The sequence below is a fragment of the Canis lupus genome, chromosome 22 (genome assembly GCF_011100685.1).
Source record: "Canis lupus familiaris isolate Mischka breed German Shepherd chromosome 22, alternate assembly UU_Cfam_GSD_1.0, whole genome shotgun sequence".
In the NCBI taxonomy this organism is placed as follows: domain Eukaryota; kingdom Metazoa; phylum Chordata; class Mammalia; order Carnivora; family Canidae; genus Canis; species Canis lupus.
The window spans coordinates 3,393,147-3,537,325 of record NC_049243.1 but is presented as its reverse complement, the minus strand read 5'-3'; the positions used below and the strand labels follow the sequence as shown (position 1 = coordinate 3,537,325).

The 144,179-nt window shown below is 40.3% G+C and overlaps 1 protein-coding gene, 1 long non-coding RNA gene and 1 pseudogene across 2 annotated transcripts in view; 1 reads left to right on the top strand and 2 right to left on the bottom strand.

Annotated features, from left to right (window-relative positions):
* LOC111091744 overlaps positions 1-4,585 on the bottom strand; it is a 4,969-nt gene extending 384 nt beyond the window's left edge. The window contains exons 1-4 of the long non-coding RNA XR_005375974.1: positions 3,033-4,585; positions 1,857-2,193; positions 371-511; positions 1-129 (exon numbers count right to left, since the gene is read on the bottom strand). The exon at positions 1-129 is cut by the window's left edge and continues 384 nt beyond it. This is a non-coding gene — a long non-coding RNA (uncharacterized LOC111091744). The remainder of the gene's footprint in view (positions 130-370; positions 512-1,856; positions 2,194-3,032) is intronic.
* Positions 40,572-41,100, top strand: LOC100684565 (NADH dehydrogenase [ubiquinone] 1 beta subcomplex subunit 6 pseudogene; annotated as a pseudogene).
* SUCLA2 (succinate-CoA ligase ADP-forming subunit beta) lies at positions 88,100-131,458 on the bottom strand. The gene is made up of 11 exons (XM_038569524.1): positions 131,369-131,458; positions 125,522-125,702; positions 113,924-114,023; positions 113,370-113,532; positions 104,382-104,510; positions 101,363-101,501; positions 96,735-96,896; positions 96,498-96,640; positions 91,288-91,408; positions 90,743-90,831; positions 88,100-88,880 (listed from the first exon to the last, which is right to left on the bottom strand). The coding sequence occupies exons 1-11, from the start codon at positions 131,456-131,458 to the stop codon at positions 88,806-88,808; spliced, it is 1,392 nt and encodes a 463-aa protein (XP_038425452.1). The 3' UTR covers positions 88,100-88,805.
* Positions 131,459-144,179: the final 12,721 nt, after the last annotated feature.

Below are 144,179 nucleotides of genomic sequence, written 5' to 3'. Positions count from 1 at the left end.
ATGAGTCACAGCTTCCTTCCCAGTGGTGGCTCTGGCATCTACAAGCTGGGGGACTATTACTGCTGTTCCACTTAACGGATGGCATCACACATGAAGGTCCGTTGGAGGTACCAAGGGCTGCGTAAGGGACTGGGGAGGAGAACAAACAAGAACACGTCCTCAGCGGGCAAACAAAAAGAGAGGGAGCTTCAGTCCAGAGGGGCCCCGAGATTCAGACTGAAGAAGGGAGCACCTCCAAGCCACACATACGGGGCCAAATGCGAGTGCATGAGTAGGGGAGGGGACCCCGGGTACACTTGGGTCTGGTGGGGAGGGGCCCCAAAATGGACAGGAACCTTGGTCGCAAACAACAAGAACCAAGGTAGCTTACAGAAAAGAGGGAGGGGGGCTACAGTATTGCAGACGGAAGCCAGGTAAGAGCCAAACTGGAAACTAGGAGTCCAGCAGGCACCCCGGTTGGAGAATTCCCAGACCTGCCGAAATTTCAGCCGGTGGGTCCTCTTCAATCCACCTACAAGGCAAAAGCAAGCAGTATCTCTATTTGGTCATCTTCCCCAGGCTTCCAAACATCAAGAGACTGTTCCAATATCTAAAGCAAGTTGGCAGTGTCCTTGGCTCCCCGAATTATTTTGCAATCTGCTGCTCACACCTCTTAGCCTCCTTGACAGGAGGAAAGGGAGAGACAGCATTTCCGTTTCTCTGTGTGATGCCAACTTCTTTCCTCTTCTCATTTCTATCTTCCCTCTTTCTTCTTCTATGACATTTCTTTGGCTACCCAGAAAGTCATTTACAGTCTTCCTTATGGCATCTCTGGCCCCCTCCCACAGCCGCGAACCTTCCCTATGGTACATTTTTGTAATAGTTTAATTGATTGCTCAGAATGGAATCATTCCACAGTCTGCATTCAGGCTTGCCAGCACCCACAGCCGCAGCTCCCTGGGTCCCTGGGGCGATGTAGCCGCACTGTGGAGGCCAGTGACCAGAAACCTGAGTGCAAATCTCATCTCAGCAGTCCTAGTTTTCACCTTGGGATCCGTCATAGTTAGGTTTCTTCTAGCAGCAGAGCCTGAGACAAGGGCTTGGTGTGGGTAGTTTATTTGGGAGGTGAGCCCAGGAAGCAGACATGAGGGGCAGGGTGTGGATTATGACAGAGGAGGCAAAAAGCTCAAGTTAGGGGTATGTTACCCAGACTGCTTCTGTAGGCAAGGGGGCCTCTGTTTTGCTGGGGACCTCTGGCACATGTTCAGATTCCTCCCAGAATTACCATCCTGAAGAGTGAGAGGCTGAGGTTGGAGCCACAGAGCCTGAGCCCCTTCTCCTGGGGGTCTAGAGCTATCCCCCACTTTCTAGCTGCTCCTGTGTACGGACCAAGAGGGCTCCCCCAATTTTGAAAGTCTTTGAGGCAGAAAGAAAAAGAAAAAAAAAAAAGCTAAGCTTGGGGCAAGACGCCTTTAGCAGAAGCAAAGTAAGAACTTGCAGGAAACTGCAGCTTTACAACCAAATTTAGGAGTGGGCTGATGGGAACGTGACACATCATAAGGCAGGGAATACCTGAACAGTAAAAAGCAGGAATTTCATACTCGCTCTCCCCGAACAAAGGCTCACTCCCCAGAGTCAACCACTTACAACCCTTACTGGCTTTTCTGACACTTAGTCCCCCGACCTCTATTTCTTAGTCTTCTGCAAAAGTAGCACATTGTAATCATCCGTCATCTCCAGGCCAAGGATTTCTCATGACATTTGGGGGGGTTGGGACGGGTTTCCTAATCTACCTTTTTGCCCAAGGATAAGGATGAGAAAGCATGAGAGGGATCTGACCCAGCTTAGCTTTTGGCACGCAGGTATTTACGCCTCACCAGGGTTAGGAGGTACTTGGATTCACGGTTTCCTTTCCACGCCTGAGAGGACCGCAGAAAACAGGCCTAGCCGTAGTAGCAAAGGCAGCATCCTGGAGCAGGAAATGCATGGAATTACGTATCTGGACATGGGTGCCACGGACATGGCAAATCGCTTCGGGTGAGCGCTGATTCAAATAAGAATTGCATTTCTGAAAACACTCCAGCCCACACCAGGAGCCAGCGACCACATGGCAGGTTCTCTGCGAAGACTCCCATCTCCTCCTTCTCCAGGACGGAGAGCATCATTTTATTGTGTGGTGAAGGTGACGAGTCTGCGGCAGATGTATCGCCGGACCTGCTGGGACAAACACAATCCCAGACACTCTCTCCAGGTGGCTCCTCGGGGCCCTTGTTACACCACGTATATGGCGGCCTAAGACGTTGCCAACAAAAAGAAAGGTGAACCTCGCCCTAGAACCAGAGCAAAGCCCAGTGGCCGTATACTTGACTGTCTTGCCACCTCTCAGCATTGCCACGCTTAGCACACATTTATGATTCTGAGCAGTTCCCTCACCCTCAGCAAGTGTGCCTGGGATTACTCAGCAGTAAATGAAGGGTAATAGTAGTACCTACTTCAAAGGATCTACTTCAAAGGATCATTGTAAGGGTTAAATGAGATAGCACAGTGCTTCGCGCTATCCATCTGGGGTGAAAGAACATATTTCTAAAATCTTCAACCTGGTGTGGGCTGATATTCTTAAAAATGCAATATAAGGGCAGCCCGGGTGGCTCAGCAGTTTGGCGTCTCCCTTCCACCCAGGGCCTGATCCTGGAGACCCGGGATCGAGTCCCGCATCGAGCTCCCTGCATGGAGCCTGCTTCTCCCTCTGCCTGTGTCTCTGCTTTTCTCTCTCTCTCTCTCTCTCTCTCTGTCACTCATGAATAAATAATTTTTTTTAAAAAAATGCAATAAAAATACCAACCAGATAGCAATGACGAATACCAATTGCTAAACACAGACACCCAGTTCCTATACTTCTCTCACGTTAAACTGGTAGCAAACTTATCGATCGTCACCAGTCTGAGGGCCACACTTAGGGTAACATTACAATCAATACCACATATAAAAGGGCTTGGCATGGTGTCTGGTACACAGTGTTTGATAAATGTTAGCTGATTTCTAACTATTATTACCTGAGATATGTCCAATTTTATGGTAAGGGCTTTCGCTGATGGGAACCAGGTTGCCAGAAACCATCGGCGCCAAGTAGGAGGGAACCGAACTGCCTGAGTAGCAAATTAAAAACAATGAGCCAAAATGAAACAAGAGGGGAAGGCTTTAATCTTACTCACTGTGATAGTAAAAGCAAGAGGCTCGTCTGGAGAAAGCAGCCAACTGTCCCGTCCCCCAGAGAACAGTGTCCTGGTTGAAGAGACAGGAGAGTCAGCACCAATGTGGGGGTGAGGGTTCTCTCCCAGCCTGGGGAGCCCAGAACAAAAGGCTGCTGCAATTTAAAGGACCTGGAGGTCAGGGGAGAGGGGAGGACTGGAATTTGAAAAGAACAGGGTACTGCATCTGAGTGGGGGAAACTATATTAGAAGACCTCCAAATGCAAGTGCTGGCCTAGGAATGCAGGAATGCATAAGAGCATGGCTGGCCAGGGGGCCCTGAGGGATTCCTTTCAGGGACTGCAAAGCACTGGCTGTACACCAAGTCTGTGTGCAGGGGGATATATGTTAGGGTTCTCCAGAGAAACAGAACAGAATGGATATGTTCACTACACATGAATGTATGGCCAAAAAAAAAAAAGTATGTGTGTGTGGAGGGGTTAATTTATATAAAGAGATTTATTATAAGGTGTTGACTCATACAATTATGGAGGCTGGAAAGCCCCATGGTCTGCCATCTGCAAGCTGGAGTCCCAAGCAGGCCAGCGGTGGAGGTTGAAGGCCTAAGAGGCGGAGAACCCATGGAATAGATCCCCATCCAAGTCTGAAGTCCAGACAACCAGGAGCATCCAAGGCAGGTAAAGATTGATGTCGGAACCTAACCAATCAAGCAGAGAGAGAACTCAGCCTTTCCCTACCTCAATGTTTCATTCAGGCCCGCAAGGGATTGGATGTTGCCCGCCCACACGTGGGAGGCCATCTGCTTTACTAACTCCTCCATTATTCAAATGCTCATCTCTTCTAGAAATATCTTTGCAGACATACCCAGAAATTATGTTTAAACTGATATCTGGGCATCCCATGGTCCAGTCATATTAACACATAAAATTAACCATCACAAAGGGTAATTTTCCTTCACAAAGCCTGCTAGATAAAGCCTTTGTAATTGCCTATTGGTCTGGCCTGGAAAAGAATCACACGTAGATTTTTCTTTTTTTTTTTTTTGGCCTGGAACTGAACTCCTCATACGTGATCAAGGTGAGAAAGGGCAAAATTTGAATGACAAACACTTGCTCTTTGATGTAGCCTTTTCAGAAGAAATACTCTGACTCAACAAATGACCCTGCTTGAGGAAAAGTCTTTTGTAACACAGGTGTTTGAAAATCAACAGATAACACCATTTACGAATTTCAATTCAAAAAGAAATGCAAATTCTAAGGATAATTTGAACAAAATGAAGTGTTTTTTAATTATGATGGGAAGTAACATAACAAAACTCAGCTCTTCCTTTCTGAAGAGTATTTCTTAAAAATCATTCTGTGAACAACAGACTTGGTTATGATAACTTTCCACGTAATATTTCCAATTATAGGAGTAGGAAAATACCCACATAGCCACAGAATTCTCATTAGTGCTGCCCAGAAATTTATCAGCAGTGATTCTATCATTGCCTACTTCTTTCAGTCTTTTCTTATAATTAAGACATTCTTTAAAAAAAAAAAAAAAAGAAAAGAAGAAGAAGATGTATTTGAGAGAGTGTAAGAGAGACTGAGTGAGCATGGGGCAGGGGCAGAGGGAGAGTAGGAGAGAGAATTCTCAAGCAGACTCCCCATTGAGTGCAGAGCCCAAAGCAGGGCTCAATCGCAGGACCCTGAGATCATGACCTGAGCCAAAATCAAGAGTCCGACACCTAACTGACTGACTGAACTACCCAGGAGTCCAAGACATTATTTTTAAGAAGGACCTCACCAGGTTGGGTAGAGCCGAAATGTATGTGATAAAAGTAATAAAATGCAAAAATTAGGAATCTTTAGCAGGGAAAAGAAACTCAGAAGGGCAAGGAAATGATGGCATGATAGCTATCTTTAATATTTCCTATATTAGGGATGCCTTGCGGGGCTCAGTGGTTGAGTGTCTGCCTTTGACTCAGGTCATGATCCTGGGGTCCGGGATTGAGTCCCGCATCAGGCTCCTTGCAGGGAGCCTGTTTCTCCCTCTGCCTATGTCTGTCTGTCTCTCTCTCTCTCTCTCTCTCTCTCTCTGTGTCTCATGAATAAATAAATAAAATCTTTTTTAAAAAAATATTTCCTGTATTAACTGGAACCAATGAATAAACGTAAAAGAGAAGCATATTTGAGCTACACATACACATACAAACACACAAACATTTTCACATAGGAACATTCAAAAGTTTTTAACAATGAGAAAACCACATATCTGCAGTTCCAAGAATTTGATTAATGATAAATTAATTGGTGATGGCTCGATTAAAGTATGAATACAATAGCAACAGACACCAAAAGTTTAAATCAAATTTATTCATTCAAAGTGCACGATAGTATTGATCAAGTTGATGAAATTAGTAGAACTAACAGAAACAAACTGGTCTCAAAACAGTTTAGATCTTATTCAATACACATATGTCTAAATTTGGACTCAGGATTTATCTCGTAGATAGCAGCTCTTACCTTGTATCTCAACTTGTACTGAACACTTTTGTGAAAAAAGAATATATTTTCATAAAGTTAGGTGGAAGCAAGTGTTAACCAAACTTTAGCTGTATAAATTTCATAACAGTTCTGGAGTAAATTACTGACTTTTAGCATTACAGAGATTCTGTATCACCTTGGAAGTCTTAATTATCCCCCCGCATAATCAAGTCCCCTCCAAACTAAGCCAAAGAATTCATCGCATCCTGAGGCTTGCATTTGAAAGACTATTGCAGAAACTTAATGTAAAATTCATATCCTTCCAACGTCTGTGAATTCCTTCTGAAATTGAGTCTTCATTTCCATAAAGTAACTCTGGAATTCTACAAAGCATGTGAGTCTACTGAGCTCAGGACAGTTCAGCAAGAGGAAATGAGCATAGTCTCCAATTACCATCTCCAAAAACCACTCACGAGCCACTTAGGATGTTTTCAGTAGCGAGAAAGAGAAAACTCAACTCAAACTGGCTCACACATTGAATAAGATTTACTGGCTCACATAATTAAAGTTCAAAGCTGGCACAGATCTTAGGCATGATTTGTTCAGGACTCCAGCTCAATATCTCTGTACTTTTCTTTATTGTTATCTCATGTGTGAACTTCTTCGGGATGGCTTCCCGATACCACACAGTCATGGCAGCAAGTTCAGGCTTTATATCTATATTCTTCATCATCCATAAAGAAGAGACCCAGAGAGAGAGATTTCCTATGTCCTGGAGCTCCTCGCAAGTATCATATTGATGAGACAACCTCTGAAACATCACCTGGGACTAATGGAATGTCGTGCACTGAATGGCTTAGAACTGGGTTGTCTGAAGCAACAATTGTGGGAGCAGAGGAGGCAGGGCAAGACCTGGATCTGTAGCATTTGCCAATGTCGGTGGTATAAATGATTCCACCACCGCCACCAATATGGCGAGAGGAAGAGAGAGAATTAAAAGAAACTATGAAGAATGCCAGTGATATTGTCAAAGACAGAGAAGGAAGAAGGAACGGTTTGAAGGCTCTGGGGGAAAAATAATGCCTTTTCCTGATTGTATGCTACGGAGGTAAGTCCAGTTGGCAAAATGATAAGACTGCCATAAAAGATACCTAAAATATTAACAGTTGTTATTTCTTGGTGGTGGAATTATAAGTGACCTTCTTATTTGTTTTCTTAAGTATATATATCCACATTATTTACTGGAATCCAATGCCTAATTTATATATATAGATATATAGGAATGTACAACATATGATTTTTATAATAGAAAACTGTGGTAAAGTCTTCATATTATTTGCTAAAAACAAAACCAAAGCACATCAAGGAACAGACACCAGAATTCAGCACTCCCACATAGTATTCTCTATTTAATTACGTAGAATCAATCAGCGAGCATATCTCTCATGCAAAGGAATAGAATTAAATTGTTTAGTAAAGGAAATGGCTGCTTTTCCATATTACAAATTTGCGTTTTCTGCAATAGTCATGCAAATATTTATTGATCATCCTTTATCTGCCATAAAAGTTATCATGAATTGTTCCAAAACAATTTTGTTGACATTCATCTTTTTAACAACATTCTAAAATTTTCATTGTAATAAAAAATCATCAAAATGAGGGTATGTTGTACAGATTAATCATCTCACTTACTCAGCTATCACTGTGGTGCTTACTTAGAGCTGCAAATCACAAAAGATCAGTAAAAAATGATGAAGTTGATGGACCAGCAAAACTACCTATTAATTATGTGAAGAACTTAAATTATCAAAAACTAAGTGATTCTCCTTGCTTAAAAAAATTATAATGTCTGAGTGGCAGATGAAATAAGACAGAAATTCATCTTTCTTCCTCTGCCCCTCATTCATAAACCTTTTTGTTAATTTTGAAATGGAAAGTATGAAAAATTAATGAGATTTTCTCCTAAAGCATATCCCTCTAAGCTTACATCTATTTAAATTAAAAATTCACCAAAATGGTGTGCACTTTTTTAGTGACTCTTGGAAAACAATTCAGTAACCTCCAAATAACAATTTCAAAAGATAAAGAAATCATACAAATATATTTAAGAAATAAGTATCTGAGTCTCTTTTCCTCTTGAGTCTTTTTTTTTTAATCAAAAGCTTCAGATGAAGTGGAGTTTTTTCAAGTCCATTCAAGTGTATGTGCTTATTTCTGTACCCAGCATAAGATCATATTATTTGGTCACATCAGAAAAGCAGCAATTATAGGACCTTGACACTGAAATTCATATGCCATAACACATATGTCTGAAGGATTTACAGTGGCATGACCCTGAGAATAGAAGATAATTTTTCTCCCCAGATATGTGTCTTCCATACTAGATTAGTTATTTCTTGAAGCAAAGGATCCTTAAGGCAAAGGATCTTCTTTGTGTCATCAGCGCCTTTATGTCCTGATGGACGTATAATAGGTTGTCAGTCCATATATGTTGAATAAATAAGTCAGCAAATAAATGAAGCTCTGCTTTGCCCCATGTCTCAGCCTCACTGATCCAGAAACCACTTTAAATTTAAACAAGCAGAGATATACAGCTTAATGAGGGACGTAGTCACATGCTAGCTTCTCAAGTCCATACATTCTCAAAACCTCAAAGAGACCACTAAGTCAAGGAAACCATGGCATTTCCACATTATTTACTGGAATCCATTGCCTAATTCATGCATCCAGCGGCTCTCCCAACAAGCTATAAAGACAAACACCAGGTGTCCTTTTGGAGTCCTGAATTATGGGTGCCCTGCTGTCAATAAATTCTCCTCTATCCAGTATTACACTCATCCCTTCCCAGGACTAACATTCTCAAGATCTGCCCCCGCAGGTGTCCCCCCAGTTCCTCTAGATTCTCTTTACCAGATTCTGCAATCCCTTTGTGAGGACCATTTCTTCCTGAAGTCAAACCCATACTTCCCTATTCAGGCTTGAGCAGAGACCTGAATCTGATTATTGGCCTAAAGGCAATGAGGCAGTGAGGGAGGATGGGAGTTGCACTCAAAGAGAAGTTATCTACTTCACCTGAGTCTTTGCATGGTATGGGGGGGGGGGTTGCAGGGAGGGAGTTCCTTTGAAAAGGGAGAAGGAGCTGCTCCTGCCAGATAAGGATCCAGAGCAATTGGGAGTTTGATTACCTATCACTTGCCTCAAAATCCCCATTTTTTCCTATTAGGGTCCTAGCATTGACATAGGAGACCTATTGAGGTGGTGCATATAAACATCTTACACTTCTTAAAATTAAATCCTGAGGATGATGTTCAGCACTGTCTTTACAGCAGCTGTAACAAATGACACCTTTAAAGAAGCTTTAGTAACACAATGGCTTGCAGAATGTGTCTTCAGTGTGTCTATGATTCTGTTTATGAACCAATGCCATCAAAAGAAGATAGCCCATGCCACAATCCTCATAAATTTTCTTTCTCCCATAACAACCAAGTGCATTGGCAATACATCTTCTAACCACACTTATCAGTAAACCACAAGCAGAAATGTTAGTAATTGAGATGAACGTTAGGCAGAATAATGCCCCCCCACAAAGATGTCTATATCCCAATCCCAGGAACTATGAATGTTACTTTATATGTTAACAAAAGAGATCTTGCTGTTGTGAACAAAGTTAAGTATGTTGTGATGGGGAGATTATCCTCGATTACCAGATGGACCCAATCTGATCACATGATTCCTTAGAAACAGAACCTTTCCTATTTGGGTTAGACAGAGAGATGTGACAACGGAAGAAGGGTCAGAGAGATGCTGCATGGCTGGCCTTTGAATACAGAGGAAGGGTCCACAAGCCAAGGAATGCAGATAGCTTCTAGAAGCTGGAAAAGGCAAGGAAGCAGATTCTCCCCTATACCCTCCAAGGAACATAGTCCTATTGATGCCTTGATTTTAGCCCTGTTGGACCTACCAGACTTCAAGAAAAGAAATCAATATATTTGTGTTGTGTTAAGTCACTAGAATTATGGTAATTTGTCACAACAGCAATAAAAATCTAATTCAGGATGCTGCTGCATGCTGGGGTTATTAACAGTTTACTTACCACCAGCAATGGAGCTCCCATGGCTTTGAGACAGACAGGAAGGCAATTCTACTTCAAAATCAGTCCTGAGGCTCTGCTTTCTAGGTCCACTTCTGCTTCAATTACCTCCCCTAGAATACAGAGCCTATGGCAAAATTTATTTGCCAAGGCTTTATGGGAAAGGGCAACCCCAGGACAGCAAGATTAAAGGGGAATATTGGGTAGGGGATCCCTGATTGAGCCACAGCTTCACAAGAAAACAAGGTCAGTTGCTTGGTCATGTGGCATGACTTCCAGACAGGCCTTGTGAAACCACCTCGCCATAGGAGAGTCCATCAGAGGAGGAAAGGGAGATGATTTTATATTTTTATTTATTAGACCAGCCATAAGAAAACCCAGGTCCCACATGCCATGGTGGGTGCCTCACATGTGTCAGGAGTGGGGAGGAGGCCGGGCCTCCCAGGGTCTGGTGGCCAAATGCCAGATTGATGCAGCTCCTGCCAAGGCAAGCACAGTGAAGACCATGGCAGAAGCCAGCCCCCACCAAGGGGATGGAGAAAGGACCGAGACAGCCAGAGGGGGAAGGAGATGACACACAAACCAGGTCTGATACAACAGTTTGCCGGAGACCTCAAAAATTTTTTTTCCTGAAGTTACATTTAGCTTTTCCTTTTTTTTTTTTTGTATTTTTTTATTGGTGTTCAATTTGCCAACATATAGAATAACACCCAGAGACCTCAAAAATTTGAAACCTAAGACAAATAGGCAAAAAAAGCAAAATTCCTGTAAGTTTCCTAAACACAAAATTTCATCAGTACACACATACACACCCATAATTCATAATTACTGTGTGTTAGTAAACAAACTGTACTCTTGATTAGCCATACTCAATGGATTTTTGGAGTGCCTTAGGGAAGTTCCATCTTTCTGAGTTCTTCTTACTAAAAACAGGAATGGAGGGACACCTGGGGGCTCAGTGGTTGAGCATCTGCCTTCGGCTCAGATGTGATCCCAGGATCCGGAATCAAGTTACACATCGGGCTCCCCGCAGGGAGCCTTCTTCTCCCTCTGCCTGTGTCTCTGTCTCTCCCTCTGTGTCTCTCGTGAATAAACTAATCTTTAAAAAAATAAAAATAAAAAATAAAAACAGGAATGGTATCTGTATTAGATTAGCACAGCTTGGGATCCCTGGGTGGTGCAGCGGTTTAGCGCCTGCCTTTGGCCCAGGGCGCCATCCTGGAGACCTGGGATCGAATCCCACATCGGGCTCCTGGTGCATGGAGCCTGCTTTTTCCTCTCTCTCTCTCTCTCTCTCTCTCTCTGTGTGACTATCATAAATAAATAAAAATTAAAAAAAAAAGATTAGCACAGCTTTTGTTGGACAATCCTGATGTTGGACAAGACTAGATATCTTACCTAGGTGTTATTAAAAGGTCTGGGCCAGCAATCCATCATGCTTTTTGATTCCAGAATATCTTAGCAGGCAGTGGTGACACCAGTGATCTTAGGTCTGGCTCTGGGTAGCTCCCTCCGTGGAGCAACGTTCTCCAACAAACACACCCGTGAACATTCCTCCATGATTTCTGCCTGCATGCTTTCTCATGCACACATTCCTTTCCTTATTGACCTTTTAACTCTAAAATAGTTTCATGTCACAGATATACTTGTTATGACAATTAATATAGTATGTATAGCTATTAAAATCAAAATGAGTTCCGATTAAGTTCGCAGCACACCACTGCGTTTCTTTTCCTGCTAGGTTCTCACTGGGTTTGAATTGTAGGAAAAGAAATCCAGGGTAGACCAAAGGAATCAGTTCCATTCCTCATTTTGAGGCTTACAAACACTGGTACAGGCTGCTGAGGAAGGTTATGGGTCACCCCTTCTGTAAACATCCAACTGCCTAGAAGAATCAATCCACTGACGCCCTGCATAGGAAGTGTGAGAGTCACTGTAAGTCTCCAAACTGAAAACAAAAAACAACAGTGGATTAGTCCTCATAAATTGGTGACCATATGTCCTCATAAATTTAAAAGTCTGGGGACTTAATTCAAGGCCTCTTTGCACCCTTAGTTCAAATCTATGAAGCTGCCCAACAGTTTTCTCCATGAGCAGCTCTACCTCAGCGTGGTGGGCCATGTCCAGGGAATGGATCCCTGAAGCCACAGAGAGCTGGTCCTGTCCAGCTAACTTCATGGCTCCAGGAAAATTCATAAAAATAATAGATGACAACAAAACATGTTTTTATAAGAGCTATTGTTGTAAATGTTGTTAAATGTACTCAAGTATCAAAAGCAGCTTCAGTACCTTCATTTAAGTAAAATATAGTCATGGATTGAAATGGTAATAACCTGTCAGGATTCTTGAAATAAATGGAGGCTGGTAAATTGCTTTATGTAGAAATTACTTTAGAGTCTACTCTGATACACATTGTTTTTGAACATGTAGAGCAAGATTCAATAAAGTCAACTCTAATAGGCATCTGATATCCTATGTTTTCTTGGTGGTTCTTAAAGTTTAGTAGACTTAAGTATTGCCTGGGCTGATTGTTAAATAGGCCCATCCTGATTTCCATGCCAAGAGATTTTGAATTAATAGATCTGAGGTGGAAACCTGTCTTTTTATTTTTTTTATTTTTGGGGGGGAGGGAACCTGTCTTTTTAACAGGCATCCCCTCCCTTTAGATTATTCTGACACAAGTGGTTGACAAAGCGCTCTTTAAAGTAACCAGTGTGAGTATTGTTTGATGCCTACTCTGTGAGGAGATCTCAATGAGTTCAATGGCCCAGCAAAGAATACAAGGAGTAATGCGGTAGATTGTAAGTATTGTGTATCAGGCACTTCTTACTGATCCTCTTGGGTCACTTGTCACCAGTACCTTTGACCTAGCCCCTAGTGGCCCATTCTTCATGGACTTTGGCCAACTTGATGGGGTTAGAATCCATCAGGACTTCATCTTATGTCTGTGTTTCCCATCCTCACCTCCTGCCCCAGGGCTTCACCGCTAATAGAGGGTATATGATACATTGAGAGACTCACGGGCATCCACACATATACCCTATAAGTACTGTTATATGTGTTATACTTGTTGGGTATATGTGTGGAATTAATGTCCTATGAAGCAAAGCTTTGATCTAGGGAAATGGAGAGAGATTTCTATCCTCCCCTAATGGACAATCCCAAGAAGCATCCATTTATGTGGCATCTTGGAAGATGGTTCCATTGAGATCAAACAATTATCACACTTGATACATCAGATGGCTCTCTCTCTCCCTTTCTCTCCTTGTCCCTCACATGTACTTGAAGGTATTGCACTCATTGATAACAAGAGCACATAAGTCTTTGCCTCTAGCTCTACTTTCTGGGAAACTTGGGCAAAGATGTATTAAGTTATTTCAGTATATATATTATATATATATAATTAAGTTATTAATATATTATGTATAATATACATATAATTAGGTTATTTAACTGTAGTGTAGCAAAGAATTATGAATCCATGAGCTCCTGTGACCTGACATATTCTTCCTTCATTGAAGACTGCTTAGATCTCTGAACTTTAGACAAAATCTCTCCCAAAGGGACAAAAAGGGTACTGAAAAGCCATATCCACTTATACCAGCATGTATCCTTGATCTTGTGTGCATCCTTCATATTACTTGCTAGCTAGAACACTCGCCAAGCCTAATCTAAGTTGTCATTTCACCAGTCCCAAAGTCTGATCTGACCAATTTTTCGTAATCTAGCATGACTCAATTGGGCTACACAAAATTCAAATAGACTTAAAGATTTATCTATTCAATGGAGAATGCAATTTGGGTTAAGCGTTCGGAACCTTTATCCCGACAAAGCTAAGTTCCATTTCTCTGTTGCATCCTTTTTGTGACCCATGCTAGGACATCACATCCACCACATCTTATTCAGGAGAAGTGATCCCCCTGTGCAGCTCACATTCATAATCACATGGGATGAAATTAGCCTTCCCCTTTTGGATGGAAGAATATGAAAGAATCTGCAAACATACAGAAAACTACCACCTGGTTTTGCCCTGGAAACGTTCACTAGCACATTCAGAGTCCCGAGTCAAGCTGCTACTTCTCAAGGACAGAACCATAACCATCACTTCCTAGTGCAAAGCTATACGTGCTGTAGACCACAAATATATGCTAAATAAATAAGTTCAAAAGAAAAGGTCTTATCTTCATGGTTCCCTGCACTTTAGTTATTTCAATCATTACTAAAACTAGTATTTACTCACATTAAAGCGCTCAACTGACATACCAGGTGGAAAATTGAAACAATTAGATGAATAACTCGAGCAAAAAGCCCTTTTACTTCAATTACTTCAAAAGATGATGTAGGAATTTTTGCCTATAGTGAGATGCCTTTCTCCTAAAGTTTTTCTTCACTGTCAACTTCTAATTTCTCCCCAGTGGCTCTGAACAACTCATAGGAGCAATTTGTCACCAATCCTTTTTACTGAAGGTAGAAGGCACTGCTCTAGTCTAAACTAGTCCCAGGTGACCAGTATGTTAACAAGCACTAACTGCTTCATTAACTTCAAACAGGCTATCATTCCTGGAACTTCCATGGAGTTAGAACTACCTTGCCTCAACAATAGAATCAGGAACCCATTGAAAATTTACAACAAAGAAATCATCAAGCATAGGAAGCCAAATGTATATGCTTTAGGTATATAGTACCTGAGATCAAAAACAAAACTGAGAAAAGAAAGTCTCTCCATGGGTATTATGCTGAGTGAAATAAGTCAATCGGAGAAGGACAAACATTATATGGTCTCATTCATTTGGGGAATATAAAAAATAGTGAAAGGGGAATGAGGGGGGAAGGGAAAAATAATGAGTGGGAAATATCAGAAAGGGAGACAGAACATGAGAGACTCCTAACTCTGGGAAACGAACTAGGGGTGGTTGAAGGGGAGGTGGGCGGGGAGTGGGGGTGACTGGGTGACCGGCACTGAGGGGGGCACTTGACAGGATGAGCACTGGGTGTTATTCTATATGTTGGCAAATTGACACCAATAAAAAATAAATTTATTAAATTAAAAAAAAAGTCTCTCCATGCTTCCAGAGGAAGTGATGCATATTCCTAATTACATTTTAAAAAAAAAAGAAAGAAACTTCTGCCAAAATGCTTCCATTCACTCTGCTAAGATCAACCAAAAAAAAAAAAAGTCAATATGCTCTCCAAAAGAAAACCTGAGGCATAATTTATCTAATTTGCACTATGTAGTTATAGCCAACATTCAAACTGACTTTCAAAAAATAGTAAACCTTTTATTATATATGGCAACAGTTCAAGAGTATAAATTCAGTCTCTTTGAAGAGACTTTTATTCTCCTTACCACAAACTCATCCTTTTCTGACTTAAGAATTATGCCATTTTAATTACAGAGGAAGCAACTGTGAAAAGTCAGGTTTTGCCTATTTTTGTAAACTGAAACCTCCTAGGACACAAATTGCCAGTGCGGCCCACATGTGCTATGCTAACAATAGACCTGGCCTAGCAGCAAGAGGGGAACATCATTGAGACACAGACATAGAGCAAAGATGATAGTGGTTACTAAGAAAGAAAGAAAATGCATCTGGCCCTTTCTTTTTTCCTTACAACTCCCACCACTGTGATACTTACAAGAGATGCTCTCATTTCTTTTATTAGCACCTAACATGAGTAGGTAACACATTACTGAATTTACCTGCTAGAATACAGGAGCCATTGTTTTAAAAGATGCTAAGACTATGCTCTAATGGCAAATGGGTAACTCTGGCTTTTTTAAGCCACACCTTATATGCTAGCCATCACAGCACTAATAAAATATACAGGTGCTTGTGCCCAGAGACTGAGATTAGATACGGATAGAATTGCAGGGGCCTAGGACATAAAGCAAAAGAGGAACAGGAGGCGGTGTAAGATGAGACTCCAGCTTAATGGCAAAAGTTGCCAAGTGCAGGAAGGGCTAATAGTCTGGGTTAGGCCAGACCCACAGAATTAACAAGGTCGAAGGAAAGGACAGTGGTGCCAGGCAATGCATCTTTGAGACAGATAAGTTTGCACCATACCATTCGGGTATAGATAGACTTCTTTTCAGCCTGAGCCCTGAAAAACTTGGAGAAATATTCTATGCCAGGGCATCTCAGAACACCAATCTTTACGTTTCTAAATTGTTACACATGCTTCATCACTCTACCACCGTAGAGGTTTCTATCCAGGGCTGTATAAAATTGCTATCAAAGACCCAGAGGTCTTTGAGAACAAGAAAAAAAACCCATCAGTCAAAAGGAAGTGGAAGTGACAAGATAAATTCACAGACCCCTCCAGGTTCCTGATAGGCCTCAAATGGAATAATCCCCTAAAACCACCACATGGGCTTTGCAATCTGGAAAGCCTTCTCAATTCAAAAAAAAAAGCAAGCTGCAGATCCATTTCACCCAAGTGAAAAGTAAAGTAACCAAAGGACATCAGAAAGAAGGAAAGCACAGAGAATTAGAACTAGAAGCTTCCAAACTTAAATTAGGAGTGTTTAGGGATTCTTAGAAGATCAGTTTGAGATCTGTCAAGGATTCAATCATTTCTTGGCTACCACATCAAGAATAGACCTAGGGAGAAGAAAAGGTGAAATTCATTTATGATCTCCAGGAGCAGAAATAGAGACTTTACAACACAGTGGGTTACTTGTTATAACACTAAGCAGATGATGGAGGTACAAGGAAGGATAAATGCCTAGTGAAGTGCCAGTGGACTTCACGGTGGAGGCGGCCACCGAACTCAGTCTTAACTATCGAAGAGAAAATCCAACTAGGGGAAAATGGGTAATCCAGGAAGAAGAGCTGGCAGGTGATAAGTCTATCATAGTAAAAATTCTCCAACAAAGAAAGTCCTCTCTAAAAAAAGATTGCAGGTGGCAGCCAAGCAAGGTCAAGCTACCTTCCTGAAAGTGAACTAATTCAAAATAAGAATGAACCTCGGGGCTTTCAAACACTAACAGTTTCTGGCACACCAAAAGGATAAAAGAGATGGCCTCTCTTCTCCTTTAACATCTCCAGGCAGTAACGGTTGGGGAAATTTGCCTTTCAACTCATTAAATGCTGAAATTAGTATTTACACTTTTGTCAGTAAAAGGCTAATACTTGGTGTTTCTGTGATTGTAAGACATGGATAATTGTTAAACATGGATGATTGTGTTAATTGAGTTAATTTAGAATCTTAAAATAAATATGATTAATAATTAACATCAATAATATTGCTTCACAAAAATCACTTCTCAGTGAGGGTTCCCCGCCGTGGTGGGTCTCAGAGGAGCCGGCCTCCTTGCCTGTCTCTGGCAAATGTGAGCAATGACAAGCAGACACCATCTTCTCATCTCCCTGGAAGCCTTTTCCACCACCAAGACGGGGGGTGCTCAATCCTGACAGAATTTTTATTGAGTCTTCCAATAAAAAGCAACGGGAAACAGCATCCTTGCATGAGGGCATAAGACTCTTCTTTGTTAGCATTTGCTGCTATAAGCCAAAATAGGCAGTTCGAGACTCCCCACACTACTTTCCTTCCCTCTCTTTCTCCAGGTGTCAGACTTGCCTGTGATCTGAAGTCCAGCTCTGCTCCACCTGCCCCTGCTCCCTCTCCCAACAAATCTCTGAACGTCTAATCCTGTCCAGGCATCTCTTCTCAATAGACCAGAATGAATGCAGCAGTAAAACCAAAATGTGAACTCTAGCCTATGTGACCTCAAGCCTATGTGACTCAAATCTATGTTCTTTCCACTATTCTCCCAGGAATAGCTGTAGGTAGGAAAAAAGCAGTAATCCTAAGAAGGACAGACAAGACCCCACTCTTTTAGGTGGCAAAATAGAGGATAGATTTGTTCATAACAGTAAAAAAAAAAAAACACCTAGCAATGAAATTCATTTAAAAAAATAATAAAGAACAGTTAAGGGATAATTTTTATATTTTCCAAATTACAGGGACTGTTCTAAGTGCCAAGTTCCACTGGGCTGTTTGAAATCCATGGTGACTTAACCCTACTCTCCTGGCTGCTTGCCCAGTGGAAATTCTGTTCCTGTACCTGGGAACAGAGAAGGGACAGAGTCTTGATCTCTCTCCCCCGAACTAGCCTCCCAAACTGGAAAGTTACAAGAATCAAGCCCCGCTGAGGACAGAGAAGCAAAATAGCAGGTATAGGGCAGCCTCTGCCCTGCCGCCACTGTCAAGGTAGAGGCGAAAACTGTCTTCAGACAAACAGAACCAAAGTCCAACCAAACCCCAGTGAGAATATACCTGAGACATCGGTCAGAAAAACCCAATATAATTATAATTTAGCTCAGCAGTGTGAAAGCCCCCAGGGGAGAAAACTATCTTTTATTGGTCAACTGGGAACTACAATAAAATGAGACCATTTTAATTGGTCATGGCTTACCACAATATCTGTAAAAGATATTTTTATATAACTGCGCTGTGTTTGAGGAAAAATGAAGGTCCTCATAACCACAAAATAATCTAGAAGTCTTAGGGAAAAAAACTTGATTGAAATCAAGAACATTCTGGGGCACCTGGGGGGCTCAGTGGTTGAGCGTCTGCCTTCAGCTCAGGGCGTGATCCCAGGGTCCTGGGATGGAGTCCCACATCAGGCTCCCCACAAGAAGCCTGCTTCTCCCTCTGCCTGTGTTTGTGTCTCTGCCTCTCTCTCTGTGTCTCTCAGGAATAAATAAAATCTTAAAAAAAAAATCAATAACCTTCTATCCATCCATGTAGTAAATATTTATTGAATACTTCCTAAGTACATAGCTGCATGAAGACTCCTTTCTTTAAAAAAAAAAAAGTTATAATTCAAATAAAGACGTTGGGAATGGTAAGTGGAACATTTGTTACATAGATACATGTGCCAGATATATAATGAAATACTTCACAGCAGTATAGAAAGAGAGGTCCCTTACTCCGAGACATTGACAATTAAGCACAAAACAAGGTACATGGATAGATGGGTCTTGAAGGATTGTACTGGGCTCAGCAGCAGCTGCAGCAGCAGTGCCTAGGAACTTGTCAGCAATGCAAGATCACCAGCACCACCCTGGGTCTCCCTGATACCCTCCAAAGCAAGACTCAGAAGCCTAAGTTTCATAAGCTCTCTGGGTGATTTTGGTGCACACTGAAGTTTGAGAACCACCAGTAAATAATAATAATAATGATGATGATGATGATGATGATGATGATGATGATGATTTTTTAAAATGACTCTGAGGTGGGGCTGGGCAAGATGGTGGAGGAGTAGAGGTCCTCAACTCACCTGCCCCACCAACAGCTGGAATGCTACTGAGAGAAGGGTTTTCACTTCTAACAAGATTCTTCTTTTTTGACTTTCATACTTCTACAATTACAGGTCCTAGATATATTTTCCACATCTAGATTCCCTTCAACATACTCAACTTAATTTGGGGAGATATACAAGATATGTTTTTTGTGTTTTGTGCTTTCTCTGCCTCTTTTTGTTCTACAATGATGGAAGTTAATACCTTCTAAAACATGACCAGCAGGCACCCAGAACCAAGTGGTATACTGTGCTGGTTCATTCTGTGAGATTCCTCATTCCCATTCTGCCCCTCTCTTTTATCTCATTTATGTTTTGGTGGTCAATGTTGGGGCCCTCTACAAGTATTGCTGGTTTATATAAATTTGGGACTGAGCATCTTCTAACATACAAAACTTAATATACTCAGAACCAAGAGGAGCACCCTCTAGAATCCCTCAGATAGACTACATTCTCCCTCCACTACAACTTCGTCACCACCACCATCTCCCAGTGCCCCCTCCCCTTTTTTCTTCTCCTTTTTTTTCTTATTTTTTTCTCTTCTTCTTTGGGATTCTTGGCCTTTTATTTTTTACTATTTTGTTTTAAAATTTGTTTTTCACTTTAATAATCCTTTTGTTTTATTTCATTCTGATCTTTGTTTTCAATTTCTGGGCTCTGACCTCATCAGAATCATCTAGGGTGAAATTAACTTAGGTCGTGGTTGATATTCTTGACTCAGCCCGCTCATACAGCCACTCTGCCCTGAGAAAAATGACTAGAAAGAAGAACTCACCACAAAAAAAAAAAAAAAAAGAATCAGAAATAGTACTCTCTACCACAGAGTTACAGAATTTGGATTACAATTTGATGTCAGAAGGCCAATTCAGAAGCACAGTTATAAAGCTACTGGTGGCTCTGGAAAAAAGCATAAAGGAATCAAGAGACTTTATGACTGCAGAATTTAGATCTAATCAGGCCAAAATTAAATATCAATTAAATGAGATGCAATCCAAACTGGAGGTCCTAACAATGAGGGTTAATGAGGTAGAAGAAAGAGTGAGCGACATAGAAGACAAGTTGTTGACAAGGAAGGAAGCTGAGGAAAAGAGAGAAAAACAATTAAAAGACCATGAGGAAAGGTTAAGGGAAATAAATGACAGCCTCAGAAGGAAAAATCTATGTATAATTGGGTTCCAAGGAGCACCGAGAGGGACAGAGGGACAGAAAGTATATTTGAACAAATCATAGCTGAGAACTTCCCTAATTTGGGGAGAGAAACAGATATTCAGATCCAGGAGATAGAGAGGTTCACACACACACACACAAAATCAATAAAAACCGTTCAACACCTCAATATTTAATAGTGAAACTTGCAAATTCCAAAGATAAGAGAAAATCCTTAAAGCAGCAAGAGACAAGAGATCCCTAACTTATATAGGGAGAAGTATTAAGTTAACAGCAGATCTCTCCACGGAGACCTGGCAGGCCAGAAAGGGCTGGCAGGATATATTCAGGTTCCTAAATGAGAAGAACATGTAGCCAAGAAAACTCTATCCAGCAAGGCTCTCATTCAGATTAGAAGGAAAGATAAAGAGCTTCCAAGATAGGCAGAAACTGAAAGAATATGTGACCATCAAACCAGCTCTGCAGGAAACATTAAGGGGGACTCTGTAAAAGAAAGAGGACGCCCAGAGAAATAATCCACAAAAACCGGGACTGAATAGGTCCTATTCATATCTTTCAATACTAACTTTGAACGTGAATGGGCTAAGTGATCCCATCAAAATATGCAGGGTTTCAGACTGGATAAAAGGCAAGACCCATGTATTTGCTGTCCATAAGAGACTCATTTTAGACCTAAGGACACCTATAGCCTGAAAATGAAAGGCTGGAAACCATTTGCCATTCAAATGGTCCTCAAAAGAAAGCTGGGGTAGCCATCATCATATCAGATAAATTAAAGTTTATCCCAAAGACTGTAGTAAGAGATGAAAAGGGACACTATATCATACTTAGATAGTAAAGACATACTTAGATAATAATACACTTATACTGGGAGAGTCCAACATGGCACTTTCTGCAAATGACAGATCTTCTAAGCACAACATCACCGAAGAAACAAGAGCTTTAAATGATAACACTGGACCAGATGGATTTCACAGATATTTACAGAACTTTGCATCCAAACACAATTGAATACCCATTCTCAAGTGCACATGGAACTTTCTCCAGAATAAACCACATACTGGGTCATAAATCAGGTCTCAAATGATACCAAAAGATTGGGATTGTCCCCTGCATATTTTCAGATCATAATGCTTTGAAACTTGAACTCAATCATAAGAAAAAATTTGGAAGAAACTCAAACACTTGGAGGTTAAAGACCATCCTGCTAAAAGATGAAAGGGTCAACCAGGAAATTAGAGAAGAATTATAAAGATTCATCGAAACTAATGAAAATGAAAATACAACCGCTCAAAATCTTTGGGATACAGCAAAAGCAGTCCAAAGAGGGAAATACATCACAATACAAGTAACCCTCAAAAAATTGGAAAAAAACTCAAATACACAAGCTAAACTCACACCTAAAGGAACTGGAGAAAGAACAGCAAATAAAACCTACACCAAGCAGAAGAAGAGAGTTAATAAAGATTCAAGCAGAAAAAAGTGAAATAGAAACCAGAAGAACTGTAGAACAGATCAACAAAACCAGGAGTTGGTTCTTTGAAAGAATTAATAAGATAGATAAACCATTAGCCAGCCTTATTAAAAACAAAAAAGACTCAAATTAATAAAATCATGAATGAAAAAGGAGAGATCACAATCAATACTAAAAAAATACAAACGATTTTAAAAACGTATTATGAATGGCTATATGCCAATAAATTAGGCAATCTAGAAGAAATGGATGCATTTCTGGAAAACCACAAATAGAAAACCTGAACAGGCCAATAACCAGGAAGGAAATTGAAGCAGTCATCAAGAACCTCCCAAGACACAAAAGTCCAGGGCCAGATGGCTTCCCAGGGGAATTCTATCAAATGTTTAAAGAAGAAACAATACCTATTATACTAAAGCTGTTCTGAAAGATAGAAAGGGATTGAGTACTTCCAAACTTGTTTTATGAGGCCAGCATCACCTTAAATCTAAAACCAGACAAAGATCCCACCAAAAAGAAGAATTATAGACCAATATCCCTGATGAACACAGACACAAAAATCTTCAACAAGTTATTAGCCAATAGGATCCAACAGTACATTAAGGAGATTATCCACCATGTCCAAGTGGGTTTCATCCCCAGGATGCAAGGCTGGTTCAACACTCGTAAAGCAATCAATGTGATTGAAAAAACAAGAACCATATGATCCTCTCAATAGGTGCAGAGAAAGCATTTGACAAAACACAGCATCCATTCCTGATCAAAACTCTTCAGAGTGTAGGGATAGAGGGAACATTCCTCAGCATCTTAAAAGCCATCTATGAAAAGCCTACAGCAAATATCATTCTCAATGGGGAAACACTGGGAGCCTTTCCCCTAAGATCAGGAACAAGACAGGGATGCCCACTCTCACCACTGCTATTCAACATAGTCCTGGAAGTCCTAGCCTCAGCAATCAGACAACAAAAAGAAATAAAAGGCATTCAAATTGGCAAAGAAGAAGTCAAACTCTCCCTCTTTGCAGATGCCATGACATTGTACATAGAAAACCCAAAAGACTCATGATTGCTAGAACTCATACAGCAATTTGGCAGTGTGGCAGGATATAAAATCAATGCTCAGAAGTCAGTGGTGTTTCTATACACTAACCATGAGACTGAAGAAAGAAAAATTAAAAAGTCAATCCCATTTACAAATGCACCCAAAAGCATAAGATACTTAGGAATAAACCTAACCAAAGAGGTAAAGGATCCATACCCTAAAAACTACAGAACACTTCTGAAAGAAATTGAGGAAGACACAAAGAGATGTAAAAACACTCCATGCTCATGGATTGGAAGAATTAATATTGTGAAAATGTCAGTGTTACCCAGGGCAATTTATGCATTCAATGCAATCCCTATCAAAATACCATGGACTTTCTTCAGAGATTTGGGACAAATCATCTTAAGATTTGTATGGAATCAGAAAAGACCTCAAGTAGCCAGGGGAATATTAAAAAAGAAAACCAGAGCCGGGGGCATCACAATGCCAGATTTCAGGTTGTACTACAAAGCTGTGGTCATCAAGACAGTGTGGTACTGGCACAAAGCAGACACATAGATCAATGAAACAGAATAGAGAACCCAGAAATGGGCCCTCAACTCTATGGTCAACTAATATTCGACAAAGGAGGAAAGACTATTCACTGGAAAAAGGACAGTCTCTTCAATAAATGGTGCTGGGAAAATTGGACATCCACATGCAGAAGAATGAAACTAGACCACTCTCTTTCACCAGACACAAAGATAAACTCAAAATGGATGAAAGATCTAAATGTGAGACAAGAGTCCATCAAAATCCTAGAGGAGAACACAAGCAACACCGTTTTTGAACTCAGCCACAGTAACTTCTTGCAAAATACATCCACAAAGGCAAAAGAAACAAAAGCAAAAATGAACTATTGGGACTTCATCAAGATAAGAAGCTTTTGCACAGCAAAGGATACAGTCAACAAAACTCAAAGACAACCTACAGAATGGGAGAAGATATTTGCAAATGACGTATCAGATAAAGGGCTAGTTTCCAAGATCTATAAAGAACTTAATAAACTCAACACCCAAGAAACCAACAATCCAATCATGAAATGGGCAAAAGACATGAACAGAAATCTCACAGAGGAAGACATAGATATGGCCAACATGTCAGGGAAATACAAATCAAAACCACCATGAGATCCCACCTCACAACAGAGAGAATGGGAAAATTTAACAAGACAGGACACAACAGATGTTGGAGAGGATGTGGAGAAGGGGGAACCGTCTTACACTGTTGGTGGGAATGTGAACTGGTGCAGCCACTCTGGAAAACTGTGTGGAGGTTCCTCAAAGAGTTAAAAATAGACCTGCCCTACGACCCAGCAATTGCACTGCTGGGGATTTACCCCAAAGATACAGATGCAGTGAAATGCTGGGACACCTGCACCCCAATGTTTCTAGCAGCAATGGCCACAATAGCCAAACTGTGGAAGGAGCCTCCGTGTCCATCGACAGATGAATGGATAAAGCAGCTGTGGTCTATGTATATAAAGGAAAATTCCTCAGCCATTAGAAATGACAAATACCCACCATTTGCTTTGACGTGGTTGGAACTGGAGGGTATTAGGCTGAGTGAGGTAAGTCAATCAGAGAAGGACAAACATTATATGGTCTCATTCATTTGGGGAATATACAAAAATCCCTAAATAGGGATTAAAGGGGAAAGGAGAGATAATGAGTGGGAAATATCAGAAAGGGAGACATAACATGAGAGACTCCTAACTCCGGGAAACAAGCAAGGGGAAGTGGAAGGGGAGGTGGGCAGGGGGATGGGGTGACTGGGTGACCGGCACTGAGGGGGGCACTTGATGGGATGAGCACTGGGTGTTATACTATATGTTGGCAAATCGAACTCCAATAAAAAAATATACCAAAAAAATGACTCTGAGCCTCTGAGAAGGTGGACCTCGGAGGGCAGAATTGGTCAGAGAAGACATCTCAGGATTCCAGTCAGACCTGGGAAATGGGTTCAAGAGGGAAAAAAGAGGCACCAAAGCAAAGTGGTGTTGGACAGTACACGCGTTCGTCTCTACTGAATGCTTGACGTGGTTTCCTTCCTGGGTCTAGAAGGCTTCATGTGGATGATAGGAGCAAATCCTTTCACTTTAACTATGTAGGGTCTTATCCACTCAATAACACAGTCTAGTCTTGGGACCTGATACTTGATCCAATTTAACCTCCCGGTTTAAGCAGTTCAAGCAGTCTTTGGAGTCTTGACAAGATGACATTATTAATTCCTCACCCTACAGATGAAATCCTCTCCCCTGCCAGCCCCTTTCAGGCTATTGCTACCTTGGTTACAAACCTGTGTCAGCCTCTCTTACTCTCCTCAGTACAAACGCAAGTGAATTTTAAGAGGAAAATGTCCCAAGGTGTAGAAAATAGAGAGTATGAATTTTAATCTACCATTCCATACAGAATTGCACATTTTGAAGGATTATTTAAAACTCTGATGGCAGCTTGCTCCACAGTTGCAGCTGCAACTTAATAGCCAATCACAGCAAGCACTCTGTAGAAATTTCTAGCAGTTTTGCAAATAGTTCGAAAGCTCATCAACCTGCTTCTCAAAAATGCCTCTCTATTTTCCCAGCAAAATTTGCATTTCATCTGCCAATGCCCTACCCTCCTACACACCCATATTTCCTTCCAGCACTCCTCAATGTCCCAAGTATGGCGAGGATGAGTTATAGTTAAAACTGCATAGTTAAAACTATGCACTGTGACAGAAACAAGTCTTCCACTCCAAGTCACCCAGTGAAATCTGATAAAGACTGCCCACGTTAAGCACAGCACATGATTCTTCTCACTTATTCATTCAGCAAATACCTATGAATACTTCCTGTTGGGAGAGGCAACCCATCCTGGGGTCCTGAACATTCTGTGTGTGCTTGCTTACTGTGACAAGACTGCAAGGCTCCTCCATCTCCTGACACTGAAGAAGATGAAGGTGTAACCACGTGTAACTACGATGTGACTATTGCCCAGGGAGGGGAATTAGCTTGGTTCTTGCTGCAGTGTTTACCGCTTGCTCAGAAAGATGCTGGGCATTTGGTCCTGGTTCGTCCACTGCAAGGTACATAATGTGTAGCACCCATTAGAGTCATCATGGTCCACAAGGGATTCGGGGCTGGGGAACTGGTCCTACCTTACTAATGCTCCTGCAGTTTGCTCTGCTGTGAGTAGTAAACAAGGTTGCACTGGTCCCTTAAGACTTGTCTACTTTTGTATCTAGAGAGTGGCAACGGGTTTGCTCCTTGCCATCTCTCATGAGATTGGGGTCTGTCTCTGACATCCACTATGTGCCAGAACCTGTGAGAGTTGCTACTGCCCAGTATCCCAGCATAGAAGGATGATAAACCCTGCACTCTCAGCCCCACACAGCACTACCAGGGATGCTAGGACAGGACTTACACTAATAGAAAATATGTTCTGAATCTACAAGCAAGGTCTTATGACAATATAAACCCAAAAGAAGAAGAACTTGGTGTCTGGCCAATGGAAATGCCATCAGCACAGCGATCACTCACCATCTGGTAGGCCGCAAGGACTCAGTGGCTGATAGTGGGGCACAATCTGGCACAAAGTGGGGTCCAACTGTTAATACTTTCACTACTGATGAACTAGGAGTGTGTGCAGGAAATGTATTAGCAGGCAAGATGTATGAGGTATATAGGGAAATCTGAGATGTATAGTAAAAGTAATAGCCATAGGATAGGATAATAGCACTAGATGGTGATCAATCCACATCATTGGTGCTCTGCAGAAAGATAAAGAACACCTGAAAGCCAAGCATGACATCCAGAAGGACTTCTTGTCACACAGAGAGAACTCTCACGTCTTACAACAGAATAGTCTGAGTGCTGAACTTCAAAGATGGTCAAGGCCCAACCAAGCCAGGTCTGTTATGCCAGGGTCAGGCTCTGGTTGTAAAAACTTGGAATCCTAAACATGGGATAGGGGCATGTGGTTGGATTCCCCTGAGGATTTTCACTCCCCAGACTCCCCTTGAACCCTCTGAAAATGCAGTCATGGCCCCCACCCCCATTGATGGAAGACAATGCAGAAGCCTCTCCCCAGCTAGGCAACATGTACCTCCTCTCAGAGTCCACACTCATCCCGACCATTATTAATGTAGGAAGATGTGGGACTAGGTAAGAAAGTGAGTCCTGGGCCAAGATCCAGCTTATATTAGTTCCACTAATATAAGTCCATGAACCCATCCAATGGCTATTTCCCCAGGCCCAGCATACATATTTGGGATTGATATAGAGTTACTTTCCATTACTTGTAGTAGTTTTACTCTGTAAAGTCACTGCTAATGCTGAATTAGTGAATACCAAACCATCACTCCTCAGGGAAATATAGAACTATGTTCCCACAAGCCTCTGGTCACAATATTGTCATCAACCCACCAATTTACAACCTTGCTTTATGTGCGTTTCTGTTTAAAATGCCTTATTTCATATCTATTGTTTCATTAACATTGAACTCACAGTCAATGGCACTATAACTCATGTCTGGAGGAAGCTGATCCAACATGCATTTTCTCTGTAAGAGCCACCACAGCCTTCTTGCTCTTAGGAACACTACCCAGCACTTGAGCACTATGCCTGGGGATCATCTTAAACAGCAAAACCATCTCATAAAAGCACAACAATGCAAAACCATGGTACTTTACAGACCACAGAAAGAACCTTTACTTACAGTCTCAGAATTGAACCAAGAAGAGAGAGCATCACCTTGTTTAACCTCAGCTGTGACCATGCATGTTGGGTGACTCGTAGTTTTTACAGCTCTGCCAACGTCCACTAATGACTATGAAAGCACCATGAGTATTGATTTGGGGCTTAATAAATTTTAGCAGGTAGGTGAATTTGCAAATATGGAATCCATGAATAATGAAGATTGGCTGTGCATGATTAACAAATGGCATTATTTTTGTAACCAAATTTTAATTTGGTTAGCTGTGTGTTAACCCGTGCTTAACTAACCCTTGTCTGAAGAAATTCTTGACTCCACACAGTTCTGCTCTTATTTGTAAGGAGAAAGAATAAGGGGGTAGCAACCTCTGGACCAGGTGCTTGCCTTGCAAATCTAAATCCTGTATGACAGTGAAGACCCTTTCACCAGTCCAGATGTGAAAAACATGAAGCTGGTGGTGACTATCGCATACACCCACCCTAACTAGTGAGAACTCACAACAGGCTTAATCTCTTTTTTGCCTTCTCCACATCACTTACAACAGTTGGAGCATGTGAAGCACAGACGGTTTTAATCTTGGGACAGGATTTCCACCCTAGAAGAGTCAAGAACACAAGGAACTGCCAAAACTAACCTTGCATGTCGCCCAAGACAGGAGCATCAATCAAACAGCCTGCAAAGAAGGATGCTGTTTGATGCAGCCAGGAATTAAACCCAGGCACAGAAAGACCAGAAAAATCTAACCTATATCCTACCCAAAATATCTTACTGAGACAGAGATGAATTTTGGCCTCCAAAGCCTAAACTGTTTGCTATCTGGCCCTTTACAGAAAAAGTTTGCCAACCTCTATATTCGATTATGCAGCCAATGATTTGGCAAATGCATTCTTTTCTATCTGATCTAGAAAAGAGGGCCAGAAACAGTTTACATTTATTTGAAGTGGACAAGAGGATACATTTACAGTTCTGCCCTAGGACTATGTTAAGTCTCCTGCCCTCTGTCATAACATAATAAAAGCCAAAGAGTTCTGGGCATCTTTCCAAACATCACATTAATCCGGAAAAATCAATGATAATATGTTGATCAAGCCAGATGAGCAAGAGAAGACCAGCATGCTAGAGAGATATGGACTCCTCGGCTTGAGAAATAAATGCAATCAAGATTCAAGAGTAAACCAAGTCCATAAAGAATTTAGAGGTTTAATGATAAAGAGTGTGCTGGTCATTCCTTCAAAATAAGAGTAAAATTATTATACTTTGCTCCCCCTTTCATGAAGAAAGAATACTCAGTGAGCATTGTAAGATTTAGAGGCAGTATATTCCACATCTAGAGGTACTGCTCTAGCCTATATACCAGATGACCAAAAAAGTTGCCAGCTTTGGGCTGGCATCGGGTGGTGCAAGCAGTCCTATCACTTTACCATATGACCCAGGAGACCTACGGTGATTGATATTTCAATGGTCAAGAAAGATGTCATATAGAATTTCTGGCAGTCGTTGGTGAGAAAAATCACCAGGTCCAAGATCATGTCATCTGAAGTGAATAATCATATACCTTTTTAAAAAACAACTTCTGGCAAAGCCACTGGGCCCTGTAGTAACATAGAACAGAAATGGAAGAAATGGAAAATTTGGTAATTGGTATGCCAAAGTACCCTGTGGTCAGGAAAACCGCAGTAAGATGAGTCCCATCAGGCCCAGCAAGTCAAAAGATAAGGCAAACCCAGCAACAGTCCAACTGGAGATAAAAATTCCATTAGGGAATTGCAAGTTAAAATCATAATAGATACCATTACATACTCAATGGGTGGGCCAGAATCAAAGATATTGAAGATACCAAGTCTTGGAAAGGATGTAGAAAATCTGAAACCCTCATATGCTGCCAGTGGTATGTAAAATGGCCAAACCACTCTGAAAAATGGTTTCGCAGTATTCTTTAAAAATTAAGTATATACTAACAAGATAACCTCTCACCATTATAAAATATGTCTCTTCCTAGTCATATTCCTAGTATGAAGAATACTCTATCTGATATAAATATAACCACTCCAGCTTTCTTAACTAAGGTTTGTGTTTGCATGTGTCTATCCTTTCTGCCTTTAACCTGTTACCATATTGAAAATGGGTTCCTGCTAGATAGCATATAATTGAGTCTTGTTTTTTGTCCAGTCTGATCATCTCTACCATTTAATTAAGAAACAGGCCATTTACATTTAATGTAATGATCAATATTGTTGGCTTTTTTTATTTTTTATTGTTGACTTTTAAATCTACCATCTTGTTATCTATTTTTTATTAATCTCAACTCTTCTTTGGTCATTTTTTTCTCTTCTTTGGCTTCATTGAAGTTTTTTTATATCTGTATTTATGAGTCCATTTCTGGTTTTTTGTTTGTTCATTTGCTTTGTTTTTAGACTTTACATATAAATGAAACCATATAATGTTTGTCTTTTATGACTTATTTCATGATAAGTAATATGATGCCTCCTAGGTGTATCCATGTGGTCACAGGATTTTTGTTAAATGTGTTTGCTTTTTAGGATTCCTTTTTGTCTCTACTATTGACTAGTTATCTGCACCTCTTTGGTTTTTTTGTTTTTATACTAAGCTTAGAGTTTAAAATACACATCTTTAACCTGTCACAATCTATTTTCAAATAATATTCCACTTTAAGTTAATGTAAGAACCTAACAGCATTCTCCCATAGTTTGTGCTTTGTTATACATTTTACTTCTACATGTTATGAAATCCACAATTCATTTTTTAAACAGTTAACCATAAATTAAAGACATTTTAAAGGATAAAAGTTATTTATATTCATACAAGTATTTATCTTTGCCAGCACTCTTTATTCCTTTGATAGATTCAATTTTATATCTACTATTATTTTTCTTCCACTTAAACAAGCCTTTAAAATTTCTTATAATGATTGTCTGCTAGTAATAAATTCTCTTAGCTTTTGTTTGGAAATTTTTTATTTCCTTTCCAAATTTTATTTTTTTATAAATTTATTTTTATTGGTGTTCAATTTGCCAACATATAGAATAACACCCAGTGCTCATCCCATCAAGTGTCCACCTCAGTACCCGTCACCCAGTTACCCCCACCACCCACCCACCTCCCCTTCCACCACCCCTAGTTCGTTTTCCAGAGTTAGGAGTCTTTCATGTTCTGTCTCCCTTTCTGATATTTCCCACTCGTTTTTTCTTCTTTCCCCTTTATTCCCTTTCACTATTTTTTATATTCCCCAAGAGAATGAGACCATATAGTGTGTGTCCTTCTCTGATTGACTTATTTCACTCAGCATAATACCCTCCAGTTATATCCACGTCGAACAAATGGTGGGTATTTGTCGTTTCCAATGGCTGAGGAATATTCCATTGTATACACAGACCACAGCTTCTTTATCCATTCATCTTTCGATGGACACCGAGGCTCCTTCCACAGTTTGGCTATTGTGGACATTGCTTCTGTGAACACTGGGGTGCGGGTGTCCCGGCGTTTCATTGCATCTGTATCTTTGGGGTAAATCCCCAACAGCGCAATTGCTGGGTCGTAGGGCAGGTCTATTTTTAACTCTTTGAGGAACCTCCACACAGTTTTCCAGAGTGGCTACACCAGTTCACATTCCCACCAACACTGTGAGAAGGTTCCCTTTCCTCCGCATCCTCTCCAACATGTGTGGTTTCCTGCCTTGTCAATTTTCCCCATTCTCACTGGTGTGAGGTGGGATCTCATTGTGGTTTTGATTTGTATTTCCCTGATGGCAAGTGATGCGGAGCATTTTCTCATGTGCATGTTGGCCATGTCTATGTCTTCCTCTGTGAGATTTCTGTTCATGTCTTTTGCCCAGATTGGATTGTTTGTTTCTTTGGTGTTGAGTTTAATAAGTTCTTTATAGATCTTGGAAACTAGCCCTTTATCTGATACGTCATTTGCAAATATCTTCTCCCATTCCGTAGGTTGTCTTTGAGTTTTGTTGACTGTATCCTTTGCTGTGCAAAAGCTTCTTATCTTGATGAAGTCCCAATAGTTCATTTTTGCTTTTGTTTCTCTTGCCTTCATGGATGTATCTTGCAAGAAGTTGCTGTGGCCAAGGTCAAAAACGGTGTTGCCTGTGTTCTCCTCTAGGATTTTGATGGAATCTTGTCTCACATTTAGATCTTTCATCCATTGTGAGTTTATCTTTGTGTCTGGTGAAAGAGAGTGGTCTAGTTTCATTCTTCTGCATGTGGATGTCCAATTTTCCCAGCACCATTTATTGAAGGGACTGTCTTTCTTCCAGTGGATAGTCTTTCCTCCTTTATCGAATATTAGTTGACCATAGAGTTGAGGGTCCACTTCTGGATTCTCTATTCTGTTCCATTGATCTGTGTGTCTGTTTTTGTGCCAGTACCACACTGTCTTGATGACCACAGCTTTGTAGTACAACCTGAAATCTGGCATTGTGATGCCCCCAGCTATGGTTTTCTTTTTTAAAATTCCCCTGGCTATTCGGGGTCTTTTCTGATTCCACACAAATCTTAAAATAATTTGTTCCAATTCTCTGAAGAAAGTCCATGGTATTTTGATAGGGATTGCATTAAACGTGTAAATTGCCCTGGGTAACATTGACATTTTCACTATATTAATTCTTCCAATCCATGAGCATGGAATATTTTTTCATCTCTTTGTATCTTCCTCAATTTCTTTCAGAAGTGCTCTGTAGTTTTTAGGGTATAGATCCTTTACCTCTCTGGTTAGGTTTATTCCTAGGTATCTTATGCTTTTGGATGCAATTGTAAATAGGATTGACTCCTTAGTTTCTCTTTCTTCAGTCTCATGGTTAGTGTATAGAAATGCCACTGACTTCTGGGCATTGATTTTGTATCCTGCCACACTGCCAAATTGCTGTATGAGTTCTAGCAATCTTGGGGTGGAGTCTTTTGGGTTTTCTATGTAGAGTATCATGTCATTGGCGAAGAGGGACAGTTTGACTCCTTCTTTGCCAATTTGAATGCCTTTTATTTCTTTTTGTTGTCTGATTGCGAAGGCTAGGACTTCTAGTATGTGAATAGCAGTGGTGAGAGAGGACATCCCTGTCCTGTTCCTAATCTTAGGGGAAAGGCTCCCAGTGCTTCCCCATTGAGAATGATATTTGCTGTGGGCTTTTCGTAGATGGCTTTTAAGATGCTGAGGAATGCTCCCTCTATCCCTACACTCTGAGGAGTTTTAATCAGGAATCGATGCTCCTTTCCAAATTTTAAACAGATGCTCTTTGAGTATAGACTTCAAGGTAGACATTTCTTTCCTTGCATTTTGGCTTTCATAATTCTCCAACAATCTAGAATAATTTTTATTTTTGCTCCTCTTTATGCCGGGTATTTTTTTTTCTCCTCTGGCTGCTTTAAAATTTTTCTCATCTCTGGTTTCAAGAATTTGATTTTAATGTGCTTCGGTATGGTTTTCTTTGTGCTTATCATTCTTATACTTTAAACATCTTAGATTGCCAAGTTATAGTTTCATCAAATTTAAAATTTTTTCATTCTTTTCTTCAAATCTTTTTTCTGCCCCACCCATCTCCCACTCTTTCTAGGATTCCAAATTTGTGTGTGGGAGAGAACTTGACACTGTTCTATAAGTTTTATAGGTCACTAAGACTCAGTTCTTTTTATTTTTCTTTTTTATTGCTATTGTTGTTTTCCTCTCTGTGCTTCATTTTGGGTATTTTCAGTTGTTATGTGTTTGTATTTACTGATATTGTCTTGACAATATCTCTATTGTCTCTATTGACAATGCCTAATGTTCTATAAATTCCTACCAGTAAATTTTTTTCTAACATACTGAATTTTCATCCATGGAAGTTTTTATTATCTTCCATTTCTCTTTTTATAATATTCATTTTTAATATATTGATCATAGTTATAATAATAGCTGGATGTTTTACCCTTTCTGTTCATTAATTTTATCATCTCTATCACTTCTCACCCCATTTCTCCTGGTGGAGTTTTATTCTGGTTGTGTATTACATTTTCCCATATCTTAGTATATTTACAGTTTTTTGTTAGATCTTAGACATGCTAAGTTTTACATTGTGAGAATTTATATTTTGTTCCCTTCCTCTAGAGAGTATTTGTCTTTGTTCTGGCAAATCAATTACGTTAATTGCAGTATACTTTGATCCTTTTTAGGCTTTTTTTAAAAAAGCTTTGTAAAGTCCTTACTTTACTGATAATTTATCATGCAAATAAGGTATGGTCCTTTTAGAATCTCTATTGAATGGCCCAAATGACCAATAAGGATTCTCCAATCTAGTTAGTCACAATTCAGATGTCACCCAGCATTGTGTGAGGTTTGGCAATTGTTTAGCTCACAGAAACCTAGGTACTCTCTGCCCTACTTCGTGGAGTTTCACTCTATACCTGTACACATTAGTATTCAGCAAAGACACAAGAGGATCCCATACAAATATATGGAGTTATTTTTCTGCATAGTTCTCCAAACTTCTAGGTTTCTCAGCCTTTATCAACTCTGATCACTGTCTCCTGAACTCAGCAAAATCATCATAGCCTGCTTAGGAACCACATACAAACCACTCAGCTTCATGATGGAGAAAGTGACTTTAGGCAAATAATTGTACTGATCACAGAGCTTATCTCACCCATTTCCTTTCTCTAAAGAATCACAGCCCTGTGTCCCATAATAGCTGAAGACAAATGTTTCATTTATTTTTTTAGTTTTTTCATTATTTGGGTAATGGTATCACATCCAGTCCCTCCATCATGGTCAAAAAAGGAAGTCTATGCAGGGCACCTGGATGGCTCAGTTAAGCATCCAACTCTTGATTTTAGCTCAGGTCATGATCTTAGTGTCAAGGGATCAAGCCCCATATCAGGCTCCACACCCGGAGTGGAGTCTGCTTGGGATTCTCTCTCTCCTTTTCCCTCTGCTCCTCTCCCCACTCACTCTTTCTCTCTCTCACTCTCAATCAATAAATCAATCAGTTAAGTTTTTTTTAAAGTAAAGGAAGTCGGGATCCCTGGGTGGCGCAGCGGTTTAGCGCCTGCCTTTGGCCCAGGGCGCGATCCTGGAGACCCGGGATCGAATCCCACGTGGGGCTCCCGGTGCATGGAGCCTGCTTCTCCCTCTGCCTGTGTCTCTGCCTCTCTCTCTCTCTGTGTGACTATCATAAATAAATAAAAAAATAAAAATAAAAATAAAAATAAAGTAAAGGAAGTCTATGAATGTGTTGTGAAAGTTATAACTTCTATATATAAATGCAAAGTTTCACTATTCTTTTCTTATGCACCAGTTTAAACCAATATTTATTGAGCTTCAACAACACATAACACTGTAATGCACTATGGAGAACACAAAAATTAATAAGACTAGGACTTGCCATTAATGAAATTCTAATGTCCTGAGGGTGACACACTGCACACTGGTGTCTAGGCAAAATATGTTAAGGATTATAACTGAAGTGTCAAAGCTGTATAGGAAAAGGAAATAATATTAATAGGATTAAAAATGATTTCAAGGAAAAGATGGCATGTGGGCTGACCCAGAAAAATGAGTAGAATTTCAATAAGAGGTCAGATTAATCGACAGCAAGCACAGCAAGAGCTTAGACAATGACTTGGTAGGCAATGTAGCCAGGTCTTGGAGAGAAAGGGGGAGAACAAATTGGAAGATGAGTCTAGATAAAAGAACTAATGGAAAAATAATTTGGTAGATGAGTCTATATAAAAGAGCTAATGGTAAGCTTTTTGAATCTTCAATGACATTCCAAAGAACTTAGACATGATAGTTGATGCTATTTGTCCAGGCTACCATGTGAGTAAAGTACAAGGAGTTGCATAGCAAAAATACTCAGAATTTTAATATTAAATTATTAGGTTCATAGTAGGACCATGAACTCTGATATTATACACTTTTCTCTTAAACCCTTGCTCTTGTCGCTCAACAGTTTCAATTAGCCAACTTCTGCCTATCTTCCACTTACGCTTTTAATTTTTCTTAACCTTTCACCTCGGTTGCCCTTGATAGCTGAGTATTTCCATCAACAACCTCCCAGCTTTCCAGCTTGAGTCACTTCTCATGACAATCTCTTTAGTATGTTCATTCATTCATGTATCATTCCATATTTAATTAACAACTATTAAATTCCAGGCAGTGTAATAGACACACAGTAGATAACAATAGAAATAAGGCTGCCTTCATAGAGTTTGTACTCAGTGGGGGAGACAAACAATAAACAAGTAAACAAATAAGTAATATAACTCTGGAATATGAGTAAACAAGATATTACAATCAGGAATAAAAATACTGAGACAACCAGCAGCAGGGTATGTTCATCTGAGAGTTTGTTAGAAATGGAGAACCACCCCAGATGTATTGGATCAGAGTCTGAATTTCAACAAAAAGCTAATGCAGACCTTTCTGGGCCTTCTGCAACTGCACTAGAACTCACACACCACTGGCCAGTATAGAAAAAAAGAGGGAGGAGAGGTTTGCAGGTGAAACCTAGATCATGACCTTTGTTGTGAACAAACACAGGTCCATAACTCAGAAGGGAACCCAGAGCTAAAGCTGTAGATTTGGTACCTAACATCTCTAGAATGAAGCCTGGTGCAGAGTTTATGATCTTGATATCATTAATACAGCTTTATCACTTTAAAAAGGAATTAGCAAACAAAAGTACTGTCAAAGTTTTCAATCTGCAGAATCTTTTTTTAGGGAATTCCTATGTCACCAAGTGGGGGCTGTGATTTGGCAATCACAGGCAAAGAGAACTTCCAACAGCACCTACTTGCAAAATGGATTTATACAGGAAGGAACAAAGAAAAGGAAGAGGGAAGGAAGAAGGGAGGAAGGAAGGGTGGAAGCTTAGAAAAAGTCATTTATAATGCATGAAGAACAGCTGCCTTGATTCAAAAAAACATATCAGAAAGAAAAAGTCATACAGTTCAGTTCTTTGTTCATATCACCACAAAAGCAATTTCATCTACCTGCACAAAGATATTCTTAGGAGAAAAGAAAGCTTCCCTTTGAGCAAAAAAGCTTTCTCTGGGTTCTGGTATCTTCCTCTGTTAGAATGGCAGCATCTTCTAAATATGGAAGCTATTAAATATAATAGGACCATGAAGTATAATTATAAAGTGACCCTTGGATATCACCCAGGGGTGCGCAGCAAAATAAGGGGAAGGGGTCATGAAGACTTCCAGGGTCTGTCCCAGCAGGTGGGGGCAGGGGGACAACTTAAAAACCGAAGCTTGTGTCCCATTACAGAACTGCACTTCTGAGGGTCCACAATTGTTCCATTTTTATTTATTAAATCATAATTTTTGCTAATAATATACAAATTTTAAAAGTTCAAATGCAACATAGTGAAAGACAGATCTCCTTTCCATCTCTGTCTCACAGTAACCCTCTTACTCTGTTGGGAGATTTTGTTTGTGAGCTTCAGAGATAGACTATATATACATCTGCAAGCAAATATATACATATGTATGCATATCACATAGGTAACACATATTCTAAAATATATATATATATATTCTTAAAGTGGAAAATACTACACAAATTGATCCACACATAATTTGTTTTTTATTTTTATTTTTCCTTAATATATTTTGAAGTGTATTCCATATTTGTATCTGAGGATCTACTCTATTTTAATGTGTGTGTAATGTTCCATCCCCTCTTAGTAGATATGTAATTCCTTTCAAAATTCTCTAATATGCTGCAATGAAGGATCTCATATATCTGTCATATAGTTGTATAAATGTAGGATTAGGTTCTAGAAGTGGCATGTGCAGGCCAAAAGGCACTTACATTTGTAATATACATCAATGCTTGCAAGTGGGTCTTCATGGAGTTTTCATTCCCACTGTCACTCTAGAAGAATATCTAATTCCCATATACTTTCTAACAAAACTAGCAAACATTTTCACATTTTTGCAGTTTAACAGGTGAAAAGCGATGTCTTAATGATGCTTCAATTTGCATTCTCTTATTAGGAGTAGGGTTGGGAATTTATTCATACATCCGAGCCACTTCCACTTTATCTTAAACTATTAATTTATGACCTTTGCCCATTTTTCTATGGGCTTGTTTCTCTTCTATTAAATTATAGGATCTCTTCATATACTAGGGACATCAACAAGTCTGTGTTTGGAATTACACTTTTTTGCCATTTATTGTTTGTCCTTTTACTTTGATTATGTACGTTTTGCTTTGCAGAAATCTTGTACTTTCATTTATTCAAATACATTAATGCTATCTCTTCAGCTTCTGGGTTTTGTGTCACACAGAAGTCTTTCCCACCAAGATGAATTTTTTAAATTTTTCCACTGTTTCTTTGAGTATTTTCATTTTTTTTTGAAACTGAGGTATAATTGACATACAATATTATGTTTCTTTCAGGTATTAACATGATTCAATATTTGTATATATTGTGAAATGATCACTACAATAAGTCTATTTTCCATCCATCGCCATACATAGATACAAAATTATTTTTCTTGTGACCAGGAGGTTGAGATCTATTCGTTTGATGACTTTCAAATATACAGTACATATTGTTAATTATAGTTTCCATGCTCTTCATTACATCCACAGGACTGACTTACTTTATAACTAACTGATGGTTCTACCTTTTGTCTTCCCCCACCCATCTTACCTCCCCACCACTTTTTGCCTCAGGCAGCCACCTATCTGTTCTTTATATCTATGAACTTGACTTCTTTTCAAATACTTTTATGATTTAATTGGTCAGGTTTAAATTGCTCCATCGTGAACTTATTTTTAGTATATCATGTGTCCCAACGTCATTTGTTGAATCATCCAACTTTTCTCCACTGACTAAAAATACAAAACTAATAGTTAATATTTGATTAATTTTATGAGTATTTTAGGACAAAAACAACTACATTTTCATGTGTTATTCGTGATATTTCTTTATGTGACAATCCAACAAGAAGATATAACAATGGAAATATTTATGCACTCAACATAAGAGATCCAAATACATAAAACAGCTAACAACAAACTAAAAGAAACTAATTGATAATAATAAAATAATAGTAGGAGACTTAAATACCCACTCATATCAATGGACAGATCATTTAAACAGAAAATCAACAAGGAAACAGTGGCTTTGAATGACACACTGGACCACATGGCTTTAACAGATATATTCAGACCACTTCATCCTAAAAGAGCAGCATGCACATTCTTTTCAGGTGCATATGGAACATTTTCCAGAATGGATCACATATTAGTCCACAAAACCAGCCTCAACAAATTCAAGATTGAACTCATACCATGCATCTTCTCTGATCTTGATGCTATGAAACTAGAAGTCAACCACAAGAAAAAATCTAGAGAGACCACAAATACATGGAGGTTAAATTACATGCTAATAAACAATGAATAGGCCAACCAGTAAAGCAAAAGAAGTAGTTAAAAAGTACATAGAAACAAATTAAAATGAAAATACGACAGTCCAAAACCTTTGAGATGCAGCAAAAGCAGTTCTAAGAGGGAAATTTATAGCAATACAGGTCCACCTCAAGAATCAAGAAAAATCTCAAAAATCAACTTAACCTTACACTTACAACTCAAGAGAAAAAAGAACAAGTGAAACTAAAGCCAGGACAGCCCGGGTGGCTCTGCGGTTTAGCACCGCCTTCAGCCCAGGGTGTGATCCTGGAGACCTGGGATCGAGTCCTGCATCAGGCTCCCTGCAGGGAGCCTGCTTCTCCCTCTGCCTGTGTCTCTGCCTCTCTCTCTCTGTGTCTCTCATGAATAAATAAATAAAATCTTAAAAAAGAGAAAAAAAGGAAAGCCAGTGGAAGGAAGGAAACAACCAAAGATTAGAGAAGAAATAAATGATACAGTAACTAAAATACAATAGAAGAGATCAGTGAAACCAGGTGCTGGATCTTTGAAAAAAAAAATCAATAAAATTGATAAGCCTGTAGCCAGACTTATCAAAAAGAAAAGAGAAAGGACCCAAATAAATAAAATTGCAAATGAGAGAGAAGAAATAACAACCAACACCACAAAAATACAAGCAATCATAAGAGAATATTATGAAAAACTATATGCCAACCAATTGGACAACCCAAAAGAAATGAATAAATTTCTAGAAACAAACTGCCAAAATTGAAACAGGAATAGAAAATTTGAATAGAATGATAACCAGCAAAGAAATTGAATCAGTAATCAAAAAACTAATCCCAACAAACAAAAGTCCAGGACCAGGTGGCTTTGCAAATGAATTCTATCAAACATCTCAAGAAGAGTTACTACCTATTCCTCTCAAACTTTTTCAAAAAATATATTAGGAAGGAAAACTTCCAAATTCACTCTATGAAGCCAGCATTACCCTGATACTAAAACCAGATAAAGACACCACCAAAAAAAGAACCATAGGCCAGTATCTCTGATGAACATAGATCCAAAAATCCTCAACAAAATAGTAGCAAACAGAATCCAACAATATATTTAAAAAATCATTTACTCCTATCAAGTGGGATTTATTCCTGGGTTGCAAGAGTGGCTCAATATTTGCAAATCAATCAACATGATACATCACATTAATAAAAGAAAAGTTAAGAACCATATGATTTTCTCAATGGATGCTGAGAAAGCATTAGGCAAAGTATAATATCCATTCATGATTTCAAAAAAAAATCAACAAAGTAGGGTTAGAGGGAACATACCTCAACATAATCAAGGCCATCTATGAAAAAACCCACAGTTAATATCATTCTCAATGGGGAAAAACTGTGAGCTCTTCCTCTATGATAAGGAACAGAAGAAGGATGTTCACTCTAACCACTTCTATTGAGCATAGCACTAGAAGTCCTAGCGACAGCAGACAACAAAAAGAAATCAAAGTCATTCAGATCGTCAAGGAAAAAGAGAAACTTTCACTATTTGCAGATGACATGATACTGTATATAGAAAGCCTGAAAGACCCCACCAAAAACTGCTAGAATTGGTAAATTAATCTGGCAAAGTCATGGGATACAAAATCAATATAGAGAAATATGTGGCATTTCTATGCACCAATAATGAAGCAACAAAAAGAGAAATTCTAAAAATTCTAAAATACACTTGGTGCCGGCGGCGACATGGCGGGGTACACGCCAGACGAGAAGCTTCGTCTGCAGCAGCTCCAACAGCTGAGAAGGCGATGGCTAAAGGACCAGGAGCTGAGCCCCTGGGAGCCGGTGCTGCCTCCGCAGCGGGTGTGGCCTATGGAGAAATTTTGGAATAAGTTTTTGCGGGACCAGACCCCCTGGAAGAACGTGATTTACAAGGTATACCGACACAGTATCTTTGCTTTTACTCATGTACTTATACCTGCCTGGATTGTTCATTATTATATCAAATATCATATGAATGCAAAACCATATGCCATTGTTGAAAGAAAGCCCAGAATATTCCCAGGTGATATAATTCTGGAGACTGGAGAAGTAATTCCACCAATGAAAGAATTTCCTGATCAACATCATTGAAGATTACTTTAAGATTTCAAAGGCATACAAAAAAATTTCAAAGGCATATGAGGCCACGTTTATTGATGCATTACTGTATTTACTGAATATATTTTCTGGAAAAGTAATAAAGTTTACTCTGAGAAAAAATAAAAAAATTAAAAAATTAAAAAATTAAAAAATAAATAAATAAATAAAAATTCTAAAATACAATTCTAAAATTTGTATGGAACCACAAATGACCACAAATAGACAAAGGAAACTTGAAAAAGAAAAGCAAAGCTGGAGGCATCACTATTACTAAACTTCAAGCTATATTACAAAGCTGTGGTGATCAAAACAGTATGGTACTGGCACAAAAACAGACACATGGGTCAACAGAACAGAATAGAAAACCTAGAAATGAATCCATAACTATATGGTTAACTAATCTTCAACAAAGCAGGAAAGAATATCCAATGGGAAAAGGACTATCTCGTCAACAAATGGCATTGAGAAAACTGGACAGCAAGATGCAAACCACTTCTAGAAGAGAACATAGGCAGTAACTCTTTGACATCAGCCATAGCAACTTTTTTCTTGATAGGTCCTCTGAGATAAGGGAAATAAAAAGCAAAAATGAACTATTTGGACTACATCAAAATAGTTTCTGCACAGCAAAGGTAACAATCAACAAACTAAAAGGCAACCCTTAGAATCGGAGAAGATATTTGCAAATGACATATCTGATAAAGGGTTAGTATCCAAAATATACTTTAAAAACATAAAATTCAACACCCAAAAAACAATCCAATTAAAAATGGACAGAAGACATGAACAGACATTCTCCAAAGACATCCAGATGGCCAACAAATACATGAAAAGACGTTCATCATTACTCATCATCAAGGAATTGCAAATCAAAACTACCATGAGATATCAGTTCACACCTCTCAGAATGGCTAAAGTCAAAAACACAAGAAACAACAGGTATTGATGAGGATGTGGAGAGAAAGGAACCCCTGAGCACTATTATGGGGAATGCACACTGACACAGCCACTATGAAGGTTCTTCCAAAAGTTAAAAACAGAACAACCCTATGATCCAGCAATCGCACTACTGGGTTTTTACCCAAAGAATACAAAAACACTAATTCAAAAGGACCCCTATGTTTATAGCAGCATTATCTACAATAATCAAGACGTGGAAGCAGCCCAAGTGTCCATCCATTAATGAATGGATAAAGAAGAGGCGGTGTATATATATATACAATGGAATATTCCTCAGCCATTAAAGAATGAAATCTTGCCATTTGCAATGACATAGATGGTGCTAGAGAGTAGAGTGCTAAGCAAAGTAAGCCAGTCAGAGAAAGAAAAATATCAATTGGTTTCACTTATATGTGGAATTTAAGAAACAAAACAAACAAGCAACAGGAAACGAGAGAGAGACAAACCAAGAAACAGACTCTTAGCTATAGAGAACAAATTTATGGTTACCAGTGAGGAGGTAGATGGAGAGGTGATTAACGAGGTGATGGGGATTAGGAAGAGCATTTATCATGATGAGCGCTAGATGATGTATGGAAATATTGTTCACTTGAAACTAATACAATGCCTTATAAGTTAACTAACTGGAATTAAAAACTCTAAGAAAAAAATTTGAAAGATATTTCCTTATTACATTTAAACATGTAAACTATACCACAATTTTCAATATCCTAACTTGGCATTTCTTTATTTTTAAAATACACTAGGAGCCTCAAACAGGAAACTGGCCAAGATTTTCCTTAACCGTGAGAGGCCCCTGAGAAATATGACCAGTTACCTGGCAGCTCCATCTCTATAGGATCCCCTAAGTTCCTCTCCTCCTAATCCATCCCCGACTCAGAAACATGGAGAAAAAGTCCATATGTGTTAGAGGCAGAAAAAGTCTTGGTTCCAAAGACTTTCAAACAAAAACCAAGATGTTCAAGTCACAAAGGCAGTGGTGGTGGTCACGTCAGAGCCAATGACGGTATGTAGAGGATCGAAGGGGGTCAGTAAAACATGTAAACTGCTCACTATTATGTCCAACACTAGAAAGTTCTCAGAAGATACTGACAGCAAAAAGGAGAGAAGTTTCTGCCCAGCAAAAGAGAGCCTGACCTAGAAAACATTCCACCCACTTCCCAGCAATTGGATGGGCATGGGGCAAGGTGAGGTAAGGGTGGGGAGCTGGCAATAGAGCTTTTGTTTATTTGAAGGTTGGTTGTGATTTGGGGCGGATTTTTGGTTTTTGGTCTTTGGTTTTTGGTTTTGCTGTTTGTTTTTTCCAGAGAGTGGGTTCTGCACCTGAATGTCTTCATTATTACCCTGAGTTGTTTTGATTGGATCCCGAGATGCTTTCCCCAGGGTATGGTTTGGGAAAGAGCTCAGAATAGTTACATTGGATCTAGTCCTCCTGATTATTAAGTGACAAGGATAAGCTTGCTTTTTATTTTTTGCTCCCTTGAATCTGAAATAAGTTTACTGCCAGAAATGGATGCAGATAAAAATAGATTCAAGTGACTAGGACTTGGAGTCACCCACAGAAAAGAGTCTCGTATTTCACGTCAGAACGCAAAATAAAGAGTCTGTTGGTTTTTCTGTAATGGATGTTCAGCTGAATTATGTCCATCCCCCACGGGGATAGGTGGGTGAAGAAGACAGGATAAACACTCCAGTCCCTCCACCCGCAAGGGGTGTTAACATATACGAGACCCTAGCAAACAAAAACAGACAATGCCCTGGCCTCCTCTAGCTTACAGTCCAGGGCCTTGTAGGACAGAGGCAGAGAGAAGTGGCTTTTGCTTCTAATAATACAGTAACTAGAAGGGACATTAAAGGGTGTCCATCAGCCTCATTTCTATAAACGAGAAAATTAAAACCATCCCAGACTCATTCATGACAGTGATGAGACTCCATGCCAAGTGCGCTGTCTGGAATACTCATTTACTCCTCATCACAACCACGTGGAGCAGACAGGTAGGTAGGCCCATTTTCAGAAAGGTTCAATCACTAGGTCGTCAATAAATAACTGATGAATGAAGACTTCTGATGCATTTACTCTGTTGTTGCATTGTTGCTGTGTTCTTTGCCCAGGAGCTCTCTTGACAGGTCATCATTTCCTCGCCACACCTAGTCCTTTTCTGGGGTTCCCCGTCTCTGCAAATGGCCCGCTGTGCATCCTTGGCACAGGCCAGAAACCTAGGAGAGTCCTTAACATCGTCCTCTTTCACGCGTACCTTGAGAATCCTTCACCAGGTCCTGATGGCTTTAGCTTCTAAAATTCTCCTGAATCCACCCGCACCTCTCCACCCCCACCACCTCTCCCCTCTCCCAAAGTCCTATCATCTCTCACCTAATGACAAAAGCCACCTCCTAAATGGGTCCCCACGTGCTTTCTGCGCTCCCTTCCATCTGCCTTCCAGGGCCTTTATTCTCTCCCTCTTCTTCTTCCTTTCTTTCCTGAACAGTTGAGGCCCAAAGCCACCAGGTAGGACAAAGTTCATCAGACATCCCAACTTGAGATCTAAGAAACTGCCTAAAAAGAGACGTGTAGGACGCACTATATTCTAACACAGGTACGTAGGACCCAAACCAACTGCACTCTGATCTCTAATCTACCAGGCAGGGGATTAAATACCAAGGATTTCAGTAGCAATGGAACCTACTGATGAGGGTCTCAGAGAAGAGACTGAAGGACCCAGAAAACAAAGCAAAGTCTCTCCAGACATGGTTTTTAGCCTCAGCTCCCATATCATCCATGGCACCCCATCTTGTTTTTCACTGCTTGCCTTCCTACTGAGGCCCTTGAAGACAATCTTACTATCACCTTTTCATCCATCAAGGAGTCAGTAAAGCCCACAGCAGGCAGCCACACCAGTCCCATGCCCGGTGCCAAGCACAGATATTAGAAGATTATTGAGGTAACAGGTACAGGCCATAGTTTATATTCTCAAGGCCTTAGTCATAGGTGAGGGCTAATGAATGAGATAATATACACACCCCCTTTTATATTTTCAAATACTAATGGATTATCTGGAGGAATGAACAGGAAACTGATGACAATCCCTCAAGGAGTAGACCTGCTGGGCTGGGGAACAGGAAAGTTTGGAAAACGGTCGCTCGACATCTGCATTGCACTAATAAAGACAACTCTGGCTGACTTCAGTGGGAAGGAGGTTGTTAGAAGGATAATGGACAGCTCAGATCCTGCCCAAATCACACTCAACGGACTCAATAGTCAAGGACATTGTCCCAAAATGATTCTACCCTCTGCAGTGAGGAGCAGGAAGGAAAGAAGGGAGGATCCTTTGCCTCAGAAGGAAGAAAGAATCCTCCCACACTGCACAGGGGCTCACCATCCAAATAGCAAAAAAGATTTACAATTCAGTAACTACACCTGCAGATTCGTATTCAACAGCATTGAAGGCGGGAACTCAGTTACTTTATGTCAACGTGCACAGCAGCATCCAGCAGAGCCCGAATGTCCATGGATGGAAGGATGGATAAACAGCCCGTGCTGTCTCCATACCACAGAACAGCATTCCATCCTAAAGAGAAATGAAATTCTGATACCTGCTAGAACACGGATGAATCTTGGAGAACAACTAAGTGAAATAAGCCAGTCACGAAAGGACAAATACCGTATGATTCCTGGTTTAGGAGTAGCCAAATTCTCAGAGGCAGAAAGTAGAACGGTGGCTACCAAGGGCCAGAAGGAGGAAGGGGAAATCACTGTCTACTGGATATAGAGTTTTTGCTGGACATGCTGAAAAAAGTTGCGAGGATAGTCGGTGGTGATGATTACCCAACCCTGGGAATGTACTTAATGCCAATGAACTGTATATTTACAAATGGTCAAAATGATCGATATTGTATATTTTTTAACCACAATAATAAGAAAAGGATTGCAAACACACACAACACTCATCTTCCCCTGTAGGCTCTTCAATGCGTTGATATTCATGGGTGTGTATTACCTATTTAAAACAGATTTTTTAAAGTCAAAGGAGTCATACAGTCACAAGATGTGCTTTCAACTATGTAAAAGCAGATCTACTATATCTTAGAAATGATAAATTGAGAAAAAAAACCCTGCATCTGTGTGTAAATATATTCATCAATGTAAATAAATTCACTCGTTGCTGTTGCTCCCACAGACTTAAAGAACAGACTCTCTTTCTTCCCTCTCCTCAGAGCCCAACCCCAACTTCCTGTCATACGCATCGACAATTTCATAATTCTAACAATGTCTCATCCAAAAAAAAAAATTTCTTGGCACAATATTTATCACTCCCCCAAATCATAATGCAAATTATATTTTTAATGCCTAGAGTATTAATTTGAGAATGTGAACAATAATTGCAGGACTGTCACAAAAAGACTTGAAGTCTATCTTCCCCCCCTAAAATAGAGAACAGTGGAGGATGTGGGAGCTGTGACTGGCCTGGGGAGTACAGACAGCCAAAGTGGATTTCCAGGAGCATTCAGATGAACCACAAAGGATCCGGTTAGTCAGCCTCTATTTCTTGGCTGACACTTTGCACCACGATACCATGTTGTTCATCCAAGAGAGCAGGAGTGTGCAAGGCAAAAATAACTTACCCACAGACCTTTAGCAGCCCGATGTGTGCCCAGCCCTGTAACTTCAGGTCTTTATCCTGCCAAATCCATGATAGCAAACAGAAAAGGGAAGCTGTCGAGCTCTGCAGCGACGCCCACTGAACTTCCTGGGAAGGCCAAGCTCGTCTTGTTGGTCACCCGATGCCTGACGCACAGTAAGCGCTTGGACGATGCTTGAAGTGATGCCTGATGAGGAAACGAAGATCTGGAGCCCTTGCCCCCAAAGCCAGTAGGGGATCATCAGTGGCCTCAGCTCCGTAGACTGACAGTCAGCCGGTCATCAGCCCAAGTCACGCTGGGACCCACTGAGCAGCAGCCAGGAAATTAGGGACTTCGCTCCTTCCAGAAGCGCTCACCGAGGGCCTACTCTGTGGCAGACGCTGTACCCAACTCTGAGAGTACAAAGGAAAGGAGATGCTGGCCCTGCACTTTGGCTGCTTTGGTGGCTGTCAGGCCAAGGTGTCAGCGGAAAATTCCAGTGCAGAGTGGAGCGTGCTACCTACCTCCACCGGAGGCTGTAGGAGGCCAGCCAGGGAGCAATGATGGGGGCCACGGAAGAGCCGGCCTCTCAGGCAAGGAGAGCCAGCCTGTGGTGGAGGAGGAATAGCAGGAGGGAGGCCCAGGAAGTGCCCAGTGAGCAGGCCTGGAAGGGGCTGGGCAGGAAGAGAGTGGAGGAGTCGGAAAATGAAAAAGATAAATGTGGAGGTGGATGGGGAAGGCTGGTGATGGCTAAAGACCCCAATGTTCATAGCAGCAGTGTCCACAATAGCCACACTGTGGAAAGAGCCACGACATCCTTCGACAGATGAATGGTTAAAGAAGCTGTGGTCAATGTATACCGTGGAATATTCCTCAGCCGTCAGAAAGGATGAACCCCCACCATTGGCTTCGAGGTGGATGGAACTGGAGGGTATGATGCTGAGTGAGTCAGTCGGAGAAGGACAATCATCATATGGTTTCACTCATACGGGGAAGGTAAGAAATAGTGAAAGGGATCATAGGGGAAAGGAGGGGAACTGAGTGGGGAAAATCAGAGAGGCAGACAAACCATGAGAGACTCCTAGCTCTGGGAAATGAACAAAGTGTAGTGGAAGGGGAGGTGGGTGGGGGGACGGGGTAATTGGGGGCACTTGACGGGATGAGCACTGGGTGTTGTGCTATATGTTGGCAAATCGAACTTCAATAAAAAATAAATAAACAGGGATCCCTGGGTGGCTCAGCAGCTTAGCACCTGCCTATGGCCTGGGACATGATCCTGGAGTCCCAGGATCAAGTCCCATGTTAGGCTCCCTGCATGGAGCCTGCTTCTCCCTTTGCCTGTGTCTCTGTCTCTGTCTCTGTCTCTCTCTCTCTCTGTCTCTCTCTCTCTCTCTCTCTCTCTCTCTGTGTGTCTCTCATGGATAAATAAATAAAATCATAAATAAATAAATAAATAAATAAATAAATAAATAAATAAATAAATAAATACAGACAACGTGCCCTGTCCTCCCTGGGAGAACTCTAAAAGGAGGTTGGGTGGCTTGGCTGGCTGTTTGGGGGTGGAGGGTGGGGTGGCTTTCAGCAGTGAGAGAAGGCTGGGGGCTGCTGGGGGCTTCACGGAGCCGAGAGGAGCATCTCTGAGAAGAAAGGAGTTGGACGCCATTGGCCTCCTGCCCCTGGGACACAGCACTGCTCTGAGGAGGTTTCTGACTCACCGTCCATCCCCACAGTGGCGGATAGGGCCTGGAACTTCAGCCCACACTGGAGCCAAAGGGGTTGGGTTGTGTGGAAAGGAGGTTGGGGTCCTTGATTCATTTTTAATCCCGAATGCCCAGTTCTACTTCTTGAATTCCGGTCCCTTACCCATAAGTTTAGTGGAAGGAGCAGGTGTCTGAAGCCCATTCCAGTCCTAGAGTCTCGGACTCCTTGACTTAGGATCCATTCCAGTTATAGAGATAGACGAAATGGGTAGGAAATATCAGAAAGGGAGACAGAACATGAAGACTCCTAACTCTGGGAAACGAACTAGGGGTGGTGGAAGGGGAGGTGGGCGGGGGGTGGGGGTGACTGGGTGGCGGGCACTGAGGGGGGCACTTGACGGGATGAGCACTGGGTGTTATTCTGTATGTTGGCAAACTGAACACCAATAAAAAATAAATTTATTATTTAAAAAAAGGAGATAGATGGTGCTGCGGGCTGAATTGTGTCCTCCAAAATTCATATGTTGAAGCCCTAAGTCTTAGCACATCAGGATGTGGGAGCAGAGCCTTTGAAGAGATCATTAAGGTTGAACAAGTCACACGCATGGGTCCTAATGCAGTCTGACTAATCCTTCTAAGGAGAGGAAACTTGGGCACCCAGAGAGACACCAGGGCCACACAGAGAAAAGGCCACATGAGATGACGGCAAGAAGGCCGCCATCTGCAGGCCAAAGACATGAGGCCTTGGGAGAAGCCACACCCGACACCACCCTGACCTTACACTTCCAGCCTCCAGAACCAGGAGAAAATAAATCTCTGTTGTTTACGCCACCAGGCCGTGATGTTTGCACTGTGGCAGCCCCAGCAAACCAGTGCGTGTGGCACAGACCAACTGTTAAAGGTCAACTTGTCCAGGGAGAGGACTTCCTCAACCGGAACAGCCTCCGGTTCTTCTGACTTGCAGCCAGCCACCCCCCCACCCCCCACAATGGGCCTGGGCCTCCGCGCCGTGACCAACAAGATGCAATTCAGTATAACAGGCGCTTACTGAATGCCAGCCTCAAAGAGAGGCCCGGGCACTACACACCTAATTCCCCAAGGTCTTAGGATGGAGGAGGGATGGAGGAAGGACAATCAAAAAATCTAATACCAGCCAAAAAAAAAAATCTAAATCTCTCCTTTCTCCATATGTGACTTGGTCTCCAGCAACTGACGGATCCTCCCCGCCTGGGCCTAGCCCAGGCTCTCCTGGAGGTACTAACCCGCCACAGGGCAACATGAGAAGAAAGAAAAGGATAGAGATCCTCAAGCTTGGAGTAGCTGTTGCTACAGCACAGAAACTAAGACCGCTCCCTGGGAAGGACTCCTCCGCTCAAAGGGAGAAGACAACGCAGGGAGGGAAGGGACAGGGGAAACGGCCTGGCATTCCTACTCACGGGGGCAGCAATCTGCTGAGTGGCAAAGAACAGGCTGAAAGCATGTACCTCATCTTCTCAGGTGTGCCCAGAAAAATGTAGAGAAGAGAGAAATCTCACATCTGAGCCCCTTCTTTGGATAAAAAATATGTTGGAACGGAGGCCACGAGGCCTGGAAAGGAACAAGAAGAAAGATCTGGAGCTTGTTTTATCTTTATAATGAATACCCTGTCGGAGATGAAGGTCTTAAGAAGCCATCCCCAACTTTTGACAGAACACAGAGGCTAAATAGGCGATCCCAGCATCTTAAAAAGCAAAGTTGTGCACATCACCCTGAAGGCTCCCAGCATACCTCCTGGGAACCTAAGCTCTACCAGCATCTCAGGAAGGTGACCCCTCCTGATGAAAGCCCAGGGCTCTCGCTTTTCAAGTGACAAAGCTCTTGGCTCAATTCCTGGACCCTGGTCCTTGCAAGAAAGCAGAGCATGAAGATTTTTAGGATTTTGGGAGGGGGGTGGTAATTTTTGTTTTTGAGAGAGAGAGAGAGAGAGAGATAAAGACAAAGCATAAACAGGGGAAGGGGAAGAAGAGGGAGAAGCAGACTCCCCCCTAAGCAGAGAGCTTGATGCAGGGCTGGATCCCATGGATCCAGAGATCATGGCCTGATCTAAAGGCAAAGCTTAACTGACTGAGCCATCCAAGTGCCCTAAAGAATTTTCCTTCTAAATGTTCCTTTTGACATTCTCTCTCTCCACTTATATCCTTCCTCATCAGAGAAGACCAGCTGCTATCCTTCCAGGTCTTCTCTCCTTTCTCAAGAAAAGGTAGCGGGTGCTTCTGAGACCTGGCTGTGCAGACTCCACCTTGCCCCACAGCCTTCTGAGCGCTGAGCAACCCTAGACCAAACTGCACACGCCACCATCACCAGCCTGAAGCCCAAGGCAGGAAGGTTCATCCGCCTGAAACTGGGCTTGGCAGCACCAAGTGGGTAGTGGGAGCTCTGTGGACCACCATCCTAAAGAGTCAGAAGCAGAGTCTGAGGTTTGCATAAATGTGAAGCTGAAAGAAAGAAGAACCTGAAAGAAACCTGATTGCTAAAGGAAGATGTAACAAAGACCCATGTGTTTTAGAAGGAAGATCACTGGCCTAGGAGTTTCTTTTTTTTTAAGATTTTATTTATTTATGATAGACATAGAGAGAGAGAGAGAGAGAGAGGCAGAGACACAGGAGGAGGGAGAAGCAGGCTCCATGCAGGGAGCCTGATGCAGGACTCGATCCCGGGACTCCAGGATTGTTCCCTGGGCCAAAGGCAGGCGCCAAACCGCTGAGCCACCCAGGGATCTCCATGGACTGGGAGTTTCTAGCTCCATCTTCACTGTATGACCTTGGACAAGTCACCTAACTTCTCTGGGCCTCTGCTTTTATCACTAGAAGAAGAGAAGTATCAGATCAATGTCTAAGGCTTTTTTTCCAGCCCTAAAAGTGTCATGGCTTGAGTGTCTTCAATCATTCCGGTTAATATTCATAGAAAACAATCTTCAAGCCACATAAGATCATGACTCTTATCAATAGCAGCTATTACAGTGTCACAGATTGGAGTTACTATTTTCTGAATTTATAGTAGGTATTTTCATTCTTTTTTGGCTGCCCTTCCTGTGTTTGAGGAGGCTCCCTCCTTAAGAGGTATTATGGCTTGAGCTCAGAACGTGGTCTTATTTGGAAATAGGTTGTTGCAGATGTAATTAGTCAAGATGAGGCCATGTCAGAGTAGATCCAACATGACTCGTATCCACACCAAAGGGGGGAATTTGACCCAGAGACGTGCATGCAGGGAGAAGGCCAGGTAGGTCTGGAGTGTGCTGCCCCAAGCCCAGGACCACCGGCAGCTGAGTGGGGCCCAGAACACAGGCTCCCCCTCCAGCGGTCAGAGGGAAGCCCTTGACCTCAGACCTCCAGGCTCCAGAAGTGTGGACAGTAAATTTCCGTGGTCGAAGGCCCCCAGTGTGGGGTTTTCATTAGGATCATCCTAGCAAACCCATAGAGGAGGTAAACCTACCTGCCACTACAAAGTTGAAATGCCCAACCTTGCCTGGGGTTGGGCAAGAACTTGTGACCTGAGCTCTATGGGCAGGACATACGTGCCCCGGTGGTGATGCAGAGACAGGGATGCTGTGGAATCCAGTCTGACGACACGAGGTGACAGGGGCAGCCAGCCACAGAGCTCCACTGCAGCTGGAGCAGCCTGCCGGGCCCTGCAGCACTAGCGGTGACATCGCACCTCAGAGCAAGGCCATCGGGGCATCTACAGGATAAGGTCTGCAGCCTTAGGGGATCCTCCGAGGCTGCTGGGCCTTGTGGAGATTCCTCAGTTATCTGGTATCACAAATGTCCCTTCTAATTCAGTTAACCAGAGGAAGTTTCTGTTGCTTGCCTAAAGCAGCACATGACAGAGTGGGTCCCTAGTATTTGTCAATGTTGACTAAACCCCGAATTGACATAAGTGGTAATATATAGATCACACAACTTGCTAAAATAGTTCAACATAATACACACATATTTTGTGACTATCAAAATAATAATTACTGCCATGTAAGGAGCATGGGCCATACACCCTGGCCAAGCTCATTACGTGTGACCTCAACACGACAGTGCCTTGCACTACGCAGGCCTTCGTGACTCCCACAGATGGGGAAAGCCATATTTGGAGACTTGCCAAGCTCTGGAGCTAGCAGATGGCAAATATGAGATTTGAACCCTGGGATTCTGACTATGATACATGTGAACAGAACACTCCAGAACAATATTGCAAATACATTTTTTTAAATGAGGTAACAAGGGGAAAATGCAGAGTTCCTGATTCTGAATGAGTTACAGAACAATATTTCAAGTTTGCTTTGACGTCCCTTTATCTGGCAAAAAAAAAAAAAGTCACACATACCTTTTTCCTAAGAGAAGAGAAATGACCTAGAAACCCTCTGCTGTTCTGGTAATAGCCTGAGGGAAATTGATGTAAATAGCTAAATAACTTAGGGCACAAATTATTGAGGCAACAACAAAACTGGGGAATTAATTTATCTGAGAAATTGTGTTGTATCAGCTTGACTTATAAAATCGAATTCATTTTTCAAAGTGTTAGCCATTACAAATTCCGAGATACTTTATAAGGCTTCTGTCTGGCAAATGAGAACAGTTGGGAAAATAAATATGTACAGTGAAAAGAGCTAAAATATCTTGTTCAAAAAAGAAATTATGATAACTGTGAAAACCAAAGTATCTGAACAAATGTCCATTCTCAAGTTTGCCAGAGATGTCACCATCAGAATCAAAGCATTATTTTTGAAAAGGTATCGATAAGAAGCCCATGGAGGAGGTGACAGTAACAAATTATCTGTTGGAGCTTCCAAAGCAAGGGTCAGCTAGGTCAGCGGGACCCTGGCTTCCCAATCCTGGGGAGGAGCTTTCAGAACTCACTGTAGTTCCCACAGAACTACACCCAGAATCACACCAGGTTTTACTGATCGATCACCTCCCACACTGAGATTGGAATTAAGCCATTGGAGCTCTTTCTGGACTGCCCTGGAGAGGATATGTCACTTCTCCAGATCTTGGCTTTCTCACACAGTGTGGGGACCACCTGCTTTACCCTGCCTAACCCTTGACGGCTCTCAGTGGGGAGCTCCTGAAATCCTTGCAAGTTCCCACAGACCTTCCAGCAAGGATCCACTTAGCTCCCAGTTACTTCCCATCCTATCCTTTCCCCACCCTCAGAAGTATCATGGGGAAGCTGAGGGCTCTGAGGCTTGCCAAGGCAAAGGCTTAAAATTCAAGGTTCAGATGAGGCTCCGGGAAATTATTGAACTGAAACAATTAAAGCTAAACGTATGATTACCACATGACCGAGCAATTCTACTGCAAAGTATTATACCCACGAACAGTGTGTGCATTTCTCCTCCAGAGGACATATGTGCCTAATGGACAAAACCTGGACCCAATCCAAATGTATGTCAACACTACAGAGCATAAGCTATGGCATATTCATATATTATTACACAGCAAAAAAAATAAACGACTTTTATATTCAACTATATAGATATATATAATATTGAGGGAAAAGAGTCTAGATACCAACTCGTGTACTGTACGATTCCATTTATATGAAGCTCAAGAACAGGTAACACAAATCTGTGGTGAAGGAAGTCAGAACAGGACTTACCTCTGGAGGAGAGGATAGATATTGACTGGGAGGGAACATACAGGAACCTTCTAGAATGCTATGAATCTCCTAGATGTTCGTCCTGATAGTGAATATACACAGAGGTAAAAATTCAAATGATTTCTGTATTTCTATACGTGTACTATGTTATCAAAAATTTTTAAGGAAGACGCTTTTGAGACCCAGGACTTCAGCCTTAAAATGGTGAGGAGTAGAGGAGATTTCAGTTAGAAGCACTCAGGTTGGAGCCTTCAGGCTTCAGGGCTCAGCATTCAAGACAGCTCAGGATTCAGAGAGTAGAACTGAAATATCCGCAAGCAAATAATGATAATTGCTACCATCTGTTGAGCACTTTCTAGGTGCCAGGCTCTAGACCAAGCATTTTGCAAACACGACCTCATTGAGTATTTACAACAACTTTATACGGTAGATGCTGTTATTGTCTCCATTTGACAGAATAATGACATGTCTTGCTCAAGGTCACGCTGCGCTAAGTGGCAAAGTCAGGACACTAACATAAAGCTGCCCAGGACGAGCATATGGAATGGTGTCCAGAGGAGAAAAGAATGGTTTCCTGGTTCCTCTGCTCCAGGTCTTTACATTTCTTGGTAATCAAAACTTCAGAAACAGAAAAACTCCTTTCCTGCCTTAGCCAAGCAAGCAATCAACAATTAAAATGAGGAATGCTCTAAGGGAACAAGTCAGGTCCAGATAGAGTGGCTTCTGCTTTTGTCAGCTGACACTCTTCCTCCCTTTCTTCTGGAAGAGGGATAGATATAGTGACCGAGTAGGGGCCTGTGAGGGACCCTTCCTTGGGTACATGAAAGCCCAGTGCTAACACACAGAAGTAGAAAGATACAGACCAAGCCACTGGGCAAGGGACAGAAGCTCCTATGGCCCAGGCCACAGGGCCCCCTGCTCCCTGCCTTTCCCATATTGTTTGTGCCACTTTTTGCTCCCTTTTGTGAATTGCCCCTCTTCAATAAATCCTGTGTGGCTCAGTCAGTTAAAGTGACCAACTCTTGATTTCAGCTCAGGTCATGATCTCAGGGTGGTGAGATGGAGCCACGAGCACAGAGATTCTTGAAATTCCCTCTTGAGATTCTCTCTCTCTCCCTCTCCCTCTGTCCTTCCCCCAACGCTTGTTCTCCATCTCTCTAAATTAATTAAATCTTTGAAAGTAAATAAGTAAATCCCATGTTATTTAATAGGGCTCTTTGCTAGAGTTAACAGAACCCAATTTGAACCAGCTTAAGTGCAAAGAGAAATTCACTGGAAAGACCCATGGTGCCTCACAAAAATCAAAGATAAAAAAAATGCAGCCCCCAGAACAGAGCCACAGCCTGGAGCCCTGTAGGGAACCTGGAGGTCTCTCTGCACTATTCTCTCTGTTTTCCTGGTGCATCTCCTCTCCTACTCCCTGCTACCACAGACCAGCCTCCTCTACTCCTCAACCACATGGTGGCATGTGACCACCCTGCTCCCAGGATTTATATGTTCCAGCTCACGTACCCAACAAGAGGACCATCTCTTGCTTTTACTCCCAAAACCAAAAATTTCAAGGAAAGGACTGATTGGCCAACTTGGATAAAATGTCCTCGATCAAGCAAATGTGGCAGGAGGTCAGGAGTGTGTAGAAATGTGGCAACCCCTGTCATAATCATGTGGATGGATAAGGGAAGAAGAAACTCATGGGAAAGAGATGATAGACAACAATTTGATGGGCACCCACCGTATGGCCTACCATAAGCAATCCTTTGGCCGTAATGAAAACATCTGCTTTGAAGTGAAAGGGACTGGCTCTACCATTTATCAGCTGTGTGATGCTGGGCAAGCCTCTGGCTTCTCGTCTGCAAAGTGAGGGTAATAATACCCACCTCATGGTGTCACGGGGAGTCTCAAGCGAGGAAGACTATGTGAAGCACCTAGAACACCACTGACTCACCAAAGTGTGGAATGGTCCTAATTTTATTTTGAAATCGAAACAATCACAGGAGGACTAACAGTGCCTTGCATATACTGCATTGTTTTTGCTGAAGTGGAGATTTTCCTATGCTACGCAGCTTGCTAACTTACGGCTTTTCACTGGGGCATCTCATGCATTCAAAGCACTTGTTTTAAATAATACATAGAAGTTATCTCAGTGCTCGTTGCATAAAAGTAAAAGGCGGGAGGGTAAAATGCTGCAGTACCTGAGCTAACCCTTCTCTGTGAAGCAGACAGCACAAACCCTGTCCATAGGATGTTTGCATTTGTCAATGATGAGCGGCAAGCGTGGACAGGTGGCAGTGAGAAGCCATAAAGGAGAAACTTCTAAAGAGGCCAAAAAGCAGATAGGACTATAGGGGGAGAGGGGGGACTTTCTAGTTGTCAAGAAAGGCAGGTGGGAAGTCTCTCTTTTTGTCTCTCTTCACAGAGCAAAGAGAACAATGTACTATTTTTAGGAAATCCTTCTAGGCTTTGAATTAACACCTTGAATAGTTGGCTTCATGTTATCAAAATCAAGATGGTATTTTCAAAACACAAAGGCAACAGATACGGACTTTGATCACTATGTCAGGGCTTTGGGAAAGTGTCTTGTTAGAAGAAAAGCCCAGTCTCTTGAAGTTTATCAGTTTTACCTGTCATGGTTCGGGATTCCCAGCACAGTGAGCAGCTGACTTGTGGTTCCCGTGAGTAATAGAACTCCCATTCCCTGAGGCTGAACGAGGAAGGCCAGAGAAAGTGCTCCATCTACAGTGCTTGCTGGAAATGAATGTGCGTCTAGAGTATTCAGATTGAGAGCAGCATTTTGTTTCTAAAAATTTATGAACAGGGACGCCTGAGTGGCTCAGTGGTTGAGCGTCTGCCTTCAGCTCAGGGTGTGATCCCGGGATCTGGGATAGAGTCTCACATCGGGCTCCTTGTGGGGAGCCTGCTTCTCCCTCTGCCTGTGTCTCTGCCTCTCTCTGTATCTCTCATGAATAAATAAATAAATAAAATATTTTTAAATAATAAATAAATAAATGATAAAAATTATGAACAATAACCCACATATAATTAACATCTTATATGGAATCATTGTTCTTCAGGTGAACAATGAATTTATGTGCGACCTAAAAGTTTAGAGAAGACTTGACTCTTCTTTTTTTTTTTTTTTTTTTTTAATATTTTTTTTTATTTATTTATGACAGTCACAGAGGGAGAGAGAGAGAGGCAGAGACACAGGCAGAGGGAGAAGCAGGCTCCATGCACCGGGAGCCTGACGTGGGATTCGATCCCGGGTCTCCAGGATCGCGCCCTGGGCCAAAGGCAGGCGCCAAACCGCTGCGCCACCCAGGGATCCCGACTCTTCTTTAAATTAAACTATTTTAGAGACACTTGGGTGGCTCAGGGGTTGAGTGTCTGCCTTTGGCTCAGGTGGTGATCCTGGGGTCCTGGGATCAAGTCCCGCATCGGGCTCCCCACAGGGAGCCTGCTCCTCCCTCTGCCTGTGTCTCTGTTTCTCATGAATAAATAAAATCTTTTTAAAAAATTAAACCATTTTATATTTTTTATTTAAATTCAATGTAATTAACATACACTGTATTATTAGTTTCAGAGGTAGAATTCTGTGACTTATCATTTGCATACGATCCCCAGCGCTCATTACCTCAAGTGCCCTCCTTAAATGCCCATCACCCAGTTACCCCATCCTCCCCCTTCCCCCGCCAGCAACTCTCAGTTGGTTTCCTATAGTTAATAGCCTCTTCTGACTTTTCATCTTCTGTTTTCCTCTTATTTTTCCTTCCCTTCACCTACGTTCATCTATTCTGTTTCTTAAACTCCACATATGAGTGAAATCATATTTCCTCAGATAAACAAAAAATTTGTTTTACTGGAGTTCAATTTGCCAACATATAGCTTAACACCCAGTGCTCATCCCGCCAAGTGCCCCCCTCAGTGCCCATCACCCAGTCACCCCCACCCCCCGCCCACCTCCCTTTCCACCACCCCTTGTTCGTTTCCCAGAGTTAGGAGTCTCTCATGTTCTGTCTCCCTCTCTGATATACAAAGAATTTATGTGCAACCTAAAATTTTAGAAAGGACCCAAGTTTTCTGTAAATTAAACCACTTTATTTAAACCATTTATAAATTGAAAAAGTTCTCTTGAGAGCATGAAACAGGCAATGTGCTCACATGAGAATCATGGAAACCCACCCAGCAGAGGAAACCCCTTTACAACAGTCCTGCAAATGATCATCCCGCCTCTCCCTTAACACTTTGAGATGAGCTACTCATCAACTTGTGGGGTTTCTCTGGCATCATTTGCCTTGTTTATATTTATACTCATTGAGTTGGTCCGAGGGTTGTGGGTTATTGTTAAACTGTATTTATACTCATTGATACTTATTAAACTTTGAAACAAAGCAGAATGAGCCTACCTTTCCAATATAGGACAATGGTCATCATGCTCACTCTTATCTTCTTTCTACCCAGCTAAACTTTGGCAATAACGCTCAACAAGATGGGTTTTTTTCCTGGCAGGTTCACATCTTGAACACCTTCCTCTAACTTGTTACCATCTCTCATGAAACTGCATTTTGAGAACTGAACAACACAGCACAAAATATGGAGGATGTAGCCAACAGCTTCCAAAGTAGCATGAGCTTTCTTTAGAAGCCACATCACATCATTGACTATTGCTCTAAAAACATCAGAAAATGAACTACTTTCTCTAAGATGTTTTTCGCTTGCAATCTTATACATTATTTTCATTTTCTTTTAAAGCTACGCTTATAGAAGTAGTTATAAGCCAGCACTGACCTTAAACCAAATTGATTGTAAAGGAGCTGATTGCTGATGCTGGTCAGGAAATGGTTCTTTTGTTGGCAAGCAGAAAGGTCACTAGAGGGTCTTTATAGCAATAAACTCAAGAAAATGTCTTTTGAATTGGGCATTCTCTCAGAGAAAGAGGGAGAATAAGAAATGATGTGGGCCGCAATTTCCTATACCGGAGGAAGAAAAATGAGCCATGAAAAGAGGGAAAGTCATAGAAAATTACATTTTTTGTGTTAATTAGGTGACACATCATGCCAAAGACTAGATAAAATGAAAAAGAATGAAAAGCAAGATGCCATTTCTGATGCTAACCCTCTGATTAAAGGTGGGGGTCAGCCCAGTTACCTGCTCACCCAGAAGATTTGCTGAAGGGGAGTTGCAGTTAGGCAGACTGGTTTCATAATCAGCCTCTGGACACAATCCTAAGAATGATGTACAGGGAGAAACGTGTTCCTGGAAATGGTCTCCAATTCTTAATCTCAATCAAAACATTCTCACTCCTTTTTTCCATTTTTCTTGAATAGATCTCTGCTACAGTTGGTGAAAGGGTAGGGAGAAGGATAAGAACTACTCTTCAAGGAAGACTAACTGACAAAACACAAGTGTGTGGCATGAAAATCAGAAAGTCTGTTGCTGTAGGATGGTCACATATTGAGTACTTCCCAATGATGATGTTATAGACTGAATGCTTGTGTCCCTTCCTCTGAAATCTCATGTGCTGAAACTCTACCCCCCAGAGGGATGGTGTTAGGAGGTGGAGCCTCTGAGAGGTGATGAGGTCATGAGGGTGGAGCAATCATGAATGGGACTAGTGCCCTTGTGAAAGAGGCACCATAGAGCTTGCCCCTCCTGCCATGTGAAGACATAGAACTAGGAACCAGGAAGCAGGCCCTCCCCAGAGGCTGAATCTGCCAGCGCTCTGATCTGGGACTTCCCAGGCTCCAGAACTGTGGAGTATAAATGTTTGTTGTTTAAGCCACCCAGTCTGTGGAACTTTTGTTAGAGCATCCTGAACGATGGAAACAGCTGATAACCTAGTGAGCTGTGGATATGCACTAAACAGAACCAAGAGGCACGTATTCTCACTGCATCCACACCCCTCAGAAATAAAGACAGTGTCTCTCATATCATAAGAGTAGATTCTGGTTAGTGTAACTTCACGGGTTTGGGAATACCTTTGCCCTCTCCCCCATATGCACTCAAAACCACTTTTTCACACTCCTGAGAATAATTAATGTTCAAGAAGAACATCTGTACCTGAATTATTTCAAGAAGTGTAAGCACAGAGCCCACGATTTGGCATGGATAGCAAGCATGAAGTTTGTGCTCTGTATCTGCCCTGAGAATGTGTGGGCCATCTTGGCAGTTGCTGTCTCCCTCACCATTTTCCCTCCCATATATCTCCTCCCTGTCACTTCCCATCCACTTTCTGTTACCTCCAATCGCCTCTGGGATTAATCAGGCTGTTGGCCTGGGTCATAGCCTGTTACCTGAAATTTTCTGTTTTCCCACAGACCCTATCATGTTAAATACAGGTATCCCCGGCTATATTTCTGAAGCCATGGATTCCAACCCCAGCTGCACATCAGAATCACTAGGAAAGTTTAAAAAAACAAAAAACAAAAAACAAATGCCAGGGGAGTAGTTAAGATGGCAGAGGAGCAGGGGAACCCTAAGTGTGTCTTGTTCCTCGGATACAACTGGAGAGTCATCAAATTATTCTGAACACCTGAGAAAGCAATCAGAAATCTGAGAAAACAAAGGCTGAAGTCTACAAGTAGAAAAACTATCAGAAAGTAGGAGGAACAGGGACTTGAATCTGGTGTGATAGAGTTGAGGTATCTCGGAGGGGAGAGAGCCTGGTTTAGGAGGATACTGCAAGTATTATAAGTAGCAGAGCACAAAATCAGAATTGTTATAAGTCTGTTACAGTGAGGGAGGCCCCTGGCTTAAAGATGCACAGGTGGTGAAGCAGAGCAGAATCCCAGGTGTGACAGGGTGGTCTCGGGATCCCAGGGGTTGCAAGAATGGGTGGTGCCTGAGCCTGGCAGCCCAGGCATAGGAGCAGGGACAGTGAGAACAGCTAAGAACAGTGAGTCTAGGTGCCAGCTCTTGCTCTGTGTTGCCGTAAACCATGAACCACTGTGCATTTGTGGGACTACTTTCCTAGGATGGGTCCAGCAAAAGGCAGAAGCACGGTGTGACCCCAACTTCCCAGGGAGGAACAGTGTGGGCCCATGCTGCAGGAGTCCATAAAATCTGGAGTTTTGGAACTCAGTTGCATGCCAGGGATAAAGACACTCAGTCACAGGCAGGGTGAACACAGAATTCTGACAGAAACCGGGAAGACAGTAGTGATTGATTGCTCCACTGTGAAGGCTCACTGAAGAGTAGGGGCATGAATTACCTGGGGATAGACGGCAGGATGCAGCTTTGTTCATTCCACCCATCCATGATGAAAGCCTTCAGGGAGCAAAAACAGAGCCACCCAATGGAGTCCGGAGTTCCTTACACCAAGCCCTGCCTCCCTGTGCACTGGAGAGATATCTCCAATAGGGCGAAGACACCAAAAAACCAGCAGAACAAGCCTCTCCCCCAAAAGACCAGCACAAACTCACTCTCACCAAATTTACTGATCATAGAGGTCTGTAAAGCTTCAGCTCGTAGGGAAAACAATATACAGCATTCTTTTGAGGGGTTTTTGTTGTTGTTGTTCTTTAGTCTTTTAGTATCATTTTTCAGTTATTTTCTTATTTTTTCAATTCTTTCTTCTCTTTTAATGTTTATTTTTATATATACTTTATATTTATTTTTGTTTCCTTTCTTATTTTATATATACATATATTTTTTTCCTTTCTTATTTTGGGATCTAGTTTCTTTTAAAAAGCAGACCAGGGATCCCTGGGTGGCGCAGCGGTTTGGCGCCTGCCTTTGGCCCAGGGCGCGATCCTGGAGACCCAGGATCGAATCCCACGTCGGGCTCCCGGTGCATGGAGCCTGCTTCTCCCTCTGCCTGTGTCTCTGCCTCTCTCTCTCTCTCTCTCTCTGTGTGACTATCATAAATAAATAAAAAATTAAAAAAATAAATAAATAAAAATAAAAAGCAGACCAAAACACATCCAGGATCTAGTTTTATTCTTTTCCTGTTGGTGGTGATGGTGGTGGTGATGGTGGTGGTTTTGTTTTGTTTTCTTTCTCTTTTATTTTATTTTCTGCACAAAATTACAAATGGAGAAATTCACCCCAAAAGAACAAATAGTGGGTAGTACTCTCTGCCAGGGATTTAATCAATATGGTTATATCCATATCTTACTTATATGTAAGATGTCTGAACTAGAATTTAAAACAATAATTATAAAGATACTAACTGGGTAAGCAAAACACATAGACAACACTAAAGAATCCCTTGCTATAGAGATAAAAGAATTAAAATCTAATCAGGCAAAAATTAAAAACACTATAACCATGATGCAGTCCCAAGTGGAGGCCATAAAGCTGAAGATGAATGAAGCAGAACAGTGAATCATTTATGAAAGAAATGAGGAAATCACAAAGAAAGGGAAAAACACTCCATGCTCATGGATTAGGAAAGCAAATATTGTTAAAATGTCTATGCTACCCAAAGCGATCTATACATTCAATGCAATCCCTATCAAAATACCATCAGCATTTTTCACAAAGCCCGAACAAATAATCCTAAAATTTGTATGGAACCAGAAAAGACCCCAAATTGTCAAAGGAATGTTGAAAAAAGAAAATCAAAGCTGTAGGCATCACAATTCGAGACTTCAAGCTGTATTACAAAGCTGTAATCATCGAGACAGTATGGTACTAGCACAAAAACAAAAGCATAGATCAATGGAACAATACAGAACCTAGAAATGGACCCACAACCCTATGGTCAACTCATCTTCAACAAAGCAGGAAAGAATATCATATGGGGGAAATAATCACTTCAATAAATGGTGTTGGAAAAATTGGACAGCCACCTGCAAAAGGATGAAACTGGACCTTTTTATTACACCATACACAAAAATAAACGCAAAATGGACAAGACCTAAATGCGAGACAGGAATCCATTAAAATCCTAAAGGAGAAAGCAGGCATCAACCTCTTTGACCTTAGTTACAGCAACTTCTTGCTTTGGAGACATCTCCAAAGGCAAGAGAAACAAAAGCAAACATGAACTATTAGGACTTCATCAAGATAAAAAGCTTTTGCACAGCAAAGGAAACAGTCAACAAAATGAAAAGACAACCTACAGAATGAAAGAAAATATCACAAATGATATGTGAGATAAAGGGATAGTATTCAAAATCTATAAAGAATTTATCAAACTCAACACCCAGGGCACCTGGGTGGCTCAGTCAGTTAAGCATCTATCTTCAGCTCAGGTCATGATCTCAGGGTACTGAGATTGAGTACTGCATTGGGCTTCCTGCTCCATGGGAAGCTTGCTTCTCCTTCTCCCTCTGCCTGACACTCGCCCTGCTTGTGCTCTGTCAAACAAATAAATAAAATCTTAAAAAAAAAAAAAAAACTCAACACCCAAAGAAACAAAAAAGCCAGTCAAGAAATGGGCAGAAGACATGAACAGACATTTCTACAAAGAAGACATACACATGGCCAACAGACACATGAAAATGTGCTCAACATCACTCAGCATCAGGGAAATACAAACCAAAACCACAATGAGATACCACTTCACACCAGTCAGAATGACTATTATTAACAACTCAAGAAACAATAGATGTTGACGAGGCTGTAGAAAAAGGGGAACCCTCTTGCACTGTTGGTGGGAATGCAAACTGAGGCAGCCCCTCTGGAAAACAGAATGGAGGCTCCTCAAGAACTTAAAAATAGAGCTACCCTACAATCCAGCAATTGTACTACCAGGTATTTATCCAAAGGATACAAAAATGGTGATTCAAAGGGGCATATGCACCCAATGTTTATAGCAATAATGTGGAATATTATAGCTATTGTGGAATAGCCAAAAGCCCAGATGTCCATCAACTGATGGATAAAGAAGATGTGTGTGTATATATATTTATATATATACATAGATATAATATACATTACATATATTATATGTAATATTATATATTATATTATCTATTATCTATAATATATCTATATATTGTATATGTAATTATAATATTATATGTATATTATATAAATATATATTATTATATAAATTTTATTTTTATAAAAATATAAAAAATAAAAAAATAATTTATGAATTTTATCATTATATATAAATATTATATGTTTATGTTATAATTACATATATAATATATAGATATATTATTATGTATCTATATTATATGTAATATAGATATATTTATATGTAATATTTATATATAAATATATAAAATAGAATATTACTCAGCCATCAAAGAGATTGACATCTTGTCACTTGCAATGATGTGGATGGAACTAGAGAGTATTCTTAAGCAAAATCAGAGAAAGACAAATACTATAAGGTTTCACTCATGAGGAATTTAAGAAACGAAACAGATGAACATAGGGGAAGGGAAGGAAAAATAAAATAAGATAAAAACAGAGAAGAAGGCAAACCACCAGAGACTCAACTCTAGGAAACCAACTGAGAGTTGCTGAAGGGGAGGTGGGTGGAGGTAGGGGTAACTGGGTGATGGGCATTAAGGAGGGCACTTGACATAATGAGCACTGGGTGTTATATGCAACTGATGAATCATTAAATTCTACCCCTAAAAGTAGTAATATAGTTAACTAAATTGAATTTAAATAAAAAATTAAAATGAAGCCAAACAAAAATGAAAAGGATAAAAAAATACAAATGCCAAGACCTAAACTTCAGGGATTCTAATTTAATGGAGGGGACTTACCTTGGCATCTTAAAAGCTTTTCAGGTGACTCTAATGTGTAGCCAAGGTTAAGAATTATCGTTCTACTGCTCCAACATACTACACGCTGTGATGTATATCATTAGTAGCAGGTTCTCGTAACTGCAGTTATTTATGGTGCAGTAGAAGAGAGATTCCTAGAGATAGTGTCCAACAATGAGTCCTAGAATGCCTTCAGGAATAAAGAGAATGGAGCATTAAATGTCAGATAAGAGACAATCCTAAAATTTACAGGGGAAAATAAGCACTCAACGATGGTTAAGAAAACAGTGACAAGGAAAAGCTCTGAAGACTAGCCCAATCAGACATTAAAACATACTACAGAGGGACGCTGGGTGGCTCAGGGGGGCCTTTGGCTCAAGGGAGTGATCCCAGGGTCCCAGGATGGGATTGAGTCCCACACTGGGCTCCCCACAGGGAGCCTGCTTCTCCCTCTGCCTGTATCTCTGCCTCTCTCTCTGTCTCTCATGAATAAATAAATAAAATCTTAAAAAAAAATACTACAGAGCCTCTATAGTTAATATATTATTGGCATGCAAGCAGACAAATCAAAGGAATAGACTGGAAAAAGATCCAATTACACAAAATAAATCAAGCATATGATATATGTAGCCTCTCAAAGCACTGAAGCACTGAATCAAAGTCATCATTTGTAGTAAATGGTGTTGGGATAACTGAATAGCCATTTGGGGAAAAAAAAAAAAAAAAAGGCCTAGATCCATTCCTCGTACCACAGAAAAGCCTGAACTTCAAAGGGATCAGAGATCTAAATCCAAAATATGAAACTATGCAAGCATGAGAAGAAAATAAGAGTGAAATCCTCTTCACCTTAGAGTAGAAAAAGGTTTTCCAATTTTGACTCAAAATTTAGAGGCAATTAAAGGAAAGATGGATAAATCTGACTACATAAAGAAAGAAATTAAAACTTCTGCATGGCAAAAAATACCATTAGCAAAGTCAAAAGACAAATGAAAACTAGGAATAAATATTTACAACAGATTTCAAAGTTAAAGGGCCAATTCCCCTAATTTATTTTTTAAAAACCTTTAAAATTGAGGGAAAATGACCAAAAATCATAAATAAAATGAGCAAAAGAACAGAGAATTCACAGAATGGATATGAGAATGAACTTTCAGCACATGAAAAAATGTTTAACTTCACTCATAATAAGTAAAAAGCAAATTTAAACTTTACTGAGATCATATTTATCACATTTCAGGTTGGCAAAAAAAAAATCAGAAAGCTGCAGTACATTCCATTGGCAAGACTCTAGGGAATCAAGCCCTCCCACACTTTTCTGATGAGAATGCAAAAGGCATAGACCCTGTGGAGGGTCATTTAAAAATACCTAAAACACTATATACACATTTATTCTTTAAACTAGTAATCCCACCTGCAGAATGTACCCTAAGACATAATCTCCAATAATACCAAAATACATGCACAAAAGATTATTCATTACAGTGTTACTTTTAACTGCAAAATACTGAAAATTTCCTAAATATCTATATAAAGGAATGGCTGCAAAAACTGTAGCATATACACACAAGGGAGTACCATGCAGCTGTCAAAAAGAATGAAGATTTCCTGGGAAGACCACAAATATGTGGAGGTTAAACAACATGCTACTAAACAATGAACGGGCCAACCAATAAACCAAAGAAGAAATTAAAAAAATAAATAAAAAAGCAAATAAACTGTTGGGACTTCATCAAAATAAAAATCTGCGCAAAAGAGGAAACGATCAACAAAACTAAGTGACAACCTATGGAATGGGAGAAGACATTTGCAAATGACATATCCAATAAAGGGCTAGTGTCCAAAATATATAAAGAACTTATAAAGTTTAAAATCCAGAAAACAAATAATCTGATTTTAAAATGGGCAAAAGACGTAGATATTTTTTCAAAGAAGACATCCAGATGGCACACAGACACATGAGAAGATGCTCAACATCACTCATCATGAGGGAGATGCAAATCAAAACTACAGTGAGGTATTACGCTATAACCTGTGAGAATGGCTAAAATTAACACAACAAGTGTTGGAGAGGATGTGGAGAAAGGGGAGCCCCCTTACCCTGTTGGTGGGAATGTAAACTGGTGCAGCCCCTCTGGAGAGTTTCTCAAAGAGTTAAAAAAGGAACTACTCTATGATCCAGCAATTGCACTAGTAGGTATTTACCCAAAGGATACAAAAATACCAATTCAAAGGGATACATGCACCCCAATGTTTATACCAGCATTATTTACAATAGCCAGACCATGGAAACAGCCCAAGTGTCCGTCAATTGATGAATGGAGAAAGAAGAGGTAGCGTATAGATATACATATGTACGAATATACAACGGAATGTTATCCAGCCGTAGAAAAGGATGAAACCTTACGATTCACAACAACGTGGATGGAACTGGAGGGTATCATGCTAAGTGAAATAAGTCGGTCAGAGAAAGACGAATACCATGTGATTTCATTCAAATGTGGAATTTAAGAAATGAGCAAAGGAAAGAAAAAAGAGAGAGAGAGGCAAACCAAGAAACAGACTCTTAACTATAGAGAACAAACATGATTATCAAAGGGGAGGTGAGTTGGGGGTGATGGGGGATAGAGGTGATGGGGATTAAGGAGGGCATTTGCTACCCATTTCTTCTCCCTTCCCTTCTATTCCCTTTCACTATTATTTATATTTCCCAAATGAATGAAAACATATGGGTAGAAAATATCAGAAAGGGAGACAGAACATAAAGCCTCCTAACTCTGGGAAATGAACTAGGGGTGGTGGAAGGGGAGGAGGGCGGGGGGTGGGGGTGACTGGGTGACGGGCACTGAGGGGGGCACTTGATGGGATGAGCACTGGGTGTTATTCTGTATGTTGGTAAATTGAACACCAATAAAAAAATAAATTTATTATTTAAAAAAATAAAATAGATTCCCTTTTTTTTAAAAAAAAAAGAGGGCATTTGCTGTGATGAGCACTGGCTGTTGTGTAGAAGTGCTGAAGCCCTAAATGGTAACCTGAAACTAATATCACACTGTGTGTTAACTAACTAGAACTTAAAAAAAGTGGGGGGAGATGTCTATGAACTAATATTAAGTGATTTCCAGGAGGCACTGTTAAGTTAAAAAAAAAAGCATATGTAATATGCTGCCTTGTTTGTATTTTTTTAAATAAGAAAAAAAATGCATGTATTTCCTTATCATCAACAAAAAGCCAGAGCTGGTAAACCAGTAAACAATGAAATTGGTTACCTGCAAGGCAAAGGTGGGAAGGAAATACAAGACTCGTGCTACTGAGCATGACTTTTTTGTATGGTTCTGACTTTTGAAAGCATATTGATCGCTTGCTCAAAAGAAACATCGAATCAATAAAGACTGGAAGAAAAAAAAAACCAAAACTGAAAGCAAACTGAAACAGATGAATCTAATTCTATCTCAGATGAAAAATAGAGTCACACCTAAGGGGGAAAAAAATAAACAACAAATCCAGGTGATTTATGAACAGGGTCTAGCAAAGTATTTGTCTGGAAGCCCTCAGTCTGGGGCGGGTTAGGACACCAGGTGAGGAAAAAAGGAGTGCAAACCAATCCTAAACTCTTCATAGTAGAAGAAGAGCAAAACAATACTGGAATGGTCTTGGATCTGTTATTAGATTCGGCGGAAAAGTAAATATGTTTGTGTTGTCGAAATACAGGGTCCTCATCGTGGAAGGAGAGACATACAAATGTTGATGTGGATTCGTAAGAGGGTTCTGTCCCTGAGGTGCTCCCCAATCAGTCCTTCCTGGTGTCGCCTTGGAGATGTGCGTTTTGCTGGGCTCCTTGTGCTTTCCAGAGGTCACTTTACATCTATGTCACCCCTGGACCCATAAAATCTAAAGCTTAAATCTCAATCGACACCTTCCTTGACGTCCCCAGGGCAGTGCAGCGCCCCTCACCACGCATCACTGCTCCCACGGTGCCCCGAGCAGAGCCTGGTCATTGTGGGAACCACGTTCTGGTAAAAGTAGCCGCTGTTTTCCCCTCTAAGCTCTTCAAATGGCAGAGACCTTAGTCATATTTGTATCCCCAGTTCCCGCTTAAAAAAAAAAAAAAAATCTAGCAGTTGACAAATGTTGGTTCGACTAAACTGGATTGCACATCTTTTGCTGCGGGCCACCAAAATCCCTCTGTAGAAAGAAGAGTATAAATAAATCTGAAATGTGAAATTCAGTGGGTAGCAGGCAGTAGCTCTGACAATCCTTGCCAATGCCCTGTTGTGAATCCGAGGTGGCGCAGCAGAAAATAAGAGAGGGACCTCTACCCGATAATGAACTAGCTGCTTTGACTTCTGGAAAATAAGCCTCTGGTGCTGTCTTTCGGGTGGACGGAGATTTTCATGTGAGAAAAAGCAGCTGATTATTGGCTGCTTAATTATAGCCTCTTGCCGAGAAATGGGGAAAAAAGGCAGTATATTGAGCTATGATGACCTAAGGTGATGGTTAATAGGAATCCTAAAGCAAAAGTCAGACACAAATCATATTCTCCGTAAGTTATTTACTACCCAAGTTTGTGTTCTCTGCTGATTAAGGGACAGCAGGAGTGAGCTGCTAGAGTCACTTTTAGCAAAAACACAGAAGAGATCTCGTATTCTTGCAAATTAATGGGTGAGAGGCTCATTTAATTTTGCCACCTCTAAGGGGTTCATGCCTCATTCCTTCTCACAAGGTCTGGTGTTCTTTCTACTCTTAGGCTGTGTTAGCAGCTTTTTTTTGGAATGTGATTATGAAAGCACTATCCAATTATACGGTGTCCTTAACCAATACCCCAGCTTTGCCGTAGTTTACCAAGTAGCATGTTTTCCTTTGCGTGAGTTTTTCTCACCGCCCCCTGAACTTTGGGCACAAACGTCTATTGCTGGAACAGATTCGTTTCAATCTGGAGGCTTAAGGAACTTGCCCATCATTGCACCCCCCGCCCCGCTGCAGATTCAGACGTACTTAGAGTCTGCCCTCAAGCTCTGGCCAGTGTCTCAGTACGCTCTGGCTCCCAAGTCATAGACCTTTCCAGCCTGGGAGATGAAAGCCTGTGCATCAGCATACGAGAAGAGCAAAAAGAAAGTTAAAGAGGTGAGGGTTGGAAAGGTCAGGCCACCAGAAGGGAAGACTGGAAGGGGAAACTGCCCCCGCTCAAGTCCTCCTAACGATCAAATGGGGAACATTTCTGAACTGGGTTTAGGGTTCTTCCCAAAACTATTATCGAGGGACATAATATTCTAAAGCCCTAACATCACTTCCCCTTCAAAGCCAGCAAGGCATAGGGGAGGAATGTAGTCGTATGAAAGACACAGATTTTGAAGCCTGAGGACCCAGTTCGGTGACACGCTAGTTACGCCACTCAGCCTTCTTGGCATCTCTGTTGTCCTCATCTGACACCTGCCAGTGACATTGTAGTGAGCACCAAATAACTACTCACATGAGAGTGTTCTGGAAATTGACACAGTGAGCAAGGGGGAGTTTTCGCCTCAACCATGGGTAGAGCGATGGTTAACATGCCTCTATTTCAGGGATTCAAAGGAGAACAAATGTACACACACAACAAGCTAAATCAAGATGCCGTGGACTTATGTTGAGTTATATCCATATTCTCATGTATCCGTGCATATGTCTACACATCAAAATAACAAAATGGGGAGCCTTAAGAGGAACATGGGCATTTTTTAAATATTTGAAGGGCGGCCATGTGAAAGAGGGTTTGGATATATCTAGAGGGGCTTAGAGATAGACCTTCAGACTAGCAGATAAAAGCTAGAGGGACAGATTGAGGATCAGAGTAATAGAGACCTTTCAAATATTTAGGACTTTTTGAAAATGGGATGGCTCCCCGTAAGGGAAGGATCTCCCAGCTGTTGAAAATGTCGAGGCTGGAAGGAACGTAAGTGGGCAGGGACTCATGTCACTTTGTCCCTCTCTCCCCTCATGCCCAAAACAACGCCAAGCACATGGAAGGAACCCAGGTGTGTTGAATAAAGGAATGAGCATACCCTGTGATCACATCCACACAAAGACTACAATTTCGTGACAGATGTTCCATAATAATTCTCAACTCCGCTGAGTCTGTGCCAGTTCAGCAGCTCAGCTGGGAGTTTCAAAAGCCATAATCACGTAAAGGTTTTCCTCAGGTCAAATTTGCAAACCCAGAAGGGCAGATCCACAGCCTCAGACAAATGAGTACCAGGAAGTCCTGTCTCATCATGACACAAAGAGTATGGGATGAAGGGCAGGTAAAATAGTCAAGCCTACGCCGATCAACCGACAAAATCCAATGGGATTGAGGAGAGGTGGAGGGGGGTGCTCCTCGGGTACAGTTCCAAGGGGCGCTGCAGTCAGGAATGTTCTCTGCCCATCTCTGTGTCTCTAACACTCAGCACAGTGTCTGGTACAAAGGACGTAGTCAGACACCATCTGCTGCGTTCCAGTGAACTGAAATTTATATCCGGCAACTATTAAACTACCCGTCATCTCTTTTCTCATTAGGTTCACATTCAGCTCCAGGTTTGTTCATAGGCTTATTTTGATTTCATTGCATGTCTCTCTCCCCAGCTACATGGTGAACACCACGAGGGATCATGCCTCTCGGTTACCAGTGTTCCCCTGATACACTGCGCGGCACATGGGAGGTGCTTGATTAATATTTGTTGAATGATCTGAATAATGGAAGTAGATCCCTGAAATAATGGTGTAGATGAAAGAATTCTAGAATCACAGAACCTCCCAGTTTGAAGAGACCCTAGCAATCCTTTCAGTGACTTGCTGTCAAGTATTCCCATTTAGAGCGAACAATCTAAGAAGTGAAGCGGTTTGATCTACGTCAAGTATCAGTAAATGCCATCGTGATAGCAAGGATGTTTCTTCTAAAGTGTTGGTTGAAAGTATTCATGAGAATCCCGACAAAAACTCAGCTTCGGGCTCTTTGAGGGAGACGCCTTACTAGTCTACACGTCCATCCTCAAACGGATTTCACAGTCAATCCAGGAGTTGCAGGTTAACTAAATTAGTCCCCTTCTCTGGGCAACATATTTGGGTTTCTCTCCTCACTGCCACTTCCCCTGCAGGACAGGCCACCCACGAAGAAAGCAAGCCGAGCCAATCCCAGGGCATGAGTTTTGGCAACTTTTACAAAAGCCAGGCCCGGGGAAGCAGAGTTGGTACTTGGCACCTCCAGTGTTGTCTCTCGGGAGCTTTTCCACTCAGTCTTTTTCTCTTTGCTCGACACTGTTCTGTGTTTTACTCCCTGAAGGGTCGAATGTCTATTAAGGCAGCACTACTCCGAGTGCGGCCCCTGAATCCACTTGTCACCGGCATGTGACCAATCAAAAACTCACGCCAGCACGTAAATCACAACTCCGAAGCTTTTCCATTGGAAACATCTAGCCACCAAGACAAAATGTATATGTATCAGGTGAACTACACCGTCTGCTTAGGGACAAAACGGACTTACATCCTGGCACGGGGTCCTGACCTGGCTGCAAATCAGTAACAAATCGCTTCAGAAGCCTGGCACTTTCAGCAGCATTGTGCCGGGCATAAGACGGTCTCTAAAGGACAACAGGAAGCTTCAAATCAAAGGAACGAATCCCTAGGTATAGGTTCTAACACACACATACATAATATATTATTCCTGGAGCAGCTGGACACAATTTTTTGAGGTTTGAGGGGGAGGTTTGGGAGGGAACCATCGAAAAGAGATATCCCTGGATGACCAAGTCAGTAACACAGCAGGTGCAGGAAACAGCATCAACTCATTTTCTCCTACCCTCTGCCCCAATCCATTGCCTTTCAAAGGAGCACCTGCATTCAAGTCACCCGAGGACTTCATTAAACACGATGTTGCCAGGCCCTCCTGCATTAGAATCTCTGAGTAGGAGACCTAGGAAGCCACATGCTTAACAGGCATTCGAACTTTTTTTTTTTTTTTTTTAATGTACACCAAAATCTGGGAACCACTGGACTAGGTCAGCTGAGACTGGAAAAAAAAAAAAAAAAAGATCTTACTGCTTACACAGTTTTACAGCTGCCCGCCCCCCCCCCCAAAAAAAAAAAGCCAAACGTGGGCATCAAATAGGAACTTTTTGCCCTTGACATGCTCACTTCAGAAAGCATGTGACTACGGGTAGCTGACCAACCAAAACCACTCGCACCATAAACAGGCTTTGCTCTGCAGCCTGTCTACCATTTACCGTTTAAGCAGCCCAAGTGCATGGTGTCGGGAAGGAAAAATTCTTTCTCTATCCTTCAACATCTCAGCTGGACTGAGAATTCAATTTATATGAAACAGGTTAACAGGAAGAAAAACCTAAGTTTCATCACTGTGTGCATGGAGCCCCAAATAATGAAACTGAGACCAAAAGAAATGACCGAGGCAGGCAGTTTTTATATGTTTTAGACGAAGAGACAATAAATTTGTGAGAAACAGACAGTATAAGGAAAAAGGATGTTTGGGAGCTTTAATTAGTAAGGAATTCTAAGCCGAATTTGGGCTGAGGTTGTAGATTAGTTTAAGAAAAAAAAAAAAAAGATAAGTTCACAGAGGGTCCCTTTCATATGGGAAACTGATTTTTGCTTTCAGAGAGACAAAGGAAGATCTGAGTTTTCACGCTGGCTGTTTCTTTAGTAACTTTTATTTAAAACAATGTGCAAAGGGGGCACATTTTGGGGCAGCCTGCCCTTGGCCCCTACAATGGTAACTGCCATTAACCTCATAGGATTCTTGATATCGAGGATCCCATTTCTCAGTATGATACTGAATTTTTAATTGTGTTGACTTGAGGAACAATGGATCCTTTGATTTTTTTTTCTTGATTTTTTTTTTTCTAATAGAACTTCCTCATCTCAGAAGTAGGCTGGATTTCAATCAACCTTTTTCTCAGTACGGAAATTTCAAAATAATGGACTTCCTTCAAACGGGATTTGTCTCGCAAGTCCCCTCAGTGACTGGCTTGCCAAACCCCGCTCAAGGAAGCAGGTGGAGTGGCACTGCTGGAAGTTAAATCATCTAGCACTGCAGCGACAATGTAAAACAGGATATCAATCTTTAGATCTTCTCACTACCCTGAGCCACCAGCCATGACCCCTCTATAAGACGGGGGACCATGGGGATCCCTGGGTGGCACAGCGGTTTGGCGCCTGCCTTTGGCCCAGGGCCTGATCCTGGAGACCCGGGATCGAGTCCCACGTTGGGCTCCCGGTATGGAGCCTGCTTCTCCCTCTGCCTGTGTCTCTGCCTCTCTATCATGAATAAATAAATAAAATCTTAAAAAAAAAAAAAAAAAAGACAGGGGACCAGGCCAAGTGCTGTATCATAAAAATGACATTTGTCTGCTGTGCCATCAATGCCCAGTCAAGCTACTGAGCTCAGTACACAGTATAGTTACACCGGAACAAGCATCGAGGGGAGACTCTAAACCATAGGGGTGGGATCCCTGGATGGTGCAGCGGTTTGGCGCCTGCCTTTGGCCCAGGGCGCGATCCTGGAGACCTGGGATCGAATCCCACATCGGGCTCCCGTGCATGGAGCCTGCTTCTCCCTCTGCCTGTGTCTCTGCCTCTCTCTCTCTCTGTGACTACCATAAATAAATTTTTTAAAAAATTAAAAAAAAATTAAACCATAGGGGTGAACACCAAGAAAAGAGGCATAAGAGGCACCAAAGGTCGGGGATGCTGGGTTGGCTGGGAGAGGAGTCAGAGTCCGCTCCCTCTGTGTTCAACGGTCTCGAGGCTGAATGCTTCGTACTGACTTAGGATATGGAACCCGTGAGAACCAACAGCCTGGGCGTGAAGTCTACGCTTGTTAACAAGTTGGCTCATAATGAAAAGGCTCTCACCAGCTGGAAAAAATGGACCACGTCAGGGACACCTGGTGGCTCAGTGGTTGGGCACCTGCCTTCAGCTCTGGTCATGGTCCTGGGGTCCCGGGATCGAGTCCCACATCGGGCTCCTCGCAGGGAGCCTGCTTCTCCCTCTGCCTGTGTCTCTGCCTCTCTGTGTGTGTGTCTCTCACGAATAAATAAATAAAACCTTTAAAAAAAAAAAATGGACCATGGCAGCTGAATCACACACTTCATAAGAAAGCCGTGACCCAATTTGTTGAAACTGCTCAATGCTGGTTTTCACAAACTGACTCCCAAACACAGAGGGATAAGGAGAGCTTGAAGAAAGGCCCCTCCAGACTGGTAGGTGGCCGTCCCCAGAAGCCAGGGAACTTACGAGGCTCGTCTTCAGCAGCCAAGAGACAAGTAGATGTTCATGCCCACCCGCAAGGACCTTGAGAGTTTGCACAGAGGCCCGCACTGGGCTCAGTCCCAGCCTGCTGTTCAGGTGGTCTGAACCACACGCGGCTCTCTCAGGGCGGCCTCCTTGAAAATGGCTCTGGCTGTGGGAATGGTGGGCGGACAGAGGGTACCTTCCAAGGAGGGGATCAGGTGAGGAGTCTCTGATGGCCTCGCTTTAGGTCAGAGGTCAGCCAGTGGTCACGTGCTCCCATCAGCCCCACCAGCAGTAAGAGGAAAGATCAGATAAAGAGACTCAGATCTTTGCCTTCTGAGTTCATAAGAGTTATGCTGTGCCGGACACGAAGTAAATCATTACCCTAACCAACATTCCCGTTTCTTCCCTATCAGCCCACACTGTCTTATACACCTGACACCAAATATTATAATTTATTTTTCCTCTAGTAGAGTCGGAATCAGCAGAAACAGGAAAATTTGGTTGTTGGGTTTTTTTGGTTGTTTTTTGTTTTGTTTTGTTTTGTTTTTTCCCCCCACTAAAACACAGGGATAAGTCGGATAGCTGAATGACTGAAGGGGAAAGCAGCGCTTCACGTGTTACACCCTCTGTTAGGGTGTCGGAGGTTTCCCGCCTCCTACTCCAGGTAAAGTTAAATGATGAGTGTCCCTGTTAAGTGCTGGTTCCATATACACCCAACAACGGACAAGACGTTGGTGTGTGATAGAGATCGCACTCCCAAACTGGTGGGGAATAGGTGAAATAGCAAGTAATGTTTGGGAAACGGGGCAGCCATTCACAGAGAACAAAACTCTGCATTCGTAACTCAAGCTCAGAACTAATGCCAAATTGAAGCCCTTCAAAGTGTATCATGGAAACCAGAGACACTGGTGTACTTGATCATATTAAAAATTATGTGTGTGAAGGATAAGTACTTGATGATTCCACTTATAGGAGGCATCTCACAGAACCAAAGCCATAGAGACAGAGGTTAGGATGGTGGTTGCCAGGGCCTGGGGGAGGGGAAAATGAGGAGTTGCTATTCAATGGGTATAAAGTTTCAGTTAGGCAAGGTGGGTAGGTTCTAGTCATCGGCCGTACCACGCCGTGCCTATCGTAAATGATACAGTACGTGCACTTCAAAATTTGTGAAGAGGCTAGACCTCATGTTAAGTGAGACCTTACCACAATTTTTTTAAGAAAACATATGATAAAATACGCAATATGTAATAGATAAATGGCTGATCTCAAATATGCGAAAAGGTCTTCAATATCAATAGGATTGAAGTCAATAGAAAAACAGTCAAAAAGAACGTTGAAACAGAAGTGACACACACGCACTCCTCGGCAAATGACTAGCAAACAGGTGAAAGCCCCATCAGCACTAACCAGGGGAGATAGAGGCCTTCTCTGCCCGTTGGAATTAGCAACACACTGTTGTCAAGGGCGTGGAAAAACTGTTATCCGCTGTGAGTGGGAGACTAACCAGGATAGACTTGCTGCCAAGAGGGTCGGCGACTGCCATGAAAATGCTTAGCTATGCTTCCACAACAGCTAATCCACGTGCAGGTTTTTATCCGGAGGAGAATTTAGGCACCAGGGCGTTCACCCCTTTTGTTTAGAGTGTTTAAATGTAGGAAACAAATGTCAATAATGTAAGACCGGGTACGTAAAACAGCGTACTTACATTCGCTTGTGTGCACAGGTGTTAAAAATGAGGCAGACCTCTATTGGACACAATGGAGAGATGCCTAAGGGCTTAGAAGAAAAGCACGTTACCTGGAATTTGACCTTATTTATGTAAAAGCCTGTTCATATATCTGTGCCCATCTGCTCATATGTAGAGAAGACCAGAAGAATATTTACCAAACTGTTAACAGCTGTTATCTCTGGGTTCTGGGGCTGCCACTGAGTCCTCGTCTCTGTACTTCCTGTACCAAGGAGGTTTTTATGTTTTTACAACGGGTATGTATCATTTTCCTTGAAACAAAGGTCTCTTTTTCTAAAAACGAGGCTAGTTTCATCAGACACATATATCAGAAACAGAATAAAAAGATGCTTTTCTGCTTTTAGGACTGACCATAGGACTAATCCTGAACCACTCAAGGTTTGCCGTTCGTTTCCTTATTATAAAATATCTGTCCTGTCACCTGGAACTGCAGGACTGCAAGGTCTCGGCCAGTCTCGGTCAACTCCTACCAAAGACACTGACGACGTCAGTGTGCAGATTAGCAGCATACAAACCAGACGTGAGGCTCAGGCCACCCCCGGCCCTCTCCCTTCATACCCCAATTTGCTCAACTGATTTTCTGTGTTAGCACCCACTGGACTCCGGGGCACACAGCAGTCTGCGTCTTTTCTGCGTAATGGCGATTGCTTCACAAATTTACCAAGCTGTGAGGACCATCGTATTGACCCACAAACTATTCAATGCCGAGCCTCCCTGCACTAGATGTTTGTTTACATCCTACTTCCAATTTGTAGTGTTTGCGTCCTCCCACTGGACGTGATGGAGCTTTCCTCAGTCCCACTCAAAGTATAATCTGTGGACTGACGCTGATCTGATCCACAAGCAGCTCACAAAACTGCAAGAGATAAGCAGGTATTTAACAGTAAGCATTTCGAAACTTGGATAGCAATCTGAAGTTCTATGCTGTTGAATAAAAAAATAAAAGCATCGGGGGGCTCCTCTTTTATGTGCTTTTTTATTTCATTTCTTGTCATTGTTTTGATTGCATTTTCTAAAAGAATTGTCCATGACAGATTAGAAAATTTTAAATTTCTAAGAAACAGCCCTTCGCCTCAGTTTGAGAGAAACTGACTTTTATGACTAATATACAGAAGCAAGGATACATTAGTATGATAAATTTCCTGTTGCTGCTAGAGCAAATTACCACCAACTTAGCAGCCGAGAACAGCACAAGTATTATCTCACAGTTCTGTAGATCAGAAGTCCAGATAGGCTTGCCTGGTTTCTAGCCTCAGGGTCTCACAAAACCAAAATCAAGGTGTCAGCCAGCTATGCTGTCATAAGGAGGCTCCAGAAAGGAGCCACTAATAAATGCATCCAATTGTAGCAAAATCCAGTTCCTTTTGGCTGTAGGACTGAGATCTCCGTTTCCTTGTTGCTGGTCAGCTGAGGGCTGCCCCCAGTTACAGGCTTCTCTGTGGTCCTTGCACACAGACTTCTCTACATCTCAGAAGCAGCAATGGGATATCGAATTCTCATGTTGAAATCTCTCAGCCTCCCCTTTGGCCACCTCTCTCTCACCTCCAGCCAGAGAATGTTCTCTTCTTTTAACAATTCATGTGATTAGATTGGGCCTTGCTATAGGCTGAATATTTGTTCCTTCAAAACTCCTACATTGAAACCTAACGCCCATATAGACAATGTCAGGAGGTGGGGCCTTTGGGAGACACTTAGATCAAGAGGGGGGAGCCCTCACAAAGGGAATTAGTGCTCTTCTAGGAGATCCCGTAAAGCACCGTAGCTCCTCCAACCATGTGAGGACACAGAACACATCGCAGGCTCTCACCATACACTGAACCTGCCGGCGCCTTAAGATGTTAGGCTTTCCCAGCCTCCAGAACCGTGAGAAACAAATTTCTGTTGCTCATAAGCCACCCAGTCTATGGTATTTTGTTGCAGAAGCCCAAACAGACCAAAACAGGCCTATGGGCATAACCCAGGATAATCTCCCTGTTTTACAGTTCACAGAGCCTTAACCACATCTGCAAAGCCCCTTAGCCACATAATGTGACATGTGAACAGTGTCCAAGGAGTAGGTGTGGATATCTGGAAGGAGCTACCATCCTGCCTAACGGACAGGGTCAGGTGAGTCCTCACACATTTGCTGGTTCACGTAGGAAACCTAAAGGCGAACACCAAAGGAATGAAAACACATAATGATGGAACCACAGAGGAGGTGATGCGGAGGGTAAATCAAACTCCTTTAGGAAGTAACTAACTGGATCCTGGTAGGGTCGTCCTTTCCAGTGTCATGTTCCAGGATGGCTGCTGACTGACAAATTTGCTGCTGTGACCGCACAGCCAATGAGAATGTCAAGCGAAGGAAGGCAAAGTGGGGGTGGCACGCGTGGCCGGGCTCCCTCCTCACTAACCATGAAGGGAAGGCAATACACGGGAAAACAACAGCATACACACAAGATTGGAGGAAATCAAAGATAGAAAGAAGCTGCTTACTTGTAGAGAAGCAAACGTTGTTCATAGTCTTACCACCTTGTGAGACAAGGCCACGAATTACAAAGAAGCTCACATTTCCCCAACGTGGACAGAGAAGCTGACAGAGCTACATTTTTGAAAAAGAGAATGAAGACCACCATAGCGTCAATCCTGAGACCAGACAGGGGACAAAATCCTGGCCCCCGAGGACACTGTGCCTTTACAATCTCGAGTCCCTCTGCGTTGGCACAGCCCTCCCTCCTCGGGCCTCCCTCCAGCTGCCACTTTGGATGCCAGCTTTTAAATAATTATTTTATCCCTTCACTTTCACCTCTTCATTTTAAATCACGCTTTAGACGATAACTGATTTGCCAACCTTTTGCCTTTCCTCACTTTATAGTGCAAACCTCTAAATCTTATTTCGACTTTTTTACTACCACGCAATAAATCACACGAATCTGAAAATTGATTTTTCCACCGGTCTTATCTCACCCCCTTACGTTTCAAGAGGACCAAAGAGCATGACTGTAATTAGAGCACCTGCACCACAGCCTAACATTTATGCCCATAATCTTAAAGTTTCTTTTCTAAAAAATTGTATTTATTTGAGAGAGTGAACGAGAGAGAGAGAGCACACACAAGCCAGGGAAAAGGCAGAGGCAGAGGAAGAAGCAGATTCCCCACTGTGCCTGATGCAGGGCAGCTCCCTCCCAGGACCCAGGATCATGACCTGAGCCAAAGGCAGACACTTAACCAACTGAGCCACCCAGGCGCCCCTTAAAATTTCTTTAAATAGAATTCTATGCCAGACAGAAACAGCTCACCAAGATATTTTTAAAATATTAAAAGATTCAATGTCTTGCTGGGTTGCTGTGGCTACACAACCTGTCCCCCTGCCTTCCTTTCTTCCTTTTTTCTTTCTCTCTTCCCTCTCTTTGTTTTTACATCTTCCCCCTATCATGTGGGTTTCTAAAATCCCACCTACTACAAAGTATGAATATCAGGGTTGGTGTCCTGGGCTCTACGAGCTGATATCATAGCCGAAATTGGTTATATTCTATGCTGAACGTGGAGTCGTTCAGATGGATTTACTCAACTGTAGAATTCAAATGTTAAAGTAGGTTTTTTCACAGGAAGCAGGTAAGGCTGTCAGGACAGAAATATCAAGCCTGCAAAAAAAGAATACTTGAGGGGTTGCAAGATGACAGGAGAGTAGGGGACCTCGTTTCATCTTGTCCCTTGAATTTAGCTAGACAACTATCAAATCATTCTGAACACCCATGAGTTCAACCTGAGATGTAAGAAAAGAATATCTGGAACTCTACAAGTGGAAAAGCAACCACTTTTTGCAAAGCAGGACGTGTGGAAAAAGTGATTCTGGGGGGATATATCTACAGACAAATGGCAGGGGGTGGGGGAAAACCTTCGGTAAGCCGGCTACTGGAATGTGATAGAGCCCTGGAGGGCAAAATCAGAACCCTTAGAAATCTGCTCCAGTGACAGATACCCCTGCCTGTAAGGTGCTCAGGTGGTGACATGGAGCAGAATTCTAGGTGGGACAGTGTGGTCTCAGCAACCCTGCAGTTACAGACAGAACGGGGGTGCCTGAGCCAGTAGAGTCTCCAAGAACTGGAGCAGGGAAAATGGTTATGGTCACCAGCCCAAGAGGGGGCGCTCAGGTCATTTGGCCATAAAGAGTGAGCCAAGTGCCCGTCAAGTGACTGCTCTCCATGTGGGGACCCTGCAGTGGACAGGAACGCAGGGTCCCTTCACCTTCCCCTGGGAGGGCAGAGCAGGTGTGCCCATAGCCAGATAAGAGCCCTCAGTGTCAGAGCCCTGCAAAAGAAAGGAAAGCAGTGATCCTCACCTTCCCCTGGAAGGGCAGAGTGGGGGTGTCCATGGTGAGGCCACCAACCTTGGAGCCAGGACCCTACAAAGTGCAGGAGCATGGGCCCCTCCACTGTCCCCCAGGAGGTTAGGTGTGGGCGCACACCACAGGAGTCTACATTTGCCACACTCAGAGTGAAGACCATTTATCCCCAAGGTTTGCTGAAGAAAGGGGACTGTGATCTTTCGGCTCTGAGGCTGGAGATCCCGGCAGGGCCACCTTTATTAAGAGGTACACAAAATGTTCAGGGAACAAAAGCCACACAGAGCAACCAAAGTAAGCCCGTCCCTGGTGAGCGGCGGTGCAACCCCACCCAGGCACAGACGCCTAAGAATCTGCACAGCAGTCCCCTGCCCCAGAAGACCAACAAGAACAGGTGCACGGCAAGGTTAGGACCAGGTAAGACTGTAAAACTCCAAGGCTAGGGGAAAATAGTATATAAAATTCTAAGTTTTTTCTCATGATTCATTTATCTTTCGGTTTAAAATTTCCACTTCCTTTTTTTTTCTTCTTTCCCTTTTCAACTAATTTGTTATTTTATCAACTCTTTAAGTCTTTTGACTTTCATTTTTTACATTTACATTTTATAGATATATTCTTCATTTTTGGCTTCCTTTCACTCTATTCAATTTTATTTTTGTATATATATATAAGTTTTGCTTTCTTTACAGTTTTGGGATTTAGTATCTTCTAACACACATACCAAAATACACTCAGGACCAAGTGGATCGCCCTGTTTTATATACCCTGTGAAATCATATTCTCTCCTTTTATTTTATTTCTCTCCTCCCTTTTCTATTTTTTGCTTTTTCTTTTCTCTTTCTTTTCTTTTCCTTCCTTGGTTTCTGACCTCTTCAGATATATCTAATGTGTATTTTGCTTGGGTTGTGGTTGATATTTTTGTTAATGTGCACTCATTCATCCATTCTTCTCTGGGCAAAATGACTGTAGAAGGAGGAATTCAGAACAAAACAAAGAACCAGAGGTAATACTCTCTGCCACAGATCTAATTGCTATGGATATAAGGAAAATATTGAAGATGGAAATCAGGATAACAAATTATCAAGTTACTAGCTGGGCTTGAAAAAACCATAGAAGACACGAATCTCTTAGGGGAGAAATGAGATCTAATCAGGCCGAAATTAAAAATGCTCTGAGATGCTGTCTAACCTGGATGCTGTAAGAACTAGGGTAAATTAGGTAGAAGAGAGAGTAAATGACATAGAAGACAAGTTGATGGAATGGAAGGAAGCTAAGGAAAGGAGAGAAAAACAACTAATGGACCGTGAAGGGAGCTTCAAGAAATCAGTGATGCCATTAAATGAAATATCAGAATTATTGGGGTCCCCGAGGGTGGGGGGGGCAGAAGGCATATTTGAGCAAATCATAATTTAGAACTTCCCTAATCTGGGGAAAAAAACAGGCATTCATGTCCAAGAGGTAGAGAGGACCCCCCTCAAAATCAATAAAATAGATCAACATAAAATAGTGAAGGTTGAAAATTTCAGAGATAAAGAGAAAATCCTGAAAGCAGCTCCAACAAGAGGTTCTTAACCTGTAAGAGTAGGAATGTTAGACTGGCATCAGACTGCTCCAGAGAGACCTGGCAGGCCAGAAATAGCCGGCATGATATATTCAGGGTACAAAACGATAAACACATGCAGCCAAGAACATTTTATCCAGCAAGGCTGTCATTCAGAATGGAAGGAGAGATAAAGAGGTTCCAGGAAACAAAAACTGAAAGAATACATGACCACTAAACCACCTCTGCAAGAAATATTAAGGTGGATCTTATAAGCAAAGAGAGGCCCAGAAGAAACAGAGACCATCTACAAAAACAGGGACTTTACAGGTAATTCAATGGCACTAAATTCATATCTTTCAATAGTTACTCTGAATGTAAATGGGCTAAATTCTCCAATCAAAAGACACAGAGAGTAACAGGTTGGATAAAAAAGCAAGACCCATCCATATGCTGTCTATAAGAGACTCATTTTCAACCTAAAGACACCTCCAAACTGAAAGTGAGGGGATGGAGAATGATTTATCATGCTAATGGACCTCAAAAGAAAGCTGGGGTAGCAATCCCCGTATCAGACAAATTGGATTTTAAATCAAAGACCGTAGTAAGAGATGAAAAGGGACACTATATCCTACCTAAAGGGTCTATCCAACAAGAATATCTAACAATTATAAATATTTATGCTCCTAATTTGGGAGCAGCCAATTATATCAAACAATTAATAACAAAATTAAAGGAACACATTGATAATAATACAATAATAGTAGGGGACATCAATAACCCACTTACAGCAAAGGACAGATCATCAAAGTAGAAGATGAACAAGGAAAGAAGGGCTTTGAATAACACAATGGACCAGATGGACTTCATATATTCACATTCTATCCTAAAGCAATAGAATACACATTCTTCTCGAGTGCACATGGAATTTTCTCCAGAATAGATCACATACTGGGACACAAATCAGGTCTCAATCCATACTAAAAGGTTGGGATTATTTCCTGCATATTTTCAGACCACATGCTTTGAAACTTGATCTCAATCACAAGAGGAAATTTGGAAGGACCTCAAACATTTGGAGGATAAAGAGTATCCTACTAAAGAATGAATAGGTCAACTGGGAAATTAAAGAATTAAAAAAATCCATGGAAACAAATGAAAATGGCAACACAGCTGTTCATAACATTGGGTATACAGCAAAGGCAGTCCTAAAAGGGAGGTACACTGCAATACAAGTCTCCCTTGAAAACTTAGGAAAAGCTCAAATACAAAAGCTAACCTTATACCTAAACGATCCAGAGAAAGAACAGCAAATAAAGCCTAAACCCAGTAGGAGAAGAAAAATTTTTTAAAATTAGAGCAGAAATCAATGAAATAGAGACCAGATCGGAACACATTAACAAAACTAGAAGCTGGGTCTTTGAATGAATTAGTAAGATCAATAAACCCCTAGTCAGACTTATCAAAAAGAAGAAAGGACCCAAATTAGTAAAATTATGAATGATTTCAACCCCAAGTTGCAAGAATCATCAGCAATTGGTAACATGGCAAGATATAAAATCAGTGCACAGAAGTCTATTACATTTCTATACACTAACAATGAGGCAGAAGAAAGAGAAATTAAGGAATCGATCCCATTTACAACTACACCAAATACCAGAAGATACCTAGAAATAAACCTAACCAAAGAGATAAAGATCCATAATATAAAAACTACAGAACACTTAGGAAAGAAATTAAGGAAGATGCAAAGAGATGGAAAAACATTCTATGCTCATGGACTGGAAGAATAAATATTATTCAAATGTCCATGCAGCCACCCAGGGCAATTTACACATTCAATGCAACTCCTATCAAAATACCAACATTTTTCACAGAGCTGGAACAAATAATCCTAAAATTTGTATGGAACCAGAAAAGACCCTGAATAGTCAAAGGAATGTCGAAAAAGAAAACCAAAGCTGGTGGCATCACAATGCCAGACTTCAAGCTGTATTATAAAGCTGTGATCAAGACAGTATTGGGACAAAAACAGACAAACAGATCAATGGAACAGAACAGAGAACCCAGAAATGGGTCCTCAACTCATCTTCAACAAAGCAGGAAAGAATATCAAAGAATCAATATCAAAGAATATCAAATGGATATTTGCTATACATATATATTTTTTTTTAAATCTCCTACATACTTTATTGGACTTCAAAGAGTCTTATGAAATAACACAGAAAAACCATGTGAGGGTGTCCAGGGGGTACAAGGCAGTCTGCAGCCTAGCACCCTCCTAAGACCAGCCCCAGGTGCCTGCACCCCAGGCCCAAAATAGGATCCCAGAGTAAAGGCATGGGAAGGAGTGGGGCAAAAGGAAAATACCTTTACAGCCATAGCAAAAACAGGTAAGGAAAAGAGTTGTCTAGAGGGTGGAAAGGGTGTGAGGGAAGAGGTCACTGACACCATCTTCCTTAGCCACCCCCTTCCCTAAACCAGCTGTGTTCAATAAATGGTGCTGGGGAAATGGAGCAGCCACATGCAGAATAAAACTGGACCTTTTTCTTATACCATACACAAAGTTGAACTCAAAGTGGATGAAAGACCTAAATGTAAGGAATCCATCAAAATCCTAGAGGAGAGCACATGCAACAACCTCTTCAACCTCGGCCACAGGAACTTCTTATTAGACGTGTCTCCAAAGGCAAGGGAAACCAAAGCAATAATAAACTATTGGGACTTCATCAAGACAAAAAGCTTCTGCACAGCAAAGGAAACAGTTAACAAAACTAAAAGGCAACCTATGGAATGGGAGACGATATTTGCAAATGATACAGCAGAAAAAGGGCTAGTGTCCAAGATACATAAAGAACCTACAAGCTCAACATCCAAAAAAACAAAGAATCCAGGCAAGAAATAGCCAGAAGACATGAACAGACATTTCTCCAAAGAAGACATACACATGGCCAACAAGCACATGAAAAAATGTTCCGCATCACTGGCCATCAGGGAAATACACAGGGAAATTTCCCATCAGGGAAATACATCAGGGAAAAACCACAATGAGATACCACCTCACACCAGTGAGAATGGCAAAACTTAAGACAGGACACAAATGTTGGTGATTATGCAGATAAAGGGGAACCCTCTTGTACTGTTGGTGGGAATGCAAGCTGGTGCAGCCACTGTGGAAAACAGTATGGAAGTTCCTCAAGAAGTTAAAAATAGAGCTACCCTATAACCCAGCCATTGCACTACTGGGGATTTACCCCAAAGATACAGATGTAGTGATCCGAAGGGGCGCCTGTCCCGCAATGTTCATAGCGGCAACGACAATAGACAACCTGGGGGAAAAGCGGAGATGTCTATTGACAGATGAATGGATAAAGCAGATGTGGTCTATATATACAATGGAATATTAGCTATCAGGAAGGACGAATACTTACCATTTACATTGATGTGGACAGAACTGGAAGGTATTATGCTGAGCGAAATAAGTTAAACAGAGAAAGACAATTATACGATCTCATTCATATGTGGACTGTAAGAAACAGTGCAGAAAATCGTAGGAGAGGGAGGGAAAACTGCAGGGGAAGCAATCAGAAAGGGAGACAAACCATGAAAGACTCTTAACTCTAGGAAACAAACTGAGGGCTCTGAGAGGGGAGGTGGGTAGGACAACTCGGTGATCAGCATCAAGGAGGGCATGTGATGTGATGAGCACTGGGTGTTAAACACCACTGATAAATTACTGAACACTACATCTGAAACTAAATGATGTACTATATGTTGGCTAATTGAATTTAAATCAAAAGCTTAAAAAAAGAATACTCAAGGGTGAATGGATGCTTAGGGGCTGCAGTGGGAGGGTGTCTAAGCAGCTACTAGGCAGTTGTTTCCACTCTATATTCTCTACAGAATTCCCACTTCCTCCCCATGGCTACACCACCATCATCACACTTACCAAGTTGTTACATCATTTCAATTCCACTAAATATTTCTTGGTCCATATGTTTCTTGACTTCTTAGCTGTGTTTGGCACCACTGATGACTCTATCCTTGAAACATCCTTTCCTTGCCTTCACTGATAAATGTTCCTGTAGTTTTCCTGGGCCCACCGCTGAAGCCATAGCACTCTCCTTCTCAGGGCTGCAGGCATCAGAAGTCTTCCCAGCTCCCAGACTCTCCCTACTACCTCAGTCTTAGCAGTTAACTAATCTCTGAGTTAATTCAGCATCCAGTTTGCTCTATCAGCTTCCCAACACGTGTTGTGATAGTTTGAAAATATGTCAACAAATTCTTTGATACTTCTCCCTTTGAGAATGGAGCTGAATTCCCTTCCTCTTGTGGCCTGGACTTGGTGACTCATGTCTAACACAGAGTGTGGCAGAAAGGACAAAGAACAAAGAAATGAGAACACAAAAGGCAATGTCGCTTCGCTCTTGTCCCCTTGGATCACTGGCTCTGGGGGAAGCCAGCTACCATGTCACGAGGATATTCAAGCAGCCCTGCTGACAGGCCCACATCAAGAGAAACTGAGGCATTTGGCCAACAGCCATGTGAGAAAGGCATCTTGGAAGTAGGTCCTCTAGCCCTAGTCAAGCCATCAAATAACTGCAGTACCAAAACTACCATCTACCTAAACTGCTTCCAAATTTCTGACCCACAGAAACTATGAGATAACAAATGTTGTTTGAAAAGCACCTAGTTTTAGGGTATTCTATTACACAAGAACAGGTAACTGAAACACTAGTATTAACAACAGCCTTTATTATATCCTCTCCCAAATACCAAGCATTATTTTAAATTCCTGAGTAGACCCCAACTAATACAAAATGCCAGTCTTTTCTGAGTTCATCATTGGCTGACATTCTTTAGAATTTTGATTATTAATTAAAAGCCAAAGGCTTGAACAATTTTCAATGATTTAATGGCTCTAATTTAGTCTTTTAATATGCGAACAGGAAGGGCAGACTGGCAGATAATGATATATATATAGTTGGTTTAAATATATATTGTATATATTCTCTTTATATGATGTCTCTTCCTCTTTCTCCCTCCCCCTCCACCACCTGCTGTCCTATGTCTCTATCTCCCTTTCCCCCCACCAAATAATTCTAGTCAGGATGAGAAAGGAGCTAAGGAAACTGAGATACAATGAAATTTAAAAACTGGTCTAAACTCATATAAGTAGTGGAGCCAAGATTCAAACCAGACAACTTTCAAATTCTGTGCTCATCACCACTATGCTATCCGATGTCTCCTAGAATATATATCTGAACACATGTTAAGAACATCAAAACAGGTAAAAGTTCTCATATTCGCCATTACGGTTACATAGTCTCTACCATGTGGCTGGTATTCCTTTCCATGGTATTAACACTGTTAACAGTTAAATATCAACTGTTCTAAGCAGTGAACAAAAGATTAATACACACACACACACACACACACACACACACACACAAAGGGACACAAAGGAAAACATCTTTTTAAAGAAGGTACCAGATGGTACACAGATAAATATCAGAATTCAAAGGAAATATCTGTAGGTAGTTCCACAGTATGTAATGTCATGCCCCAGTACATGATCTACAACTCAGGTCCTTGAAGATATTTAGCGCAAAGATGGACACATCACCATCTACTGTGCTTACTTAGAAAAGAAAAAAAGAAAAAACATTAATCCAAGTCACATTGGGAGATTTTTATTAACTTAAATTGACATCGCTAATTTTGTCTGCCAAGTCCTTAGTGAATATACCTTTATTTGATACAAACCTACTGGTTCTTATCAATACCACAGGATCATGAATACTTACAGTAATCAGTGTTTTATAATGATTAAAACAATGTTCAAATAACAAGTTACTTCACTGACATACTTAAAAGAATATTCTGGGGAGTGTTTGAAAGCTCTGTTTATAAATAGTAATTGATATACTTAGGTATTTGGTGTTGAAGATAAACACTTCTTATATAAAACATTGTTTTAATACATTGCTCTACTAATGAGCCTAGTTAGATATAATATATTTCTAACACTAAAGAATAAAGCTTTATCTTCATATTTATTTTATTCATAGGACTCTTATCAATGAAGAATGTTGAAACTAACAGTAAACTGGCATATTGCAAATGACATTCTATAGAAGTGAAAAAGAAAGCTGCAACAAAACAAACTAGATCACTGCATTACACATTCTTTATACAAACAGCCCACTCTGAACAGTAGAATTAAATGCAGACCAAATGCTTTTAAGTTTTTGTGCCTAGCTGGCAATTACAATCTCCACACACTAAAGAGAAAAGGAACAATAATAATAAAGAACACAGTATTTTTAACGATTATAGCACATTTAACACCTTCAGCCATCCATTGGGTACTCAGATCAGATTGGCAACTGAAATTTCACATCCACCTGGGCTTGCTTGGCTAAGTTCACTATTTCAGAGAGCTTTACAACCTGAAAGGAAAAAACAAAGCAGCTTTCTCTCTTATTTCCACAAAACCATAAAATCAGAACTACTAGTAAATGTGAAATTAATGCATGTTCAATCTTTTTCACTTAAAACATCTGGGCTATTCTTACATGGTTATATTCCACTTCACACTCTTATAAGCATGTGCCACTCTTGAAGGATAGTCAAATCTGACATACTTCATAACTCATGCCCCAGTTCAATACCTTCTGATTTCGTATATATATACCTCTTTTTTATTGCCTAAATTTTATCTATTTTAAGGCAGAAACAGTGTCTTAGTTGGATATCACATAATACAAAGCACATCTAATTAAAAGTGTAAAAGTGTTCAAATAATACGTATACAATCTTAACTTGCAATATCGGGATAGGAGCTTAGGTCCAGGAGTTAGTATTTCGCTTTCTGTCAAGCTGAATTCCAATGTTGTCTCTACAATCTGTCTGAGAATAGCCAGCTGGTACCATACAAAATATCAAAATTAAACATGTCTAAAACCAAACACAGATTCAGCCTCCCTCCTGCTGAAGAGAGCAGCAGAGGGTTTCAGTTAGGCCCCCTGGGTTCAAATCCCACTCTGATGTTTATGACATATGACCTTGATGAATAAGTTCATTTATTCAGCCTCTGTTTCCACATCTATAAAAACAGAAATTATATAACCAAATTCATAACAAGATAAAACCAGAAGAAAAAGCTTAGCATTGCATGCACAATAAATAATAAGTGGCAGCAGTTGCTACTATCATTATCACATTATTATTAATACTGTCATAACTTCCATAATCTCATAATCAGTAGAAAAACACTGCAGTCACAACTTAAACCAACTGTTCACTTTTATCTTTCATGGTCTGTTTGATCAAGATTTGATTGATTCTTCTACTTTTTTCCCCATGTCCACAAAGCTCTCTGAAACACTTTTGCTTTAGCATTCCCTTGCTCAAAATTTTAAACTCAGGATTGAGTATAAATCTCTCTGATACTAAAGTATAGTTGATTTTTATTTACTAGTAAATACTTTCCCAAAGTATGTCCCAAAGAAGGACGTTAGGACCTCCATTATTTTAATGAAATGACTTCACACTAACTCAGCAAGTCTCAAAACCTTATTGCTGATTAAACCATATAGCCCCAGAGTATTCCATGAAATGTCTATAAACAAAGGTAGGAAAGAATCAAAAGTTCTCATTTAAAAATATCTCTATGTCTACTATGGTGTGTGCTCCAAGACAGATTATTAAGTAAAAGCAATGAGATAAAATATATGTTACCATCATACAATGTGAGAAAGCAGAGCTCTAATATAGATGTATACACATACATTAAATATTTCCTAATCATTTTTAAAAAGTAGAAGGATAGACTAAAAACTTCTTTAAAAAGCTGGTTATGCGTGGAAGAAATAGGAATAAGTAGAAAAGTTAGTTTCTCTGCATATACCTTGCTTTAGTTTTGACTTTGGAACCATGTAATATTTATATAAAACAAAACTTCCTTTAAAAATAAATAAATAAGAGGTGCCTTGGTTAAGCGTCTGCATTCGGCAAGGTCCTGATCTCAGGGTTCTGGGGATGAGCCCCACGTCAGGCTCCATGCTCAGCAGGGAATCTGCATGTCCTTCTGTTACTCCCCACTCATGCTCACTCTCTCTCAAATAAATAAAATCTTCTTAAAAAATAAAAATAAATAAATGAAACTAACTTAGATTCTAAAATGAGTCAGCTAATATTGCTAATACTGAGTATTTCTGCTGAATATTAGGAGCACTGAGCACCTTATACTTGTATCTCCATCTTACACACTTTGCAAATTTGTGTCCTTAGATTAACATAGCCTTTTTACCATTTTAGCAGCTTCATCCAAGTCATCACAAGCAAGAATTTTAAGTCCACTGTCTGTTATCAGTGCCTTGGCATCATCAACTCTTGTACCTAGAAATGATTTATGCAAATATAAAGATGTTTTAAATATATACACAAAATCATTTAAAATGTTGGTCACAATGTGAAATTTCAACATAGGAGTACTTCCCATTATTTAATATAAATGTTTCTAAAACCAAAGAAAGTACTGTAGAAGTCTGGAATTACCTCATGAAATATCTTGCCTTACCATGTCACTGGTAACTCAGACAGGTCAGAATTCAAGACAAAGCACAACAAATAAATAACATACTAAATTATACCACGCAAAATGATAAACAATTTTGCCCCAACGTGAGAAATTTTTTGTGAACTCACACTTTAAAAATTTCTATTATATAACATTTTCATTTAAAAGACACAGCTATTTGAAAACTGTATTTTAAATGAACTGAACTCCTTGGAATTATGAACTTATAAACAATCAGAGTTCACAGACAAGTCCAAGATATCTTTTACACTCACCTTGTAACCGTACCACAATAGGTATTTTAATTTCCAAATCTTTTACTGCCATAACTATACCCTGTGCAATAACATCACACCGCATGATTCCTCCAAAAATGTTGACCAGAATAGCCAGTACCTGTGAATAAAATGTTTTTTGTAGATTAAAATTTAAAAGCAAGGAGTATGTGTCCTTCCTTCTCAAGAAAATACTAGTGTCTGTACTTTATGGTACAAATTAATTCCATGGTACTATTTTCAGGCCTGACCATCACATCCTCTGCAGCTCTTTTAGAGAGACTTATTCTCTAAAATCAGAACTTATTCTCCCCAACTTGGGTGATTTCAACACCTGGCTCATAGTCTCTTCTCTCCTGTCCCATATGAACAGGATTCCCTGGGGATTCCATTTACTTGTTTCCTATTAAACATCGCCGTTCACCAACATGACTGCCCCAGATCATGATAAAAGATAACATCACATACAAGATCTCCAATTTAAAGTTCTTCTTCATTTATCCCCATCAGCTCAACCAAATCCTCACACAAAGCAGAACCTCAGAATCACTCAGCTTCTCTTGAATACCCACTCCTAGCTTCACTTGACATCTAAACTTCAAGACCTGTTTGGATCAGCATTCTTACATCACTGATAGTCTGAATCACCGTCCTTCTATCACTTACACCCCCCAAAAAGTGTCTTAGTTTACTCACCTACAACAGAGCTTCCAACTAGTGAAATACAAATGGGTTACAGACATACCAAGATACTGTTCCCCTCTACTCTTAGGGCAGCTAGGAAGGTTCTGGGACAGCTAGCACCTCTGGGCCACTGGCCTCCGACTACAGGCAACCTTCTCCATCTACTCTTCTACCTTTTCTGTGAATGATTTGACATTAAAAAGGTTGAAACACACCAAACTATACTATGCATTCCTTATCCTTACAAATATTATTTCTAGATCTTTAAAAAAAATTAAGAAATAGACTAGATCTCATAGTGACCTTGACACCTTCCTCTCTTCTTCCCTCCCACCGCATTCCGGATAGCTTCAATATGTACCACAGACATCATCTAACACTCCAGCCTTAAAATCACTGGATCACTACCATGTTACTTTTACCTCCAGTTCATTTCAAATAATGACACCAAGGCTAAATCCTTGATGACCAAATGAAGATTTCTAGAATATTGAGTGTATAAATCCCACTCTCTGCTTAACCTCCTCTCCTTTTGTCTGTAACACCTCTCACTTTTAACTCCATCAAACCCAGTCTTTTCCTCTTAAAAGCCTCTAGTCTCTCAACCTTGTTCTAATCTCCAAGACTCTCAGCTCTCAGCAGATCTGGCTTTCTTCACTACAGAGCCTGGAACCTGTGGCTGAGCACAAGGATACTGCTACCTACATGCTTAATTTCCCCATATCCATTCCTCTCAAGACCAGTCTGCCTCTGCCATTCCTTCAAATAATACACACTTGGATGATTCCAGCCGATCAGTTTACTCATTCAAGGAAAACAATCCTTCCTTTAATAATCTGCCTCATAGCTCTCACTTTCTTCATAAGACTCCTATCTGACTTCAAGCTCTAATTTTTAGCATGAGATCGATCTTCCTTTCCCCAATGATATCTCAAGGAAGGAGTTAACCTCCTCTCTAAAACTAATCTCACCACCTCATTACTGTATTGTATTTCCTCCAAGTCTTCACTCCTAAAATCCCTTCTCTCTCCAACTACAAACAGCTCATATTCTTGGTCTTCTAAACAAACAAGCAAGGAAATACACACTAAACAGCTCTCCTCAACCCTACCTCCATTCAACTGCTAATTCTAGGTCCTCCTGTGCCTTCAGAAAAAGTACCCTAGGGGCACCTGGGTGGCTCAGTTACCTGCCTCTGGCTCACAGCATGATCCCTGGGTCCTGGGATTCAGCCTAGCATCAGGCTCCACACTCCAGAGAATCTGCTTCTCCCTCTCCCTCTGCGCCTCCTCCCTGCTCATGCTCTCTTTTCTCTCTCTCAAATTAATAAATAAAACGGAAAAGAAGAAGAAAGAAAAGAAAGAAAAAAGAAAAAAAAAGAAAAAGGAAAGGAAAGGAAAGGGAAAAGGAAAAGGAAAAGGAAAGGAAAAAAAAAAACCCTCAAAGGGTAATCCCTCCTAGATCCACTGCCTCAATTCCTGATGACAGTTCAAGCCATTACAAGCTGGTCTCTGCCCCCTTCTTCCCTACTCTTGGTAGGGTTCCCAATCATTATTTCAGTCCTTACTCTACATGATCACTCCTATAGATGGACACTGCAGCCCATCCCTTACTTTTCAAAATTCTCCACCTTGGCCTTGGATGTCATCGTTCTCTCTGGATCTGCACCTGTCAATTTGTTCTTTTATGGTGTCTTCCTCCTCTATTCAATCCTTCAGAAACCCATTCTTGGTTTTCTCATCTCACTCACATGGGTCATCTTACCAACTCCTAACACTTCAACTTTTCTCAAAGCACCAAGGACTCTCATATATATACAACTATTATAGGAAGTACAGTAACCTTATAATCGCCTGCTAGATACAGTCACCACACTCCAAACTTAACATATTCATTCAGAAATATCCATTTCTCTACTTTCCCTCTGACTGTACAAAAAGCATCTCCACCCAATGATTGTCCCCAACCAAAAGTCCTAATGTTAATCTAACAAACCCTTCCCCACGGCCCTCCAACAAAAAAGGGAAAAAATGAATTTAATGATTCTATCTCAGAAATGCCTCTAAATTAGGGTTCTTTGCTTTATTCTTACTGACACTACCTTTGTCAGACCTCTTCATATTTTTTAATAAGCAGGTGTAACAACCAAATTATCTCTCCTGGCAGTGCCTCCCTACTCTCCATTGCATCCTCTACTAGCAGAGTTACCTTCTTTTAAAAAATGTAAAAAAATAAACAAAAAAGTAGGGGACATATTTACATATATGCCATGTATGGACTAGGGTAAGGGAGTTAAAATCCAAATGTCCTAACTACAGATACAGAGATCTTTACAATGTGGTCTCCATTTGACAACATTAATCATTCATTCCAATAATGCTGTATTCTCACACATAAGCATCTTACTATCCCATAAACATAATCGTCTTTTTTGAACTCTATATGCCTTTGTATATTTTCTTCCTCTTGCCTAATTTATTCAATTTCTCAAGACAACTCAAGGGATCATTCATGCAGTGAAGGACTCCCTGATTCTCCTACTAGTTACCAGCTCTGACTTCTGTTCTTCCAAGCACTATACTCAGTTTATCACCCCAGTCAGACTATAAATGCCTTGAGCAAAGTAACCATGTATTCTCAAATCCAAGTACAGTGTCCAACACACGGAGACATAATAAGTATACAGCTACTTCAATGCTATCCACATTGTCTCCCTGGATTCCGGGCCTGTTTCCAATTCTAATGCCCTTCCTGACAGTCCACAATACTGGAACTCTTCATTGCTTTTCTCCACTCTTGTACCTAGACTTAAAAGTCATACTTAAAAAAATAATTAGAATTCTAGTTCCTTAGTAAGTACTCAACAGTTAAATAATTAGTAATTATTTATATAAATATATATATAAGTATGAAAAAACTCTTTTATACTCTTTTAGAGTTTATGCCAAAGGAAGCTATAAAAATATAATTCCAATAAGACTTATTTTTTGAATAGTTATTAAACAAGGAAAATAAAGCACTTTTATTTCTCATTTCAGTTCAATGCTTTGTGTAAAATAAATATGGCAAATGATTCTAGGGTCTAGAGATAATTCTCTAGGTTCAGAGAGTAGTAAAATAGATTTTTTTTTAAGATTTTATTTATTTATTCATGAGAGACACACAGAGAGAGGCAGAGACACAGGCAGGGAGAAGCAGGCTCCCTTTGGGAAGCCCCATGCAGGACTCGATCCTAGAACCCCAGGATCACAACCTGAGCCAAAGGCAGAGAGTCTCAACCACTGAGCTACCCAGGCATCCCTAAAATAGATTTTTTAAAAACAATTCTAGAGTCTAACACCATAAGTAAAAATGTACATTGTCAGCATCATCAATGGTAAATACTTATTAATGACCTCTGTATGCACTGAATACTATGCCAGCCATGGGAAGAGGGAAAAAAAAGAGAGAAGAGAGAAGAGAGAAGAGAGAAGAGAGAAGAGAGAAGAGAGAAGAGAAGAGAAGAGAAGAGAAGAGAAGAGAAGAGAAGAGAAGAGAAGAGAAGAGAAGAGGTTACGAAAGGAAAGAAAGGGAAGAAAAGAAAGAACAGAAAGAAACGATCTTTACCAATGAGCAATTCTCAGTTCTAAATTCAGTAAAACTAGTTCCACAGAAGCCACTATCCTTTTTTTCCTTTAGTCTTACAAAACCGACAATGGCCACATATAGATACACTTCTTTAAAAAATGATTGATAATCTGTGTATCTTTTGGATCATGATGTTTCACATCCCTTGTATTCTGATAATTACATATAAAATCATAGTTCTAATTTATGGCCTATCAATATGTGAAAGATTTATGCAAACATTAAAATGAGTGTTTTAGAAGAACACCTCAGTGAATGCAAAAAGTGTTTCAAGATATGCTAGCCAAAAAACTCAAAGTATGTGATTTTGAAAGATTAAGTATTTATGGATGGGAATTATATCTTATGCCATATCTTTATGGCATGTAATTATATCTTAATAAGTTTGTTTCTATAAAGATATATATGCAAACAGAAGGAGAGAGAGAAAGACAGGGAATGTGTGTGTGTGTGTGTGTGTGTGTGTGTGTGTGTGTGTGTGAAATATACAAGCATTAACAAGTTAAAAAAAATGATCAATAGTAACAAAAATTCTCTCTGGATAGACTTAAAGGTAATTTTAATTCTCTTCCTTGTAGCTTTATAGATTTTCCAGATTTCTGGGCTCTTGTGATCAAGTAACATCTCCAGCAGTTTTCCACAGGAATGGCTCCCATTCCTGATCACTACCATTTACAGTATTACCTAATACCATCTAATATATTTTCATCTTGTTTTCCAAATTACTGTGAGAAATTTTATCTTTTTCTAGTTAATTTTATTGCATTGATTTCAGCAACTTTTTCCAAACTAATTAGGTCTTCTGAATTTTAATGCTCTACTACTATAATGACCACATCTACTAATCAAGTAAGTTGCTTCTCATCATTCAAATTCTAAAACATAAGCTCTGCCCTTACCTTTTTATCTGAAGTGATAAGTTTAAATGCTTCTGTTACTTGATGGACTGTGGCACCACCACCAACATCAAGAAAGTTTGCTGGAGTCCCTCCATGAAGCTTTATTATATCCATTGTGGCCATAGCCAAACCAGCACCATTTACTGTCAAGAGGGAAAATGATTTACATAAACAACAAACACGAAGAAAATAAATTAAGCTCAGCCAATCCAAATTTAACATAGCAACACAGGGTACCTAGACAGCCTATATTTCCATCAAGGCCAATGTAGTTGAGATTTGCCTTAGCTGCACCTTTCTCCCTTTCATCTTCTTGGGTCCAGTCCTGTAAGTCAAAGATTTTCTTCTGGCGATAAGCTGAATTAGAATCAAAATTGATCTTTGCATCCATGCACAGCACTTTGAAGGAAAAAAAGAAAGTGATCTTAATTTCAAAACAGACACAATAAACAATCCAATAATCAAATGTTCTTAATTTAGGGGAAAACGGTTTTGTTACTTATTGAAAGTATTTCAATTTATGCTCACAAATTTTTATGTATCCAAATTGTTATTAAAAAAGAATATTTGGGAATTAAAACTGTTCCATCAAAGCTACTAGTTCTATGTCCATCCTAGGCAGATGATAACTGATAAAAGAGGGGGAAAAAAAACCTTCAAAAACACTTCAAATTTGTTTTAAAATTACCAAAATATAACCAGCCATGCACCTAGCTAACCCCTTCACTTGCACCCTGGACCCCAGTGCCTCTTCTTACCTACTTAAGGACATTGTTCTAACAATTCTATCTTTTCTGCATTATCAACTGGCCCCTTTTCTATTGGCTAAATCCCAACAATTTGCCAAAATGCTGTTATTTCTCTCATCTTAAAAAAGAAAGAAAAAAATATTTTGCCACTTCTTCCCCCTTACTCTTCTCTTCATATACAGCAAAAATTCCTGAATGAATGGTCCATTTAAACCAGGGGCCAGATTCAGCCTATGCCTATTTTGTATTGCCTGTGAGCTAAGAACGGGTTTCACATTTTTATGTATTTTGAATGGGTCGTGAAGAAGAAAGAAGGGAAAAAGTAGAAAGAGAAGAACAGGGATATGAAGAAAAGAAGCAGGAACTAAGACCATACGTAGCCCACAAAACCTAAAATATTTATATATGCCAACTTCTTTGCCTAAACTCATTGTACAAATTTTTTCTCCCACCATCCCCCCTAACTCTCATCAGGTTTTAACCCCAGCATTCTACCTAAATGGCTAATATGAAGGTCATCTCTCCCAACTTCATCTTTCATAGCATTATCTCTTCCTCATTCCAATATAACTGCAACAATCTCCTTGCTGTCCATGATAAAAGGCTGAAAGAACTGAGCAATTTCCGCCTCAACACAAGCTGCTCAACACAAGAGATAGAATTTGAAGTCCAGTTAACTACTAATAACAAAAATCAACACTCTTTCTGAGAAACACAAAAGAATTCCATCTCTCCCAAAATATCCCGTGCACAACTAAAAATCACTAGATGGGTAAAAGAAAAACAGGAAAATATGACCACCCATATAGAGAAAAAGCATCAAGAAAAACCAAACCCAACACAACCCAGATTTGGAACCAAAGGACTCTGAAAGTTGTTTTAGGGCAGCCCCAGTGGCACAGCGGTTTAGCGCGGCCTGCAGCCCAGGGTGTGATCCTGGAGACCTGGGATCAAGTTCCACGTCAGGCTTCCTGCATGGAGGCTGCTTCTCCCTGTCTGTGTCTCTGCCTCTCTCTCTCTCTGTCTCTCATGAATAAATAAACAAAATCTTTTAAAAAAATCTATTTTACCACTCTCTGAATAGAGAATTATCTCTAGACCCTAGAACTATTTGCCATATTTATTTTACACAAAGCATTGAACTGAAATGAATAAATAAATAAATCTTTTAAAAAAAATGAAAGTTGTTTTAAATATATTTAAGGATTTAAAGGAAAATATGGCCATAATAAAAGACAAGATAGGTAACTTTGAGGAAATAAAACTATGAAAAGGAGCCAAATAGAAAATCTAGAACTAAAAGGTATAATACGTAAAGTGAAAAATTCAATAGATATGCTTATGCTTAACAACATATTTGCTGGAGATGGATCAATGAATCTGGAAGCTACCCAATCTGAAAAAAACAGTGACCTGTTAGACAGCATGAAGTTATCTAACATGTGACAGTGGAAGGAGAATGGGCCAGGAGAAAGTATTTTAAGTGATGAGAAAAGATATGTCAAGCTAGACTTCTGTGTCCAATAAAAATATTCTTCAAATCATGTAAACAAATTTTCAAAAAATAAAGACCTTATCAAATTACTAAGAAAAACTATCCATGTTTCCTTTGAGTACTATAATAGGCTGAATAACAGCCACCCAAAGATACACAGATCCTAACACTTAAGAACCTGTGAATGTTACCTTATACGTTAAAATGTTCAGAGATGTAATTAAAATAAGGATCTTGGAAGGAGATTATCCTGGGTTATCTCAAAGGGCCCAAGTATCTTTACATCACAAGTATCTTTATAAAAGACAAGCAGAGGGAGATTAGATACACACAGAAGAGAAAGAGGCAATGTGACCAGAGAGGCAGAGACTAGAACCAGATGGCCACAGATGACAAAATGCCGCAAGAAGTTACAAAAGGCAAGGAATGAAGGCTCCTTAGAACCTCTAGAGGGAGCGCCTTGAACCTGTGTGACACTCATTTTGGATTTCTGGCTTCTAAAGCTCTGAGAGAAAGTACCTGTTATTTTAAGCCACCTAGTTTGTAGTAACTTGTTACAGAAACCACAGGAAACTAACACGATTACCAAAGGACATCAACAGAAAATGTGCAGTCTATGGAGGAAAATGTCTGCCCAATAAATGTGAAAACTTCACATCACAAATAATCAAAGAGGGCAGCCTGGGTGGCTCAGCGGTTTAGCGCTGCCTTCAGCCTGGGCCATGATCCTGGGGACCTGGGATCAAGTCCCATGTTGGGCTCCCTGCATGGAGCCTGTTTCTCCCTCTGCCTGTGTCTCTGCCTCTCTCTCTCTCTCTCTCTCTGACTATCATGAATAAAAATTTAAAAAAAAAAAAAAAAATATATATATATATATATCTCAAAATGTTATTATCTGACCCAATAATCAAACATATGTTACAATATTATTCCTCTTTGACCCAAAAATTCTACCTCTAAGAATCTACATGAAAGATAATCAAGACTTCAGAGATTTATATACAAATAATGTGCAGGCTTCTAAAAATTGAAAAATATTTAACATCTAAAGATTCTATTATGTAGTTTTAAATTTAAAAAGGGAAAAATACAAACTGAATAGACAATATTATCTCAATTACAGAACTGACTGAAATGAACTACTAAAATATTACAATGGTGTTAGGTGATGAGGTTATAGGAGTTTTTTCCCAACCTACCTATAGTTCTTGGTGCAAATTTTCTAAAATAAATATACAATGCCATTAATTAGAAACAAAAAAATCCTTCTAATATATAGAAATGCGGGACGCCTGGGTGGCTCATCGGATGAGCCTCTGCCCTCGGCTCAGGGCATGATCCCGGGATCTTAGGATTGAGTCCCACATCAGGCTCTTTGCGTGGAGCCTGCTTCTACCTCTGCCTATGTCTCTGCCTCGCACTCTGTGTCTCTCATGAATAAATAAATAAAATATTTTAAAAATATATACATATAGAAATGCCTACAAAGAAAAGAGAAACTAAATATAAAGGGAAAAAAATGGTTTTTAAGAAAACAAAGACATTCTCTTAGCAAGAGAATATAGCTGCAGGATTTCACAGAGGAAAATAATTCAGGAATCTTGCTTTCAATGTTAGCATTACATAAAGGGGAAAAAAGAAATACCTGTTTTATACAAATAATTCTTCCTCATTGAACACTGCATTCTTAAAATATGTCTTTACTCTTTCTAAAAATTTTAATTTTTCAGTTTTATAAACTACCCATATGATCATAAGAGTACTCATTTGTTATATAACCATATAAATGACCAACCAAAAATCAATTTCTATAATAAAGAATATAACTAATCAGAAGTGTAAAAATGAAAGGTGATCTACAAATGCTTAAGAGTAAAATGTCCAAAGGGACTTGAAACCAAATCCAATAAATTACAGTAATAAAAGTAGTTAATACAAGTTATCAAGAAAAATCTAGGCTGCAATAATGCAACTTAGATTTTTAAAATAACTATGCATGGAAGGTGTGATAATTAAGAATCTTTAAACACATGCAAAAGAAAAGAAAAGCTAATCTTACCTCTCCAGTGGATAAAAATATAAAAGGACTCAACTATCAGAGTCTACCTTTTACATAATAAAGATTCATGATGACTTTAAAGTCTGAAACTTGTGAGACACTCAGATGGCTAATTCCCAAAACTACAGCCATTTACTCACTACCACACTGGATACTCTCTAATCAGCACTGCCCAAAAGAGCTTTCTGCAATGATGGCGATATTCTCTATGTGTGCTGTCTAATGTGGTAACTGCATGCAGCTACTGAGCAGTTGAAATGCAACTAGTTCGACTGCGGAACATTTTAATCACATATCATTTTAACTAATTTTAATTGCTCCATGGGGCTATAGCCCCTATATTATACAGTGAAGCTTTTATTACCCTATGTGTATAAAAATATATATTTAATGTGTCTGTTTTAATAGGCATCTTTAATACTTGTTCACATTCATTCTACTTATAGTAAATAAGTTTCTACATAGGAATGAGCTCACTCCCTTATGAATTCAACTTCCTTAGTGTAACATATGATTGACAGATAAATACATCATCAATATTTGATTTAAAAAGATACCTTACCAGTTCCATCTGAATCCTCTACCATTGGATTTATTTCTACCATAGTTGCATCATATTTCAGGAAAAGGTTGTAAAGCTTGACCATATTTTCTGCCGCAGAGTCCACAATATTAGATGGAAATCCCATCTTCTGTGCAAGCTGAAATCAATTTGTCTCTTTATTGTAGGTATGTTACATATAACCAATCAACACTAAATACTTGTAAATATAAAAACTTACAGTTTATCATTAAATTGATAAGCATGAATCATTTGTAGTCAAACATGAATGACTGAAATAGCAACTACTATTACTAAACGGTTACACAGAACTTTTCCTAAAGATGTTTATTTAAGAGAGCACGTGCACACATGTGCACAAGTGGAGGGGAGGGGCAGAGGCAGAGGAAGAAGCAGACTTGCTGGTAAGCAGGGACTCTGACGTGGGGCTCAATCTCGGGAACCAACTGGGCCATTCAAGTGCCCCTAAGCAAAACTTTTTATTCAAAATTCTCACATGGCAAGTAGTATGCCCATTTTACAAGTGAGAGGTCAAGTGACCCGCCATTTGCCTAGATTCTAGTTCCAAAGCTTATTCCATACTGTCTCTAGCCTTATGGCAATCTAAACTGAAATAAGAGGCTTATATTTTATTAAAACAATGTATAAAAGGTGGACTGATAATCACCATTGTCCAAATGATAGCAAAAATACTAAATCACCCAATTTTGTGTTTTATGTAATTTATGAAGAGTATCTACCAAGCAGTGAGGACCAGTATAACTGCATTTATTCAAAAACCTACTGAATACCTAATACAAGCAAAGACCAAATGATGTATATACTTAAGCTTCCAATCTAATAGAAGCATTTAGTCTTGAGCAGATTCCTAGCTAGATATACTTGAAGAGATTTTTTTTTTAATTACATATCCCAAGGTCCCAACACAGCAGTTCTAGTTCACAAGTTCTACAGTGGAACAAGCCAAGCCATCCATAATTTTTGAAGTTGCATAAGCAATTCTGAACCACGGGTACGAGAAGCTACATGTTTATATGTTTATTCTAACTGCTGTCACTGCTCAAAAACCCTATGGAGGAGGTTTTACTCTTTTCCAACTGCTATCTAAGGCTGCAATACATTTGAATTTCAATTACAGAAAATCATAAATTCTTTAAGGGTGAATATGATTTTTATAAAAAGTCAAATACTGCCAATAAAAGGCTAAGAAATATCATTTTCAGTTAAGACTTATTTCATTTTTTTTTTAATTTTTATTTATTTATGATAGTCACAGAGAGAGAGAGGCACAGAGACACAGGCAGAGGGAGAAGCAGGCTCCATGCACTGGGAACCCGACGTGGGATTCGATCCCGGGTCTCCAGGATCGTGCCCTGGGCCAAAGGCAGGTGCCAAACCGCTGCGCCACCCAGGGATCCCTAAGACTTATTTCAAATAAAGAATAAGAAATAAATGAGAAATTATAAATAATAAATAATATATTATTTCATTAAGAAAGATTTTCACTAGGTCATAATCCACCATTTAGATCTAAACATGTGAGAATTACAATAGAATGCTGATCAACCCAAAATGACATTAATTTGTTGAATGCTGTGCTAGGTAACTATTTCTATTCATCACTCAAAAATCTTAGGGGCACATGGATGCCTCAGTGGTTGAGTGTCTGCCTTTGCTCAGGGCATGATCCCAGGGTCCCAGGACCAAGTCCCACATCAGGCTCCCCACAGGGAGCCTGCTTCTCCCTCTGTGTCTCTGTCTATCATGAATAAATAAATTTTTTAAAAAAAAAGCTATAACCTTAGTAGATTATGTCTTCAAGTATTCTTGTAAATCAAGTATTCTTTCTTATCTAAATTTAACTGTCCAGTCATCATTCTTACATAATTACCTAATGAATCAAATCTCTGTCCCCTTTAAAGATTTATACCATTCTCTTGCCTAAATGACATTACCAAAGTAACTTCTCTATCTCCTTTAAACCTCTGTGCCGGTCAAAAATTCCTGCTCTACTGTACTTCAATATCCTAAGCTTATTTTGACATAGTTTCCACTAATAGATGCTAATTTCTTTCAAACTTTAATATTGAAACTTTTCTTTTAAAATGGGTCACTTATCTTTCATATCCAAACTAAACAACTTAATTCAATTGCAGTTTTACCAACCTTCCCAAACAACTCTCACAGGCCATGGTATTAAACTTCACGGTTGGTTTTTTTTGGAGGGGAGTTGGGGGAGGAGAGTAGGGTGGGTGGATAGAGGAGGGAGGAAGAAGCACACAGAAAACTAGTTAAATTGTGGGCAAAATTTATTGTGTATGTGCAGACACTAAAGTCCATAAACCGCCCCCAAAAATAAAATCACTGATCTATCACAGGGATGTATAAGACAGTGTCCCTACCATTCCATACAATTTACAGGAAATAAAGGAGAGGCTGGAACATATTAAATGCTACCATGGGGATGTAAAATTCAGACTATGATAAATTATAAAGTATAATCATCCCAGTGTCTTCAAGAAATGAAAGAAAAAGGACAAAGAGAGTAAGGGAAAGAAAACCTATAAATTAGAAAAAGACCTATGAGAAAATAACCACAAACAATGAAGGACCCTATATGGATCCCAACTCAAACAAATTATAAAAGAAAAAAAATGAAAAACTTGAGAAAGGAATGTGAATGACTGGGTAAGTAAGTAAAGATATTAAAGAGTTATTATCAATTTTACTAGGTGTAACAATGGTATAGTGGCCATTTTAAAAGAATCCTTACCTTTTAAAGACAAATACTGAAATATTTATGGAAAGAAAAAGGAAATATTGTAGATACTTCTAAAATTTTCAATTTCAAACAAGATATTAACATGCCTTGACACTCAAAAAAAAATTTTTTTTTCAAAAATTTTTTAAAAAGTTTCATCAATCACTTCACTTATTCAAAGTTAATTCTCTTTCTTTTTTTTAAAGTATTACAATTATGCAATAAAGCTAGATAAAAATTTTTCAGAATATAACATACCCGGACAGCTTGTTCTTTCTTGATGCCTTCTACAATATCAATAGGTTCTTTAACTATGGCCTCAGGAGTCTCAGCAGCAACATCTTCAATGTTGACTCCACCTTGAGAACTTCCTATTAATACAGGACCCTAGCAAGATAAATACAGGATCCATCGATAAAATGTTAAAACCTACTTACGCACAGTATCAGACTATCATTCCCCAATCCTATTTTTAAATTTCCTCAAGATTTTCTCCTTATACCTCCTGCATACTCCCTCTACGTAAGTGTTCATTTGAAATAATGGAAAAGAGGGACACCTGGGTGGCTCAGCGGTTGAGTGGCCCGGGGCAGGATCCTGGAGTCCCGGGATGGAGTTCCATATGGGGCTCCCCACAGGGAGCCTGCTTCTCCCTCTGCCTGTGTCTCTGTCTCTCTCTCTCTCTCTCTCTCTCTGTGTCTCTCATGAATAAATATATAAAATCTTTAAAAAAAAAAAAAAAACGAATGGAAAAGAAATAAAAACGTAGAGGAAGACAGTATCTTACCTGTGAGGGGAAAAACATTAAAAATATATATAAAACTTATATCAAATAAGTTAATATAAATACATATATATAAAATATAACCTGTGTGTTTTTCTTAAGAACTGAAGGACAATTAAAGTATTATTTAAAGAATTCTTTTAGGGCACCTGGGTGGTTCAGATGGTTAAGCATCTGCCTTCAGTTCAGGTCATGATTCCAGGGTCCTGGAATTGAGTCCTGCATTAGACTCCCTCCTCAGCAGAGTCTGCTTCTTCCTCCCTCTCTGCCCCTCCTCCTCCCCTGCTCACGCACTTGTGTGTGCGTGCTCTCTCTCCCCCTAATGAATAAATTTAAAAAATAGAAAATAATGTTTTTAAAAATCATAAAAAAGATATTGATATTTAAAAAGCCTAATGAATTAAAGTTGAAGATTTTATAAGCTCTAGCCCTACTGCAAGTTAGTAAAAAAGAAAGTTACTGACCTTAAAATAGTCCTAGCTAAAAAAAAAAAAGAAAAAAAAATAGTTCTAGCTATTATCATGACCAATATAAGAAGTTAAGATAAAAATACTAAATAATTAACTTTTAAGTCCTCTAAAATAAACTAAGAAAAAAACCTTAAAGCAAAATAATCTAATGGATTTGTTTATTTATTTCACAAAACTGGAAATAATCCTAACATGCAAAAGCAAAGAAATGGTAAAATCATATTAATGAAGATTATTTAATGATACAGAAGAATGATCTCAATAGTATTATGTGGGAAAAAACTGATATAAAACTTTAGATTCTATTCTCAATCATGTGGGTTTTTTCAACATAAAGTATGTTTAAATGTGCAGCTACTAATCACACCAACTGAAAAAAAGATGGGAAGACGTTAAATGATAAGATTTTTATTATTTTATGTTACCATTCCACCCACAGACACAATTTTTTTTACAGTGAACATAGTATTCTTAATCCGGGCGGGCGGTGAAAGTGTGACTTTCATGGGAAAAAAGCAAGAACAAAAAACTACTATTTCCACTTTTCTATCCCAGCAACTAGTGTGTTTCAGTAACAAACTCATTTCAAGACATAACGCAAAGGAATAGTATTGTATTCGTTATTGTTTAGAAAACAAAATAATACTTCAATTCCTCAAAATAAGACAATAGCCAGAGGAAAAACACAACCTATTACTTTTTTAAGAGAATTAACTGTTACTTAAATGAAAAAAATGACTTAAAAAATAGTACTAACTTCCATGAAGAAAAACTGAGTGGCTGAGAAAACAGGTGTGGCTGGGAGATTTACATTTCCTTGTACATCTTCAAACACTTTAAATTTTATATATTAAGTGATTAGATTTCAATATGTATGTATAAAGAACTTGGCAGGCCTTTGTCCCCAGCATCTGGAAAGCAACCTTTAAACCTACTATATAGGAGCACCTGAGTGGCTCAGTTGGTTAAAATGTCTGCCTTCGGTGCAGGTCAAGATCCCAAGGTCCTGGGATTGAGCCTCGCATTGGGCTTCTTGCTTATTTAGCAGGGAGCCTGCTTCTCCCTCTCCCTCTGCTTGTGCTCTGTCAAATAAGTAAGTAAAATCTTAAGAAAAAAAAAAGCCCTTCCACTAACACTGACAGTTTATGCTACTGAAGTGACTCATGGTGGGCCTCTAGTTAATACAAAGGAAATGACTCAGGTAGGCCACAGGCCAGGACAGAAAGACAAACACTTTGATTAGAGGTTTGCAGCTTTGAGCCACATTGTTATCAGCCCACCCTTCTGGGAGGAAAGGGGGCCTGGAGATTAAGCTCAACTAAGTGGCCAATGATATAATCAAACATGTCTACTTAATAAAGCACCTCCAAAAAAACTGGATTTTGGCATCAGCAAGATGGTAGAATGGGAAGTCCTAGACCTAATTCTCCCATAGAAACACTAACTTAACAATATGTGATCTGAATTTTTATTCCCTTCTATGAGAATAAATCTCTTTATGAGAATGTCAGAAACCAGTTAGGAAATTGTAGTTACTGAAGTTCAACTGCAATGAAACAGGTAAGAAAAGCAATTTCATTTCATCCAAGTCAGCGCCTCCCCTAGGCTTACACAGCTAAAGATCAAAAGAAATAGCCCAATGCCCTGCTTCCTCCTTGGGAGGAAAAGGGGAAAGTGGATCCCACAGCCAACATTCCTGCATTTCAGGGGGCTACAAAGCAACTGGTTTCTGTCTCACCTGACTTGGAGGACCAGCTGGGAAAAGCATACTCTAACTACCTTTGGGAGGGGGAGGGATACAACAGAACAAAAAAGAGCTCAGCAACTTGGGACAGCACTACTTGTAACTTGTAATACTACAGAAAGCAGCCAACATAGCTCCCAGAAACTGGATAGCCTAAAAGAAATGGATAAATTCCTAGAAACATATAATCAACCAAAAATGAGTCGTGAAAGAAAAAAAAAAATCTGAATAGACATATTACAAGGAGATCAAATCAGTAGTCAAAAACCTCCCAACAAAGAAAAGCCAAGACCAAAGGACATCACTGAAGAATTCCACCAAGTATTTAAAGAACAGCAGTGTTTCTCAAACTTTTCCAAAAAACTGAGGAGGGGGAACACTTCCAAACTCATTCAGTGAGAGCATTATTGACACCAAAATCAGACAAAGATATTATAAGAAAACTATTAACCAATATCCTTGATGAATACTGATACAAAAACTCTCAACAAAACACTAGTAATCAATTTCAGTAACACACTAAAAGGATTATACATCATAAATAAATGGGATTTATTCCTGAAATGCAAGGATGGTTCAACATACCAAAAACAAAGTAATTCACCACATTAACAGAATCAAGACCAAAAACCACATGATCATCTCAATTGATGCAGAGTAAGCATCGGAAAAAAATTCAATATCCTTTTATAAAAACACTGTACAAACTAAGAATTGAAAGAACTACCTCAACATAATAAAGGCCATATATTAAAAAAAATAGTAATAAAAATAAATAAATAAATAAAAACCACAACCAACATACTCAATGGCAAACAATTGAAAGCTACCTTCTAAGATCAGGAAAAGGGCAAAGATGCACTCTTGCTACTTTATTCAACGTAGTATTTAGGAGTTAGGGTTTCAACATGTGAATTGGGGTGGGAGATAAACCTCAGTCCATTGCAATATACAAATGGCCAACAAGTATAAGAATAGGTGTGCATTATTATTAATTAATCATTAGAGGAATATAAATCAAAATCACAGAAAGACATTTCCTCACACCATAAAGGATTATGACAAAAAAAAAAAAAAAAAAAGCACCGGTAGAAATGGAGAAATCGGAACTCCTAAACTCTGTTGGTAGAAATGTAAAATAGTGGAGCTACTGTAGAAAACAGTGTTCAGAAAATTAAATACCATATCATCGTATGATCCAGCAATCCCATTTATCTAGGTATACATCCAAAATAACTGAAAACAGTATCTCAAGTAGATACCTGCATACCCATGTTAACTGCAACATTATTGAAAATAGCCAAGAGGAAGAAACCTGAAAGTTCATCAACAGACAAAAAATAAATTTAAAAAGCTGTACATACATATAACTGAATATATTCAGCCTTTAAAAAAAAAGAAATCTTGACACACGCTACAACATGAATCTTGAAGACATAACACTAACTAAAATGAACCAGTCACAAAAAAAGATAAATACTGCATGATTCCACGTATCTAGTCCACGAGGTTTGACTGTATCTAAAACAAACTCTTAAAAACAGAAAGTAGAATGGGGACTGCCAGGAGCTAAAAAACAGGGGTAGAGGGGAAATTGCTCAATGGATATAGTTTCAGTTTTGCAAAATGAAAAAGTTCTAGGTATCTGCTATACAACAACAGGCATAAAGTTAACACTATTGTACTGCATACTTAAAAATTTTAAATAGTAAATTTTATTATATATTTTTGACCACAATTTTTTAAAAAGAAAAAGCAACTCTAGAAACTTGATGAGAGTACTGTGGTTGGCAGTATTCTTTCTGTACACTGTCATATATCAATGTCCCAGGAGAGTGACATGTACCTGAAGAAAATGGAAACTCTCCCAGACCTTGCCCTATATGTCTTTATTTGGCTGGTTCTGATTTATGTCCTTTGGATATAGTAAAACAGTAATCATTAAGTACACCACTCTCCTAAGTTCTGTGATTCATTCTAGCAAATTATGAAACCTGACAGGTCAGTAGGAACCCCCAAATTTGTAGCCAGCTGTTAAGTATAAGGGTTACCCAAGAAACCCCAAACTTTAAAAAAAAAAAAAAAAAGAATCCCCAAACTCGAGGCTGGTGTCTGAAGTGAACAAAGGGCATGTGGAAGACTGTACCCTTAACCTGTGACATTTGGCCCAATTCTGGGTACTTGGTATCAGAAATCACTGTAACATACACAAACAAAAAAACTCACTATAACATAAATAGACAAAAGAATTCACCGTGCCTTCTAAGACTAAAAAACAAGAAAACAGCAAGAGTAAAGCCAGAGTAAAAAACAGCAAAAGAGTAAAGAGAAATGTTTGAAATTATAGTCTAATTTTTAGTTCCTCTATAAATTTCAAATGAAAAGGTATTCTTAAATTTCCTCTCTAGCACAGCAGTTCATAATTATAAGCTTTTATAAAGATCTAAAGGGGGGAGATCTCAAATTTAAGAAGACCCTGTTCAACTAGCATCATGATACTGAAGTAGAATACAGGTTAATTAATCTATAGATAAGCCCAAAATATAATTTTATCCAACAAAAGAGGTAGAAACCATCAAACTTTTAAAATATTTGAACATTGGGATCCCTGGGTGGCGCAGTGGTTTGGCGCCTGCCTTTGGCCCAGGGCGCGATCCTGGAGACCCGGGATCGAATCCCACGTCGGACTCCCGGTGCATGGAGCCTGCTTCTCCCTCTGCCTGTGTCTCTGCCTCTCTCTCTCTCTGTGTGACTATCATAAATTAAAAAAAATAATAAAATAAAATAAAAAATAAAATAAAATAAAATATTTGAACATTTTATTTTAGTTTTACTTTTTCAAAACTATCTGTTGATAATGAGATAAAGAACCACATAGAAGGCAGCACTACAGGAGGGGAGAAGATAATATTAAATTCTCACTGAAGTAACGATTAGGTCTCCAAGAGTTAGCTCTTAGCTAGAAAAAAAAAAAATACATATTAAATAATAATATATAAAAGAAAGTGAATAGCCTTTCTCTGTACTAATTCCCTAACCAACTAGAAAAAAAAAAAAATTGTAGGCAGCTGGTCAGAAGAAAGATTACATGGGTAAATATAAATCATTTAAATGACTGTAGTTCTGCATTTGGTCATGACTGCTGAATGCATGCTGCTTCTGTTTAAACAATTTGGTTTTAACTTTAAATTTTAGTAATAAGCATCCAGAACAATTTAAGTTCATCAAATAGTTGCAATTTCAAATAAATTAATAATGCTATTTTCTCCTCCTTAACCTAAATTCCTCTTCTCTTTGGTCCTGCAAAAAAAATTTTGCCTTAAAATAGATCTGAATTTTAAATACAACAAATAAGCCACTTAATAAAGATCTCTTTCAAAAATAATAAGAGTTGAGTGCCTGAGTGTCACAGGTGGTTAAGCATCTCACTCTTGGTTTCAGTGCAGGTCGTGATCTCAGGGTCATAAGTTGGGCTCAAGCCTACTTAAGACTTTCCCTCTCCCTTGCCTCTGCCCCCCACACTCTCTCTCTCAAATAAATAAATCTTTAAAAAAAAAATTAAAGTATGGAAAAAAATTGGAATTCTTGTGGCACATACATCTATTCCAGACAAAGTAAAAAACTTGATATAGTTAAATGCACCATTTACAGCAGATTGCAATGTTTTACTAGATAGCAAATGTAATTTGTTAAATTAGATTTGCGTGAGCCCAAAAGTGCTCAATAGGTACTGGGCAAATGTTAAGAAATCTAATTAAAAAAAAAAATCTAATTTTTAAAAAGTGCTGAAACAGAGAAGGTACTTAAATTGATTTTTTGGTATGCCAACCCTATGTAAGTATCTACCCAAGCTTCCTAATATAACATACTAAAGAAGACCAGCAAAGCCTATCTATACTCCTAAAAACAGAAAAGGAACAAAAGCAATGTTTAATGATCAGCTGACTTCTATACACTTTAATTCAACCAAAAATGTTCTTCTATTTTTAGTTTAAATAGCTGATTATTTTCTTATTAATAGAGTCCCAAAAGATGGTTGCCATACCCCAAAAGGTAACACCAACCAACTCTACACTGGAGTGATACAACAGCATCAAAGAACATCTGCCAAATGGTTTTACTGGTACTGGTTTTTTTATTTTTTTTTAAAGATTTTCTTATTTGAAAGAGAGAGCACAAGCTGGGGTGAGGGACAGAAGGAGAAGGAGAGGGAAAAGCAGACTCCTGGTTGAGCACAGAGCCCAACATGGGGCTCCATCCTAGGACCCCGAGATCATGACCTGAGCCAAGCAAAGTCAGATGCTTAACTGACTGAGCCATCCAGGCTCCCCAGTGGTACTATCAAATTTTTACTCTGAATTATTACAACTATGCAATGTGAAATAAAAACATTTTTTTCTCAAAAGAGACTCAAAGAGTTCTCTAAAAACTCAAGTCCTTAAAATGAACTCAATTCTGACCCTTTTCCCTAATGCATTTGGTCATGGCTCTTCTCTCATTGGTCATTTTATTTTTAATAAGATATTCATTGTGTTATATCCCTATCTTTAATAACATAGTTCAGTTTGCTGTATTTACTCCAATCAAAATGAGGTACTCTGTGTAGTATTATAGGACTCTCTATAACAAAAAATAAAAACACAATAACAAAATGAAAAATGCTGATATACAACCTCAATGCAAAGTATAAGGAAAATAAGTGAATTTGTAAAAATATAGTTTTTGTAAATATATGTAATATATAAGGTTTTTGTCATGAGATTTTTTTTTTTTTAAGATTTTATTTATTTATTCAGGAGAGACAGAGGGAGAGAGAGAGAGGCAGAGACACAGGCAGAGGGAGAAGCAGGCTCCCGGCAAGGAGCTCAATATGGGACTTAATCCGCTCCCTGGGATCCGGCCCTGAGCCGAAGGCAGACGCTCAACCTCTGAGCCACCCAGGCATCCCTGTCACAAGATCTCTAAAGTAACTTATAAAACTAAATTCTACCACAAAGAGAAGCCTATAATGGTAAAGGCATCGCTTATAAATAAAACAATGTCTTTTACCCTACATCCTAAGTGGGTTTTTACTACCATCTAGTGTTAAACTTTAAGAAATACTTTCTTATAAAAATTAAGTTCCAAAAGACACTTTATAATATCCCTCAAACATTACTAGAAATGTAATTAACTGTAGGGGGAAAAATCACAATATAGATATTAACATTTTTTGAAAAAGCTGTTCTATATAAGAAATCTATTTTCATTATCTTAAAATTTTTGTTGTATTACTAATTGTGTAATTGTTTAATTTACATCAAATCCTTACTAGGACTTCCAAATACACAGTCAAGTTGCCTCAAAAATCAAAGTAGATACCACAAAGATTCAGCCCATTAAATTAACCAACGCACTCAAAAAGCAAGATAATTGTGTTAAGCATCGGCCTTTAGCTCAGGTCAAGATCTGAGAGTCCTGGGATGGAACCTATCTGGCTCTCTGCTCAACAGGGAGCCTGCTTCTCCCTCTTCTTCTCCCCCTGCTTATGTTCTCTCTCTCTGCCAAATAAATAAAATCTTTAAAAAAACAAAACAAAAAGCCAGATAATGATAGTATAAAATGATTATCAATGCTGTCTCCATGCCAAGAGGTTTATGAAAGGACTTCCTCTTCATCTGATACATTAAATGCTAGCATTTTAGGTTGCATAAAGAGAGGAAAGCAGAGGTAGGATTATGCTTCTTAAAATCATACTGTCTGCTACTGAATGTCATCCTTCAACTTGCCAAATAACAAATCATACAATAAAATAAACCCCAAACTAAAAAAATAAACAAACAAACAAACAAAACACCAAGAGGTTGAAAAAGAAGACAATGAAGCCATGGAAACACATTCTTTTAATGGGTTCAGAAACTCTGTCAGATTTTACTCTGCTAGAAATTATTTTCTCTAGTCAATGGAATCTAGAGATGAATCCAAAGGATTTAAGCAGCTGTTAGTAAATTAAAAATTTTAGAAGTCCTATGGATTCTATCTCAGCAAGGTTTTGTCTACAGCTTTATTTACAGTACTATACATTAAATGTTGTAACATTAACTATGCTGGGTTTTTTTTTAAAAATAACACAAAAATACTGTGCTCATGATATACACAAATAAGATTATGGGTCATACCTTTTAAATCCTTCCCAAATAGAAATAACCAACTTTTGAAATTGAATGTAATAAAATCATCCTAAAGGTATCATGCCTACAATTACTCACTTGAAATGACCTTTCCATTGTTATTGCAAAGTAGTATTCTCTCCGGGGGTATCTTCGCTCACAAACCAACACTTGATTGCATATTCTCCCCTTTTCTCCCGTTTGCTTCGTAAACAACTTTTTCCCAATCATTTGTGAGGAAACAGCTTTTGCTTCTTCTGGACTGAAATAACAAAAAGAACTCATTCTTTCTCCAACTCAGAAAAACAAAAGCACATGACAACCAAAATTTTATCTTTTTTTTAATATTTTTTTTAAAAAGACTTATTTATTCTGAGACAGAGAGAACACACCAGTGGGGGGAGAGGCAAAAGGAGAGAAACTCAGACTCTGTGCTGAGTGCAGAGCCCAACACGGGGCTCGAGCCCAGTACCTTGAGATCATGACCGGAGTCAAAATCAAGAGTTGGACACTCAACCAACTGAACCACCCAGGCACCCCTCGCATTTAATATTTAAATCTCAGTATTTTCATCAATTCAATAATAAGGAGTAATTTTTACAACATATTTTTTCTTTAATAATAATGATTTTTCTTTTCAAAGCAGGACTTACGAGAAAACTATCTTCACTCCTCCTTTGAGGCCACTCTCAAATGTTCCTTTTCCTCTACCACCAGCTAAAACCTGTGCCTTTATCACAACATCTTTTGAACCTAGAAGAAAAACACTTGTTAGATCCCCAGCATGGAACAGCATGCAAGACATTATTTTGTTATTAAGCATACATATTAAGTGATGTTATTAAATGTAGCTAAGTCTCATTTACCCACAATGTCAAAAAAATGAAGTATTCCATAGTTTTTCTAGATTAGAACATTAAAACACATTCACCATCTAAAGATCCACAAGTTTAAAAAATGAGCCAGCCATTCATTCGTATGAAATCATTTCTTAAAGTATACTGAAAATAATTTTACTTTAACACTTTAAATCTCTAGTGCTTTGGAAGGTATGAAAAGTACAAAATTGAAACTCAAATGTCTTCCCAATATTTCCCTCCCTTTCTATTCACATGTAAATTGCCATCCTGTGAACAATGGAGTCAAAAATGCCACTCTGAGTAGAAATACACCACGACTTAAGGGGAAAGTACTAGTAGTGATACCAACGGACATTGTTCCACTAACAGAAAGACCTGTGATATAAATTCTTGAGCTATAGTGTTATGAGGGGTATTATCAGGAGGTAAGCTATATTTATCAGAAGATTCAGGGATGTTACGTATGTAAGTCTTAAGTTTTTGATTTTTTATTAAACTTTTTAACATTTTTTAATGAAATTGTTTAAATAAATACTGAGTTTGTCTTCTTTAATAGGTAGACTGATCTCGCTCTTCTGTCTTCCTCTTTCAAATGTGCTGAAGAAAATCAGCAAACCAGCTGTTTAGCCTAGGTACCACTCATCACTCATGATCCGGGGCTAGGCCTCTTAGAGGGGCGTTCTCCATCTCCTCAGACAGCAGAATTTTAGCATCCCCTCATTTTGCCTACACTAGCAGTGCAATACTAGTATTACATGATGGCAAAAGAATAACCTTGGAGATTAGGATTAAGGACACGGTCTCATTCTTATTGGTTACAAGCCCAAGGCAGACTCTGGGATATAACCACGGATCCATGTTCACACCATGCAGAATGCAGGGACTCGCACCTCATCAGATAAGCCAACCAAATCAAAGAGGTAACAAACGCAGCTTGTGATAAAACCAGTAAGAAATGACCTAAAGTTTACCCTTAAAAAATTACTACCAAAGAACATTCAGAAAATGATGTAAATGAATCTACATTTAGAAGTTAGAAGCTGACCTGTGAGTCAGTCAAGGTAATGCTAAAAAAAAAAAAAAACTCTTTCTCACACCCCATATCCATTCAATTGGGAAGTTATGAGATTCTATCTTTAAAATTTATCCAGAATCTTGACCACTCATCACCTCCTTTGGACCCTGGTCCCAGCCACCATTCTATCTCACCTAGATTACCCTTGTCCCTAACAGTATTCTCAAAGCAGCAAAGTGAGCACTTCACTCCTCTACTTAAAACCTTACCGTGAATGCCCATTTTACTCGGAGCAAAAGTCACACTCCTTACAATGACCTACAAGGCCCTATATAATCCCCCAGCACCTTTATTACTTGTATTTCCTATGACCTCCTCATTGCTCACTCCACTCCAGCTAGACTAGTCTCCATTGTTCCCAGGCATGCTTCTGCCTTCAGGACTTACTTAGCTCTAATGCTCCCTCCACCTGAAATACTCTTCATCCAAATACAGGAATTCTCTGCTTTTCAAAAGTTTGCATTACATCACTTCTCTTTTACAAAAGACCCACATCATTTACCTGTTTTCACTAACCAAAAGAAATCGGAAAGTGATTTTCACTTTTGCAAAAATAGCATTGTGTTGATTTTGCAGAAAGCCATTACAGAGGCAGCATGCACTCCAAGCATCGAGTGGCCCTGCTAACCTTTTTATCCAAGATGCTTCTTGCAGCATCTCGGCATCAAGCCACCAAAGCTTTGAACTGTGCCTGTGAGCACCTGTACTTTATCTTGACTTATTTTGTGTATCGCTGTTACCAAGATGTGCTCTAAGATATCAGAAAAGCCTCACTGGGTCTGGGAATACTTGAAAATCCTTCCATATAAGTTACCGCTAACTGCTTTTTCTTTATGCCATTCTGGGTAACAAAAGGTTTCACAAGAATGTTCTACTTTCAGATACCAGAAGATACCTGTATCCATTTGAGAAAGGTCCTCATTCTCTTCAAGTTTTTCTTCTTACATCTCAGTATCCTTAAGGCTTACCCTGATCATCCTACTTAATATTACAACCTGTCCAGTTGGGACCAATCTTCCTTACCCTGCCCATTTCTTTTCCATAGAATTCATCACCTTCAAACATAATATATAATTTTCTCATGTCTACCATTTATTGTTTTGCTCCCCCACTAAAATACAGGCTCCAGAAGGGCAGAAGCTTCATTGTGTTCACTGATGTTCTCAAGCTCCTGGGAGGGTTCCTAGCATATATTTTCTGAATGTTGAATAAAAGAACATTTAAAGATGGAAAGAATTCTTACAAACCTAGATTTTCCACTGCTGTTTTAAAAACTCAAAACTGAGGACTACTGGGTGGCTCAGCAGTTAAGCGCCTGCCTTCTGGCCCAGGGCATGATCCTGGAGACCCAGGATCGAGTCCTGCTTCTCCCTCTGCCTGTGTCTCTGCCTCTCCTCTCCCAGCCCACGCCCCCGTGTCTCTTATGAATACATACATAAAATCTTTAAAAAAAAAAAACTCAAAACTGGAAATACTGGGCCCTGCAACTAAAGCTGATTAGAAGTGCCTTGTTTACACAAGATAAAGTCTTTTCAATCTGCCACAGTCCCCATCATACCCAGGTAAAAATAACTAATAAGAAATTTCCTTAAAACAAATAATTTTCTTATTGGAAAGAAAACAGGTAGCTTCAGGGACAATGGCAAATTACAGAGTTCATGCCCAAAATAAAAGGGAGTAGTCACTAGTCATTTTACCTGTTTCTGGTTACCTTCCAAGTCATGGTTTTCCAGTACTTGAGAAACATTCATTTATATCCAAAGAGCATAAATATAATTCCAACAGAATAAATATAATGTAAAAATGGTCAATAGTTAAACTGGTGCTTTGCTGGGCTAAATTCAAACATTCTTAACATTAAATTGAGAACTTAAAAAACTGACCTATTAGAGTAATAAAGTTCTAGTTTTTCAAAAACATTTTACAAGAAGGAAGTCTCTTCCCCCAAAGTGTCAATTTCCTTTCTTTAGGAATACAAGTTTCTTTAGGGCAGAAGCAATTTCACAAAAGTTCCTTCTAAAAAAGCCCTTCACAACAAAAGAAAAGCCAAAAAATATATAATGAATATAGTCTCATCAACTATCAAGACAAGAAGAATTACAAGAGAAATCTGAGGACAACTGATTGAAACAAAGATTTTATTCAATTCCATTAATTCATTCAATAATTACATCTATATACCAGTTACTTGCTAGAGCCACAGATACACCATTGAGCTGAAGAGACCTACCCTGCCCTTAGAGAGCTTACAGTCTTATTAGATTTGGACCTTTGCTTTAGTCAGACAAGATCTTTTATGGATTCAAAGACTGTCTTTAAAACATAGTCACTATCCCTTCTAGCCTTCATTATTCACAAACACCTTAAGCATTCTTTATACGTAGTCATCTAATAAAACACTGGGAAGAAAAAAGAAGGCAAAGTCCTATTGTATGGCATTAAAAATCTCCCTCCAGGGTGGCATTCATTAATTGGCAACCTTTGCACATGTTTATTCAACCAGACAAAAATTCCACCTTAATTATACTAGAATCCTAAACATCAGGAATGGCTGGATAAATAAAAAAAAAAAAAAGACTAATCTATGCTGCCTATAAGAGACTCACTTTAGATGTAAGGACATAAACAGACTAAAAGTGAAAGGATGAACAAAGATATTCCATGCAAACAGAAACCAAAAGAAAGCTGAGGTAGCTATACTTATATCAGAAAAAAACAACTTTATAACAAGGACAGTCTTGCAAAAGAAGAAAAAAGCTGGGTTACATAAAAATAAAGGGGCCAATCTAACAAGAAGATGTATCATTTATAAATATCTATGCATCCAACATAAGAGCACCTAAATATATAAAGCAAATAGTAATAGACATAAAGAAGAAAACAGCAACACAATTAATAGCTGGGGACTTTAATACCAATTGCATCAATCAACAGATCATCCAGGCAGAAAATCAATAAGCAAACACAGGTCTTAAACTTAACATGTTCGACCATGGTCTAGACACACACACACACACACATACATACAATATTCTGTCCAAAAGCAACAATACATATTCTTCTCAAGTATGGAAGGAACATACTCCAGGACAGATTACCTGCTAAACCACAAAACAAGTCTTAATAAATTTAAGAGGACTGAAATCACATCAAGCATCTTTTCCAACCATAATGGTATGAAACTAGAAATCAATTAAAGGAAGAAAACTGGAAAATTCACAAATATCTGAAGATTAAACATGATACTAATGGATCAAAGAAAAATCAAAAAAGAAATTAATACATTCAGACAAACAAAATAAGACAATACCAAAATTTACAGGCTCAGCAAAAGCAGTCTAAGAATTCACAGTAATAAATGCCCATCTCAAGAAACAAGAAAAGTCTCAAACAAATTAATTTTTGCACCTCAAGGAACTAAGAAACAACAAATGAAGCCCCAAAGTTAGTAGAAGGAAGGAAACAACAAAGGTTAGAACATAAATAAAATAGAAACTAAAAAGACAATGAAAAAAATCAATGAAAGTTAAGAGCTGCTTCTTCAAAAAGATGAATATGGACAAACCTTCAGCTAGATTCACGAAGAAAAAAAAAGGGTGGACTCTAAAATAGACACAAAAGATGAGCTAGTACAACTGAAAACTCAATACAAAGGATAAGAGACTATTATGATCAATTACATGACAACAAACTGGACAACCAAGAAGAGATAAATTCCTAGATACAATCTACCAAGACTGGATCAAGAAGAAATAGAAAATCTGAACAGACTACTCGTAAGGAGACTGAATCAGTAATCAAAATCCTCCCAACAAATGAAAGCCCAAGACCAGGGGGCTTTATTGGTGAATTCTATCAACATTTAAAAAAGAATTAATATCAATCCTCCTCAAACTGTTCCAAAAAATAAAAGAGGTGGGAAACTTGCAATTCATTTTACAAGGCCAGAATTACCCAGATACCAAAACCAGACAAGGATGCCACAAGGGAGAAAATTACAGGCCAATATCCCACGTGAACACAGATGCAAAAATCCTCAACAAAATATTAGCAAACTGAATACAACAATACATTAAAAGAATTGTATACCATCATCAACTGGGATTTATCCCAGGAATAAAAGGTTGGTTCAACACCCACAAGTCAATGTGATACACTATATTTATAAAATGAAGGATAAAAAAACATATGATCATCTCAACAGATGCAAAAAAAAAGGTCATTTGGCAAGATTTAATACCCATTTATGTAAAAATCTCAACAAAGCAGGTATAGGGGGAACATAGCTCAAGACAATAAAAGCCATATAAGACAAGCCCACAGCTAATACCCAACTCAACAGTGAAAAGTTGAAAGTTTGGCCTCTAAAATCAGCAACAAGAGCAGTCCGGGTGGCTCAGCGGCTTAGTGCCGCCTTCAGCCCAGGACCAGATCCTGGAATCCTGGGATCGAGTCCCACATCAGGCTCCCTGCATGGAGCCTGCTTCTCCCTCTGCCTATGTCTCTGCCTCTCTCTCTCTCTCTCTCATTCTGTGTCTCTCATGAATAAATAAATAATCTAAAAAAATAATAAAATTAAATTAAATTAAATTAAATAAATCAGCAACAAGACAAGGTGCCCTATTACCACTTTAATTTAACATAGTATTGGAAGTCCTATCTACAGAAATTAGGCAAGAAAAAGAAAGAAAAGGCATCCAAATTGGAAAGGAAGAAGTTAAACTGTCACTATTTCATTATGCATGGTATTTTAAGTAGAAAAACCTAAAGACCCCACTGAAAAACTATTAGAATAAATGAATTCACAATACTGCAGAACACAAAATCAATACACAAAAGTCGATGACATTTCTATACATTAATCATGAACTATCAGAGAAATTTAAAAAAAAAATCTCACCTGCAACTGCATCAAAAAGAATAAAATACCCTAGAATAAATTTAAATTTAACCATGGAGGTAAAAAAAAAAAAAAAAATCTGATACTGAACTATAAGGCATTGATTAAAGAAATTGAAGACAAAAATAATGGAAAGATATTCCGTACTCATGGGTTGGAATAATACAGTTAAAATGTCCATACTACCCACAGCAATCTACAGATTCAATGCACTCCCCATCAAAATTCCAAAGGCATTTTTCACAGAAATAGTATAAGCAATTCTAAAATTAGTATGGAACCACAAAAACAACCCCAAGTAGCCAAAGCAATCTTACAAAAGAAGAAAAAAGCTGGAGATATCAAACTCCTGGATTTTAAATTATATTGCAAAGCTACAATAATCAAAACAGTACAGTATTGACATAACAAAACAAAATAGAGAGCCCAGAAACATATCCATGTATACATGGTCAATTAATTTTTCAAAAAAAAGTCAAGAATATACAACGGAGAAAGAACAATCTCTTCAGTAAATGGTGTTGGGATGGGGCACGTGGGTGGCTCAGGCAGTTAAGCATCTGACTCTTGATTTCGGCTCAGGTCATGATCTCAGGATCCTGGGATAGAGCCCTGTGTTGGGCTCTGCACTTAGCAGGGAGTCTGCTCGGGATTCTCCCTCGCCCTCTCCTTCTGCCTCATCACCCTCCATGCTTGCTTGCTTGCTCTAAAAATAAATAAATCTAAAAAGTTTTTAAATGAATAAGTAAAATAAATGTCATTGGGAAAACTAGACAGCCATGTGCAAAAGCATGAAACTCAACCATTATCTTACACCATACACAAAAATTGACTTGAAGTGCTTTAAAGACTTGAACATAAGACCTAAAATACCATAAAACTCTAGAAAACATAGATGGCAAGCCCTCTGACACAGGTCTTGTGGTGATTTTTTTAATCTGACACTAAAAGTAAAAGTAACAAAAGCAAAAATAAATAAATGGGACTATGTCAAATTAAAACACGTCTGCATAGCAAAGGAAATCAACAACAGAATAAAAAGCCAACCTACTGAATGGGAGAAAATATTTGCAAATCATTTATCCAACAAGGAGTTAATATCCAAAACATATAAAGAGCTCATATAATTGTGAAAAAAAAAATAATTAAACAGGCAGAAGATGTGAACAGACATTTTTCCAAAGACATACAGATGGCCAACAGACACACAAAAAAATACTCAAAATCACTATTCACCAGGGAAATGCAAATCAAAACAAAATGAGTTATTATTTCACACCTGTTAGAATGGTTATTATCAAAATGACAGGGAATAAAAGTGTTGGTGAGGATGTAAAGAAAAGGGAACACTCATGCACTGATGATGGGAAATATGAATTGGTGCAGCCACTATTGAAAACAGTACAAACATTCCTCAAAAAAATTAAAAAGAGAACTACTATATGATCCAGCAATTCCACTTCTGGTTATTTATCTGAAGAAAATATTAACTTGAAAAAATATATGTACCCCTAGTTAATCACAGCACTATTCACAATAGCCAAGATATGGAAACAACCTAAGTACCCATCAATGGATGAATGAGTAAAGAAATTATGGGATGTGTGTGTGTGTGTGTGTATATATATATTCAGCCACAAAAAAGAATGATATTTTGGCACTTGCAACAACATGGATAGACCTAGAGGGCTAAGTGAAGTATACTAGAGAAAGACATATTCCACATGAATGGAATCTTATATATGGAACTGGAAAACAAAACAAAACAACTAAGCTCATAGATAAAGAGAACAGATTGCTGGCTGCCAGAGGCAGAGGGTGGGGCATAAGAAAAATGGATGAAGCGGGTCAAAATTAAAGGAAAATTTAAAAAAAGAAAAAGATGGGACTTAACACCCATTTCAAACTTCTAACCTATAAAATGTGAGAATAAATTTATGTTTTAAGCAATTGAAACACATATAGCAGATATAAGTACTACTGTTAATGAAATTTAGAATTTGGCAATTAAAGTCTCCTCAAAAAAAAAAAAAAAGGCTGAACAAAATATGTACTAAACACAAACTAGTCAGGCAACACAAATTTCACTAGGCTAAACAATTTTCAAGCAGCAAAATTATTATATTGTGTGTAATTTCAAACATGGAAATCCAATACAGATGCAATTCTATTTAGGGTAATGGGGGAACTAAGATGTATTTGTATCTGAGCCACGTACTAGGGTTTCCCTATAAAAATTCTATGAAGCACAGTTTTTACAGTTCCTCAGAAAACCAGAACAAAAATGGCAGAACCTTCCCAAGCCTAAAGATATTATTCTTACTAAAGATCTACCATTAAAAACAGATATGAGAAGGGGCGCCTGGGTGGCTCCATCGGTCGGATGTCTGACTCTTGATTTTAACTCAGGTCATGATCTCAGGGCCCTAGGATCAGGCTGTGTCAGGCTCCCAGCTCAGTAGGGACTCTGCTTGAGATTCTCCCTCTCTCTCACCCTCTGCCTCTACCCAACGCACTCTCTCTCTTTCCCTCTCTCAAAATAAATTAAATCATTTTAAAAATGGATATGAGAAAACCAGTCTATTTAAAAATAGGGAGGGGGCCACCTGGGTGGCTCAGTCGGTTATGTGTCTGCCTCCAGGCTTAGGTCATGACCCTGGGTTTATGGGATCCAGTCCTACGTCAGGCTCCTTGCTCAGCAGGGAGCCTGCTTCTCCCTCTGCTATCTCTGTCACTATCTCTGTCTCTCTTTCAAATAAAATTAAATAAAATAAAATTTTTTAAAAAAGGAAAAGAAACCAGAATTAGATTTCTTTCCAACCATCCTTCCATCCCTAACTTCAATTATTCACAACAAGCAAAACTAGCCTCTAGAATAGCGTTTCCAACTTTTTCACATCATGATACACATAGAAAATTACAGAATTTGTAGGGAATACTGGGGAAAGAGGCCAGAGCTATTTCAGGAGTCACCAGCTGTAAGGCTCAGTGGCCCCAGTCCCAATGCTGACTCAGCTTCTCCTGCCACCCACAAAACTTAGGGGAAGCAAGTTTGGCCCAAGCTTGCATTTATATCTCATAGTATCAGTTGGTGATGTAAGACTTTTTAATAAATGGGAATTAATGCTTTGTAAGTTTTTCAGTAACTCAAGAAGCAAGGTAGCCACAATCAGCGTTGGGGATTGCTAGCTAGATTGACAGAACCAGGTGTATTTCTAAGGCGCTTTATACCACACCTTATGCAATTAGATCCCATAATCAGTATCTTCTAACATTAATGAATCCCAACAAAAGACAAAACTGTCCTCAACACCTTCACAGTAGTTACTAAATATATCTTTAAAAAGAGCATTTCTGATTCTCTAAATTTAAAAGATCTCCTTAGTCACTAATCCCACTTTCATACTATAAACCTCATCAGCAGTGTTATTTGACAAAAACACACTTTCTAGATGAACAAGACACCTTCTGTTCCAAAGGGGTTCAAAATCAGAGCTGCCTACCACCCGTCCCTTACTTGAAATAAGTCCTGGTCCCAGAGACTTCCCAGAAATACTCATAACTAAAGTATATCCTGTACATGCTAACTATTCTTTCTTCCTTTAATCACTTAAGCATCATTAAAGTTTATAAGGAGTAAAGAAATCAAGAAATTGGCATCCAAATAAATCCTATTTGTTTTATGAAAAAGTTGCTATACAATTTTTTTTGACAAAACAATGAACTTTGACTAAGTGAGCAAATATATGGAAAATACAGAAAAATCAATTAGAATTTGGAAATAGAAAAAAATAGTTTTTACTGGTTTCATTATATATAAATCAGGACTTACTAAGACTGGCATGAAAAATATTTTATGCTCCAGCATTATTACAAAGGAAACAATTGGTAAACAAAAAAAAAAAAAATCACTCAAAAGATTAGACTAACAAAAATAAAAGAACAAAGTCAAGGGTCTACATTTCATTCTTAAGGACAGAACGGCCGAATAAGAAAATCTTACACTTTCTCCATTGCATTTCCAAGTTTTTCCTCCTACTTAGCTGACTTTTCTTTAGAAATTAAAGTTTAGGTCATATAGATAAGATCAATCCCAAGGGAATAGTCATTAAAAAGTAGCCTTTGCAAGAATTACAATCACGAGTTTTCTTTAAACTTGACCTTTAAGAACCTCTAATGTACAGTGTTTTGAAGGTAAAAATAAGGCACGTCTTTTATCATGCACAAGCTCAAACTATAGGTCACCGTTAATTAACAAAAATTTCACCAAAATTAATATCAATCTACATAAGGTTTTCAATTAATAAAGAGAAGTTTGCTTATAATCTGAATAAAAAGGATTTTTTGATTAATAAAAAATTATCAATGAAAACTCATGCTTCCAAGTCAACATCTCATTCAAAAACAGCTAAGAATATACGACATTTCTAAACTTGTACATGCCCTCACTTTTGGAAGAAAAACTCATTCTAGACACAAGTACAGAATGAGAGTAAAACTTTAAAATTTTTCAACATTTTTAAATGCCCCATAGCCTTCCTAAAATACTAATAAAATCAAAGTCTTCACCAAAGCACATTCAAAGTCATGTTAATCAAGTATAAATCCAGCAGAGATTGTGCTAATCTACATAAAATTGGTGGGACTTTAAATATTGTTAAAAATAAAATGCAGTGTATAGTTAGCACATTACTCATTATTATGGCTTCATATTAAATCATTAAAAATGTAAAGTGAAAAATATCTTCTAGAGTCAAGATTATTAAGAGATTAATATAAATCAACAAAATTCAAGGTAACAAAAGCTTTTTAGATTTGTTATCAATAAAAGAATTTACTAATAAACATAGACAAGTACTTAATTCATTTAACAAATACCAATAGTTATTGATTATCTAAGTGCCAGGTACTCTTCTAAGAGTTTAGGATGTATCACTGGACAAGATAAGACAAAGAAACCCTGCTCTCATGGAGCTTACAGTCTAGCTTCTTCCCCACCCCCACCTTGGTTCCATAATTTTCCCATCAAAAAAAAAAAAGTGGAGGGGAGGAATATTAGACCTCTTAACAGCCACAGAAACAGCTAGGATTTTCTTCAGTATTCCTTTTAGAATCATCACAGACATCAGTCTTTTAAGCTTCAGAATATTAAACAGAACTTCCTTCCCCATAATTATATTCCAACTAAAAAGAGGACTTTAAAGGCTTCCTAAAGCCAATATAACTGGTTCTTAAGTTCCTAGCTCATAATAATCTCATAATAATTTTAGAATGTCAACAATCCCTAAGTTCTACCTTCTAAGTAAATAAATTTTTTAAAAAATTAAAACCTATAAGTTGGTATAAACCAAAAGTGAAGTTCACATCTTAACTGAGTGCCCATGTCAAATGGCATAAGTTTTCCTTAAGTTAGTACCTAATTTTTTGGCAACTGCATAAGCTTCATCTGGTGATTTTGCCACATGTCCTTTGGGAATGGAGACACCAGCTTCTTGCAACAATTCCATACTCATGTATTCATGTAGTGAGAGATTCCTTTGTTGCTGCTGCTGTACTTGGAGTCCATGGTTGTTAAAAAATCCAGAACTTCCCAGAACCTAGAGAAATCAGGGACACATTACTATGACAGTGATTTGGAACTTAATAAAAACAACTTCTCAAAATACTTTTTTAATATACAGTACCTGGTTCTTCATAACCATAATAAAACCATTACATTAAATCATCAAAGTATAATATTCAGAGTACCTAAATGATAACCTGAGATAACCTCCAGCCAAATATCAAATGTAATTCTTGTAGTTTTAACTATTTTCTCATCAAATGTCTAGTCTTTATGTTTTGAGCTTTACTACTGTATCTCTAATGACTTACAGAGCATTTCTATTTCAATGACAAATTCAGCAGATCTAAAACCAACCTCATCCTTTCCAACAAACCAAAAATCCTTCCCAACTTCCTTCTCTCCATCATTCTTCCAGCACCTAACAAATCGCTTGGCACTACAAATGTGGTAGTTGAGTGATTACTCTTTCATACACACAAGACTCAAAAAAACTGTGGTCTCATCTGCAGTGGTCACTGTGGTGTGCTACTCAGATTCCTCTTTCACAGCCCAACTGCCGGAAGCGCTGGCTGCTGACAGCCCTCAGCTGAGTCCTCTCGTTGGCGCATCCTTGTCCAATGTCACATCTTCCCTGGTCAGCATGCATCCAATGACTGGTGGTTAAGATAAGGATATAAAGTCCTAGCACCACCCCAATTTAGGATAATTCTGAAGGAAAGGTTCCAGATTTCCCACAGGAAAGGCAAAGGTTCCTACTGCAACTGTACCACGGTTCTACTTCTCCTTCTACTCATTCCTCCTTCGTTCCCTCACAGCTGTTGATCCAGATATCACTTTCCAGTTGACTTCCTCTATGAAACTGATTTCACAGCCTGCAAATATCATCCAAACTCCTCAATCCGATCAACTTTATATGACAATATGTAGAATAAATTAAGTGCTATGAAAGCCCTGAAATTAGACATTTTAAGTATTATCCATACATTTCTATTCTCTATACAAAGAATGCAGGACACTGAAATTAGGTTCATATGAAACACACAATATTGTAAGAACTGAATTTAAAAGGATCGTATGTACAGGCTATTTTTTTTTTAATATAAAATACTGGAAACTATGGATAGTCCATGTTATAGATAGTTTAGAGGATTAGAAATGTATAGTTCTGGGTTATCTCCTACTGCTTTATTAAACAGTCTATTTTCTTTTTTTTTTTTTAAACAGTCTATTTCCTGAAGGGATTTCATGAAACAATTGCATCAAAATTACCTGGGATGTATCTAAAAATGCAGATTCTGGGGCCCCACTCTCATCTACAAAATCAGAATCTCTGGAATAGGCCTCAGGAAATCTGCATTCGTTAACAAGTAGTTCATCTGATTCTTAAGTACCCTACAGTTTGAGAACCACAGTCTAATAACAACACATCTAGTGACAACTTATTTGATTCATCTGATAAGCTAAAATCCTGAATAATATTTCACCAGAGTAGCTCAATTCCCTGATTTAGTGTCACTTCAATATTAAAAACTGGCAACATCCCAAACCGTTCAGCACACATCTACTTTCTGAAATTCCACTCTGGTTATATACCCAACAGAAGAGAGTGGTTAGTCTACCAAAAGGCACCTATGATAAGAATGTGCATAGCGGGATCCCTGGGTGGCTCAGTGGTTTAGCGCCTGCTTTCGGCCCAGGGCATGATCCTGGAGACCTGGGATCGAGTCCCACATCAGGCTCCCTGCGTGGAGGCTGCTTCTCCCTCTGCCTGTGTCTCTGCCTCTCTCTCTCTCTCTCTCTGTGTCTTTCATGAATAAATAAAATCTTTAAAAAAAAAATGTGCGTAGCAAGCTTATTCAAAATAAATAAAAAATGAAAATGACCTAATCACCCATCAAAAGAATAAAATATGGCATATTCATATACTAGGATAACACAGAGCACTTTTTTTTAAATACCCATCACTCACAAAACAATGAATTAATCTCAACATAATTTTGAGGAAATGAAACCACACACAAAAATACATACTTGTACTTTTTTATATAGTTCAAAACCAATCAAAATTAGTGACAGGAGTGTGTCAGAAGGAGTGGTCACCTTCTGCTGGAGTACTGATGAGAGAGGACATGGGTGCTTTTGAGGGCTGAAAATATTACATATCTTGATCTAAATGGTGAAGACATAGCTGGATACCTACAGAAAAATTAATCTAGCTTCCCACCCAAGTTATACACTCTATATAAATTATACTTTAAAATAACAATAAAAATAAGAGGAAAAGGGGAGTACCCAGCACAGCTTGGTAAAAAGAGTTCTACATTCAAACAGTTTTTGAATGCATATATACCAGACGCTGTACTAGGGATGCTAAAAGAATAAAACCAATTTGGTCACAATCACAGAATTCATCTAATGTAAATGAGCATGCAAATGAACACCTACAACACATGTAAGAGCATCTGCAGTCATTAGGTAGCACTGTCCATTAATTAGCTGGACAGACTAGAAAAAAATATTAGAGACCTGATCCCAGTTTGAAAATAAAAAAAAGTGGGGCACCTGGGTGGCTCAGTCAGTTAAGCATCCAACTCTTGGTTACAGCTCAAGTCATGATTTCATGGTCATGACATGGAGCCTCAGCAGGCTCCATGCTCAACAGCAAGTCAACCTCCCCTTTCCTTCTCCCCTCGACCTCCCTGCACTGATGCACACATGCTCTCTCTCAAATAAATGAAATCTCTTTAAAAAATCAATAAATCCATAAAAATAAAAAACTAGTATCTGTAAAGGACACTTAAGAACTGAGGAAACCTAAATCTAAATTTCTAAGTAGGATAACTATAAATTTCCTAAATATAATTGTGGTTATTAGGAGAATATCCTTATGTTTAAAAGGCCATGTGCTAAAATATCTAGGGACAAAGTGCCATGGTTGAGCAAATATAAATAAATGTCATTTTATACATACATATAAAAATTCACATATGCACATGTAATTTTTTTTAAAGATAAAGCAAATGTGGCAAAATGTTAAATTTAGATGAAAACAATATATGTGCTCACTGAAATGTTGCTGGAACATTCTACCAGTTTCAAACTTTTCAAAAAATAGCTCAAGGTAAACCAATGACACAAAGCTCTATTTTTACAATTTCTTTCAAATATCTATACTCACAAAGAATCAGTAGTACTCGTAGGGTAATGCTGGTAACTTTTATACCCCTTAGAGGTTTTTGAATATCTGAAGTATTGATAATCCTTTCCTTGTACCACTATAAGTTATGACTTGAAATACGACTTTTGAATTATGCTGGTAATAAATATTCCTGCATAATCACAAGGATTCCCACATTTAAGTCTTTGTCTTTCTCCACATTATCACTTAGCATATTCCTCCTGCCAAAAGGCCACCAATTCCTGGCCAAATCCCTATACTACCACCTATTTAGTCATTCACCTAGTTTAAATCATATTTATTAAAATGTGGGGAAAGGTCGTTACTGGGGGATCTGATTCACGACAACTGAGAAAATATTTTAAATTAGTTCATCTGCTCATAATCGGAACTATGTTACCAGATATATACTGGACAAAAGATACAGAGAAACTAGAAGGTGATCAGAGAATTAAACAAAATGTTTAAGAATGGGATCCCTGGGGGGCTCAGCAGTGGAGTGTCTGCCTTTGGCTCAGGCCATGCGTGACCCCAGGGTCCTTGGATCGAGTCCTGCATCGGGTTTCCCACAGAGAGCCTGCTTCTCCCTCTGCCTGTGTCTCTGCTTCTCCATCATGAATAAATAAAATCTTTTAAAAAAAAAGTTTAAGAATATTTGCTTAAAAAAAAAAAAAAGTATTTGCTAAACTCAATGTGTGACCTTGAATAAGTTTCCTAGGATCCTGAACCTCTGTGTCCTCAGGTACAGAAGGGGTTAGTCTTCAAAATTCTAAAGCTGTATTATTTAACGTGTGGGTGGGAAAGAAGAGATGTTACAAGACAACATATGAGGCACTTCCCTACAGAAAGACAAGAGGTTTTTAATAGAATATCCAAAAGGATAGATGAAAACATAGTTGTTCATCAAATCTTCATTTTCTAAAACTCATGAGAAGGAAGTTCAAGGCCAAAAAAAAAAAAATCACTTCTCCTGTTAAGAAGCTTACTCATGTAATTCACTGCCTCCAGGTTTAGACTATGAACAGCTTTAAAAAAAAAATCTAGATCAATTCATCTTTGTCATGTCTAAGGAGTTCATTTCGGAACAAAACGTAAAACTCTGAAATCGACTTGGAAGCCAATCACGCCCTTTCACAAGTTTCTTGGTGACAACGTTGAAAAAAAACAAGCCAAGGCTTCCTGGGGGAAAAAAAAAAAAAAAAAACAAGAGCAGATTGAAGTGCACAGGCTTTGGGGCCAGACACTTCTGGAATTACGCCTTAGCTCTGACTTCACCTGCTTTATGGCTGAGCCCCAATTACTTGTTCTCTAAGCCACAGTTTCTCCATCAACGATGAGAATATTGACAGCCCTTAAAGCGGAGCTGAAAAGCCTCCCTACAAGTAAGGGAGTAAAACTACAAGTAAGGGGCACCTCAGGGGTCGAGCATCTGCCTCTGGCCTAGGGCGTGACCCCGGGGTCCCGGGATCCGGTCCTGCATGGGTCCCGCAGGGAGCTGCTTCTCCCTCTGCCTGTGTCTCTGCCTCTCTCTCTGGATCTCTCATGAATAAATAAATAAAATCTTAAAAAAGAAAGGAAAGAAAGTACAAGTAAAATGCCTAGCTCAGCACCTGGCCCAGCTCAGCAGGTGTGGGGTCCAGCAGCGGGGGGGCTGGCCCACATGGTCACTGTCTGCCCGACAAGAGCTCAGGTTCAGGGGCAATAAGAGGGATGGGATCACACGCCCACAACCTGTGCGCGGCACACACTCCGGAACAAGAAAACCCAAACCAACCAACCAGAACTTGGGACCGCTGGGCTGCACTCTACCCAGAAATGAAGCGACCCAGAGGACCGCCGTCCGACCTCCCAGCTGGGTAAGCTGATGATCAACAGCATCTTGTCCCCACTGTTCACAAGCACAGGAGGAAACCGCCAGGCGGGGCAGGTGGGAAACTTGCCCGGCCTCGACCCCCCAGAAGGCCCGTCAGCAAGCGTTCCCGCCTATGACCGCTCCCAAGGGACCCGAGTCCCCCTGCAGGGCATCTCCCCCCCCCACCCCCCGCCCCTAGCAGGGCCGCGGGGCGACCTGCCTGCCTCTCCCCCCTCCCCCCCCGCACCTGCACGCAGAGGCGCCCCCAGCTCCCCGCATCTGCACCAGAGGCGCCGCCCGCCCCCCGCACCTGCACGCCCCTCCTCCCCGCCGCACCTGCGCGCAGAAGCGCCCCCCGCTCCTCCCCGCCCTCTCCCCTCCCCCTCTCCCTCCCCCTCCTCTCCCCCCTCCCTCCTCCCCCGCCGCCGCCGCCGCCGCCGCCGCCGCCGGGGCTCCCCCGGGCAGAGGACGAGCGCGGAGACGCGCGGTCAGGGCGGGCAGCCCTCCGGGACACGCCGCCCGTCGGCCCGGCTGGCGCCCCCGTGTCACCCAATGTCACCTATTGCGAAATGACCCCGAGCCGGGCCCGCCCGCAGGAGCCGGGTCTCCCACCTCGCCCTTTCTCCTGCCGACCCTCTCGAAGCGAGAGCCGGCGGGGCCGCAATACCTGGGCGGCGGCCCGCAGCGCCGGCCGGGACCCGCGGCTGCGGAGGGCGGCGGCGGCCAATCGCCGGCTGTAGAACACGGAGGCCGCCATTGCTGAGCCCGACCCCGTCCCCTCGCGGCGTGCGCAGGCGCAGTAGGCGCGGCGGCCGGCGGCCCAGACGCTCGGGCCGCGCGCTCCGGCCCCGCCCCTCCCTCCCTCCCTCCCTCCCTCCCTCCTCCCTCCCCTCCCCTCCCCTCCCCCTCCCCTCCCCCTCCTCCCTCCTCCCTCCTCCCTCCTCCCTCCTCCCTCCCTCCCTTCTCCCTCCTCCCTCCCCTCCCCTCCCTCCCCCTCCCCTCCCCTCCCCCTCCTCCCTCCTCCCTCCTCCCTCCCTCCCTTCTCCCTCCTCCCTCCCCTCCCCTCCCTCCCCCTCCCCTCCCCTCCCCCTCCTCCCTCCTCCCTCCTCCCCCGCGGCGGGCGGGCGGGCGCCTGGGTTCCCTGCATGCATGGGGGGGCGGGAGGGGGCGCAGGGGCCCGGTTCCCGGCGCTGGGGGCGCGAGTGACCTGTGCGGGGGGCGCGGGGGCGCGGGTTCCTTGCGCGAGGGCGCGGAGGGGGCAGGTTCCCTGAACGGGGGCGCGGGGTCCCAGGGTCCCTGCGCCGGGGGGCGCGGGGGCGCGGGTGACCTGTGCGGGGGCGCCGGTGACCTGTGCGGGTGCGCGGGGGGGGGGGGGGGGCCGGTGACCTGTGCGGGTGCGCGGGGGGGGGGGGGGGGCCGGTGACCTGTGCGGGTGCGCGGGGGGCGCGGGTGACCTGTGCGGGGGGCGCGGGGGCGTGGGTACCTGTGCGGGGGCGCGGGGTCGTGGGTACCTGTGCGGGGGGCGCGGGGACGCGGGTGACCTGTGCGGGTGCGCGGGGGTGGGGGGGGGCCGGTGACCTGTGCGGGTGCGCGGGGGGGGGCCGGTGACCTGTGCGGGGGCGCGGGGGGCGCGGGTGACCTGTGCGGGGGGCGCGGGGGCGTGGGTACCTGTGCGGGGGCGCGGGGTCGTGGGTACCTGTGCGGGGGGCGCGGGGGCGCGGGTGACCTGTGCGGGTGCGCGGGGGTGGGGGGCGGGTGAGTTGTGCGGGGGGCGCGGGGGCGTGGGTACCTGTGCGGGGGCGCGGGGTGCCCGGGTTCCCTGCGCGGGGACGCGGGGGGGGCGGGTGACCTGTGCGGGGGCGCGGGTTCCTTGCGCGGGGGCGCGGGGGGCGTGGGTTCCCTGTGCCGGGCCCCGGAGCCCGCCGCGCCCGCTCCGGCCCGCGGACCTTGCCCCGTGGAGCTCCGCGGCGGCCGGGCCACCTGCACGCCCCCTGGGGCGACGCGCTCCGGAAGGAGGGGGTCGGGGCTGCTTGCTCGGAGCCGGGGGCCGCACCTGCGGGGCGCGGGGTGTTCACGCGTTCTCAGCGTCTGCGCTGTGCCAGGTGCGTGCCCGCGGCGGTGAATAACACCGAGCTGTTCAGTCTTCCAAAAAGAAAGAAAAAAGAAAAAAAAGAAAAGAAAAGAAAAGAGGAAAGGAAAGAGAAAAGGAAAAGAAAAGAGAAAAGAAAAGAAATCCGCCACCAGTTACCAATCCAGATGACTCACAATCACCTAGGACAGTTCCGAAAAATTCCCTTCCCCAGACACATCCTCCGAGGAGTGGAGTCAGGACATGGGTATTTCTTGGAGTTCTCAAGGGGATTGAGATGCGCACCTTGAGCCCTGAAAACCCTGAGCTGGGGACGCCTGGGAGGCTCAGGGCGAGATCCTGGGGTCCTGGGATCAGGTGCTTCTCTCTCTGCCTCTGTCTCTGTCTCATGAATAAATAAATGAAATCTTAAAAAAAAATTGTTTAAATAAATGGGCCCACTTCCTAGTGGATCCCTTAAAAAAAACAAAAAAAAAGAAAAGAAAAGAAAGAAAGTAAAGAGAAGGCCTAGATGACATGTGCCCCATCCAGACCTGGCCACTGGGCAGGCGACTGGGCGCCGAGGCCCCCCTGGATAGCTAGCTTTAAAATGTGCCCAAGAGTTTTCAGTGTACAAGATGCTAACCCAGGAACAGATAGATGGGAGTGGCTGGCAAGCGTTGTACAGGCTGCGGCACCTGCTTCTGAAGCCCAGTGGCCCGATGCACAGAACAGCAATGTATAAAGAAAAGAATGAATCTAAAACAAGCAGCGTGTCAGCTTAGGGAACGGAGAGGGGCTTTTTGCAGCCCCCCAAATCTCTGACCTCTTAAAGGCAAGACTTTGTCAAGGACTTTTTAATTTCATTGGCACTCACGGAGGACCGTCCTCAAGGCTCCCTTCATCACTAAGAGGTGTTAGTTAGTTAGGTAAGGTTAGAAACAGAGGGGAGGGAAACAGACATTGGTGTTCAAGTGCCTCTTGCATCTCCTGCCCATCACTGCCAATCAATTAAGATCTGGGTAATCTGTCCAAAAAAAAAATTCTGTCCAAAAAGCTGGGGCTCAGACCTTCCAGTTTCTATTAGGAACACATATCCCATCAGACTGAGTAAGACATACTTATCTTCCAGTCTTTTTTTTTTTAATTGCTAATAAACACAGTTGTCACGTTACCAGGTACAACAAACCGACTGAGTCCAAGGACAGTTATTTAAAGGGCACATGGGTAAACTCAGGGTGTGATCCTGGAGTCCCGGGATGGAGTCCTGCCTCAGGCTCCCTGCATGGAGCCTGCTTCTCCCTTGGCCTGTGTCTCTGCCTCTCTCTTTCTCTCTCTCTCTCTCTCTCTCTCTCTCTCTCTCTTTCTCTGTCTCTCATGAATAAGTAAATAAAATCTTAAAAAAAAAAAAGAAGAAGTCAATGTACTAATAATGTACTTTCAAGTCTAGGTCACGGGTGATCTATTAAACATCTCTCCTGGCATGTCTTCGATACTCTCTTAACAGGAAAAGCAACAGCAGAAATATGGACTAAGCCAAGGAGTGAGAAGGAGAATGTGCAGATCTTGTGGGGCTGGCTCCTTTGGAAGCCCAAGCGAGGGGCAGAGGTGCACTCCTGCCTCAGCACTTCTTGATTGTGCTCAGAGCTCTGTGAGTCTTGATAAAATAATTCAGTGAGGTAAAATGATGGGACTCCTACCTGCTAACCTTGCTTCACCATTAGGCACTCAGACTTTTTAAAAAATGAAATAGTCTCCCACTTTGTCCCTGCCTTCTACTTGCAGATTAATGGTGCAGGTGGTATGCAGGAAAAGGGGAAAGAAATTTCCTGGGGGAAAGACTTTAATTTTTTTTTCACAATCCCTTAAAATGATTAAACTTTTTATGCCCTCCACATTTTGTTGTCCAGAGCGAAGCCTTATGAAAACTGTCCAGTTGGTTAGGTGATGGGGATTAAGGAGCACACTTGCTGTGATGAGCACTGGGTGATATATGGAAGTGTTAAATCACTATATTGTATGCCTAAAACTAATATAACACTCTATGTTAACAACTGGAATTAAAATAAATTTTTTTAAATCTTTTACCTCACTTTACAAATAACTTTGAAGTATTTGAATCAAATGTAAATGGAGTCATAGAAGAGAACTTGGAAATGTTAGCACTGCCAATCCATGTTAACGCTATCTAGACTCGAGAGGCTCTAGATACACAGCCAGTTAATGACTGCAAACTCGTCGACACAGATGAGAAAAGTGGCTATCTTGTACGACTTTGAAAATGCAATGGATGAAATGGTGGAGACTGATTCAAACTTAGAAACAAGTATTACAACCCAACCAAGGCACAGGAAAAAAAAAACGCTTGGTTTGAACTGGAAGTCATACAAGGAGGCGAGTTTGAAATGCAGTTCAAATTACTCTTGCGAAATTTTTTACAGTGAAATGAAGCCCTTGAAATCCTCAAAAAAAATAAATTGTGCTGTTGTCAACTATAGAATTAACAGAATTACAAAGTGCTGTAGAAACAACTTTCAATATATCTGCTTACCCTGAACTTCTATTGATGGCTGAGTGAATAATAGTTATTTACTGAACACCTGGTTTTTAGCGTCAGATCCTTATATACATTTTTCCTCCTATCCTTTATTTTGCCGGGAAAACTTTTCATAATTCCCTGGTTTTCATCTTATTCCATTTTACCCATCCAATCCCCTGCCAGAGAAAGAAACAGTTGCCAGATTTATATAGGCACTTGAACTAAAGTTTAGGGGTGAAGGAAGATGTGTAACACAGGATAGACACCTGTAAGTTTACACAACGTTGCTCTTTGTTCTCTTAAAGCCTCAGAAATAATAGTAGGAACACTTATCTAGACGACCCTAGAATGGCAAGGGCAAAGGACAAAGAGATACACATCTTCTTAGTAATCCTCACAATCTTGCATCTTACAGAAGGGAAAATGAAGTCTCAGAAACCAAGTAAATTGCCCAGAGTCACAGCGTTTACTTGATTGTTCCAGCACAACATCTGAACCCAATTCTGTACGTCAAGATGAGAATTTGAGATAACAAGATTCGTATCATCTTATCATTTTCTTTAACCTTTTACCTTTCACTCCACTTAGTTAACAGTATACACCACCTAAAGGAAAGAATGATGGTGCAGAGCAGTGGAGGACACGTTGTAAGATGCAAATGCAAGGATTTGGGATTGGCAGGAGACTGGACTTCAAGTTTCAAAAGCCAGGACCAAGAAGGACTCGAGGAAAGTTTATGCCTCGGAAACAGAATTGGAATTACCTCACCCGTAGAGAGGATGGAGCGGAGAAAGTGAGAGGAAAGCCAGATACCCTGGTGGTTCCGAGGAGGCCCCTGTGTTGTATACTCTCCAAGCCCACTGTGTCCAAGATGGAGGGTTTTTCCATCCCCCAAATAATTTGGAAATCTAAAACAAGGAATATTGGAAGGAGACGCAAAATCCCCTGAGCCCAGTGGTGGCAGAGGAGTGGGAACCTCCGGCAGGCTGGTGTACACCTGCAGATGGAGTCGAATCATATTCCCAGGATTTGTACCCACTGCACCAAAGCTGGGTAAGCCTGCAGGGGCTTCCAGAACCCTTGACAGCTCTGTAGACAAGCATGGAGAGACAGCAGGTGGAAACATGGAAGGATAGACTGTGAAGAACAATGACGCAGAGCATATGGGAAGCGGGCTGTGACAATAAATGTCAGCTTAGTTAGCTAACAATGCCAAAGGCTAGATGGCCCCTGCTCATCTGTCACTGCATTTACCTCCTGGATCTAAGGAGGAGGAGGGTGGGAGATAGATCTTGATGCACCAGAGGCGAAGTTCCTAGCACTCAATGTAATAAGGTTAATAATAGAATTAAACTTCAGATGTACAAAAATAGTCCTATGTCTCCTACATAAGAAATATGGAATGAACTTGGCATCACTGCTCCACTGGGAACAATGTTGAAGGCAGATCTGTCTTGCCCCAGCCTCGTCACACTAACATTTTGAGGCCCTTGGAAGGAGGTTGCCTTGAAGAATCTCCTGAACCAGGCCCCGCTTGGTAACATGGGATAGTCAGACGGAGGGGGGCTTTCGGCCACCCTTGGTTGTTCTGGGAGGACTCCAGATTTCTTACCTGCCTGGTCCCTGGGCACATGGTAAGTCCACATGGATTCAAGGAAACTGTCTTCCAAAAGTGTTACAATATGTCACAAGTCACACACAGGGCTTCATACATTTGGATATCTTAAGTAAAAAATGAGGAGAAAGATAAACTCAGGTGTTTAAACCAAGAGACACTCAGGACGCCCAGGGGGCTCAGCGGTTGAGCATCTGCCTTTGGTTCAGGGCGTGACCCCGGGGTCCTGGGATGGAGTCTTACATGGGGCTCCCCACAAGAAGCCTGCTTCTCCTTCTGCCTGTGTCTCTGCCTCTCTCTGGGTCTCTCAGGAATAAATAAATAAAATATTTTTTTAAATGAAAAATAAATAAATAAATAAAACAAGAGAGACTGTGATTTAAGGGGCCTGACTAAATTATTTTTTTAAAGATTTTATTTATTTATTCATGAGAGACAGAGAGAGAGGCAGAGACACAGGCAGAGGGAGAAGCAGGCTCCACACAGGGAGCCCGATGTGGGACGCGATCCAGGGTCTCCAGGATCACACCCTGGGCTGTAAGCAGCACTAAACCGCTGAGCCACCGGGGCTGCCCAGGCCTGACTAAATTATTAAACTGGACTGTTTTGAACCAGATTGAATATTTAATGAATTTTCTACAAAGCCAAATGCCAATAGGGACAAAGGATTTGGGGAGAAAAATGAAAGGAAGGAAGGAAGGGAAGGAGAAAGAGAAAGAAAGCCATTATTTTTGTACATCTGAGTTGTGATGTGAGTTAAATTTATTAACTTCAAATTTTGCCATCATGCGTACAATACCATACTAAAACCGTAAGGTGGATGCTTGAGTTATATACAGCTTTGAATATCAAACACTGGACAGACTGGGAGGAGAACAATGCTCTCCCCGTAAAGTGCTGGAATTGAGCAAGGGAGGGGCTCTTGTGCCTGGTACCTTCACCTGGGAACCTGGATAAACTAGGAAGGCGATGTGGCAATAAGAAGCTCTGTTAGGGGCCGCCTGGTGGCTCAGCGGTTGAGCATCCTCCTTTGGCTCAGGGTTGGATGCCAGGGTGCTGGGGTCGAGTCCCACAAGGAGCCTGCTTCTCCCTCTGCCTGTGTCTCTCATGAATAAATAAATAAAATCTTGAGAGAGAGAGAGAGAGAGAAGCTCTGTTAGCTTCTAATGCTGCAGTAACTACTGGTATACCTCGTTCAACTAGTTGGGAACCCCGCCGAAGGGAATTGTGGTATGTGGATTCTCTAGAATAGAGTAAGTGACAACAAAGTGGGTTGATTCACACTTCTCTTATATGATTCAAGAACATCAGCTTGGTGTCTCATTCCCTTCATAACTATTTGTATTTCATGTGAATCATGCCACCTTTTTACATATGCATAAATATTTCAAGAAAAACATCGTTTTCTGATTTGCTTAAATGCATTGATATTAGTTTGCTACACTGGTAATTAATATGAAATGTTGGGGTTTGGGAGCGAACGGTCAAGAAAGAATTCTTGATACATCTTTGGTGCAAAAAGGGTGGTTTTATTAAAGCGCAGGGACAGGACCCCTGAGCAGAAAGAGCTGTCCTGGGGTTATGAGGAGAGGCTGATGACATGCTCTCAAGTTAGGAGAGGATTAGGGATAGCGTGAGTCTCTAAGGAATTTGGAAGCAAGGTTTCTAGGACCTTGAAAAGCTAGCTGCTGTTGGGATAAGGTCATTACTACTGTCTGGTAAAGCCCTAATCATGAGACTTTTCAGATGTGTATCAGTGGGCCGTATGCTTGGAGGGGGATTGCTAACATATATCGTGGGGAGGAGGGCAGGTAGAGATAAAGGGAGTTTCCAGAGGGATTTTCATATGTTTAAGTAGACTCACAGGATCCTGGAGGTCAGCCTGATGTCAAGCTAAGGTTGCCTTTTGCCTTTAGCAAAGTATGAACATTGAGGCACTTGAGTTCCTGGGGGAAGGTCACACTGCCTGTCCCAGACACTTGTCAACGGGCTGTAAGTTATCAGGAAGTTTAATTTCTTTTCTTTTGCCTTCATTCTCCACATCAATAAGGAGGAGAGAAGCTTCTGTTCCAGTATTCATCTGTAGGGCACTTCCATTTCAGTCACTACTCCCAAGTCCCCAGGAAACTGAGATCAAAGATACTCTCCTTGACCTCAGCGCTTCTCTGGCTGATGCTGTTCTTTTTTCATATCTTTACACAACTCTTCAGAGCATAGGTAAGACCAGGCTGTAACAGGTAACCAGACTTTATTGAAGACTTCAGGATAGTAAAACGGAATTATAAACCCAATAAAGGAAAACTTTAACCTGGCTACTAAATGTGACTCCTGAATGTCACAGGCTGTCCTCACCCACCACTCCTTTTATTTTTTTTTTCAAAGATTTATTTATTTGAGAGTAAGAGAGTATAAGCAGGTGGAGGGGCAGTGTAAGAGGGAGAGAATCTCAAGCCAACTCTGCACCATGCATGGGGCTCAGTCTCACAACCCTGAGATCATGACCTGAGCTGAAACCACAGTTGGACGCTTCACTGAGTGAGCCACCCAGGTGCCCCCCCCCCCAACCATCACTCCCTTTAGCCCCTGATTCTCTACTAAGCGTAGGGAGTAGCCCACCCTCCTTAACAGGATGCTTGTGACCTTGAACATATCCCCCCAACACCCTCCCCCTCCCACCCCAGTTCAGGCTCCAGCCCAAGGCTAGCTCCCAGGAAACACAATAATCTCCAAAGGACAACTCCACAAACAAGAATGAAAACTCTTAACTTTGGTAAAATAGAGCAGTTTAGCTCTGGTCTGCCCTGAAGCTCTCTACTGCTGAATTGCCAATCCACCTTTTCTTTCTGCAGGTCCACATTGCATCTTTTCTTTTTTGCCTGTTTTAAAAGTCAGATTATTGAGGTACAATATACATATAGTAAAATTCACCCATGTTAGTGAAGGGTTCAATGAGTTTTGACAAACACATACTGTGTTATCACTGCCACAATCAAGATGTAGAACAGCTCCTTCACCCACAGCTCGCGCCCTTTGAGCCCTCCTCACATGCTCAGCCCCAGGCAAAATTGACCTTTTGCCTATGACTATAGTTTTGCCTGTTCCAGAATGTCATATAAAAGAAATCATAATAAATAAATAAATAAATAAATAAATAAATAAATAAATAAATCATACACGTGGTAGCTTTTTACATCTGATTTCTTTCACTTACTATAACGTAAGTTTATCCATGTTAAATGTATCAGAAGTTTGTTCCTTTATATTGCTGAATAGTTTTTTATTGTATGAATTTACCTCACTGTATGACTGTTCTACAGCTGATTAATCCCTTCGCCAGCTGGAGACCCTTTCAGTTATTTACGGTTTTTTTTTTAAGATTTATTTCTGTATTTATTCATGAAAGACACAGAGAGAGAGAGAGAGAGAGAGAGAGGCAGAGACACAGGCAGAGGGAGAAGCAGGCTCCACGCAGGGAGCCCGACGTGGGACTCGATCCTGGATCTCCAGCATCACACCCTGGGAGCCCGACGTGGGACTCGATCCTGGGTCTCCAGCATCACACCCTGGGCTGAAGGTGGCGCTAAACCGCTGAGCCACCCGGGGCTGCCCTTTTGTTAATTATAAATAAAACCACTAAAGTATTTGCATCCAGGTCCTGAATAAACATAAGTTTTCATTTCTTCTGGGTAAATATCTAAGACTGGGATTGCTGAGTTGTACGATAAACCTATGCTTAACATTATACAAAATGGTAAATTGTTTACCAAAGTGGCCGTACCATTTCGCATTTCCAAGAATGTGTGAGAGTTCTAACTGAACTCCCAGGACTTGGTATTATAGGTCCTTGTGGTTAAGAAATATATAAATATATATATAATATATATATTATTATAATACATGTATACAGGTATGCCTCTGTGTAGCTTAAATTTTTAATGACTCACCATGTTGAACACATGCATGTGTTTATTTGCCACCCATACCTCTTTTTGGTGAAATCTCAGTTCAGTAATTTTGCCCATTTATTTACTGGGTTGTTTCACTTTATTGTTGGGTTTTGAGGATTCCTTACGTATTCCAGATCCAAGTCCTTTATCAGAAATGTGCTTTGCACATTTTTCTCCTAAGTTTGTAGCTTGTCTTTCCATTTTGAAAAATAGTTTATAACTTGCTTTGTTCAGGTTTCTATAATAAAATACCAGATATGCCAGACATTTGTTTCTCAGTTCTGGAGGCTGGGAATACCAAGATCAATGTGCCAACAGATTTGATTCCTTGTGAGAGCCCTCTTTCTGGTGTGCAGACAGCTACCTTCTTAAATTCTCCTCACATGTTGGAGAAAGAAAGATCAAGCTCTCTGGTCTCTTGTAAGGGCACTAGTCCCATTATGAGGACCCTACATTTATGACCTCATCTAAGTCTAATTACCTCCCAAAGTCCTCATAATAAAAAATATTTGAGGAGAGAGGACTTCATCGTATGAATTTGGGGAGGAGTGAAATACAATGCAGTCCCTAATGGTGTCTCTCAACAAGAATAATTTCTAAGTTTTGTTGAAGTCCACATTATCAGTTGTTTTAACAAATCATGCCTTTGGTGTCATATAGAGGAAATCTATGCCTAACCTAGATCACAAAGATATTGTCTTACATTTTCTTAGAGAAAATGTATACTTTTTTAGGTATTTTTATTGAGGAACAGTCCATTTTGATGAACTGTTATACGTGGCGCCAAGTATAAATGATATGTTGTTGTTGATGATGTTCTAGCACCATCTGTTAAAAAAGGTCTATCTCTGGCTTCTCCATTCTGTTCCATTGGTCTATGTGCCTATGCTTTAATAAATACCACAGTCTGCAGGTGCCTGGGTGGCTCAGTCGGCATCTGACTCTAGGTGTTGGCTCAGGTCATGATCTCAGGGCCCTGGGTTCAAGTCCCACATCATGCTCCATGCTAGGCATGAACCCTGCTTAGGACTCTCTATCTCTCCCCCTTCCTTGCCCTTCCCCCCTAGTGCTTGTTCTCTTTCTTAAATAAATAAATCAACAAATAAACCACACTCTCTTGATTAGTGTGGCATTATCCTGGGTCTTTTTTTTTTCCAAGATATTATTTATTCAGGAGAGACACAGAAAGGGAGGCAGAGACACAGGCAGAGGGAGAAGCAGGATCCATGCAGGGAGCCTGATGTGGGACTTGATTCCAGGACCCCGGGATCACACCCTGAGCTGAAGGCAGATGCTCAACCACGGAGCCACCCAGGAGTCCCTATCCTGGGTCTTGAAATCAGGTAATATGAATCCTCTAAGTTTTTCCTTTTTAAAAGTTGTTTTAAATATTCAATTCCTTTTCATCGCTATATAAATTTTAAAATTAGACTGTCAATTTTTACTGGGAAAAAAAAAAAAAGCCTTCTGGCATTTTTGTTGGAATATCATTGAATCCCTGTAAATCAATTTGAAGAGATTTGACAGGGGTGCCTGGGTAGCTCAGTTGGTTAATCATCTGCTGTCAGCCCAGGTCATGATCCTGGGATCCTGGGATGGAGCCTCACATTGGACTCTCTGCTCAGCAGGGCATCTGCTTCTCCCTCTCCCTCTGCCCCTCCCAACTGCCATGCGCGCTCTCTTTCTCTCTCTCTCTCTCTCTCATGTGCTTTCTCTCTTACATAAATAAATAAATAAATAAATAAATAAATAAATAAATAAATAAAATCTAAAAAAATTAAATTTAATTGAAAAAATGAAGAGGGGGGCACCTGGGTGGCTCAGCAGTTGAGCATCTGCCTTCGGCTCAGGGTATGATCCCAGGATCCTGGGATCGAGTCCCACATCAGGCTCCCTGCATGGGACCTGCTTCTCCCCCTGCCTGTGTCTCTGTCTTTCTCTCTGTGTCTCTCACAAATACATAAATAAAATCTTTTAAAAAATGAAGAGATTTGACAACTTAACCATATGGAGTCTTCTGATCCAAAATCATGGTATTTCTCTTTTAGTTAATTTCCATCAGGAATGTCTAATAGTTTTCATTGTACAGATTTTACACATCTTTTGCTAAATTTATCCCTTAATATTTTATATTTTCCACGATGTTGCTTTTCAGATTCAGTTTCTGAATTTATTAAATATTATTTACTATTACTTTATAATAAAGCATTGAATATCTCATGTAATTTTTTGAATACTCCACTGAACATAAAAAACTGAATGGTTGTAAAGGTACAGGGAGCTGTATCTCACTGCCCCTGGACAGCAACACAAGAGAGTACCACATTGCATATCGCTACCCTGGGAAAACATAAAAATTCAAAATTCAAATGATGGTTTCTACAGAATGTATGCTGATCTCACACTACCATAGAGTCAAAAAACTATAAATAGAACCTCATAATTTGGGCACTATCTGTATATGGAAATATAATTGATTTTGTATATTGACCTTGAATTCTATGAACTTGCTAAACTTATTTGTTTTAGTAGCTTTTTGTGGATTCCTTAGGATTGTCTGCGAATAAAGACACTTCTCCCTTTCCAATGTAACTTTCACTGATATTTCTTGATTTTATTGGTTGCACTATCTAGAACCTCCAGCGATGTGATGACTTAAAGTGATATCCTTGCTTCTCTTAAATCTTAGTCTTTCATCATTGCATTGGTCTCCTAGGGCTGCCATAAGGAAGTACCAGACTAGGTGATTTAAATAGCATTTATTTTCATGTAATTCTGGAGTCTAGAAGTCTAAGATCAAGGTGTCGGTGGGGTTGGCTTTTTGAGGCCTCTCTCCTTAGCTTGCAGATGGCTATCTTCTCCCTGTGTTTTTACATGGATTTTTCCTCTGTTTGCTTTAATCTTCCCTTCTTTAAGGACATCATTCATATTGGATTAGGACGCATCCTAATGACTCCATTTTAACTTAATTACCTCTATGAAGGCTCTATCTCTACAATAGTTATATTCTGAAGTATCAGGGGGTTAGGATTTCAACACACAAATTTGAGGAAGGGGGTGTAACTCAGTCCATAACAACCATTAATTATGATGTTGGTTGTAGGTCTTTGTAAATGTCCTAAATCAGGTTGTTAAAATTCCTTTATTTCTAGTTTGCTTAACTTTCTAAAATCATTAATAAGTGCTGAATTTTCTCGTTTTTTTCTACATCTATTAAGATGATTATATGTGTTCCTTTTTTCTTTTTTAATATAATAAATTCTATTGATTGATTTCTCAAATATTAAGCCCACTTTGTAGTTCTGTAAT

Coding starts and splice junctions, on each gene's coding strand:
- SUCLA2 (XM_038569524.1), bottom strand. CDS start 131,458: ATGGCGGCCTCCGTGTTCTACAGCCGGCGATTGGCCGCCGCCGCCCTC. Junction 125,703..131,368: donor CGCTGCGGGCCGCCGCCCAG/GTATTGCGGCCC, acceptor TGATTTCTCTAG/GTTCTGGGAAGTTCTGGATT. Junction 91,409..96,497: donor TTATCACTTCAGATAAAAAG/GTAAGGGCAGAG, acceptor TTTTATTCACAG/GTACTGGCTATTCTGGTCAA.